This window comes from Aquarana catesbeiana, linkage group LG02, assembly GCF_042186555.1.
Source record: "Aquarana catesbeiana isolate 2022-GZ linkage group LG02, ASM4218655v1, whole genome shotgun sequence".
Classification (NCBI taxonomy): Eukaryota; Metazoa; Chordata; class Amphibia; order Anura; family Ranidae; genus Aquarana; species Aquarana catesbeiana.
The window spans coordinates 581,629,980-581,774,158 of NC_133325.1; the positions used below are offsets into that span (position 1 = coordinate 581,629,980).

General features: G+C 43.7%; 1 protein-coding gene across 5 annotated transcripts; it reads right to left on the reverse strand.

Annotated features, from left to right (window-relative positions):
- Positions 1–17,662: 17,662 nt before the first annotated feature.
- On the reverse strand, positions 17,663–112,978 carry SYTL1 (synaptotagmin like 1). 5 transcript variants are annotated; one of them, XM_073616173.1, is made up of 16 exons: positions 112,851–112,943; positions 97,215–97,315; positions 82,328–82,538; positions 62,955–63,103; positions 62,780–62,879; positions 62,142–62,187; positions 58,045–58,087; positions 54,374–54,462; positions 48,686–48,790; positions 44,916–45,082; positions 41,056–41,158; positions 37,235–37,396; positions 33,039–33,117; positions 25,703–25,802; positions 25,358–25,563; positions 17,663–19,125 (listed from the first exon to the last, which is right to left on the reverse strand). In XM_073616173.1, exons 3-16 carry the CDS (start codon positions 82,450–82,452, stop codon positions 18,989–18,991), a joined length of 1,611 nt encoding a protein of 536 aa, XP_073472274.1. In that variant the 5' UTR covers positions 82,453–82,538; positions 97,215–97,315; positions 112,851–112,943; the 3' UTR covers positions 17,663–18,988. The 5 variants fall into 5 exon arrangements, with proteins under 5 accessions (XP_073472274.1, XP_073472273.1, XP_073472275.1 ...); XM_073616172.1 differs by lacking the exon at positions 97,215–97,315 and having other exon boundaries at positions 112,851–112,978; XM_073616174.1 differs by lacking the exons at positions 97,215–97,315; positions 112,851–112,943 and adding an exon at positions 112,428–112,629.
- Positions 112,979–144,179: the final 31,201 nt, after the last annotated feature.

Genomic DNA, 144,179 nt, shown 5'->3' on the forward strand with positions numbered 1-144,179 from the left:
CAAATCTTTCCAACGGATTTGATTACGGTTGAAAAATCTGTTCGTCTGTATGCTAGTCCGACGGACATAAACCGACGCTAAGGCAGCTATTGGCTACTGGCTATGAACTTCCTTATTTTAGTCCGGTCTTACGTCATCACGTACGAATCCGTCGGACTTTGGTGTGATCGTGTGTAGGCAAGTCCGTTTGTTCGAAAGTCCGTCGGAAGTCCGTCAAAAGTCCGTCATATCGGAAAGACCGTCGGACCTTTGATGCCGAAAAGTCCGCCCGTGTGTACACGGCATTATGGTCTTTTCAGGTGGGGGCGTGTAATAGGAAGAGAAACACATTTTTATAACTATAATTATAACATGGACTTTGTATCCCCCCATTTATTTAAAAAATGTAAAAACACATTTGTCAGTGCTTTATTACTGGACTAGGTCTGGAAACATGGACTTTACAGGTCTCATATACTGAACTAACCAATACCTTCCACTCTCTAAAATTGTATGAGTGGATAATAGATCAGTCCGCAATATATTGTGTATATTTTGTAAAATCGACTGCCTTTGTTTTGTTTTTTTTCGCCTTATAGATAAGTCGATTGTATTCAGCACCCCCCACCACTCCAATGTTATTTCTTCAATTTGACATTTGTTGGGAACCCCCATTCCACCTAGAGAATTAAATAGGACAATTTCTGGTCTATGTTTCAAAATACTTACTGCTTGGCAATTATGCTGATCCTCAAACTTCAATACTGAATGACTCTGGATTTTGGCTAGGATTCAAAGTATGACTTATTTTGTCTCAATGTCATTACATGTAGCAATAGTGACACCCGTAGGCATTATGATGCTATGCGTTTATAGTTAATACTTTAACAAAGGAACAAGTTTTCTTAGTAGCTAAATCAGTTTACGCATGGAAAAAGCAATCTGTCAAATATACCAAGGTCAAACACTGTCTTAATGTTTCTTAATGAAAGACTATCCATTATTCCTAATGACTCTCAAGCTCACTCACATCTTGGAAACAAGAAGCTTAACATATATGCATTGGTGTATTTAGCATAGCCGACAAATGAGGCAGATTAATTTTGAAATTCACCTCATCCTCCTCAAAACATCAAAATTATTTTCAATAGATGTTAGGATTGTAAACCCTTATGCCCTGTACACACGATCGGACATTCCGACAACAAAATCCATGGATTTATTTCCGACGGATGTTGGCACAAACTTGTCTTGCATACACACGGTCGCACAAATGTTGTCGGAAATTCCGAACGTCAAGAACGCGGTGACATACAACGCGTACGACGAGCTGAGAAAAATTAAGTTCAATAGCCAGTGCACATTTAAAAAAAATTAGAAATTGATTTGCATTTTAATGAGTGAAATAAGCATTTGACCCCTTTGCACAACATGACTTGGTACTTGGTGGCAAAACCCTTGTTGGCAATCACAGAGGTCAGACGTTTCTTGTAGTTGGCCACCAGGTTTGCACGCATCTCAGGAGGGATTTTGTCCCACTCATCTTTGCAGATATTCTCAAAGTCATTGAAGTTTCGAGGCTGACGTTTGGTAACTCGAACCTTCAGCTCCCACCACATATTTTCTATGGGATTAAGGTCTGGAGGCTAGGCCACTCCAGGACCTTAATGTGCTTCTTCTTAAGCCACTCCTTTGTTGCCTTGGCCATGTGTTTTGGGTCATTGTCATGCTGTAAGACCCATCCAAGACCCATTTTCAATGCCCTGGCTGAGGGAAGGAGATTCTAACCCAAGATTTTACGGTACATGACCCCCTCCATTCTCCCTTTGATGCAGAGAAGTTTTCCTGTCCCCTTAGCAGAAAAACACCCCAAAGCATAATGTTTCCACCTCCATGTTTGACAGTGGGGATGGTGTTCTTAGGGTTATAGGCAGCATTCCTCCTCTTCCATACACGGCGAGTTGAGTTGATGCCAAAGAGCTTGATTTTGGTCTCATCTAACCTCAACACTTTCACCCAGTTCACCTCTGAATTATTCAGATGTTCATTAGAAAACTTCAGATGGGCCTGCACATGTGCTTTGTTGAGCAGGGGGACCTTGCAGGCGCTGCATGATTTCAGTCCTTCACTGCATAGTGTTACCAATTGTTTTCTTGGTGACTATGGTCCCTGTTACCTTGAGATCATTGACAAGATTCTCCCATGTAGTTCTGGGCTGATTCCTCACCATTCTCATGATTATTGAAACTTCACAAGGTGAGATCTTGCATGGAGCCCCAGACCGAGGGAGATTGACAGTTTTTTTTGTGTTTCTTCCATTTGCCAATAATCGCACTGTTGCCACCCTCTCACCGAGCTGCTTGGCGATGGTCTTGTAGCCCATTCCAGCCTTGTGTAGGTCTACAATCTTGTCCCTGACATCCTTGGACAGGAATTTGGTCTTGGCCATGTTAGAGAGATTGGAATCTGATTAACTGATTGCTTCTGTGGACAGATGTCTTTTATACAGGTAACATGCTGAGATTAGGAGCACTCCCTTTAAGAAAGTGCTCCCAATCTTACCTTGTTACCTGTATAGAAGACATTTGGGAGCCAGAAATAATATAAATACTTATTTCACTCATTAAAATGCAAATCAATTCATAACTTTTTTGAAATGCGTTTTTCTGGATATTTTTGTTCTGTCTCTCACTGTTAAAATAACCCTACTATTAAAATTATAGACTGTACATTTCTTTGTCAGTGCAAAATGTACAAAAACGTACAAAATTAGCAGGGGATCATATACTTTTTTCCCTCACTGTGTATGTATATATATATATATATATATATATATATATATATATATATATATACACACACACAAACACACACACAGTGAGGGAAAACAACAGCAAAATCAGTCTGTATATGCAGTAAAGCATGCTTGTTATACTCACTGTGGAACCTAAGGGGTTAATCCTCTGCACTGTGTAAAACGGCTGTATGATCCTATCTTCTCTGGTCCTCCCTTTTTTACACTGTCCCCAATCCATCTCCTGATAGAACAAAGCCTTGGGGGCACTTCGCACATGCTGTTTGGTGTGTATTGCTAGAAAGTTTTATTTTCTTGGGAGGGTGCATGTGATCAGCATAGGGCCAATCAGCAAAGTCCAGACAAAGGGTCAGGGGTCCTGCAGCCTCATAGGACTGTCAGAGTAGAATGAAAACTCCTCCCACAAGTTTTAACCAGACTGCTATATACTGCTGAGAAAAGGTATTTAGCAGTTTATATTTACTAAAATAATTCAATTTCCATGTTCTTTGTACTGTAGTTTAGTTTACAGTTTAGTTTAGGGTCCTGGGTTTAGTAACACTTTAAAGTCATGTTGGTAAAAATAAATAAAAATGGTATTAATAGCAGTGTACATAGTGGGTCATGTTGAAAAAGGCGGGGAATATCTGCATGGTAAATAAAATAAATTTCAAGGTTTAAATAGCAGCACGTGTAGTACAATGAAGTGGCAATACTGACAATACTCAAATTGTCAATTCTATAAAATATACACACAAAAATCAGTCAATTGTGAGGCAGCAAATGGGCAATTATTACAATACATGGGGTAAAGGAAAAAACGCACTGCAGAGCGAAATAAAAAAAGCAAATTGATAGCAGCACTTAAAACACACCAATATCTGTGTATACCATGAAAAAAAAATAAAAAATAAAAAGTGCGCTTACAATGTGAAAATGCACAAATAAATGTGGATGAATATAAATAATTAAACATGTAAACCAAAATGTGGTGAAAACAAATTGATGACTCAATATATTGTACAAGTGTATATGTGCAAAACGTATAAACCCAGTGATGTGACAAGGTAAAACCTGTGAGAAGTATATATATGAGATACAAAACAATAAATTCAAAGTGTATAAAAATAAAAAACTAAAAATTACAAATCCCAGTCCGTGAATTCAATCATGAAAAGTTCATTAGTGAAAGCACTTCCTTCTACTATTACAATACATGGGCAAAAAAAGCAGAAAAAAGCCAATTGTTACAGTAAGCAGGTAACAAATGCCCGAATGTGATAATATACGGGCAACAAATGGGCAATACATGCATATATGTATAACCCCTGCAATAATTAAAAGGGACCCCAATCCTGAACACCCTCCCATTCCATGCCTGTTGGTTCTAACTGGTGAAACCTGTTAGGCTTTCATTCAGAAAAGCCTGGAGCAGCCGAATAAAATGAGGTATGTGCAAGGCGCACATGACGGAGGTAACAGGGTTAATAAATGAGAGGGTGGAGACAAGGTGCCGAGGGGGAGGATAACACAGGGAGGGGACTGATATATAGTAGGCCCGCCCTGGGAGGTACAAGCAGAAAGTTGTGGAAAGTTTAGAGGCAGCATGGCAGAGGTAGAGCGGATCATGGCCCAGCTGAGGGAAGAAGCGGCGGTTCGGGGCACAGCGTGGCTCCAGGCAGCGGTCGGTGCAGCGCTGGCAGGAGAAGAGCGGCTACCAGTGGACAGTGGGAGAACCGGTAACAGAGCGCGCCGCTCTATGCCGCCGGAACGTTTCTCCCCAGAGCATCCAGGGACATCACAGCGGCAGCGGGGTAGTCCCGGTGCGGGGCTCCCGGCGGGCCCACTGTCAAAAAGAGCGGCTGGGGGAGAAGGAAGCTGCGGTGCTGCGGCCGCAGCGGACCGGAATGCGGGGCGGGAAGAGGAGAGACCGGAGCTGAGGCCTAGGTGGAGAGAATCGGCCAGGAGCGCAAGCCCCGCCCCCAGGAACATGGCGGGCGGCCCAGCAGGAACACAGGCCAAGACAAGAGCGGGGGTGCCTGGGCCATCCGCATCGGCGGCAGGGGACCAGAAGAGAAGAGAGAGAGGCCGATCGGGCATGGTGAGCAGGAGAGCGGAGGCCGGCAGGACTGCGGTTTCCCACACCGGTCCTGGGAAGGCTGTCCGGAAGTCGGGCGGTACGGTCCATGCGCAGAGGAGGGGAAACATGGAGGTGGCGGCGGCAGCCCTGGTCGGCAGGCCTAGCGGGCCCTCATCTGAAGAGGAGGAGGAGATCCCTGGCGTGGTGGAGGAAGGATCCGGATCGGAAGAGGAGGCGTACCCCCCTTCCAGGAGAGCAGCAGCAGCAGCAGCGGGCGGAAGATCGGCTGATGGGACGGTTCCTGTGCAGCCCGGTAAGTCTATTACATCAGGGCATACTATAGGTAGTGATGGCATGGCAGGGACAGGGGTTTCTGTCGGGGGGCCAAGTGCTAGTGAAGCGAGCGCAGGGCCTGCTGGGGGGGTTTCTGGTTTATTAGGGTTTTTGGCGGGCATCAAGGAGTTGGTTCAGAAGTTTGAGGCGGCAGAACGGCCGGCTCCGGTACCGGCGGCGGCGTGGGTCCCGACAACTGGGAGCGCAGATGTAACAGTAGATTTGCCAGCGGTGGCTGCACCGCCTGCGGTGCTGGAGGCAGTGGCGAGTGGTGATAAGCAGGGGACGGACAATGCTGTGGCGGCTAAGGAAGTCGCGGGTAGGCAGGATATAACTAGATTGGGGGACGCAGCACGGTGTGAAATATATGTGTGTTTTGAGGGGCCATTAGGAGCTCACCTGAAGCAGGAGGTTCGAGAAAAGCTGTGGAAGGGTGAGTACGTAGAAATTTTTTCATTGTTGCCCCTGGAGAAGTTTAACTTGGATAGGGTTAAACCCGATAGTTCCAAGAAAGACGACGAGGAGAAGAGGAGATATCGTTTAATACCCAGGACATTTACGAATTGGTTGCAGGCATTTGCTATCATGGCAAGTGTGATCGGGGAAAAGCAGCCGGAACACTGTTCCGCGTTATTTTGCTATCAGGATGCGATAGGGGAAGCATACAGGGTATACGGTGGCACAGCGTGGCTCCGGTACGACGAACAGTTCAGGCAGAGGAGAGCGGTGCATCCGGAGCTTCGTTGGGACCACAAGGACATCAGCCTGTGGATGCGCCTGATGACAACGGCGAGGGCTCCTAACCAGTTTTTTCAGGGGGGAGCCGGTGGACCTTCAGCCCAGGGACACTCGGCAGGAAATAAGAAAGGGATCTGCTGGCAGTACAACACAGGGGCCTGCAAGTTTGGGGCCACGTGTAAGTACAAACACGAGTGTACAGGCTGCAGGGGAACGCATCCAGCGTCAAGATGCTTTAAGCAAAGTAAGGGACGAACAGGTGACGCTGGAAACAAAAGGGAGGACTCCGGTGAAAGTGGAAAGGATGCGGCCGTTTCTAGGTAGGTATCCGGATAGAAGAGCGGCAGTCCTGTTGGAGGAAGGTTTTTCGTTAGGCTTTAAGATCCCATGTACGTTATCGGTTATTCCTCCTGTGCCTGAAAATTTACGTTCTGCATTGCAACATCCGGAGGTGGTTTCAGAGAAGCTGAAGAAGGAGGTTGCAATGGGTAGAATGGGCGGTCCTTTCCACGAGGCACCTCTGGCAGATCTGGTCGTATCTCCATTGGGGGTTGTGCCCAAGAAGGAACCCAACAAATTTAGGCTAATTCACCACTTATCGTTCCCTAAGGGTGGGTCGGTGAATGATGCTATTGGCCAGGAGGAGTGCTCGGTTACGTATACGTCTTTTGATGCGGCAGTAGGATGGGTACGGCATTATGGTAAGGGGGCCTTGATGGCAAAGGCAGATGTGGAATCGGCTTTTCGCCTGCTGCCGGTTCACCCGGAAAGTTTTCGACTGCTGGGCTGCCATTGGAATGGGGAATTCTATGTAGACAAGTGTTTGCCAATGGGCTGCTCAGTGTCATGCGCGTTATTCGAACAATTTAGCTCGTTCGTGGAATGGGTGGTAAGGGATGTGTCAGGGGTGAATTCAGTAATTCACTACGTGGACGATTTCCTTTGTATCGGCCCGGCTGCATCCAGAATCTGCGCGGTGCTCATGGCAACGTTGGAACATGTCACTGACAGATTCGGCATTCCATTGGCGGCGGACAAGACGGAGGGACCTTGCACGGTCATCAAATTTCTGGGCATAATCTTGGATTCGGAGGCAATGGAATGCAGGCTGCCCGACGACAAGTTGGAGGATTTAAAAAAAGAGGTTGCAGGTTTAATAGGTTTACAAAAAGTTCAGTTGCGTGTGTTGCAGTCTGTGTTGGGAAAACTTAATTTTGCGTGCCGGATACTACCGATGGGGAGAGTGTTTAGTCGCAGGCTTGCGGCCAGCACAAGCGGCATACAATCACCAAGGCATTTCGTTAGGATTAAAAAAACGCACAGGGAAGATCTAAGGGTATGGCATACCTTTTTGGAGTCATTTAATGGCAGGGCAATGTGGATGTCGGGCCCAGTCAGCAATTTTGACTTAGAGCTTTTTACTGATGCGGCGGGTGCCACTGGTTTTGGTGCGTTTTTTCAGGGGCAGTGGAGTGCTGGTCCTTGGCCACAATCTTGGGTTGAAGGAGGGTTCACGAAGAACTTAGTGCTGCTGGAACTGTTTCCAGTGGTGCTGGCAGTGGAATTATGGGGAGCATCTTTCAGGGATCGGAAGGTGCGTTTCCATGGCGATAACTTAGGGGTAGTGCAAGTGATTAATAGAATCACGGCGTCCTCTCCGCCAGTGATCAGGTTGTTACAGCATTTAGTGTTAAGATGTTTACAGTTGAATATTTTCATTCATGCCGTTCACTTACCGGGGGTGGAAAATGTGATAGCTGACGCGTTGTCTCGATTCCAGTGGGACAGGTTCCGAGAGTTGGCGCCGGAGGCGGAGCAACGCGGGGTGCCTTGTCCCGAGTGGATGTGGGACATAGCGTCAGAGTCGCCGCAGGATGGATTGAGCGGTCGGTAAGTGGGGGCACATGGTCAGCATACCAAAAGGTATGGAAGGAGTGGATGGTTTTTGTGGAAGGGATTGGGGAGGAACCGATCGGGCAGGAAGTGAATTTGTTGCTGTTATATTTCATCATTAGGAAAATGGAGGAAGGTAGGTCGGCATCTGTGATTAGTGCGAACTTAGCAGGGTTGGCTTTTCTGTTCAAGTTACAGGGACAGCCAGATGTAACAAAAGACTTTCGAGTGAGACAAGCGCTAAAGGGCTACAGGAGGTCGGTGGTGAAACGGGACTCCAGGAGACCAGTTACTTTCGAAATTTTGGGGGGTGTTGTTGATCAATTGAAAGTGGTGTGTTCATCTGAATACGAAGTTTTGTTGTTTAAGGTGGCCTTTGTGTTAGCGTTCTTTGGGGCATTCAGGATAGGGGAACTGGTCAGCCCTTCAAAAAAGGTAGAAGGGGGTTTGGGGTGCCAGGATGTGAAGTTGGATAAGGAGATGTTACAGGTGTATTTCAAGAGGTCAAAAACGGATCAGGTAGGAAAAGGTATGGTGGTACAAGTTTTTCCGGTTCATGGTTCCACCTTGTGCCCGGTGGCCACGGTCAGGGAATTTTTAGCGGTGCGTCCAGATTTCAAGGGTTCCTTGTTAGTGCATCGGGATGGTAGTTGGTTATCCAGGTTTCAGTTTGTAGTAATTTTTCGAAGATGTTTGAAGGGGGTAGGCTTGGAGGAAAGGGAATTTTCTTCCCATTCGTTCAGGATTGGGGCTGCTACAGAGGCATCCAAGCATGGTCTTGATGTGGAGTCGGTCAAACGTATTGGGAGGTGGGAATCCAACAGGTTCCAATCTTATGTACGTCCTCATTTAGTGGTAGGAATATAAAAAAATAAATAAATAAATAAATTAAAGAAGTGGAAGAGAAATTTTGCAAGCAAGTTGAGGTCGTTTATGTTTCAGTTATAGACGTTAGTGGTTTTCATCACTAAATTGTTAGTGGTTTGTTTTTCTTGTCTTCTTCTACTTTCAGGTCCGGTGTCAAGATTGCTCTGGATTATGGGCCATTCTTATGTGTGTTGGGGGGCAAGAAGGGGGGATGCTCGACATGAGGGCAGGCAGTTGGGGTTTAACAGGAGTGAAGTATGCATAAAATGGTTGGGTATACCGGGCATGTTATGGGGCAGATTAGTGCCAGAAGTGCAGCGCCACTCCCAGCGAGATAGACCTCCGGACATCTTGGTGATTCATGCGGGGGGTAATGACCTAGGATTGCGTTCCATGGTGGATATCACGCGGGACATCAAATGTGATGTGCGGCGATTGATGGTGGATTTTCCCCATACCATTATCGTGTGGTCAGATATGGTGGCTCGTAGATCTTGGAGGATGGCCAGGTCGGTGGCAGGCGTTAACAGGGCCAGGAGGAAGATTAACCGGGAAGTGAGCAAATTTGTAGTTAATAATGGGGGTTTGGCTATAAGGCATATGGAGTTGGAATTTGAGACCTGGAGGTACTTGAGGGCTGACGGCGTCCATCTCAATGAGGTGGGAATTGATTTGTGGAACTTGGGATTGCAGGACGGGATTCAGCGAGCTCTTCGGGTTTGGGAGGGCACCCGCGAGTAAGGTTTTACTCTTAGGGTGCTGTGGCGGGCGTTGGTCTGCGCAAGGGAAGGAAGATGGCAAGTAAGAGTGGGACCTGACGTTGTATGGGTCCAGATGCTGGTTCCCGGCTAACGGAGGTTAGCCGGGAAGTGATATGGGGGCACTGCGGTCACTGGCAGTCTCTGAGCCAGCTTGTCGGCTTGAGGCCTAATTTTGGATATATTTGAGATGGACTGCAGTGCCATATTTTTTTGGTGATGGCCATCGGATTGAGTGTCAAGATTTTATTGCCCAGACCAACGCTCTCTTTTTTCCGTACGTTATTTGTTTTGTTTATTGATGGATATTTTTCCATAGTTATTTTTGAAAAAAAAGTATTTTTATATAAATAAAGTAGGCTGCTACGGCCTTTTATACCCCATTGAATGGTGTGGTCTTAATTTATAAGGGATTAAGAACAAAGGGGGGTATAGTTATGGTTAGAATAACATCTGGTATCCAACAGTCAAGAAAAGCCTGGAGCAGCCGAATAAAATGAGGTATGTGCAAGGCGCACATGACGGAGGTAACAGGGTTAATAAATGAGAGGGTGGAGACAAGGTGCCGAGGGGGAGGATAACACAGGGAGGGGACTGATAAATAGTAGGCCCGCCCTGGGAGGTACAAGCAGAAAGTTGTGGAAAGTTCCCGCCCACCCTCCCTAAGGTTGTTGTGTTTTACAATTGTGCGTGGTGGTTGTTTAACTGTTTTTACAGGTGTGAGATGCAGAGATGTCGTGGCAGTGGCGGGCGTTGGTCTGCGCAAGGGAAGGAAGATGGCAAGTAAGAGTGGGACCTGACGTTGTATGGGTCCAGATGCTGGTTCCCGGCTAACGGAGGTTAGCCGGGAAGTGATATGGGGGCACTGCGGTCACTGGCAGTCTCTGAGCCAGCTTGTCGGCTTGAGGCCTAATTTTGGATATATTTGAGATGGACTGCAGTGCCATATTTTTTTGGTGATGGCCATCGGATTGAGTGTCAAGATTTTATTGCCCAGACCAACGCTCTCTTTTTTCCGTACGTTATTTGTTTTGTTTATTGATGGATATTTTTCCATAGTTATTTTTGAAAAAAAAGTATTTTTATATAAATAAAGTAGGCTGCTACGGCCTTTTATACCCCATTGAATGGTGTGGTCTTAATTTATAAGGGATTAAGAACAAAGGGGGGTATAGTTATGGTTAGAATAACATCTGGTATCCAACAGTCATGTGATTATGCCCTCTCCTCCTTGGCATATGAATTAGCCAGACTGACACTGTTAAGTACATTTTGACTTATTTTTGGATGCCAGAGACCTTATGACCTGTGTTTAGTGGTCTGGACTCTAGACCCTTATTCAGGGCCGTCTTTAGCGCAGGGCAAACGGGGCACTTGCCCCGGGCCCAATCTTCGTTGGGGGGCCCGCGCGCCGTGAATTGGGGCCCCGATCACAGCTTTGCAGAGCACACAGAGGACACGGGAGGATGTATTCCTCGCTAGCCAGCTGAGAGGGGGCGGGGCTGGGAGATACACTGACGCTCTGACCCCGCCCACGTGCAGCCTGTGTACTCGGAAAAGAGCTTCTGTAGTGAGAGCCAGTGATCGGAGTGGGAGTGTCAGTGGAGCTTCCGACCCCACCCCCTCTATACTGTGAATACAGAGGTCCGGGTGCGGGGCCGGGAGCTCCAATGACACTCTCACTCCGATCACTGGCTCTCACTACAGGTGCTCTATTCCCAGTACACAGGCTGCACGTGGGTCAGTGGAGCTCCCGGCCCCGCCCCTCTCAGCTGGCTAGTGCGGAATACATCCTCCCATGTCCTCTGTGCGCTCTGCAAAACTGTCATCGGGGCGACAATTCACAGGTGATGTGGGCCCCCCAACAAAGCATCAGTGGATCTCCTAGCTGCTTAGTGAGAGCAGAGAGTGGAAGCCCCGCCCACAGTCCTGAATGTATGTAATGAGTTTGGCTGGCCAGGAATGTCCTTACAACCATAGAATGCCTGACTGTTTAAACCCTGAGCTGTGTTATTTAACTGTAAAGCTGTGCATTGCTGAAAGTTCTCTGACCATCCCCTGTATAATGTCTGCAGTCTCTGATTGTCTCCTGCAGTATGTCCGCAGTCTCTGATTGTCTCCTGCAGTATGTTCGCAGTCTCTGAGTGTCTCCTGCAGTATGTCTGCAGTCTCTGAGTGTCTCCTGCAGTATGTCCGCAGTCTCTGGTAATCTCCTGCAGTATGTCCGCAGTCTCTGATTGTCTCCTGCAGTATGTTCGCAGTCTCTGAGTGTCTCCTGCAGTATGTCCGCAGTCTCTGAGTGTCTCCTGCAGTATGTCCGCAGTCTCTGGTAATCTCCTGCAGTATGTCCGCAGTCTCTGAGTGTCTCCTGCAGTATGTCCGCAGTCTCTGGTAATCTCCTGCAGTATGTCCGCAGTCTCTGAGTGTCTCCTGCAGTATGTCCGCAGTCTCTGGTAATCTCCTGCAGTATGTCCGCAGTCTCTGGTAATCTCCTGCAGTATGTCCGCAGTCTCTGAGTGTCTCCTGCAGTATGTCCGCAGTCTCTAAATGTCTCCTGCAGTATGTCCGCAGTCTCTGAGTGTCTCCTGCAGTATGTCCGCAGTCTCTGGTAATCTCCTGCAGTATGTCCGCAGTCTCTGAGTGTCTCCTGCAGTATGTCCGCAGTCTCTGGTAATCTCCTGCAGTATGTCCGCAGTCTCTGAGTGTCTCCTGCAGTATGTCCGCAGTCTCTGAGTGTCTCCTGCAGTATGTCCGCAGTCTCTGAGTGTCTCCTGCAGTATGTCCGCAGTCTCTGGTAATCTCCTGCAGTATGTCCGCAGTCTCTGAGTGTCTCCTGCAGTATGTCCGCAGTCTCTGGTAATCTCCTGCAGTATGTCCGCAGTCTCTGAGTGTCTCCTGCAGTATGTCCGCAGTCTCTGAGTGTCTCCTGCAGTATGTCCGCAGTCTCTGATTGTCTCCTGCAGTATGTCCGCAGTCTCTGAGTGTCTCCTGCAGTATGTCCGCAGTCTCTGAGTGTCTCCTGCAGTATGTCCGCAGTTTCTGAGTGTCTCCTGCAGTATGTCCGCAGTCTCTGAGTGTCTCCTGCAGTATGTCCGCAGTCTCTGAACCTCTCCTGTAGTATGTGTAATAATGTGCCCCTTTACTTGCTCAATTATTTGGGATTGCTCCACTGCTCAGTGAGAGGTAATGATGTGCATGAACCTCTAGCAACCAATCAGCAAACAGTAGTGATCTGCCTTAATCTCTAGCAACCAATCAGTAAGTGCTAATGATGTGCTGTAACCCCTAGCAACCAATTAGTGAGTGCTGATAATGTACATTAACCTCTAGCAACCGCAGTCTCTGGTAATCTCCTGCAGTATGTCCGCAGTCTCTGGTAATCTCCTGCAGTATGTCCGCAGTCTCTGAGTGTCTCCTGCAGTATGTCCGCAGTCTCTGGTAATCTCCTGCAGTATGTCCGCAGTCTCTGGTAATCTCCTGCAGTATGTCCGCAGTCTCTGAGTGTCTCCTGCAGTATGTCCGCAGTCTCTGATTGTCTGCTGCAGTATGTCCGCAGTCTCTGAGTGTCTCCTGCAGTATGTCCGCAGTCTCTGGTAATCTCCTGCAGTATGTCTGCAGTCTCTGATTGTCTCCTGCAGTATGTCCGCAGTCTCTGAGTGTCTCCTGCAGTATGTCCGCAGTTTCTGAGTGTCTCCTGCAGTATGTCCGCAGTCTCTGAGTGTCTCCTGCAGTATGTCCGCAGTCTCTGAACCTCTCCTGTAGTATGTGTAATAATGTGCCCCTTTACTTGCTCAATTATTTGGGATTGCTCCACTGCTCAGTGAGAGGTAATGATGTGCATGAACCTCTAGCAACCAATCAGCAAACAGTAGTGATCTGCCTTAATCTCTAGCAACCAATCAGTAAGTGCTAATGATGTGCTGTAACCCCTAGCAACCAATTAGTGAGTGCTGATAATGTACATTAACCTCTAGCAACCGCAGTCTCTGGTAATCTCCTGCAGTATGTCCGCAGTCTCTGGTAATCTCCTGCAGTATGTCCGCAGTCTCTGAGTGTCTCCTGCAGTATGTCCGCAGTCTCTGGTAATCTCCTGCAGTATGTCCGCAGTCTCTGGTAATCTCCTGCAGTATGTCCGCAGTCTCTGAGTGTCTCCTGCAGTATGTCCGCAGTCTCTGATTGTCTGCTGCAGTATGTCCGCAGTCTCTGAGTGTCTCCTGCAGTATGTCCGCAGTCTCTGGTAATCTCCTGCAGTATGTCTGCAGTCTCTGATTGTCTCCTGCAGTATGTCCGCAGTCTCTGAGTGTCTCCTGCAGTATGTCCGCAGTCTCTGAGTGTCTCCTGCAGTATGTCCGCAGTCTCTGGTAATCTCCTGCAGTATGTCCGCAGTCTCTGAGTGTCTCCTGCAGTATGTCCGCAGTTTCTGAGTGTCTCCTGCAGTATGTCTGCAGTCTCTGAGTGTCTCCTGCAGTATGTCCGCAGCCTCTGAGTGTCTCCTGCAGTATGTCCGCAGTCTCTGAGTGTCTCCTGCAGTATGTCCGCAGTCTCTGGTAATCTCCTGCAGTATGTCCGCAGTCTCTGGTAATCTCCTGCAGTATGTCCGCAGTCTCTGAGTGTCTCCTGCAGTATGTCCGCAGTCTCTGATTGTCTGCTGCAGTATGTCCGCAGTCTCTGATTGTCTCCTGCAGTATGTCCGCAGTCTCTGAGTGTCTCCTGCAGTATGTCCGCAGTCTCTGAGTGTCTCCTGCAGTATGTCCGCAGTCTCTGAGTGTCTCCTGCAGTATGTCCGCAGTCTCTGATTGTCTCCTGCAGTATGTCCGCAGTCTCTGAGTGTCTCCTGCAGTATGTCCGCAGTCTCTGAGTGTCTCCTGCAGTATGTCCGCAGTCTCTGGTAATCTCCTGCAGTATGTCCGCAGTCTCTGATTGTCTCCTGCAGTATGTCCGCAGTCTCTGGTAATCTCCTGCAGTATTTTTTATTTTTTATTTATTTCAGGTACTTATATAGCGCCGTCAATTTACGCAGCGCTTTACATATACATTGTACATTCACATCAGTCCCTACCCTCAAGGAGCTTACAATCTAAGGTCCCTAACTCACATTCATACATACTAGGGACAATTTAGACAGGATCCAATTAACCTACCAGCATGTCTTTGGAGTGTGGGAGGAAACCGGAGTACCCGGAGGAAACCCACGCAGGCACAGGGAGAACATGCAAACTCCAGGCAGGTAGTGTCGTGGTTGGGATTCGAACCAGCGACCCTTCTTACTGCTAGGCGAGAGTGCTACCACTACACCACTGTGCTGCCCAGCAGTATGTCCGCAGTCTCTGAGTGTCTCCTGCAGTATGTCCGCAGTCTCTGATTGTCTCCTGCAGTATGTACGCAGTCTCTGATTGTCTCCTGCAGTATGTACGCAGTCTCTGGTAATCTCCTGCAGTATGTCCGCAGTCTCTGGTAATCTCCTGCAGTATGTCCGCAGTCTCTGGTAATCTCCTGCAGTATGTCCGCAGTCTCTGAGTGTCTCCTGCAGTATGTCCGCAGTCTCTGGTAATCTCCTGCAGTATGTCCGCAGTCTCTGGTAATCTCCTGCAGTATGTCCGCAGTCTCTGAGTGTCTCCTGCAGTATGTCCGCAGTCTCTGATTGTCTGCTGCAGTATGTCCGCAGTCTCTGAGTGTCTCCTGCAGTATGTCCGCAGTCTCTGGTAATCTCCTGCAGTATGTCTGCAGTCTCTGAGTGTCTCCTGCAGTATGTCCGCAGTCTCTGATTGTCTCCTGCAGTATGTCCGCAGTCTCTGGTAATCTCCTGCAGTATGTCCGCAGTCTCTGAGTGTCTCCTGCAGTATGTCCGCAGTTTCTGAGTGTCTCCTGCAGTATGTCCGCAGTCTCTGAGTGTCTCCTGCAGTATGTCCACAGTCTCTGGTAATCTCCTGCAGTATGTCCGCAGCCTCTGAGTGTCTCCTGCAGTATGTCCGCAGTCTCTGAGTGTCTCCTGCAGTATGTCCGCAGTCTCTGAACCTCTCCTGTAGTATGTGTAATAATGTGCCCCTTTACTTGCTCAATTATTTGGGATTGCTCCACTGCTCAGTGAGAGGTAATGATGTGCATGAACCTCTAGCAACCAATCAGCAAACAGTAGTGATCTGCCTTAATCTCTAGCAACCAATCAGTAAGTGCTAATGATGTGCTGTAACCCCTAGCAACCAATTAGTGAGTGCTGATAATGTACATTAACCTCTAGCAACCAATCGGCAAGCAGAAATTATGTGTTGTAACCTCTAGAAACTAGCCAGTGAGCAGTAAGGATAGGCTGTAACCTCTGGAAGACAATTGCAATCGCTGCATGATCTGCTGCAGTAAACTGATTTCGAGTCTACCTGCTATTTTTGTATGTCTCAGAATGGAGGGGGGCCCCAAGAAAATGTTTGCCCAGGGCCCAATCAAAATTAAAGACGGCCCTGCCCTTATTGCCATTGAGTATTTGGATGCACTCAGTGGACTTGGTTATTATACTAAGTATGCCATATTTGAGTTTTCTTTTATATGAGGCTCTTGCATCGTATTTTTTGAGTGCCCTATGAGAGTGTGAGGGGGGTTTGAATGGAACCGCACCCTGGGATATTTAATGCTTCATCTCTACAAGTTATACTTTTGGGAGAGATCTGAGATTAATCTTTGTGATGTTTGGCGGTATCTAGACTCATCCTCCTTTGGACACACGTCTGCTAAATCTGATGACCAGCTAATACACCATCACTCCAGTACCGGATATTATTTGAGGGCAGTTGTGATAATAGGATTACAAATGCATTAAATCTGCGTATATGTTGATATCTTTCTTCAATATAATAAATCACATGGGGCACCAAGAGATGTATGGAACTAATGAAACATCACTTTGTATCCTATATGGGATCTTGAGGGAGTTCTGTCATTTTATTTTACGTATATACGTCTGGCCTGAGGTCCACTTTGATGTCCATTAACTGAACATTCATTGTATTTTGAGTATAGAAATTCATAGTATTTACATACATAAAGTGTATGTGAATGATTTTCTGAATAGGAAGGAGAAAGAAGAGGGCTGGCTACTGCCAGTATATTTTTTATTGCTTTGTGGCTTTGGCCAAAAAAATTAATATTGTGTTGTTTTTTGTTATTTTCAATAAAAATGATAGGTTTTTATACTACATGAGTAGTTTTGCAGCACGGTACAATATGAGATATTTTGGAGTTGAGTCTTAAACCAGGTTTATTTTTATGTTAATATTTGATGTTCTAGAATATTTGACAGCGGTGACTCCTCCAGGTATATGTAAGCCTTTGTAGGTTGGGATCTTGACGACTCTTTGAATGTATTACAATCTTTCCATTCCTACAATCCTCTTAGTTTCTTAGAAATCCTCTACACCTCCATATCTACCTTTTATCCTTTTAATTCTATCTGACTTTTTACTTTTTCTTTAATTTAAGACATAAACTCCTCAGTGATGATTGAGGAATCTTCAGCAAAATTGATTTCGCCACAAAATTTCATTCAGTGAGCTGCATTCGTTAATACGAGGGTTCTTCAAAAAGTATTCTGCACTTTTTTATTTAATATAAAAAAAGCGTGGAAACTTTTTGAAGACCCCTCGTATATACTTGAACAAAATGTTTTTTCTTGTTTAGGGGGTGTGTTTTTTTGGGGGGGAGTTTATTTCACTAGGGTTTTGTGAAAAACATTGCTTATTGGGGCTAATGAGGGGCTGTTGTTGGCACAGGATAGTTGCAGTGCAGTGCAAGATAGTTGAAAGGCATTTCATAGCCCTCAGGAAGTCCATTCAACCCCTAAACTTTGGTAAAACCATCTCATTTTTACCTTCCATATTGAATGCAATGCATTTACCTACCTAAAATGGCAAAGTTTCACCAAATTTGTTTATTATTATTATTATTATTATAATACAGGATTTATATAGTGCCAACAGTTTGCACAGGGCTTTACAAGCTTCTGATGTTGGACATTGCAATTTTACTTTAAAACGATGGCTAACAGTGGAAGCGTATAGGTTTTTTTCTTGCGGAAAGAGGCACTTACTGAATCACAGTGCATGCACACTGTACATGCAAACATGTTTGTGAAGAAGGGCAAATTTAGGAAAGCAATCCATAGTTTTCTGTCTTTATGCAAGCACACGTTCGTTTCAGAGAGGCAATGCAAAGAAGAATAAGCACAAAACAAACATTCATAATTTAGTTTATTTTTTTTGTCAGATAACTGAACCATAAATTATTTGCTGCAGGTTACTGGATGTTGTGCTGAGCTGTTTGTATTTCTGAACCTTATTCACTAAATTAGCTCAAAGTGTAATGGAGAAACCAATAAGAAATCATCTCTTAAATTATCTAACGACAAGACGTTGAAGTATTTGTTATGATGGAATTATATATTTTCACGTCATTATTAATTTTTTTACTGCTTTCTTGAATCAGACAAGTGGAATTAAATCTTAATATGCCTGATTTATAAAACAGATGTATATAAGACAAAGGGCCATGAGGAAGTTCAAATTGCAGTATTGCATAGCAGCCAATCAGTTTTCAGATTACTGCAATCAGCTCAATGATTGGAAGCAGCAGATGATTAGTTATTACAGGTCACTGCACTTTGCACAGCTTAGTGTGCTATGCGTTTTCGCACTAAGTAAGACTATGAAGGAGTTTTAAAAGTGGAATTTTTTTTGTAGTTCAGGGTAAAGTGGGGAAGAGTTAAAATCTCTATCACCTAGACAAAAAGTGAAGGGAATTCGAACATTTTACAGTTGTTACTTGCCCCATTGACAGTGTTCAATGTATTCCTCTAGCTTGCTTTCAAAGGTCTTAACAATGTCCCACTCTATTTAACACTAGATAAAGGTGTTGGCTAGAGTTCTGCTTTAAGTCATGTATGCATGTTCATCTTCCAACATGCACTCACAGGTCAACCTGTGTCAATCCTTTCTCAGAAAGGTTAGGGCAGTTTTAAAAAACTAACAAGTGTCTAGAGAAAAACATTATGCATCTCTAGATAATCGGATTACTAAATGATGATGCCAAAGAATTTTGAACAATGCTATAGAATAGCATAGAATATACAGTGATTGCACTGCTTGCCTTTTTTTTTTAAATAATAGCTTTTACATCTCAAACATAGTCACATGGCTATCTGTACATAACTAGAACAGTCCTAAAACACACACATAAAATAAAAGTCTGCAACTTTTATTGTTATTAGGTTTTACTACATCTGTATTTGTTAATGGCAGTGTCTCTGTGATGATTATTCTATTCTACTTTGGATTAAGTTGGCATCATGGAGTGCCAATCTAACAGTCATAACCTGTTTATCAGTTTAAATATAGTTGAGCTTTTCCAAAGAACTATAAACCCACAGACAGCATAAAATCTTTCAAAAGTCCTTTTGGCTCTGCGTGTTAAAAAATTAACTTCATGTTTCATTGTAAGGCATGGTTGGTAAGTTCATGTGTTGAATCAGAAATGGTATTTCATGCCACAACTACCAGCATGTTAACGAGGAGTTAGATTCTGTCTTAATGGCAGTGTTACTTCTGACCATTCTCCTGGTCTGTTCATGACCAATTGCCAGAATTTCTTCTCCTGTTCTGTAGAATCCATCCAGCTCACAGGGACCTCATAACTATTACCTGAAACACATAAAAATAGGTCCACTAATTGACTTATCACCTCATTCCTAAAACATTCTTTAATGGTGAACGCCAGGTAAACAGCTACATACACAGAGATTACATACATATACAGTGCCTTGAAAAAGTATTCATACCCCTTGAAATTTTCCACATTTTGTCATGTTACAACCAAAAATGTAAATGTATTTTATTGGAATTTTATGTGAAAGACTTATGCCGCGTACACATGAGCAGACTTTTCGACCGAACTGATCCGACGGACCGAGTCCGGCGGACAATTCGACCGTGTGTGGGCTTCATCAGACCTGCAGCAGATTTTTTTGGTCGAAAATCTGACGGACTTTAGATTTGGAACATGTTTTCAAATCTTTACGTCGGAAAGTCCGCTCGTCTGTATGCTAGTCTGACGGACGAAAACCGACGCTAGGGCAGCTATTGGCTACTGGCTATCAAATTCCTTATTTTAGTCCGGTCGTACATCATCACATACAAATCCGTCGGACTTTGGTGTGATCGTGTGTAGGCAAGTCCTCTCGTTGGGAAAGTTCATTGGAAGTCCGCCGAAAGTCCGTCAGATAGTCCGTTGGACCAGTCCGGTCGAAAAGTCCGCTCGTGTGTACGCGGCATAACACAAAGTGGCACATACGGTATTGTGAAGTGGAAGGAAAATGATAAATGGTTTTCAAAATGTCTTACAAATAAATTTGTGAAAAGTGTGGTATGCATTTGTAGTCAGCCCCCCTAAGTCAATACTTTGTAGAACCACCTTTTTTGCTGCAATTACAGCGGCAAGTCTTTTTGGGGATGTCTTTACCAGCTTTGCACATCTAGAGAGTGACATTTTTGCCCATTCTTCTTTGCAAAGTAGCTCAAGCTCTGTCAGATTGGATGGAGAGCGTCTGAACAGCACATTTCAAGTCTTGCCACAGATTTTTAATTGGATTTAGGTTTGGACTTTGACTGGGCCATTCTAACACATGAATATGCTTTGATCTAAACCATTCCATTGTAGCTCTGGGTGTATGTTTAGGGTCATTGTTCTGCTGGAAGATGAACCTCCACCCCAGTCTTAAGTCTTTTGCAGACTTTAACAGGTTTTTTTCCAAGATTGTCCTGTATTTGGCTCCATCCATCTTCCCATCAACTCTGACCAGCTTCCCTGTCCCTGCTGAAGAAAATCATCCTCGCAACATGATGCTGTCACCACTATGTTTCACGGTGGGGATGGTGTGTTCAGGGTGATGTGCAGTGTTAGTTTTCCGCCACACATAACGTTTTGCTTTTAGGCCAAAACTTTCAATTTTGGTCTCATCTGACCACAGCACCTTCTTCCACATGTTTGTTATGTCCCCCACATGGCTTCTCACAAACTGCAAAAAGGAATTTGTATGGCTTTCTTCTTGCCACTCTTCTATAAAGGTCAGATTTGTGGAGTACACGACTAATAGTTGTCCTGTGGACAGATTCTCCCACCTGAGCTGTGGATCTCTGCAGCTCCTCCAGAGTTACCATGGGACTCTTGGCTGCTTCTCTGATGAATGCTCTCCTTGCCTGGCCTGTCAGTTTAGGTGAATGGCCATGTCTTGATAGGTTTGCAGTTATCATCATCTTTCCACCCGGATGATGGATTAAACAGTGCTCAGTGAGATATTCAAAGCTTGGAATATTTTTTTATAACCTAACCCTGCTTTAAACTTCTCCACAACTTTATCACTGAGCTGTCTGGTGTGTTCCTTGGCCTTCATGATGCAGTTTGTTCACTAAGGTTCTCTAACAAACCTCTGAGGGCCTCACAGAACAGCTGTATTTACACTGAGATTAACCACTTGCTTACTGGGCACTTAAACCCCCCCTCCTGCCCAGACCAATTTTCAGCTTTCAGCGCTGACGCACTTTGAATGACAATTGCGCGGTCATACAACACTGTACCCAAATGAAATTTTTATCATTTTTTCCCCACAAATAGAGCTTTCTGTTGGTGGTATTTAATCACAGCTGGGATTTTTATTTTTTGCTAAACAAACAAAAAAAGATGGAAAATTTTGAAAAAAAAAAAATCATGTTTCATAGTTTGTTATAAAATTTTGCAAACAAGTAATTTTTCTCCTTCATTGATGTACGCTGATGAGGCGGGACTGGTGGGCACTGATAGGCTGCACTGATGGCCACGGATAGGCACATTTAAGGCGGCACTGATAGGCACAGATAAGGCGGCACTGATGGGGACAGATAAGGTGGCACTGATGGGCACAGATAAGGCAGCACTGATGGCCACTGATGGGTGGCACTGATGGGTGGCACTGTGGGCACTGATGGGTGGCGCTGGTGGGCACTGGTATGCAGCACTGTTGCCTATTGCTAGGTGGTACTGGCAGAGGGCACAGGTGGGCACTGAGGATCTGGGGGCGCTCCCCGTGATTGGGACTGATGTCCCTCCCACAGCCACCGGTGATCGTCTTTTTTTTTCCTCCTCACGCTGTCAGCGCGAGGAGAAAAAATAGCCGATTACCGGCTCTGTTGATGTCACATGATCAGCTGTCATTGGCTGACAGCTGATCATGTGGTAAGGGGTCGGGATCAACCCCATACTCCGATCTGTGATCAGGCAAGTCTCATAGACTCGCTGATCACAGAGCGTGCCATGTGCGCCCTGTAGGGGGCGCGCAGGCCGCTCGTGCACGGGACGACGTCAATGGACGTAGTCCCGGCAAAGCAGGTCCGCGCTGTAGCCGTCATTCGGCTATAGCGTGGATCTCTAGTGGTTAAATTACACATAGGTGGACTCTACTTACAAATTAGGTGACTTCTGAAAGCCATTGGTTCCACTAGATTTCAGTTAAGGGTATCAGAGTAAAAAGGGCTGAATACAAATGCACACCACACTTTTCAACTTTTCACATATTTATTTGTAAAACATTTTAAAAAACATTTATCATTTTCCTTCCACTTCACAATTATGTGCCACTTTGTGTTGGTCTATCACATAAAATGCCAATAAAATACATTTACTTTTTGGTTGTAACATGACAAAATGTGGAAAATTTCGAGGGGTGTGAATACTTTTTCAAGGCACTGTAAGGCTTGGTTTACACTGCTGCAACCTGAAAGTCATGCTACTTACATTGCAACTTTGCCAGGCGACTTGCTGGCAATTTGCGTAATACTTTGATGCGACTTTAGAAGTGACTTTCGGGAATGCCTGGGTAATCATCCTGTAATGTTGGATCCAAATCACATCAATATAAATGAGGATCCAACTTCCATTACCCACTTGCCAACCGCGCTATAGCCGAGTGACTACTACAGTGAGGTCGTCAAGTTCTGGAAGGCTGTTATATGACTGTCCTGATTATCAGTGCAGTCCCAAAACTGTCCACCAGTGCTGTCAATCTGTGCCCTCCAGTGCTTCCAATCAGTGCCTCCTCATCAGTGTCATCTATCAATCAGTGCCGCCTACCAGTGCCCATCAGTGCCATCTATCAGTGCTGCCTAGCAGTGCCACCTATCAGTGCCCACCAGTGCTGCCTTATCAGTGCCCATCAGTGCAGCCTACCAGTGCCCATTAATGCCCATCAGTGCAGCCTATCAGTGCCTCCTCAGCACCCACCAGTGCAGCCTATATGCCTATCATTGCAGCCTCATCAGTGCACATCAGTGAAAGAGAAAAATTACCTGTTTGCAAAATATTATAACAAACTATGAAAAAGTTCTGGTGTTTTTTCTTCTAAATTTTCAGTCTTTATTCATTTACTTAAAAAAATAAAAAAAACTGTGGTGATTAAATACCACCAAAAGAAAGCTCTATTTGTGTGAAAACAATGATAAAAAATTGTCATTCAAAGTGCAACAGCGCTGAAAGATGAAAATTGACCTGGGCAGGAAGGGGGGTAAAATTGCCCAGTAAGGCAAGTGGTTAAAGTCTATGGTCGGATAGAAGTGACCTTGAAGTAGTACAGGAACCTTTTCCAAAGTCGGAGCGACTTCAGTAGTGCTAATTAAGGCAGCTCTCATTGACTAACATGGGATTTCACATGTCATGTGACTTGGGGTCTCACAAGTTGGATCCCAAGTTGTGGCAGGGTAAACCAAGCCTCAGGCAGACGTTTTATCTGGCTAAGGATTTGTTTTTCTTTCCATACAGTCCAGAAATTTACACAGCCCCATGACACAGTACAGCCAGGTGGGTGACACCATATATAGTCACGGAATAAAACGGTGTATACCTCAAGCCTGCTGAATGGATAGCGCAAAATGCAGCATCAGACTTATAAGATCAGCCTTCTACTTTTGCCTTGTTCTCTTCTCCTATCAGCATGTCCCTTGTCAGTTTTTTTTTTTTTGCATGCAACCCACTTTATTGGATTCCAGACCCTGCCCCGCCTTCTTCAGTCTGATTACTGGTTTAGAGCCCATCCACACCAGATGCAGTGGGATGCACTGCATATACAGTCCAAAATCCCAGTTATTCTTTGGTCACAGTACACACCATTGCAGTGCAGTGCAGTGGAAAAATGTACAGCAAGCTGCATTTTTGCACCACAAACACATCTAAATGTGCGGAAACGGACCACAACGCAGATAAAAGCCCACAAAAAATTAAGAAGTGGCCTCAAAACAAAAGCAACCAGACAGACGCTTAGGAAAAATGTGCCACAAAAGCATACAAACACGTATAACAAAATAGTGTCAAATGCATGTCAATGCACATGCCATGATGTGCCATTGCTGGTGTGAAAGGGCCCTTCTAGGGCATTGAAAGAAGATGATGAGACAACATACTGTACCTAGATACACACTAGTTGCAATAAAAAACTTCAAAGTGGCTGTAAACCCTTACAGACACGCACTGAAGTGACTAGCCTCTGGTAAAACACAGGGATGGAACAAATCCTTCTACATAAGTTGTACTTGTTTATCCGCAACAATATCTTCTCTACAGCTTTTTTAAACACACAAATCAAAGGCTATTTCTGAGCTTCCAGAAGGCAGGAGGCAGAGATAAGGCATCACATACCGCACAGCACAGTGAGGAGAGCTCAGTGTAATCTGAGACTTGAGTGGAGGAAATGAAACCCCCTCCCTCTACACAGTCTCATAGGGAAACATGAGCAGCAGAGGCTGTCAATTCCCTTCTATTTGTTGGGGGGGGGGGCAGGGACCATCTCCTGGGATTGCCTTGTATTGAGTTAAAACAGTCAAGGGTGACTCACGCATTTAGCAGAGGGAGGAGAGATCAGATAGAAATCACACTCTGTGCTCTGGATTGAGTCTAATACACACTATAGGGGGATATGCTCTATTCATTTTTAATTTCAGAGGTTTACAAACAATTTAAATGATTTATGATCACAGAGCTGGGTTAATCTATGTCTTTTATATAAGTATGGAGTTCAGTTTTAAATCAAGCTATGGTACTTTCTTACAAAACAGATTACTGCCCTCATATATACTTGAATATTCTGAAATTTGAATCGGTATACTGAGATCAAGTTCACAAGTTAAGGAAAAAGACAATATAATAAGATAAACAAAGTCAATCAGTTTTGCAGTGTGGTACCAATCTGTGGCATGGACATAACCTTCATTTTGGACAGCTTGTTGTCCCTATTGTAACTTTTTTTTTTTTTTTTTTTTTTTTTTTTTGAGTCAAGTAATGACCAAACAAACAAATACAGTTGGTTAAAAAATTTGTTGTACTGCAGAGTCAATGAGTTCACTTTCCAATGAAATCATGCAACAGTCCAGCACTAACTACTAACTAAACTACTAAACAAGTACTATTATACAAGTCAAAGAGGTTGCAAAAATCTGCTTGACACATGTGAAGGAATTCAAATTTAACATTAAAGCATCTGGTTAATTGCCAAATTAAGCTGAATGCAACTGAAAGCTTGCTGCATTTGCTCATCTGGACTGCACAAGTCCTTACATGAATAGGGAAGCCAGGGTATCTCCTATAGATGTCAAAGAACCAGAAGAGGGATGAAACAATGATATGATGCAGTCAGGTCATTTTCTTTTGCACTGATATGCATGTTTGCACGTTATGTGCAATGCTGCACATTTCCATTTGTTACTGGACTGTTTTACTGTTCACTACATACATTATGCAGCTTGTATTTACAGAAGTACAGTTGGCATATTTGTTTACAGTTTACATAATTTTATTATTAGAAATATCTGTGGTATTCTGATAGAAATATGACCGCTGTATACAGAAGAGGTTTACCTTTGCCTATGCTGAGACGAATGCCTCCTAGTGGTTTACTAGACATTGTTCCTTGGTCCCAGACTGTGAACTCTACGCAGGCTTCAGACAGGTCCTCTGAACGGAAACCATCATATACCATTGTATGATTGTACATTGGTCGCAGACTACGTGAAATTACTCTTGTCCGTTGAATACTGGATGGACTGTCATCTGGGAGGACACAACTAGACAATACATGAACATCACTGAGAAATTAGTGGTAGGTAACCAAGGACATAAAGTAAAATAAGCAGTAACAAGGACATATGACAGCATACTAAAATAACACAATGACAGGGTTGAAAAATATTACAGGTACTATACCATTTTACATAAGAGCTGACTTGTCCAGCTTTATGAGGAACAAGCTGCTGAGCTTCCTTTACCCAAATGTGAAGTTCTCCAGAAGGTGGAAGACCTAAACCTGAGGTAAAGAAAAATTACTATATTCAGGAATTTGCAGAGGAAAACAGTATCATAATCAGCGTGGGTTTATGAAGGATCGTTCCTGTCAGACCAATCTGTTAACATTCTATGAGGAAGTGAGCTGCCATCTAAATAGGGGGAGGCCTGTGACTGTGGTGTATCTGGATTTTGCAAAAGCATTCAATACAGTTCCCCATAAATGCTTAATTTACAAACTGAGGTCTGTAGGCATGGACCATAGAGTTTTTTCTTGGATAGAAAACTGGTTACAGAGGCATGTCCAAAGGGTGGTGATAAATAACATGTACTCAGACTGGTCTGGAGTGGTGAGTGGGGTACCCCAAGGCTCTGTCTTGGGACCAATTCTGTTTAATTTATTCATAAATGATATAGATGATGGGATAAATATCTCAATCTCACTCAATCTCAGTTTTTGCAGATGACAAAAAAATATGCAGGGCAATAACTTCACAACAGAATATAGAAATTCTACAGAAAGACCTGAACAAAATAACTGGGTGGCAAATGAGTTTTAATGTGGATAAATGTAGGGTAATGCACTTGAGGTCTAAAAACATAAACGCAAACTACTCACTAGGGGGGGGACCTCTGGGGGAATCCAGGATGTAGAAAGATCTGGGGGTCCTAGTAGATGACAGATTGAGCAACGGCATGCAATGTCAATCTGCAGCTACCAAAGCCAGCAGAATTTTAGCATGCATAAAAAGCTGATATACTTCAGGGATAAAACTATAATCCTGCCACTTTATAAAACTCTGGTCACATCTGGAGTATTCCGTCCAGTTCTAGTCACCAGTCCTCAGAAGGGAAACATAATTAATAATGGGACTGGGGGACCTTAATTACGAGGAAAGACTACAAGCACTAAATGTATTCTCACTGGAGAAGAGACGCTTGAGAGGGGACACAATAGCAATTTACAAATACCTCAATGGTGATTCCAGCATAGGAAAAACCGATTCAGTCCCAGAGAGTGTAAGAGGACACGGGGCCACACAATGAAATTGGAGGAGAAGCGGTTTAACCTTAAATTGCCCAGGGGTTTTTTCACTGTCAGAGCGATAAGGATGTGGAACTCTCTTCTTTTAAAAGAATCTTGGATATGCATCATAAAGAACACAACATACAGGGATATGGGGAATGATTATCGACTCTGACACACATACATCTACACAGGTTGAACTGGATGGACTATTGTCTTTATTCAACCTTACCTACTATGTAACTGTGCATATTTTCAAACTTCAAATGGTTCCTCTAAAGTTTTTTATGTTTGGTTTTTCCCTGAATGTAACCTTTGTTTCTCTCCTTTTTATTATCATATGTTCAGTTGGATTTGCCAAGGTTTGTTATTGCGTTACTTTAAATAGGGTAGAACATTTAGCAAAAAAAAGCATACGTTATTGTTCTTTACTTTGTTATTGCTTTACATTTTTTTTGTCCATTGTACAGCAAAAATACTTGCTGATCCTATATATCATAGATGTAGAAGGGACCATGATAACCTGCTTTATATGCTATGCCACCGGCCAAAATGGTAATCAAATATATGGAAATCTGTTCTAGATGACCAAACATTAAAGTGGTTGTAAACCCTCCCTAGTGACTTTTAACTATAGGTAAGCCTAGAATAAGGCTTACCTATAGGTAGTGGAAATATCTCCTAAACGTGCGCCGTTTAGGAGATATTTCACTTGTAGTGCGCCGATGATGTAATCAAGCGCTGTGAAGAAACGGACCTCTGTGCCCTTTCTTCCCCCAGCATTTGCCGTTACTAGTATGCGATGCATACTAGCCCATTATGCTTTTCATTTGCAGGCTTTGCAGTGAGCAAAGGAGGAAGTAAAACCAATCAGGGTTTACTTCCTCTTTAAGAGACACAGCAGATAAAATCATATTGTACAAGTCGGAAGGAATTTACATCTATACAATCAATAAAGCTATGCTTCATTCCTCTTTAAAAGTGTTGAAATTAGAAGCAATTGTCTTGTGTATACATACCTTTTTGAATGTCGTAGAATAAAGTTAAAGAAAAATTATTGCTTATTATGCAAAGATATTCTACAATGGCCTAGCCAGATTTGTTTTCATCCCTAGAAAAGAGTATACATAACTGGACCATAGTGGTATTTCCACTGTTTTCTGTAATTAGTATCACACTTGTCTTTAAACTCATGATCAGTCAGTCAGCCTATTTTAATGGAGAAAAGTAGCCACTTTGCTGTTTGGTATCATCATGTGTACCACACAGCATGGAATTGAAAAAGCAATGGAAAGAGTTTATGAGGGGATCAGAAAGAAAATGATTGACCAGCATGTTAATGCTAAAGGCTATAAGATCGTTTCCTGGTGCATCATGGCTGCACACAATGGGTCGTGGCTCTGCCACCACAACCTGATAGGACTGGTTAACTATAAATCAAAAACAGACCCGGCTCACAGCATTCTCCTTTTTTTCCCTCACCTGATCAGGACTGGAGTTGCGAGGTATCCCTTACCGTTTGTCACCCTAGCCAGGTTAAGTCTCTTCTGGGTGGAAGTCCTTCCTTACAGTCTCTAAATGAGCTATATGGTTGAAGCCCAATTCTGGTGGTCTGGGGGGCATATTATAGCCTCTCCTGGGTGGAAGTCCTTCCTCTACACAGTCTCTAAATGAGCTATATGGTTGAAGCCCCATTCTGGTGGTGCAGGCCTGTCAAAGAAAGTTTTAAACAAGCTTTGACATAAGTGACAGCGTTTCCCTTTGCTTTCCATATGCTTTTTACTTCTTTTCTCTGTTTTATGGGCATTTGCCATTTCCAAGATGGTGACAGTAGTGCAAGTACACTTTGAGCATGAGAGGCAGGAAGTGATGCGGCCTCTGTGACCAGTTTCCTGGCTAGAGCTTTTCCAGGATGGCGATCTGAGCATTCTAAGGCACTGATATCACTAATGGCAAAATGTAACAGTCTTAAATGGTTTTATGGAATTTTTGGGCAACAAATGGTGGAGCTCTCTATTCATGCATGCTGGATGCTTATGTTGTCATTGTTTGCAGGTATGTTGTCCCTTTTTTATGGCATTCACCTGGGCTTTTCCTATGTCTTTCTCAGTGTTCTGGGATCATTGTGCTCCTTATAGCATTCACCTGGGCTCTTCCTATCTCCTTCTCAATGCTTGCTCTGGGATGTCTGTGTTGGGCTCAGTTTCCACTGGTGCGACTTAGGACTGCAAAGTTGCATGACAAGTCATACCCCATGATTTCCAATGAGTACCGTTCATATCTGTGTGACTTCAAGGTAGTCCCAGCACTGCTTTGGTCCCACTTTGATGTGACTTGAGGTCCATACACCTCAAGAATACATAAGCATTGCTTCAAGTCGCATCAAAATTGTATGACTTTCAGGTCGTAGTAGTGGAGACTTGGCCTTATGCTGTTTTTCATTCCAGTCTGCTGTTTTGCTCTGTTTCTATGGGGAACTCTGCCCAGTCAGACCACCCATTGCTTTTAAGGTATAGGGATTAGGTAAGTAGTGAAGATTTAGAAAAAGAGTATCTATATTCCTGTATAGACCACAAGATAGAGGCAGACTTCTGACGGTCAAGAGAAGTCACCATCTAAAAACAGACATCCAGGCAATGTTGATTAAGGTCAACATCTCACCCCTCATTATCATTGCTCCCCTTTTACAAACATCACAGGTTACCAGCCCTAATAGTCACTGCTTTTGTGGTGGAAAGTCATTCTGTCATCTAATATGTCAGATCTGCCTGGAACAAGCAGGATACAGCCCTGCAAGGACCTCAAGATGGAGGGAGCCTTCTAAAAGCCAGAACAGTCACCATTCAGGTTCAGACATCCAGGCAACATTGATCAATGTCGTCATCTCGCCTCTCATTATTATTGCTCCCCGTTTACAAACACCACAGGTTACCAGCCCTAATGGTTGCTGCATTTGTGGTGGAAAGTCATTGCTTGACAAGCTAGCATGTCAAGTCCACTTGGAGCAAAGAAGAGGATGTCTGGAAAGTAGCCGCCTTGATTAATTAATCGGCCAAGGAGTTAATAAATTAAGCCTGTACCCCCCAGTCGGTGGCTGAATTGCCTAGCACTTCCAACCAGAGCCAGTAGGTGGTGTCCAAATTGGAAAGCTTACTAAGTAGCTTGCCATGGGAAGAAAGCATTAAAGGAGCCACAAGCTTTAAAGTGGTTGTAAACCCATTACAACAACTTTATGCTACAGGTAAGCCTATAAGGCTTACCTGTAGCTACCCAGGATATCTCCTGTTCCCTGCATGTGGCAATGACATCGGCACATGTGCACTGGGGCAAACTGAAGCAATGGCATGTATGTGCCGTTGCTTCAGTATGTGTGCCATTACCGGCACACAGACTGAAACAACGGCACATAATGAGCTAGTATGCTATGCATACTAGCTCATTATGCCTTTGTCTTGCAGGTTTTTTTTTACCAGGGTTTACAACCACTTTAAAGAATGCCCAATGGAGCCTTTTTGCAAGGGCATTAAAGGATGCAATTGCATAGGGTGAAGTGGAGGAAACTCTCCAAGGCTAGAAAGTACTCATTCCCTTCCCTTCACTGAACAACTGGAGGAGTTAATCCAGGAAGGATTGAAGGGGTCAGAGAAAAATGCCTGTATAAACAGGCTTTCTAAACTGTATACCCTGAAAAAGCTAAAGGTCAACCTGCTGCAGTCTCCTCCGATGGTGGATGCATCATTAATGTAGCTAGCAAGACATGTCACTGTCACATTCATGGAGGATCTAGTCCAAAAATTTGATCTAGATCTGAAGTACTCCTACATACTGTAGCATCTGCAGGTGCAGGCAGACCAGCAATAACCAGCCTATGTGCTGAGTGAGTCTAATGGGAGTGGTTTCATAATTATCAATCAGCTGCTGCACCTGCAGCACTCTGAGTAAAGTGGCAGGGTCTGCATCCCTTTAGACGTGATTTCCTATTGGGAGTATCTTACAAAAAATTACATTTTTTGTTGCAGTGGATGCCAAAAATCTGACTTGTATCTTGGTGCAGATTTCTGGGAAAATCAGTGAGCCAGTCACACAAGCAGGAAATTATGTTTCAGGGAGGTACAGAGCACCTCCCAGATAATCATATTGCATTTTACAGAAAATGATAGCCCTGCAGATTGAAAAGAAAGTGGAGTATCCCTTTACAAAAGCCCTTCTGGAAGAAGTGAAGAGACAAGGTGGTAACAGCTTTGTAAGAGCTGAAATTGGCGGCAGACTGTGGCGGATGTGTCAGTAGACATCAGTTGATGTTTTTCAAGAGCAGTGTTCCCCGCGGTCACGGCAAGAGGGGCATTATGGCTGAAAACAATGGTTGGCGGATCCCCCCTTAAAAAAAAAAAACTGGTGTAAGATACCAGACAACGCATCCAATCTATTTGGGAGTAGACAGGATACAGCCATCTCAAGGGTGACCACTAGCAGGTCAGGGCCAATATCATCTGACAAAAAACATAAAATTTAGAAAGGTCCAGCATACAGGCAGCAACTCCCAAATAGATACAAGGAGGCAAAATCCTACAGACCGGGAAAAAGATTAGTAAATGAACTGGAGAAGTACCCAATCTTCATTATTGAAGCCTTAAAAATCTATGGCACCTGTCTTGGGAGAACAGAAACAATCACCTGGGCAGGGACATAATTCAATGAGCATAACGATCATATAACATTGAGAGGTGGGATGTCCACTTTTCAATCTCTTCCAGTCAGCCAGGCTACCAGAGTTGATGGAGAAGCAAAAAAAATCTGGTCCAGTTTGTAGCCAGATTAAATAAAAAACGAGCAATCATGAAGGTTCCAGTTGCCCAGAGGAGATGAGGATTTGGTTTACCTCCTGTTCCTAGCAAAAAAATTAAAAAAACTAAATCAGGTAATCTGTGCTTGGTGCTAAAGTTGAAGAAAAAAAAAACTCAAGCACAGGAAGTTGGAGTCGTGCAACATAGAAAACATCCAATCAATTCTATTATTGATAAATCTGGGAGACTAGATGCTCTGTAGGTTTATCAGACACCTACTTGTCCCAATTCATCCACCAGTTTTAGTGCCTCCCCTTTGGTCTGTACATCTCTCCCAGGGCATTCCATTCACAAAGGTCTTACTGTCTGCAATAGCGACAGGAAAAATTCAGTAGAGCTTCCACAAGGGAATATCCGTCCTCTGATAAAGTCAAAGGTGCTTTGGGAGTGAAATCTCTTCCAGCAGAACAGTGCGGGAGTATCCTTGGTTCTTCATAACTGACCAATTGTTTTCAAATGGAACATTATCACATCAGACCCCAGCTAGAAAGATTGCGGGACGCATTTCAAAGAGCAGGCTGCTCAAGGTCATGGCATGTTCAGCTTATGAGGCATAGTATTGAATGCTCTTGAACTGAGAGTAGTGTTCAAAGCCTTTCTGTCATTCACTTCTTTAAGGAGCTGGTCTCACAATCTTTAGTCTAGCAGGGTCCAGGTAGGCCTCCAAATCTATTGCTGAGGATATGCCTTTCCAGAGGACTGCTTTATTGAGACTAGCTCAAGCACCATATAAATGTTTTGAGTGAAGGGAAAAAAAAATCTATGGAGTAGCAAAAATATACTTAGAATTTTCCTTACCACTGCTGAGAAAAACTCCTCCAACCTCCTATAACACTAGCAAAAAGCTAAGTCATGACAGTTGGAGGCAGGGTTATACAGGGGACTGGCTTAACATTTTTTTTGTTAGCCAGTGTCCCAGTTCACTAAAGGCAGCATTATAACCCATTGGTCGCAGACTACCTACTCAATGGACATATCTGCAGGTTTAATTATATCTTGATCTAACACCTTAAATCAAAATTGTCTTTTTTTCTCTTTATTAAAGGTTGACCAAAAATATGTTTCTACCATAACAGAATATCGCAGATTTGGAATATCTTTAATTTGGGAAAAACAGAACAGAAACTGGACTCGCGGTTACTTTCAACTTACATTTCACTAACTGTACCATATTTAATTTTCTGCTTTTTTGACTACATAGAAACATATTCGGCATAACATTCAAGTCAACCCCCTAGGCATAGATTCCACCCAGGTTTAGGGGAACATATTTCTAATAATGCAGAAAAACAAGTATCAGCATGTGATTCATAGGCAAAATTTGTGATTCTCTGCTTTTTTAACTCTCGTTTTCATGGACAAAAACGAAATACAAATATAAACTCACCTTCAGCTCCCTGAGGAGTAAACTTGGCCGCCAAGTTAAGCCTTCCCCGACTATATAAAAATTCTGGTGAGAGTGGAGTCTGTGGGAGATATGATCGATCATATGTCTGCACCATGATAACTGAAGGTTTTAATAATATCCATAATATTTATGAAATGTCAAGCTTTTATTGCATGTGCTTAGGGAGAATGTAACATTCCCTAACATTCAATCCTAGAAAAAAAAGCCCTAAAAGAGAAGTATGGGAATATTCCACCAGAAAATACCGTAACACTATAGGCTAAGAACATTTAACCAGAGGGGGAAATCTCTGCACTGTGTTTGAGCTGCAGGTTCGTTCACTGTTTGGGAGGTTCAGCAAACGACCGAATAGACGGGTGTTCTGTCAAGCCAAACCTGCCGAGCTAAAGCAGGAACTGAAACATTTAGCAGGGGCTGCTAATTGTGAATGTTTCCTGCCAGGTCTCCTAGTTTTTCGGGAGCCAGCACCTGCTGGCGTCCTAGCAATCAGTGTCTACCCCTCCCAGTACATTGACCTGTCAGCTGTGGACTCCCTCAACATGGGGAATACCTTGCCGGGGGAACTTCCCTGGCAAAGTACCTTGTCCCCATGTTGATGAGGGCAAGGGCCTCTTCACCACAACCCTGACCAATTGGTGGTGGGGGGAGGGGGTGCACCCAGCTGACAAGTGAATGTAAACAAAGCATCAGGGACAAAAAAAATGGCACGGGGTCCCCCCAACATTTCACACAAAGCCCTTTAGGTCCACCGTCAGTCATGTTGTCCTGCGATGCAGATCCATGTCAATCACCATGAATGATGTATGCTTGTCAGGTCACCTGGGACCAGGTGACAGATGCACTCTGTCGGAGTCAGAAGTACACCGCTAAGGTAGTGGACCCTAGGACTGACTGCTGCAGATTGAACCCTGGAATGTTCAGGAAGCAGGTCTACAGGATAACTAACATGGATCCCAGTGGGAGTTAGAGTATAGATTCCCCAGGGCTCGGAGTCTAAGAGCCAGCGGGTGTTCACCAGAGCCTCTAGTGGTGAGGATGAACTGCGCTCCAGGTTGCGGCCCCCAGGGTCTCACAGCTCACGCTCACTGTAGACTATAGGAGAAGAGGAAGGAGGCAGCAGGCTGGAATGACAGGGAAGTAAGGGGTAAGCCAAAAGGTCAGGGCAACTAGCAGACAAGGATAAACATAACACGCCAAAAGCCAGGGTAACAAGCAGACAGGGAGAGTCGAGAACAGGCCAAAGTCGGTAACAGGAATCAGACGTAGGAAACACAGCAAGTATACATGGAGGCTAACACACAATGGTTGATCAGCACTGCTGGTTTGCAGTGCACAGGTTAATATAGGGTTCCCTGATAGGGCCTGGGGTGGGGCCATGCTTAGAGGAGAGGTTATAAAACCAGTCAGGTGAGAGGCAGCTGGTCTTTAGAGATGAACACATGGAGACAGGTAAGCTGACAGAGAAAACTCTATTGCATAACCATGACAATGCTGAAGAGCCAAAAGAAAATGTCGACCACTGACACGTCCGATCCCCTCACTTCCATTGTGCCAAATGACATCTCTTGGTCCCCGCCACTGAAACAAACAAAAGGGGGGTCTCCCAGGTGACATAATTGGACAAAAATTGACATGACTACATTTGGTCAATTAATTGATCAAATATGGTCATGTCTATATTTGTTCAATGAAATCATTGTAAGGAAATTTTAATTCGCCCTGCAAAGGCAATAGAAAATTATATTTCACACATATTACAACCATTATGGGCATTATTTGTGACTTTCAAATTCAAATTTGCAAAGCAGATATTTTATCCATAGACCCCTAAAGGCTAAAATCATCCCAAGTTCTCCTACCTGAAAAGGAGGAGGCAGAGATGCCCTATATTACCATAAGTATGCCTTTATATGCACATGAACTTTAATGGCGTCTCAGTCTTAGTCTGTAGGGTTCAATATTGAGTTGCAGCTATAACAGCTTCAACTCTATACTCAATATTGAACCCTACGGACTAAGATTGAGATGCCATTAAAGTTCATACTTTTGGTAATATAGTGTATATGGGACCAGTAGAAATTATTGTGGATGAAAAGTGTATTTAAACCCATTAAGAAAACTGTAATATATTGTAGTTTACCTGACTTTAGATGAAGCGGCTGCATTATTTTTCTTTCTTAGGCTTTATTTTTACGTGGTGAATTTGCCGGTAAAACACCCCTTGTCTTAGGGTGAAAATTCTCACTCCCTGTACTGTATGTGTGGAGGAGCTGTAGCTGAAAACATGTGCTAGGACTATGGAACACCTCCCCCTCTCCTTATCTCCACATTTAAAGGGTGTTCTGTAGTTCACAGAGAGAGCTAGGAGCTTAGATGTTAACACGTTTGTTAACCAAAAATTGATCCTGCGCCTTTAAAGCATGTTATACAGTACAGTGCTTGTGCTGTGAAATTTAGCCCCCTGTAACACCTAAAGAACTTGGCTGTTCCTGCCAGTTTCTACCCTTTCCCTTTGTAAACTGACCACTGCTTATAATGGCTGCTGAGCCCTGACACCGTGGTCAGTTTTTACGTGCCTCTATCATCCGCAGCTCTCCTGTGTCCTCCTCTGTGCTCTCTCCTGTCCTCTACCCCCTCCCTGCCTGTCAGCTCTGTGTCCATGTCCGCCCCCTCCTCTCCTGCTGCTCAAATTACAGTTCCTTTTTTTTTCACTATCCACTCTGTTTAATTATGTAAGGTGCTCCTGTGTCTGTGCTTTGTAAAAAAAAAAAAACAGCTATATACCTGATCTGCAAGCGCTGATCGGCGATCATGTGACCCACAGTCTCTCTACTCTCTCGAATGACAGCTGCAACGGGTGGGACCGCCTCTCTCCTCCTCCCCTCCTGACTGACATCAGTGGGGGATCCTAGGCCCCGCCTGCTGCAGCTGTCAGGCCGAGAGAGGAGAGATCCGGCTGGTCACATGATCGCTCCCGCAAATCAGGTATATAGCTGCTTATTTTTACAAAGCACAGACACAGAAGCACCTCATATAATTAAACAGAGCGGATGGTGAAAAGTGTATATAGTGGCTTCACAAACACTTTAATGATAACAGCCAACACAGGCAGACAGCAAAGTAAGTTATTAGCTCATATAATTTTTGGAAACACTGGAAGCTTACCATCAGCTTTCAATAAAGAAAAGCTGTGTGAAACTGAATACACAACAATCTGCCATTGAAGATTTCATTTGTTTTTCAGTTTTGAATCACCAATCAATCAGCACTGCTGTGAAGTTGACGTAAACCACTGCATTAGCAGCAGAAAGACATTTTCATTCAATTTTCACCCCCAATTTCAATTGGTTTTTAACTCTTGAAGGTGTGGGACATATTATCATGGAAACTTCAATACCATGCAATCAATCAAAAGCTAAAGGAAAACTTCCAAAATTTCCACATATATCCAGTGTTACCCTATGCATGACCTATTTACTTAAACGAAACATTTAAGTGCATGCTAGCTAGTTTTCTTGTTACTGCCCTTAAAGGCTAAGTTTAGTTTTGGGAAAAAAATAATAAATGCACATATTGTTGCAGAAAAAAATTGTGCATTTAATTTTTTTCTCCAGGGGGCCAGCAAAGTATTGTACCCATGATCAGTGCATCACGGGGGCAATGTCAGGCTCCTGCAGACAAGTTAGGCTTTCTGCTTTAAAGCTTATGAATGGACTATGAGGGTGCTCATCAGTGCCCTCGCAGTCCATTGATAACTGCAAGCCGTCTGCCACAGTGGAGATGCTGTGAATGAATGATACAACTGTGAGGACAAAGCCCAGCACAGCCATACCAATTTTTAAATGTCATAGCTGGTTTGTGGAGAGGAACCTCCTACCAACTCTAAAGGGGGGAAGCAGGTGAGGGGGGCTTGGAGCATGCAACATGTTACACCGTAATCTGTAACATGCCCCAAAAGCAAACTTATTCTTTTTTTTTTTTTTTTTTTTTTTTGTGTGTTTGCGGGTGTGTCTGTCCTCCCTTCTCTCTCTTGCCTGGTATTGGTTATGGACTGATGTGGTCTTAAACATAACCTTTCTTAATTTCTCTCTGAATTTAGCTCAATAAATAGCTAAATGGATCTTGAAAAGTTAAAAAAAATAGCATAATAGCAATGTCATTTTATGAAAACTCACCCTTGGCTGAAGGTTGTGCCAGGCTGGCTGAGTTTGGGTCCAGTCCCAGGTTGCAAGATCCAGTTCTACCTCTCCTAGGAAAGCGTTCCGGGCCAATGACCCCCGATGCCACACAGACAGGTTTAGAAAACGACTTTGTATCTCTGATCTTTCAAGTTTGTACTGTCATACAGGAAGAGACACTATCATTCACAAACACCATCTGTGGTTCAATGATTTAATAAGCACCCATTAAATACTATGGTAAGTGATAGAATATGGTCGACAATTTGCTCTACCTATAGCCTCACATGTCCAACCAACAGCGACCAGACAAATTTCGATCCATGTATGGACACCCTGGTTGTACACAAGTCTATCTATTGATCGATAAGTGTGCAACCAGCCTGTTGTGTTTTTACCGAACGATTTGTGACACCGGCTATAGCCGGCAACACTAATCATTGTGAAGAACACAATAGCGCTGCAGGAGGGATTCCCCCATCAACACTGATTATTGAGGGAAATCTAGCAATTTTCTTTCCTTTCACCTGTGGAAGGAAAGAAAATTGCATAACATATGGCCTGCCTAAGTTATAGAACAAAATGAATATGCAGTAAGTATTAGAGTCCTGTTTGCTTATAAACTCAGCATGATATCTGTGCATTTTATATGTCAAGCTGTATCAAGTCTTCGTACTTTATCATGGAACCTTTACATAATTTATACTCCTGGGACACACTAGATTACACAATCAACCTAGGATTAGAGTTTAACTGTTGCCATGCAAAGGATATTCAAAAGATGAAAAGGTAAAATATTTATGGCTCATTTTATGGAAAAAAATTATAATTTTGTTTTGTGTTTAAAAAGAATTGAAGGCATAGGGACTTAAATCTGTTATAGTTATTTAAAGCTCAAGACAATTTAGCTGTCTAATATTAGAGATTATATATGCCTGTTTTTATGAACTGTGCTGTATTGTGCATCAAGCTGCCGGTATGCAGAAATCGACAGAGTCACCACCCTATGGAAAAAGCAAGTGTCAGCTCTCTAGTGTCCACTTATGCAGTGCCTACAAATTTGAAGCTACAGCAAGCAATCCATTGCCAAGTGGAGCGGGGATGATGGATGACAATATATAAATACAAATTCACCTACTTGTAATGTTGACATGCAATATCTTTGTCTTGTTATGTGTCATATATGCTTTTTAACATTTGTAAAATAAAATATTGACTTTTTATGCATGCTTGGTACCTGTAAAGCTCTCCATCTTCTAGTTAGGGTCTTTTTTAATGCAATGTTCTAAGAATGTGGTACCAGACACTATGTTAAAACTTGGGAGGTTCCCTAACGGGACTCCTTCCTCCCATCATTTATTCTGATTGTTATACAGTGCCTAATCTGTTCTGCAGCAAGATTGTGTAGGTGACTTTGCCACCACTGAAAGTCTGTATTAGTACAGATGACACACAGGTGAGCACTATCATTTATTTACACCTAATTTATAGAATCCCAAATACAAATGATCATCTTAAAATGTATGCTACCCTAAATATTTATTTTCTTCTATGTGTGTGTTCATGTATGTGCATTTTATAAATCATGGTGTCTATCGTGTAGTCAGTCAGTTAGTGTCCCTCCCATCCAGTGTCAGTTAGCGCCAGATTGCCCACCACACTGTCACAGTCACCTTATACCTGCCATACTGGTATAGTGTCTTTACAGATCAGTATGTTGATCACAATCAGAACTATACTAGTGTTCCCAAAGTTATGGTGTCCCCAAAAACGCAGCCTTGATCACTGCCAGCACTTGCGACATGTAGCAGAATACATTTTGGCCTAAATGTATGAAGAAATTAGATCTTATTGGATATGTCTCATAACAGAAAGTAGAAAATATATATCATTTTTTTACATTTTTTCATTTATATAATAAAATATTAAAAATCCAGTGGTGATCAAATACCTCCAAAAAAGCTATATTTGTATGACAAAAAAATTTGTAAAAATTTTAATTGTGTAGTGTTGCATGACCAAGCAATTGCCAGTTAAAGTAGCACAGCGCTGAATGCCAAACAATGTCCCGGTCTTGAAGGGGGTAAAACCTTCCAGAGGTCAAATGGTTAAAAAAATATCCTGTTCTTTTTCTATTTCCTCCTTTTGCGTGAAATACCTGGTGACCCTGCCAGTCTCTCTGTTTTTCTGTTTCAAAGTGATCACATTAGGCATAAGAGCACATTCATCCAAGTGTGGTCAGTTTTCTGGTTGTGCTAGGAGAACAACTTGTCTGTCCTCCAATGATCAGAGTGGTGCTGACGCCCCCCTGTACAGCCAATCACTTGGAAGATTAATGTATTCCCCCTTTTCTGTCTCTAGCTGACACCCCCTCCCCTCTGCAGTCTCCACCCCCACCTCTCTAAGCCCCTTATGCAGCTGAGAACAGATGTTATGTGATCAATTATGAAAAAAAGAAAAAAAAAGTATTTATAATGTTTTCTGTGTACGTTATATATCTATACCCAAATATTTTGCCTTTAATTTCTATTTTAAACTGAATTATTTGTTTTACAAGGTCAGGGTTTTTTTTTCTTTATCTGCAGTTTGAAATATGGACCAGTGACCAGGAAACATTTTAGGACATTTATTTTATTTTATTTATTTTCATTTTTGTTATTTATTTGCAGATACCATATAAAAGATCTTAGGATTCTTTTGCGCAAGATATTCTTATTCTCACTTCTGTTGTGAACCAATGAGTCTTGAACAATTTATTTTCTACTATTGACAAAGGTTAATTTTGTTGTAAGATGCCATGTCCCTTCTATATGATCCCACCCGTAACTTTGTGAGTGAATTTTGTACCTATTGTTCTTATGTATGAAGCTATACCTTCTATTCTTTCTAAATGAATAAAATTAAATATTTATAACGTACAAAAAAATATTTTTTTTCACAAGATAGATGCATCTACTGTGTAGTGCAGGGATATGCAATTAGCAGACCTGCAGCTGTTGCAAAACTACAATTCCCATCATGCCTCTGCTTCTGGGTGTTATGCTTCTGCTGTCAGAGTCTTGCTATGCCTCATGGGACTTGTAGTTCTGGATCAGCTGGAGGTCCGCTAATTCCATATCCCTGGTGTAGTGCATAACACCGGTACATCACGTTAACTAGGTCACCAGCTTACCTTTTACAATAGGAATCAACAGGGTACATGCTAATTTTCATTGGGTTTTGATATATTCATGGTACTTATCGCAATCATTTACAGCACCCACAATATCAAACAGTGGCGGCTGGTGTTTTTTTGTTTTTTTTTTGCCGGTTGGTCTGGCACTTACCCCATTGTGAAGGGTGGCAGGCAGTGTGGTGCAGCGTCTCGGCTCTGAGTCCTCTCCTCCATGGAGACTTCCAGCTCCTCCGCTCCTCTTCCTAGGAATCTAATAGGATTGCCTGTTCTTTCAGGCAATCGGATGACCGGTGTCAAAACTCGCTTCCTGATTGGCTGGGAGGAGGATCAGTTTTACAACAGCGAATATTCATTCGCTGTTGTAACACACTTGGGTGGGATTGGAGCCCACTCTCTGCGACCCGAGCCGACCCTATATTGAAGTCTATTAGAGCCTCTGGCTCTAATTGGTTCTTCAAAAAAACAGCCCCCCCCCGCATTATAATCTATTGCGCCGGTGTCCTGAAAGAGCCCGGATGCATGGACGGGGGGGCAGCGCCCATTGCGCCCTGAATGGACGGCCACCCCTGATATAGAATATGCCTCCTTGTGTACCTTTGCTGTCTAGAAATATTTAGGAGAATTGAGTTTATGTCACACTAACCTTCAGAGTTTCATTGAACAGCGGATCCAGGGTCTTCTTCTTGACCTTTGTTTTTCTCTTGCCTTGTACAGATTTATCAGGTAGTAAATAACATTTCACATAACTGGTGTTATAAAAAAAAAAAGAAAGAAATGGTACAGTGGGTCATGGCCAAAACAGAAGAATTCAATTATCCATTTCTGGAAATATTTCAAACATCAAATGTTAGAAAAAAAATGGCTTACTAAACAAAGATATCTATGTACATTATGTCAGCTGTATGGATCTATAAATAAAATTTTGCTTCAGTTTCTAAAACCGGGTTTGGTTTTTATTATGCAAATCAACTGATCTCCAAAAACAAACACTCACAATAATTTGGTGTCTGTGTTGCTTTGCTTTACGATTATTGAGAATCAGTAGGGACCACACTATGTGGATGACACATGAATGACACATGAAGAAAAATTCCTACTGGTACATGAGGTGCATTAGTTCTTCTTTTTGCAGATTTTGGAGCTGAGCTCTCAGCACTAAGAACATGTGTAATCCTGCAGCTCACCTTGGTGTCACCCCTGCTGAATATCATGTTTCTACTGCCAAACCCACAGCAACAATTTCACTTGACTTGAGTAACACAGTATATATACCTTTTTAGTCCTAGCACATACTTAAAGCGGTTTTTCAGTTCCAAAAAAAAGGGCTAGTTCTTTAACAGTCTTCGGGTCCTTGGCGCGACATGTTTACTGTCGGAAGCAGACTGCGACTCCTTGCGGCTTCACAGCCGGCTTCCCACTGTGCATGCGCAAATCGCACTGCACTTTGTGGATGAACCTGTGGGGGGGGTTGGAGAACTTCCGGTGGAATTGCCTGCCAGAAATAGTTGCCTGGTCCCCACCAAAAAAAAGTGCCAAAAGAGGGAAAGGGGGGGCATAAATTTACCATTTGTAAGTGAACTTCCACTTTAACCACTTCAGCCCTGGAAGGATTTACCCCCTTAATGACCAGGCCATTTTTTGCGATACGGCACTGTGTCGCTTTAGCTGACAATTGCGCAGTCATGCAACATTGTACACAAACAAAATTTATGTCCTTTTTTTCCCCACAAATAGAGCATGCTTTTGGCGTTATTTGATCACCTCTGCAGTCTTTATTTTTTGCGCTATTAACAAAAAAAAGAGCGACAATTTTGAAAAAAAAAAAACAATATTTTTCAATATTTTTTTACTTTGTGCTATAATAAATATCTAAAAAAATAAATAAATAAATAAATAATTCTTCATCGGTTTAGGCCAATATGTATTCTTCTACATAGTTTTGGTAAACAAAAAAAAAAAAATGACAATAAGCGTATATTGATTGGTTTGCACAAATTTTATAGCGTCTACAAAATAGGGGATATATTTATGGCATTTTTATTATATTTTTTTTTTTTACTAGTAATGGTGGTGAGCAGCGATTTATTTAATTTATTTTTTTTTTGCAGGACTGCAACATTGCGACAGACAGATCGGACACTTTTGTCACTTTTTTGGGACCATTGACATTTATACAGCGATCAGAGCTAAAAATAGCCACTGATTACTGTATAAATGTCACTGGCAGGGAAGGGGTTAACACTAGGGGGCGATCAAGGGGTTAAGTGTTCCCTAGGGAGGTGTTTCTAACTGTGGGGGGAGTGGACTGACTGGGAGTAGTAGAGAGATTGCTGTTCCTGATTACTAGGAACAGACGATTTCTCGCTACTTCCCTTACAGAACAGGGATCTGTCTGTTTACATTGACAGATCCCCGTTCCTCTCTGGGGAGCGACCGCGGGTCGCTGGAGGACATCGTGGCCACCAACCACGCGCATCAGCTCTGGCGTCGCGCGCCCCGTATTGTTTGTAAAAACTGCCTCCGTACACCTACACCTACCTGCCTCCGATTTGCGCAGCCGTGCAAACCTGCCACAGTATAATAACGGTGGCTGGTCGGCAAGCAGTTAATAACTTTTTGGATTTAAATAATTAATGTTGGCCATAAACAGGCAGATTTTCCCATGAGCTGCTAAAATCTCCCTCTGCAAAAAAGTGCACCTCCTACTGCTTAATTCAATTGTTATCACCCTCTAACACAATGGTGTTCAAACTGTGGCCCTGGGGCCAGCTTTTATCTGGCCCTTGGGACACTACTCCCCCCACTGATACGAGACACTAGTCTGCCAACTAAGACCAACAATGAAGCACAATATCTCCCACTGACCCTAATAATGGGGCACTGCTTCTCCCCCTTATGCCAAATGTGACAATGTTTACTCCCAATGATGCCAGGAAAATTTCCACTACCGCTGGCCATAGTCCGGCCCTCCCTAATGTCTGAAGGACAATCAACTGGCCCTTTGTTTAGAAAGTTTGGAGACCCCTGCTCTAACATATAGATATTCCCAAAATTACAAATGATGCTTCAAATCAAGACATCTCCTGCTTTTATTAGGCAGCCTGAGTTAAGTCTAGTACACATGGGCCGAATGTCAGACGGCATAGGCCGGTTCAATAGAAACCAGCTGACATTTGGCCCCTGTGTAATCCATTCGGCTGGCTTCTGTCGAAGGGACATGACCAAAAAAGGTATTGGCTCCCCATCAGAGCGCTGACCGGAGTGTGGCCCCCCCCCCCCCGCCAGAACACAATAGAACAGCAGGGGAGATCGTTGTACTGTACTGTACTATAATATAGCAGTGTGCAGTGGTCACACCCCTTTAGAACTTGATAGATTATATACATGTTCAAGCTATTGGGATTTCAGCACAGCTATATCTTGTTTCCGCTGTATTAACATCGCATAGTTGGTACAGTAGCTCCTCCTGAGTGGTCAGGTTTTTTCATTCAGCCCGCTGGGTTTAATGAAAAAAAAAAAAAAAAACTAGTAGTGGGTTGCCACCTGTCCAGGATTCACCCGGACAGTTCGGGTTTGGAAGCATGTGTCCGGGTTTCAGACTGCCTGAAACCCAGACACATTATTTAGACTGGACTATGGCTTCCCAGCAGGGTTCCTGCATGCAGTTGTCTAAGCTGAGAGTGTCTGTTACATTCCTTCACACTGCCCAAAGCCAGCATTAACAAACCTCCCCCAAACACACAGGAGAGGAGAGAGGGCTTGATCTGCACCTCTTCCCCCCACCCCTACCCCTCTGTGTCTGTCCACACTCCAATCCCTGGCGCTGTGCCTCAAAAAAGGAAAGTTGGGGCTGGAAATTTGAAGTCAGCCTCAGATACATCTGGATGAGAGGTGCTGCCTGCCAAGGGGTAAGTGAGCTCACCATCCATCCCTGTCTATGACCGAAGTCTCCCCCCTTCTCTCTCCTCCCTCTGAGTGAGTACACTAAGGTAAATCAGGGTTCTCAGAGCACCCCTTACATCAGAGGCCACAGTGTTTCCCCTTATACAGAGTCCTCTCCGTACATCAGAGTTCTCAGTGTTCTCCCTTAAATCAGGGTTCCCAGAGCATCCCTTATGTTAGAATCCCCAGAGTTCTCCCTTACATCAGAGTCTGTAGAGTCCCCACTTACAGTGTAAGGGAATTCTGTGAGTTTAGATGTAAAAGGGGAACTCTGTGGACTCTGATGTAAAGGGGGACTCTTGTTATTAACTTTATATGATTAGAAATGTTATTTAATAGCAAAATATATGTATAGTTTATGCTATTAAAAAAATTGCTGTGCGCCGCTAAAGTATTCGGGTTTGACTTGAAGAAAAGGTGGCAACCCTCAGTGAGTACCTGGCTTTAGAATAGCAGAATGATGGCTAAAGTTTCACTTACTAGTGGATAACACCTCATTGTGCTGCTGATTTATCCATTTTTTAAAAACACTTTTAACCCCCCCTTTTATTCCCAACTTACGGGTTTGAGGTTTGGCTGTGGGCCGCTGTCAGGTCCCTGCACTGTATAACCAGGATTCTCAGCTCCTTCTTGGATGTATCATACTGAAGAGAAAACTGGATCCATCCTTGGACTTCTAGGGAATGGATTTCACCTGCGCTGAACAGGCTCATCATGCTGCCAGAGAGCTGCAGGAGAGAGGTTTGGTGCCACCATCAGCTATGAATGCTAGACTGGATCAGGATCAGGCAGAACATTTATTAAAGCTGACCATACATGATTCAGTTTCTTTTGTTCAGCCAGTGGGCTGAATGAAAAAAAAAGAACAAATTCCCCCATCCACATCCATATGTGGCATAAGCAATCATCGATGAAGTAAACTTTTTAACCAAAGTTATTTAATTTCTATATCTCCAATTTTTACCCTTTTACATAAATAAAAGTGATTATCTTGTTATAGCAACACACCACAGACTGAGTGGGGTTGATTTACTAAAACTAGCAAGTGCAAAAACTGATGCAGCTCTGTATAGAATCCAATTAGCTTCCATTTTTTTTTTCCCGCCAAAGCTTAAAGGAGAAGTAGGGCCAAAGCTCTTTTGACCCTACTTCTGCTATGGATCACAGGAGTTCATCTTGTTCTGCACTCCTGTGACCCATTTTCAGCCAACCATGGATTAAAGTTTGCAGTCGGCTGGCGTCACTCAGCCAGTCCAGGAGCTGGATCAATCCTGACTTGCGAGTTGGGAGCCACCCACATGCCTGGACCGGCAGCTGGTTCAGTCTCTCAGCCAGTTGCTCCGGCCCACTTCACAGCCCAGCACTCTAGGCAGAGCAGAGAGCCGGTGACATAACAGTTACCGGCTCTCTGCTCACAGGAGACTGGGGACCAAGCAATCAGCTGTCTTTGATCGCTCAGTAATTGGTCTAGAGGCGGTGGGGGACAGCTGCAGCTGGGAGTAGTGCTGCAGCCATCTAGGTGAGTATGACTGTTTATTATTTTCCAATTCTGAACTTCTCTTTTAGGCCAGTTTCACACTGAGTCGGTTTTCAGGCATTTTAGCGCTAGAATTGGCCTCTAAATAACGCCTGAAAACCGCCTACCATTATTTTCAGTGTGTGCTTGCGGGACGTTAGGAAAAGTCTTGCAAGAAGCATCTTTGGGGCGGTTTGGGAGCGATGTATACAGCGCTCCCAAATCACCCTGCCCATTGAAATGAATTGGCAGCACTTCCAAAGCGCCTGAAAAGCGCTTTGTAAGCGCTGCAACACAGGCCTTTTTAACCCCTTCTTTGGGGTTAAAAGCGCCCCGATAGCGGCCGAAAAGTGACGCAAAAGCGACGCAAAAATGAGTGACACTTTAGCGCTAACGGCCTGGGCACTGCAGTGTGAAAGTAGCCTTAATTGAACAAGCTGAAGTTAGAGGCTGACTGGCCACTAAGCAAAGCTGCACCAGATTTTGCACTCTTCAGTTTTAGTAAATCAACCCAGATGCATTGTTTTGTTCAACTGTTTTTTCTTGGTACATGATATCACTTCTTAAAAATAACACCAGTTTCAGACCGGAGAAGTATATTTCTACTTTTGTAGTCACATTTGAGAACTCCCTATATGTTTGTTATGTGTTCCTATTCATGCAGCATGCCTAAAACTATTTTTAAAATACCGTATTTATCGGCGTATAACACGCGCCGGCGTATAACACGCACCCCAATTTAGGAGGGAATTTTAAAGAAAAAAAACTTTTAGGAGGGAAGTTGAAGGGAAAAAAACTTACATTTAAATGCCCATCATTGCAGCCTTCTCAGTGCAGCCTTGCCCCAGTGCAGCCATGTCAGTGCAGCCTTGCCCCAGTGCAGCCATGTCAGTGCAGCCTTGTCAGTGCAGCCTTCCCCAGTGCAGCCTTGTCAGTGCAGCCTTGTCAGTGCAGCCTTCCCCAGTGCAGCCATGTCAGTGCAGCCTTCCCCAGTGCAGCCTTGTCAGTGCAGCCTTCCCCAGTGCAGCCTTGTCAGTGCAGCCTTCCCCAGTGCAGCCTTGTCAGTGCAGCCTTCCCCAGTGCAGCCTTCGTCAGTGCAGCCTTCCCCAGTGCAGCCTTCGTCAGTGCAGCCTTCCCCAGTGCAGCCTTGTCAGTGCAGCCTTCCCCAGTGCAGCCTTGCCCCATTGCAGCCGTCGATCCCCTGTCCCTGCCATATTGGGCTTCAAAATCGCCGACCGCAATTTGAAAATGGCGCCGCCGGCGCCGAAATACACAGAGCCGGTCCTCGGCTCTTTCCGGCGGCTCTCGTTCATTTTCGGCTCCACTCGTAGTCCCGAGCGGAGCTATCCGAACCTAGCCGAGTAGGTTCGGATAGCTCCGCTCGGGACTACGAGTGGGGCCGAAAGTGAACGAGAGCCGCCGGAAAGAGCCGAGGACCGGCTCTGTGTATTTCGGCGCCGGCGGCGCCATTTTCAAATCGCGGTCGGCGATTTTGAAGTTTTGACACCACGGGATCGCAGGGGATCGGCGTATAACACGCACCTGCGACTTTCCCCTGATTTTAAGGGGAAAAAAGTGCGTGTTATACGCCGATAAATACGGTAATATTCTTACCTTTTTAGCTGCTTATTTGGAACAGGTTTATATAAAGGAATCTGTTGGCAGCTTCTTTTGCTTTGAAAAGATGGTAATGTAGACGTAAGGGACAAACTGGAGGCAAAAGACTCAGAGAACTTTCTTTTAGGACAGACAGTCCTGCCCATCTAGTTAACAAGTGATAATGAAATCTGCCCCTTCATAAACATTACATATCGAGGGAGAAATAAAGCTGACCATACATTATTAGATTTTTTTTTTCATTCAGATTCCGACATTCACATTATACAGTGCAGATAGATGAATTTCCCTGCTATTGTTCTCTGACAGCCAGCACCAGTGGCTGTCAGAATACTTAAACACTGACTGCGTCTGACTGGATGCAGTTACTTTTCAGGCATCAATTTCCATCCCAGCTCCTTTGATTTTTCAATTGAAGGAAGTCGGCTGGGTGGGAGCCAACAGGGCCACTCACTAAGCAAACGTCGACCAGTTTATCCAAAATCGGCTGAAATTCTAATTCCAGCTGAAGCAGGATTCTTGAGTTCTGGATTTTCAGAAAAGAGCATTTAAAAAAGTAAACAGTAATTTGTGTTCTTTTGAAAGCTATGCTATGTGAATGGAAACTCTTAAATATGAAGAAGGTGGTTTCTCATTTTGGCTGCGAAAGTAGAAATACACTTTACATTTCAGTATGGTTTTAATAGGCGTCAGATGTGAGAATACAGGAAAAGGAGCTATTTGAGGTGGTGATAAATTGAGATAAAACAACAATTTATCACAAAACAAGGCTTTCTAGAAAAAAACAATTACACGCCATAGTGATCATAGGCGTGTACAGGGTGTGTGCCGGGTGTGCCTAGGCACACCCTAATCACCATGTGCAGCGCAGATTCCCCCTGCTGATATTTAACCAAAGCCCCCCAACAGGGCTCCTAAAAAAATTGTAAAAAATAATTAAAAATACAATTGTAAAAAATAATACAAAAATAAAATAAAAAACATGAAAAACTACTGACACCAACCTCTGCCCTACTGACACCGTCCATGTTTTAATACATTTAAAAAAATGAAATGTTTACATTTATTTATAAGAGAGCGTGTATATATATATATATATATATATATATATATATATATATATATATATATATATATATATATATATATAATATACATAATATACTACCAGAGAAAAAGTACTATATCTGTTTCTTACAGATTTATTTCCCAGAGTTGGCACCGATGGACTATAACCAAGGTTCCTATGCCCATCAGCTTCTAGGCTCTTCTGTTGTAACAGGTCATTTTCACTGTGATTTTCCTGAAAAACAAACAGGTAAGAAATTTGACACATACACTGTAAAATTTCAATATGTAGCAAACTACTAGCTTTGGAGAACAAAAGGTACCTCCTTCCCCATTTATATGCTTGAAAATAGGCAATCTGCTGTTATTACAGCTTATCTTAACCACTTCAGCACCGGAAGATGTGGCTGCTCAATGGCCAGGCCATTTTTTGCGATACAGCACTGAGTCGCTTTAACTGACAATTGCGCGGTCGCGCAATGCTGTACCCAAACAAAATTAACGTCCCTTTTTTCCCCACAAATGTAGCTTTCTTTTGGTGGCACTATAAACAAAAAAATGCGACAATTTTGAAAAAAAACACATTATTTTGTACTTTTTGCTATGAGAAATATCCCCATTTTTTTTTTAAAAAAAAGCAAATTTTTTCCTCACTTTAGGCTGATATGTTTTCTTCTACATATATTTGGTAATAAATATCACAATAAGCGTATATTGATTGGTTTGCGCAAAAGTTATAGCGTCTACAAAATAGGGGATAGGTTTATGGCATTTATATTATTATTATTTTTTTTACTAGTATCGGCGGTGATCTGCAATTTTTATTGGGACTGGGACACATTTGGCGGACCATCTGGCACTGTTAACACATTTTTGGGACGATTGACAATTATACAACGATCAGTGCTAAAAAAATGCACTGATTACTGTGTAAATGTCACTGGCAGGGAAGGGGTTAACACTAGGGGGCGATCAAGGGGTTAACTGTGTTCCCTAGTGTGTGTTCTGACTGTGGGGGGTGGGACTGACTATAGGAGATGACAGATCGCTGTTCCTAGCTATTAGGAACTCACAATCTGCCTCTCCTCTCCTCACAGAACAGGGATGTGTGTGTTTGTACACACACATCCCTGTTCTGCCTCCCGTGCCGGCAGTCATCACCTCACGCTTAAAGGAGCCGACGTACAACTACGACAGCTTGCAGGATCGTGCCGACCTGCCGCAGTATAATGACGGCGGCTGGTCGCAAGTGGTTAAAGTGGAACTAAACTCTCTCAATGAACATTAACTATGTTTAATCCTTATGCTGCTACCATTAGTAGATACAGATAGGAAGGTATTGTATATTTACTTGTTTTATATTTTTTTTACATTTCTTCAGTTGCTTCCTGTTTTCTAGCCTAGGCCAAAATGATGTCCTACATCTCAGGAGTCTTCTTGAGCATTTTTTCATCTGGAGGAGGGAAGGAGGGGCTTTCTCAGCTAAGGACAATCCCCTGCCTGCATGCCTCAGCTAAGGGCAGATTCCAGGAAGTAAATGCTACATGAATCATCCACCCTTACTCAAGATGGCTGTGGCTAGAGATGCTAGTGGGGTGTTTTTCAAAGTGAAAAACATGGAGACATGGATGGATGGATGAGTTTGCTTTGAATTCTAAAAATGAATTAAAACGCGTTTTAAGTTTTTGGCGTGCTCAGATACAGTTTACTTCCGCTTTAACTCCCTAGGTAACCAGAAGTTCTGTCTACAGTAAATAGTACATGTGAACAATAGGGTTTCCAGATCAGACACCACCTTCTATAGAGGTGCTAAAACAGGAAACACTGAGGACTGAAGAGAAAGCCATTCCAGGTGAGCACATTAGCCATCCATCCACAGCATAGCCAGAGTTTTGGTGAAGGTGCTAGCACAGCTCATCTGCAGATACACAATGAAAATTAAAAAAAAAAAGAAGAAAAAAATCCGGAATTCGCTGCAATAGTTCACCTTTATTGATCCTTCATCCAAGAGACAGTGTGGGCTACAGTAAAAGTTGACGCATTTCACGCTGTGACTAGCACTTACTCATAACCTCCTACACAATAATACAATGAATCACCCTTATAAGCTCTATACCACCATGAGCCCAATTACACGAATTGGAAAACCCTATCAAGGGTGGCATATGTGGGAACTATTTACAACACATTAAGAGACAGGTGTGGAGTATAGAGAATCTTACTTGAGTGTTAAATCAAATAAAACGAAAAAAAAAAAAAATGAAAAACATCTCTATGTTTCGTGCAAACTATGATCTTATCCATACATAGTTACATAGTTAGTTAGTTCAACCAATAAAACAAGAAAAAAAATAATCATACAATCCTACAGTATATACACAATCCTATACCCACAGCTGATCCAGAGGAAGGCAAAAGACCCCAGCAAAACATAAACCAATTTGCTCCAACAGGGAAAGAAAATCCTTCCTTAACCCCTGAGAGGCAGTCGGATATTCCCCGGATCAACTTTACCTATAAATGTTAGTATCCAGTTATATTATTTACAGTTGCAATAAAAAGTATGTAAACCCTTTTGGAATGATATGGATTTCTGCACAAATTGGTCATAAAATGCGATCTGATCTTCATCTAAGTCACAACAATAGACAATCACAATCTGCTTAAACTAATAACACACAAAGAATTAAATGTTACCATGTTTTTATTGAACACACCATGTAAACATTCACAGTGCAGGTGGAAAAAGTACGTGAACCCCTAGACTAATGAGATCTCCAAGAGCTAATTGGAGTGAGGTGTCAGCCAACTGGAGTCCAATCAATGAGATTGGAGGTGTTGGTTACAGCTGCCCTGCGCTATAAAAAACACACACCACTTCAGGGTTTGCTTTTCACAAGAAGCATTGCCTGATGTGAATGATGCCTCGCACTAAAGAGCTCTCAGAAGACCTACGATTAAGAATTGTTGACTTGCATAAAGCTGGAAAGGGTTATAAAAGTATCTCCAAAAGCTTTGCTGTTCATCAGTCCATGGTAAGACAAATTGTCTATAAATGGAGAAAGTTCAACACTGCTCCTACTCTCCCTAGGAGTGGGCATCCTGTAAAAATGACTGCAAGAGCACAGCGCAGACTGCTCAATGAGGTGAAGAAGAATCCTAGAGTGTCAGCTACAGACTTACAAAAGTCTCTGGCATATGCTAACATCCCTGTTAGTGAATCTACGATACGTAAAATACTAAACAAGAATGGATTTCATAGGCACAGCACACCAACATCAAAACCTCATCCCAACTATGAAGTATGGTGGTGGGGCATCATGGTTTGGGACTGCTTTGCTGCGTCAGGGCCTGGACGGGTTGCTATCATCGAAGGAAAAATTATATCCCAAGTTTATCAAGACATTTTGCAGAACTTAAGGCCATCTGTTCACCAGCTGAAGCTCAACAGAAGATGGGTTTTGCAACAGGACAACGACCCAAAGCATAGAAGTAAAACAACAGAATGGCTTAAACAGAGGAAAATATGCCTTCTGGAGTGGCCCAGTCAGAGTCCTGACCTCAACCCGATTAAGATGCTGTGGCATGACCTCAAGAAAGCGTTTCACACCAGACATCCCAAGAATATTGCTGAACTGAAACAGTTCTGTAAAGAGAAATGGTCAAGAATTACTCCTGACCGTTGTGCACGTCTGATCTGCAACTACAGGAAACGTTTGGTTGAAGTTATTGCTGCCAAAGGAGGTTCAACCAGTTATTTAATCCAAGGGTTCACATACTTTTTCCACCTGCACTGTGAATGTTTACATGGTGTGTTCAATAAAAACATGGTGACATTTAATTCTTTGTGTGTTATTAGTTTAAGCAGACTGTGATTGTCTATTTTTGTGACTTAGATGAAGATCAGATCACATTTTATGATCAATTTGTGCAGAAATACATATCATTCCAAAAGGGTTCACATACTTTTTATTGCAACTGTATATTTAGAAAAGAATCCGTGCCTTTTTTAACGCAATCTATTGAGCTGGACTGAACCAGCTCTTGAGGGAGTCTATTCCACATTTCCACAGCTCTAATGCTGCATACACACGGTCGGAATTTCTGCCAAAAAAAGCATGATGGGAGCTTTTGGTCGGATATTCCGACCGTGTGTATGCTCCATCCAACTTTTTCTGTCTGAATTTCCGCCAGCAAAAGATTGAGAGCTGGTTCTCTATTTTTCCGATGGAAAAAGTTCCTATCGGAGATTCCGTTAGTCTGTATGCAATTCTGACTAGCAAAAAAAAGCACGCATGCTCGGAAACAATTCGACGCATGCTCAGATGCATTGAACTTCATTTTCTTGGCTCATCGTAGTGTGGTACGTCACCGTGTTCTTGACAGTGGAAAGTTCAGAGAACTTTTGTGTGACCGTGTGTATGCAAGCCAAGCTTGAGCAGAATTCCTTCGGAAAAACCATCCAAGATTATTCCGACGGAAATTCCGCTCGCGTGTACAGGGCATTACTGTGAAGAAACCTTTCTGTATTTGGAGATTAAATCTCTTTTCCTCCAGATGTAAAGAGTGCCCCCTTGTTCTCTGTAATGACCTTAAAGTGAATAACTCATCACCAAGTTCACTATATGGACCACTTATATATTTATACAGATTGATCATATCCCCCCTTAGTCTCCTTTTCTCATGAGAGAATAAATTCAGTTCCGCTAATCTTTCCTCATAGCTGAGCTCCTCCATGCCTCCTATCAGTTTGGTCGCTCTTCTCTGCACTTCTCCCAGTTCCCCAATATCTTTTTTGTGAACTTGTATCCAAAACTGAACTACATATTCCAGATGAGGTCTTACTAATGATTTGTACAGGGGCAAAATGATATCTCTCTCTCTCTGGAGTCCATACCTCTCTTAATACAAGAAAGGACTTTGCTCGCTTTGGAAACCGCAGCTTGGCATTGCATGCTATTATTAAGGCCTATGATCTACCAGAACACCCAGATCCTTCTCCACCATTGATTCCCCCAGTTGTACTCCCCCTAGTATGTATGATGCATGCATTGTCTTAGCTCCCAGGTGCATAATTTTACATTTATCAACATTAAACTAATAAATGAATAAACTTATTTGCATTATAGTTGCCCAATGAAACAGTGCATTGAGGTCGGCTTGTAAATTGGAGACATCCTGTAAGGACGTTATTCCACTGCATAACTTGGTATCATCTGCAAAGACTTAAATGGTACTTTTAATCTCAGACATTATATAGTTTAAAAATGTATTAAAAAGTAGGGTGTCCAAACACTGAACCTTGGAGTACACCACCATACACATAATTACTAACTGAATCAGTAACACACTAATGGAAATATGACTGTGAAATACAGTAGAAGTTACCACAGAAACAATATACCACTTTACTAACACACTAAATGATAATCCATGTATGTAAAAAGAAAATTTATGAAAGCAAAATCACAAATCAAAACAACATATATTAGTCAATGAACTGCAATGACCCTGATGTACAGTATAATGAAACTACTTTCATAAAAATATAAAAGAAAATATATAAAAACATTCCTCATAATTTTTTGACATTAAATGTATGATATACAATCAATCTTACATGGCCCTATAAACAGCCAGACTAGCATAAATATAAATATCTTTTACAGACTGCAGTACTCATATGTAGACATCACAGCTCTAAAAATATATTTGTATACAAAACCTTAATGTGTAGGAACATGCTGTAATGGGAATAAAATAAGGAACACACGAAGGAAATACCAAGAACATGTTTATTAGCCTTTATGCTACTCACTTCTGACATCAGAAATATTGGCGATAAATGTATTTCTTCCATGTCAAGTTCTCCCACACTAGGAATACGACGGCGCATTGGGATGGGATCTAGAAACAAGAGAATCAATAAGGTAAAAAAAAAAAAGTTTTACAAGCATATGGAAGTAATAAAGGGAACATGTAAGGAAAGTAATACAGGAGATGCAAAGGTCAACTTTAATTTGAAGATGCAAAATCTGGTTCTGGTAATCACAGCCTGGCTCCATTATTTAAAGTGGAAATTCAGGATAACCCAAATTACTCTTAAAACTGCCCCCACCCCCCTTCTAATACCTATGCTAACTAACTTGTGTAAGAAAGATTTATATACTCGTAGTTTGGTTGTGGCTGTTTTCTAAAAAAAATTAACAGTTATGCCCTGTACACACGATCGCACATTCCGACAACAAAATCCATCAGATTTTTTTCCTGACGGATGTTGGCTCAAACTTGTCTTGCATACACACGGTCACATAAAGTTGGTTGGAAATTCCGAACGTCAAGAACGCGGTGATGTAGAACACATACGATGAGCCGAGAAAAATGAAGTTCTATAGCCAGCGTGGCTCTTCTGCTTGATTCTGAGCATATGTGGCACTTTGTGCGTCGGAATTGTCACACACGTTTGGAATTTACGTGAACGGATTTTGTTGTCGGAAAATTTTAGATCCAGCTCTCAAACTTTGTGTGTCGGAAATTTCGATGGAAAAAATCCGATGGAGCCCACACACGGTCGGAATTTCCGACAACAAGCTCCGTTCGCACATTTTCCGTCGGAAAGTCCAATCGTGTGTACAGGGCATTAGACTTTGCAAACCTTTTTTTAATGCAGCTGTAATGTTTTTAGCTGATTTGAAAGGAAAGTTGAGTAGGGCTTTAGGCCTCATGCACACTGAGCATTAAAAAAAATGCTTTTAGGGGTGTCTGGCATTTTTGTTCTGTCCCTAAACACCCTTCCATGTTAACCTATGTGTCAATGCACACTAGGCACATCAAGCGCTTGAGCCTTAAGTCATTTCACTGGCCAAAATAAATGATTATTTTGGCCAGTGAAATCAATGAACACTTAAGCGCTTGACGTGCCTAAATGCGTCTAGACGTGTTTGTACAGATCAAGAGTTTTTTCGGCCAAAACGCTGTTGCCAGGAGAAAAGGCATTTAGGAGAGCTGGGCATGAGGCCTTAAATTGGTGCTGTGTAGGGGCGTCTCTGCAGACATGGTTCGTTAAAGATCCATTAACTGCTTGCCGACCGTATACCGTATATATACAACAGCTCTCCTGTGCTGGATCACGTACCTAGTACGTGATCCACCACTTCCGGGTTTGGGGTGCACATGCGCCACCGGCAGCCCGCTCCCGCTGTCATTAGACATGCTTCAGTACACTGACAGAATGGCGGTCTGCCTATGTAAACAAGGCAGATCACTGTTCTGTGACTACAAAAGACATGGATCCTGTGTCTCTGCTAAGCAGAGGAACCAATCCATGCCTTCTCCTAGTACAAACACCTCCCCCACAGTAGTAAAGCACTGGTCAGGCACACATTTAAAGGAGAAGTCCAGCCTGAGGCCTTTTTAGGTTGGGCTTCTCCTATGGGTCACAGGAGTGCAAGTAGCTTTGCACTCCTGTGACCCGTTTTCAGCGGAGAGTGGTCACTGCCATCAGTTGAGGCAGAGTGTCAACCAGACTTCAGAAGTCTGGATCCGCCAGCTGCTTTGACTGATAGCAGTCTCAGCGTCTCAGCTCCCTGCCCTTCCTCCCGCCCCTCCACAGCTCAGAGCTCCAATGAGCGTAGAGGAACAGAGCAGGAGAGACGCTGACAGACAGTTAGCAGCTCTCTGCTCGGAGAGGAGTGAGAACCGAGCCATCGACGATGTTCGTTGGCTCCGTTCTCAGTGCAGAGACGGCCGGGACAGCTGCATTATCGGTCTGATGCTGCATCCACCTAGGTAAGTATGAATAATAAAAAAAAAACATACTTCTCTTTTAACCCTATGATCGACCCTGATGTTAACCCATTCCTTGCCAGTGTCATTAGTACAGTGACAGCGCATATTTTTTAGCACTGATCACTGTATCACTGGTCCAGAAAAAGTGTCAAAATTGTCAGATAGTATCCCGACTGTCTGCCGCAATATCGCAGTCCCGCTATAACTCTCTGATCGCCACCATTACTAGTAAAATAAATAAATAAATAAAAATATCCATAGTTGGTAGTCGCTAGAACTTTTGCGCAAACCAATCAATATACTCTTATTGGGATTTTTTTACCAAAAGTATGTAGCAGAATGAATATTGGCCTAAATTTATGAAGAAATTTGATTTTTTACATTTTTTTTATTGGATATGTTTTATAGCAGAAAGTAAAAAATATTGTTTTTTTTTCAAAATTGTCAGTCTTTTTTTGTTTATAGCGCAAAAAATAAAAAACACAGTGCTGATCAAATTCCACCAAAAGAAAGCTCTATTTGTTTAGGTACAGCATGGCATGAATGTGCAATTTTCAGGTAAAATAACGCAGTGCCATATCGCCAAAAATTGACTGGTCATGAAGGAGTTAAACGTTCTGGGGCTGAAGTGGTTAACCACTTCAGCCCTGGAAGATTTACCCCCTTCCTGACCAGAGCATTTTTTGCGATTCGGTACTGCATCGCTTTAGCTGACAATTGCGCGGTTGTGCGATGTTGTACCCAAACAACATTGACTTCCTTTTTTTCCCACAAATAGAGCTTTCTTTTGGTGGTATTTGATCACCTCTGCAGTTTTTATTTTTTGCGCTATAAACAAAAAAAGACTGACAATTTTGAAAAAAAAACAATATTTTTTACTTTTTGCTAAAATAAATATCCCCAAAAAATATATAAAAAAAGAATTTCTTTCTCAGTTTAGGCCGATATGTATTCTTCTACATATTTTTGGTAAAAAAAATTGCAATAATCGTATATTGATTAATTTTGCGCAAAAGTTATAACGTCTACAAAGTAGGGGATAGATTTATGGCATTATTATTATTAATTTTTTTTTTTTTAGTAGTAATGGCGGTGATCTGCGATTTTTATTTTGACTGCGACATTATGGCAGACACATCGGACACTTTTGACACTATTTTGGGACCATTGTCATTTATACAGCAATCAGTGCTATAAAAATGCACAGATTATAGTGTAAATGACACTGGCAAGGAAGGGGTTAAACACTAGGGGGCGATCAAGGGGTTAAGTGTGTCCTAGGGAGGTGTTCTAACTGTGGGGGGGATGGGCTACCACTGACATGACAGGGAGCAGTGGATCTCTGTCATGTCAAAAGGCAGAACAGGGAAATGCCTTGCTTACAAAATCACAGGCCATCGGAGTACATTGAGTTCCCGGGACCCGAGGGCACGCTCCCGCGGCGTGTGGCGTCGCGCGTGGGCCCGATAGGCAGCAAATTCAAAGGGACGTACAGGTACGCCCATTTGCCTGCCTGTGCCATTCTGCCAACGTACATCTGTGTGCGGTGGTCGGCAAGCGGTTAAACTATACTCCGACTTTGAGTGGATGTTGGTAGCCTGAATCATCCCCTGATTCCTTTTTATCTAGTGGACTCCAATAAAAGGGTCTTCCCAAAAGATAGGATGGACAATAATTTGATAATTGGACATAATTACACACCTGGTGTACTGTTTTCTTCCCCATCTTGGGAAGTGCTCCCATCCTACAAAAGAAAGAGGATCCTAGTAATCATGTGTTTGCCACCTAGGTACCTGTTGTACACGTAACACAATATTTGTCATTTAGCACAAACATTTGCAGTTTTGGCTTAGAGAAAATAACTTACATCCTTTCTGTTAGTTTTCACATTGTTAATGAAGCTACCAATTATCAGAAAGTGTGCGAGAACTAGAGAAGTTCATGAATGAATTAGTGCGCACTAGGCAGGCTGATAGTTACACCTTCTACAGTTACTGTACTAGGAGAGAATCTGGTCACTATGGTTTTTGTAGTTTAATTAATTTTTATGCATAAGGCCCAATAATAATAATTTCATTTAAACAGGACAGAAGAGGACTTTCTTTTGTCCAAAGTTCTCATATATTTTTTTTTTCGGGGGGGGGGATAGGAAAAAGTTTTTTTTCATGTTGGGGACTCGCATTTTCTATCTTACATATTTACATAGTTTGTGAGGTTGAAAAAAGACACAAATCCATCAAGTCCAACCTGTGTGTGTGCTTTTATGTTTATATAACATTGTATATCCCTGTATGTTGTGGTCGTTAAGGTGCCTATCTAATAGTTTTTTTAAATTATCGATGCTCCCCGCTGAAACCACTGCTTGTGGAAGAGAATTCCACACCCTTACCACTCTTACCATTCTAATCTAATGCCCCGTACACACGGTCGGATTTTCAGACGGAAAATGTGTGATAGGACCTTGTTGTTGGAAATTCCGACCGTGTGTAGGCTCCATCACACATTTTCCATCGGAATTTCCGACACACAAAGTTTGAGAGCTTGCTATAAAATTTTCCGACAACATAATCCGTTGTCGGAAATTCCGATCGTGTGTACACAAATCCGACGCACAAAGTGCCACGCATGCTCAGAATAAATTAAGGGACGAAAGCTATTGGCTACTGCTCCGTTTATAGTCCCAACATACGTGTTTTTACGTCACCGCGTTCAGAACGATCGGATTTCCCGATAACTTTGTGTGACCGTGTGTATGCAAGACAAGTTTTGCCAACATCTGTCGGAAAAAATCCATGGATTTTGTTGTCGGAATGTCCGATCAATGTACGACCGTGTTTACAGGGCATTACAGTAAAGAACCCTCTACGTAGTTTAGGGTTAAACCGCTTCCCTTCTAATTTTAGTGAATGGCCACGTGTCTTTTTAAATTCCCTTGCGCGGAAGAGTTTTATCCCTATTGTGGGGTCACCTGTATGGTATTTGTAAATTTAAATCATATCCCCTCTCTTCTCCAGAGAGAATAAGTTCAGTGCTCGCAGTCTTTCCCCATAGCTGAGATCCTCCAGTCCCTTTATTAGCTTTGTTGCCCTTCTTTGGACTCCCTCCAGTTCCAACACATCCCTTCTGAGGACTAGTGCCCAGAACTGGACGGCATACTCCAGGTGCGGCCGGACCAGAGTCTTGTAGAGTGGGACAATTATCATTTTATCTCTGGAGCGAATCCCCTTTTTAATGCATGCCAATAGTCTGTTGGCTTTGCTTGCAGCAGCCTGGCATTGCATGCTGTTGCTGAGCCTGTAATCTAAGACCCCCAGGTCTTTTTCCATCCTAGATTCCCCCAGAGGTTCTCCCCCTAGCGAGTAGATTGCATTTGTATTTTTGGCACCCAAATGCATCAACGGGACTGCTGAAAAACATTCTTATGATCAGCCACTGCAGGGCTGATCAGTATATTCTTACATTGAGGAGTCCTACTGTCAGAATATAATAGCACAGAGGGGAGGATTTCTTCATTCACCTCGCTTGTGTTTGGCCCACTGGCTGAGCAAAAAAAAAAAAACTATGTGTGTGTACTCAGAGTTACCCATGGGAAGATGAGAATGACCTTCAGACAGCTTGGTGGACTAGCATTTTAAACCTCAGAGTAAAATCCTTGAGTCATTGTGGGGTAAAAGTAATTGGGCATTGGTCACTTTAGAACATTTCTGAGAGTTTACAAGAATAAACTCAAAGAGAGGGCCAGGACTCAGGATACCCCAAAAAAGGATAAAATGCAGCTCCAAGCTTCTCTAGTAGCAACAATACAACATACATACAGGCTATGGACCTTTAGGCTAAGACCATTAATCTGTATTGGTAGTTTATTAAACACAACTAGGCAGTACATGTCCCTCCAAGGATGAGCAACATAATGTCCTGTGATGTCCACTGTCAGCAGATCATACCCAGGTCTCCAGAACACTATTCAGCAGCAAGTCTCTTCTCAAGATGATCCATACAAGCAGTCATCTTCCTGCACCATTCCTTCTGAATGTACCCTCCAGCAGGGCACCATAAATTCTCTAGGCCCTAGGCTCAGGCCCCTTTTTTAGCTCTGTCTCCAGGCAGCAGGCCTGAGAGGCAAAGACCTCCAACACTGCCTCCTACCATGACAGCAGCATAGGAAACAAGGACCCTTCTCCAAAGTCACACCAAAATGTATATCCTTCCTCAGCATACACCGCTGGCAATAAACCTCCTAGTGATTTGCCAGAGAGAGGAATAAGTATTCATAACAGCAGCAGGCAGAAGTAAACAATATCTTTACCTTCAGGGAAACCCAAACCCAATCGCAGAAACAATTCAGAGTTTGAGGCTTACTACAGCCAAGCTGCCGACACTAAATTTAATTTACTTTATTACACTGACACTCCAGCTTTTTAGGGTCCCTGTACATGTTATAGTAGAATTATAGGCAAAACCTTTTTTTTATCATTTTGGATAGAGCAAGGGAGGTTTACACCTCTGTCAGATTTTTTTTCTCCATCTGTGTCCCATTGTGGAGATTTTCCTTCACTTTCTGTCCCATTGCAAATCATGCAATTTATGGGAATTCCTTGGGAACCCAAGGTCACCACCAGAACTAGTGTCCCCATTGGAAGATTTCCCCTCTATTACTTTTCTAGGGACAACCCAAAATTTGGGATTTTCTTTACTTTCACTGTCAATGATAATGATAAACAGGACAAATAGAGAAGGTGCATCTCCCTAACAGGTTCACGGACAGCAAAAAAAAGCCCTTTCTACTCTATCCAAAACAAAAAAAAAAAAAGTTTTGCCTTTAGTTATACTCTAAATATACAAGTTAGAAGAAATTGAACACTGCAATAAAAATGGACAGAGGTCCTTCCACATTTTACCTAAAACCACAAAAAAAATCTGTTAGAATTGGATTTACATATAAGTGTATGTAAATTAAAAACTTTTTTTCTTAGTTATGGATAGAGTAGGGAAGAGATATGACCCCTATTAGATTTCTTTTTGCTGTCTGTGTCCTGTCTGGGTGATTTCCCATTTTTCTGCTTTGTATTGAAGGTTGTTTTTTTTTTTGTAGTATGCTAACATCTAGTAGCAATTTCTGGCCACTATACCTTGCTTACTAATGTGATCTTTGGATTTTCTTCTGTCCTCAGCTCCTGTTTAGGGCTAGTTAGGCCGGCCATACTTGGAGCGAATTCCTTTCCTGCAACCACAGTGTTGATGTGGGAATCCCTCCTGCCGGGCCACTGTCTTCTCCCGTGGGGGGGCGGGGGAAGCCATCCCCGCTGGGAAAATACAGTAATTATTGCTAGCGATAATCGCAGGTAAAACGATCTATCAACTTGGTACATTCAGCCTGCCCATACAGGGTTCAAATCTCGGCCGGTTCAGATTCAAACCGTGTATGGCCTGCCTTGGTTTAGTGCCAGGAAGGCCCTCCCCACTTCATCCATGTTCCCCCAGTCAATGTTAGTTATTCACAGAGACAGGGCTTAGGAAAGTCATTGCCTTCATACACTTCAAAAGACTGTATGCTCTTTGATTTCATATTGTATATGGACACTGACTAAATGGTTAGTCTAATGAGTTTGCCGGTTTCCTTTTTGAAAATACAAAATAAATTAACAGAGTTATATTAAACTTTTAGTATCGTGGGTACTTTCCTTATCTGCATTTACCAGAAATGCTGGATTTGTGGTGGATGGTTAGTAATCGGTGACGGGGGAATAGTGGTTACACAACCATGTGCACACACATACATATAGTACATACTCACATACCTGTATGTCATCAGACAGTTCTTGTGGCGGCAGGTCACTGGGCAGCCTGTTAAAAAAAAAAAAAAAAAACAGGTAACATTTGTTATGGCTGAAATGCATGCCAAGGACTAAAATCATAATGGACTATAAGGCAACTACCCTGCTTCCCCCAAAATAAGACCTAGCGTGAGTGTCGGTGATGGCTGCAATATAAGCCCTTCCCCCCCAAATAAGCCCTACCCTGTTTCCCCCGAAAATAAGCCCTACCCTGAAAACAAGACCTACAAGGACTTTAACTAAGGCTTATTTGGGGGTAGGGCTTATATTGCAGCCATCACTGACAATCACGCTAGGTCTTATTTTCGGGGAAACAGGGTATGGAGCCACAGTATAGAATGGCTACAAAGTGATATAATGATTTATTCAAGCAGCCACCACATTTGTTAAAAAAATAAAGGTAAAAAAAAAATAATAATTATAATAAAAAGTGCACTTTTTGTGTGTGTGTTCACATGCTTTGTTTTTTTCACTTTGGGTGTTTAGTTTTTGCCCACCAGACCATGGGCTCGAGAAGAAGAAAAAATATCAATTTACCCTGCATTTATGTATGTATTCATATATTTGCTCCTGACATGTTGCATTGTGTGTTAACGTTTTACCTGGTCTCAGATTTCTGTATTTCATCCTCTTCAGATGTTTCACTCTCATAATTCCCATTCACTTCTGCATCATCATAACCCCAGTTGTGGTCCCATTCAGCTGTAAATAACAATTGTACCTATTAACAAATAGATCTGTAAATCTGTACATGCTCCACATAAAATTATAATCTACCTCTGGTCTTCTTCTTTCTCCTGATTGAAGCTCTCACAATATCAACACCACCAACTTGACCCCAAGGACGCGATGCCCTTACATCACTGAACCAATCTCCTGAAAGACGTTTCAGTGCACAAGGATCTGATACACATGATCGAAGTTTGCTGTGAATCAGAGATTTTACCTTCAGTTAATTTTACGCAAATTTAGTAGCACAAATAGGAACAATTGTGTTTAAAAAAAAGTTTTGACATATTTAACAGATGTGGATTTCTTAATATTGGTTTAAAAGAAATCTAAAAGGAACTCAAAGAAACACATTGTATTACTAAAATAACATATCAACAATGGAGAGGGCCAGTAGATGTGCAAAAGCAGACAAAGCTGCTTAGTATTAGAGCCAACTTAAAGCCACAGAAACAGAGATGCAGTCAGATAGACTCCAAAGGGCTGATATACCAGAGGAGCTAAATATATAATAAGGTGTTACTGAGCTACAAACAAAACCCTATTCTTCCCAGCTGCTTGCACTTAGTGTGCATCACCACACCATAAACATAAACCAATATAAATATTTGTGCAGTGCCTAATGTATCCCCCAAAAACAGTGTATAAGAAATAATATTAGAGTGACAACATTGACCACACTATGAAATGTAATCCAATAATATACACTATGTTACCAAAAGTATTGGGACACCTGCCTTTACATGCACATGAACTTTAAAGGGGTTGTAAAGGTAAAAGTTTTTTCACCTTAATGCATTCTATGCATTAAGGTGAAAAAACATCCGACAATACCGGCCCCCCCGTTTTACTTACCTGACCCCTCGAAAGTCCCGCGCTCGCCCCCGACATCCTTTTTGCCGCTCAGCCTGACCGTTGATTGGTTACAGTGGATGGATTGAAAGCAGCGCAGCCATTGGCTCGCGCTGCTGTCAATCACATCCAATGACGCGGTGCGTCGGAAGCGGGGCCGAGTGATACAGTGAGCCGCTATGGCCGCCAGCTGTATCACGGGAGCGCGCCCGCAAGAACTCACCACCATGCGACCAGGTTCGGGGCCACTCTGTGCAAAATGAGCTGCACAGTGGAGGTAAGTATAACATGTTTGTTATTTAAAAAAAAAAATATATATATATATCTTTAGTGATCCTTTAATGGCTTCCCAGTCTTAGTCCTTGGGTTCAATATTAAGTTGGCCCACCCTTTGCAGCTATAACAGCTTCAACTCTTCTGGGAAGGCTGTCCACAAGGTTTAGGAGTATGTCTATGGGAATGTACTCTAATTCCAAAGGTGTTCTATTGGGTTGAGGTCAGGACTCTGTGCAGGCCAGTCAAGTTCCTCTACCCCACACTTGCTCATCCATGTCTTTATGGACCTTGCTTTGTGCACTGGTCCAAAATCATTTGGTGGAGGGGGAATTATGTTGTGGGGTTGTTTTTCAGGGGTTCGGCCTGGCCCCTTAGATCCAGTGAAGGAAACTCTTAAGGTGCCAGCCTACCAAGACATTTTGGACAATTATATGTTTCCAACTTTATGAGAACAGTTTGGGGGTGGCCCCTTTCTGTTCCAACATGACTGCACACCAGTGCACAAAGCAAGGACCATAAAGACATGGATGAGAGAGTTTGGTGTGCAGGAACTTGACTGGCCTGCACAGAGTCCTGAACTCAACCCGATAGAATACCTTTGGGATGAATTAGAGCGGAGACTGCAAGCCAGGTCTTCTCGTCTAAATCAGTGCCTGACCTCACAAATGCACTTCTGGAAGAATGGTCAAACATTCCCATAGACACACTCCTAAACCTTGTGGACAGCCTTCCCAGAAGAGTTGAAGCTGTTATAGCTGCAAAGGATGGGCCAACTCAATATTGAATTCTATGGACTAAGACTGGGATGCCATTAAAGTTCATGTGCATGTAAAAGCAAGTGTCCCAATACTTTTGGTTACATAGTGTATGTATGTAGTATACATTTTCAAACAGGTGATTTATTGATAATGGAAGTCACCTTAAAATTCTACAAAAATTTGTAATCACATGACTCTGTTTACTGAAAGATCTGAAATTCTGTGATGCTGTACACCTTCATCCACATTCATGGTTTTATGCTCACAGCAAAGATTGGACCTTTAGGTCATAAGAAGTCAACTGTCCCTCTCAGGGGACTATCCTCAAATCATTCCATCTTAATTCAAATGTCCATACTCAAATCCTCAGTAAAAAAAAAAAAAAAAAAATGGGACAAACATAGTGATCACCGTTTCCAAATGAAAATCTCAAATAATAAGTGGATTAAAAACACTCACATCAAAACCTGTGCATACAGGGCTGGGGACAAGCTTGTATGTTGGATGATTACATGAGGAATCAATGAGCACTGTTTGCTATAGACACCTGGAGTTTTTATGTGAGTGTTTTAATACATTTTAATAAATATTTTGGGAAACGGTGAGTACAATCTCACTCTCTGCTTTACTGTTAACAATGTCATATTATTTTTTTATTATTAATATTTTTATATACTGTACTGCTTGTACCAGGGGAGTACAGCATTAACAAGTGGCAAAATGAATGTCTACTTAGCATATTAAATAAGCTAAAGCCGTGCTCACTTTAAATATCAGTCACGTTCAAAGAAACATAAAAAAAAACACATGCATGAGTTTGCTCATGCATGAAGTTAGCACAGTGTCACCCCAATTACTAAGCTAAGTGAAAATTGACTTTACTATTTACTATACACCTTTAGTAAATAAACCCTTTTACATTAACAACCACCATTTTCTTACCTTTTCTTTCCTGTTATAGCTGTTGAACAGTATGTTTAAATATGGCCTTGCAGCCCAACAGGCACCAGAGCTTTACCAAAGAGCACCAGTTACACCATACAACCCAATGCACCTTGTAATCTAAGGCCTCGTACACACGGTTTGATTTGTGTACGACCGAGCGTCTGATTTTTGTCAAAAGCGTGTGTGCAGGATCTTGTCTAGCATACTATCTATACTTAAAGCGGGGTTCCACCCAAATTTTGAACATTCTCTTCCTTGCCTAGATGCTGACATGCTGTGTAAAAAAAATGTAAATCGCCGTAATTACCTTTTTTTTTCTAATCTTCTTAGCACTTCCTGGTTTTCCTCCCATGGGAGTAGACGTGTTTCTAGCCTCTCCCAGACCTCCCACAGTCCCCTGGGAGCTAGTCTCAGGCTTCCCAGCATGCATTGTGCAACAGCGTCATCACAACATCTCGGTGAATGCTGGGAGCACAGCATTCACCGCATCCAGGAAATACATGCTTGTGGGCTTCAAATGCCCACAATGAAGATGGAAACCGCCTTCAGTGAATTTTATAAGTTATTCTTTACAACGAAATCGGACACAGGCGGACTTATTACACAGAACATGTGAGTAGATAATCATGAGAAGAAAAGTTTGTGAATGAACTCCAAAAAAAAAAACGATAGATAGGTGGACCCCCGCTTTAATGGCTGTGTGTTGATTATTTTGAGGGGACAGCAAATTCACACTGTTATACAAGCTGTACACTCACTACTTTACATTGTAGCAAAGTGTCATTTCTTCAGTGTTGTCACATGAAAAGATATAATAAAATATTTACAAAAATGTGAGGGGTGTACTCACTTTTGTGAGATACTGTACTTCAAAGTGGACCTCTCAGTAACTTTACAAGTCCGCAGGAAAACATTTCTGACATGTCACAACACAAAACAGTATAATTTTTCAAAAAGCTGCCCACTTTATAATTAAAAATCAGATCCAGAAAAGTAATTGGGCCTAGGCTGAGAAGAGGAAAGGGGAGAATAATGTCATCAGTCTACTTCAGACAGGAGGAAGCATTTTATAACCGCTTGCGGACCAGCCGCCACAGTTTTACTGCGACAGGTTGGCACCGCTGCGTGAAATCACGTTATTGTACGCGATCTCGCGAGGTCTGGATAGGAGGCGCGCGCCCACGGCGAGCTCCGTGAGTCCAACCGCAGGTCCCGCGGATTCGGGATACCCGCGATCGTCTCACGGAGAGGAAGAACGGAGAAATGCTGATGTAAACAAGCATTTCCCCGTTCTGCCTAGTGGCACTGTCACTGATCACAGCTCCCTGTAATCAGCAGCAGTGATCAGTGTCGTGTCACACATAGCCCAGCCCCCCCACAGTTAGAACACATCCCTAGGACACACTTAACCCCTGCAGCACCCCCTCCTGGTTAACCCTTTCACTGCCAGTGACATTTACACAGTAATCAGTGCATTTTTAATCGCACTGATCGCTGTATAAATGTGAATGGTCCCAAAATAGTGCCAAAAGTGTCTGATCTGTCCACTATAATGTCGCAGTCACGATAAAAATCGCAGATCGCCACCATTACTAGTAAAAAAAGAATATTAATAAAAATGCCATAAAACCATCCCCTATTTTGTAGACGCTATAACCTTTGCGCAAAACAATCAATAAATGCTTATTGCGTTTTTTTTACCAAAAATATGTAGAAGAATACTGTCACGGGCATGGCCAGAGCGGAGGCTGTTGGAGAGGACTGTGTGCAAGCCTGTTGCCCACCGATTATGGGCCCTAGCATTTGAGGTGAATGAGAAATCCAGTCTGAACTGTATTAATCGGACTCAGTCATGTATATATTGTATGGGGACTCCTTACTGTATATTTGTGTCCCTGAAGAGGGAGGGGGGATTCCTCCAGCAGCCCCCTGCTGATAAGACTGATTCATTCTGCTGGGACACATCCTGTGAGGAGATGCTGGTGTTATCAACATGTGTTTATGTTAATTGAGAGAGCTGATCACATTAGCCACCAGCCCTGGCTAATAGACGAATGGTCTAGGCTGAGGAGGGGGGAGATTGTTGTTTGTATTGTTAATTGTATTAATGTGTGAAGCTCGGTGCCCACAAGACTGTCATCTGGTCTGGGTACATTTTGTAGTAAATTAGGTCATGTTAATTAGGTTAGCTTTGAGTCATCCCTGATATAAAAAGGTCTGTGAGATCTCAAAATAAAGGCAGTTCTGATGTACTCCAACACTGGTGTTGTCTAGTTCTTGGGGTTCCTATAGCCAGATCCATTGGACTCGTGTTCCAGAACTTAGGAAGCGGTATATGACGGAAGCACTCAAGCGGAGTGTGGGGTGTTCCGTGACAAATACGTATCGGCCTAAACTGAGGAAAAAAAAAATTTTTATATATATTTTTTGGGGATATTTATTATAGCAAAAAGTAAAAAATATTGCTTTTTTTCAAAATTGTCGATCTTTTTTTGTTTATAGTGCAAAAAATAAAAACCGCAGAGGTGATCAAATACCGCCAAAAGAAAGCTCTATTTGTGGGGAAAAAAGGACATCAATTTTGTTTGGGAGCCACGCCGCACGACCGCACAGTGCCGAATCGCAAAAAGTGCTCTGGTCTTTGGCCAGCCAAATGGTCCAGGGCTGAAGTGGTTAAGTCTCCTCTCTTCTAGTGATCACTCTGATTGTCACATTGTAACTTCATAGCAAATCACCAGGTGAAAGGCTACATCAGGTAACTTGATCTTCATCATCTCAGTCAAGGAAGTAGATAATGATGCCTGAAAATATTGTGCTGACCTTCTGGTGAGATATATTATTACAGGGGTAGGCAACCTTTTCAGCACAGTGTGCTGAAAAATATTTTCAAAGAAATTGAGAGTGACGATTTTATAACAAAAAAATGTCAACTTCACACTCTGAATCACGAAAAGGTTTTTTTATAAAGTGAATGCTGTAAACTACTTGAGTAGTAGCGAGAAATTAACATCCTGCACTCTCACGCCTCAGATCAGCCCCAATTCCTGCAACTCCACACCTCAGATGAGCCCCGATTCATGCACTTTCACATATATACTATATACTATAACCCGCTGCTCATCTGCCCCACCACTGTACCATCCTGCTCTTCTGTCCCACCACTGTAACCCCCTGCTCATCTGCCCCACCAATGTTCCCCCTTTCTCATCTGCCTCACCACTGTACCTCCATGCACATCTGCTCCACCACCGTATCCCCCTGCTCTTCTGTCTCACCACTGTAACCCACTTTCTCATCTGCCCCACCACTGTTCCCCCTGCTCATCTGTCCCACCAATGTACCTCCTTTCTCCTCTGCCCCGCCACTGTACCCCCCTGTACATCTGCTCCACCTCTGTAATTCCTGCTTTTCTGCCCATTCACTGTAACCCCCTGCTCATCTGTCCCACCAATGCACCTCCTATCACATCTGCCCCACCGCTGTACCCCCCTGCTCTTCTGTCCCACCAATGAACCCCCTTCTCATCTGCCCCAACACTGCTCATCTGCTCATCTTTCCCACCACTGTAACCCCCTTCTCATCTGGCCCAATATTGACCCCCCCTTCTTATCTGTTCCACCCAGGGGCATTGTTAGGTGGCAAAAAGACCAGGGGCTTCAGCCAAAGAACCGGGGGGGGTGAGGTGTTGTAGTATGTGGCGTGGCTTTATTTTTTTTTTGGGCTGGGCGGTGGGGTTGTGTGACTTACCAGTGCCCATCAATGCTGACCACTAAACACACCTGCCTGACACTGACCATTACACTGACCTACATACACTGACCTACCTGACCTATATACACTGACCTACATACACCGACCTGCCTGACCTACATACACTGACCTACATACACTGACCTGCCTGACCTACATACACTGACCTACATACACTGACTGACCTTCATACACTCACTGACCTACATACACTGACCTACATACACTGACCTGCCTGACCTACATACACTGACCACTGACCTGCCTGACCTACATACACTGACCACTGACCTGCCTGACCTGCATACACTGACCAGTGACCTGTCACCTGCCTGACCTACACACACTGACCTACATACACTGACCAGTGACCTGCCTGACCTACACACACTGACCTACATACACTGACAATGACATACATACACACACTGTCTGACATACCTCAGCTCAGCCGTGGTGTGCGGTCAAAGCAGGCAGTCAGTCAGTCACTCGTCAGAGAGGAGCCGAGCCGAGGAGGAGAGCCGTGATGTGGCGTTCCAGCCTTTTGGAGCCTGCAGGCTAAGATGGATGTCACGTCACTCACACATCCCGCGGTCCTGGCATTGGTGCTGCAGGCTCCAGAAGGTGGGACCTGCTATGGCACTCGGCCGCTTTCGGCCGCTATGGCACTCGGCCACTTTCGGCCACACTCGGCCACTTTCGGCCGCTATGGCATTCGGCCACTTTCGGCTGTAGCCGCACTCGGCCACTTTCGGCTGCACCCAGCCACTTTCACCGCACTCGCGATCAGATCGGTCCCGCCGCTCAGTGCTAACAATGGAATGCAGCATTCAATAGACTCTGGGCTTTTCGGGGTCACAGTCGTGGCTTCGGCCCCCCCCCTAGCCACCCCCTCCAGATGCCCCTTGTCCCATCACTGAACCCCCTTCTCATCTGCCCAACACTGAACCCCCCCACTCCGGGCTCATCTGTCCCATCACTGTAACCCCCTGCTCATCTGCCCCATCACTGTACCCCCTGCTCTTCTGCCCCACCTCTGCTCCCCCTGCTCATCTGTCCCACCAATACACCTCCTTTTACATCTGCCCCACTGCTCTACCCCCCCTTGCTTTTCTGTCCCACCACTGAACCCCCTTCTCATCTGCCCCAACACTGAACCTACCTGCTCATCTGTCCCACCACTCTAGCCCCCTTCTCATTTGGCCCAACACTGAACCCCTTGCTCATCTGCCCCATCACTGTACCCCCCTGCTCTTCTGTCCCACTGCTGAAGCCCCTTATCATCTCTTCCATCACTGTACCTCCCTGCACGTCTGCCCCACCGCTGTACCTCCTGCTCTTCTGTCCCACCTCTGAACACGTTCTGCTCATTTCCCCCACCGATGTATTCTCCTGCTCATCTGCTCCACCACTGTTCCCTCTTGTCATCTATGATATGCGTGATATGCAGGGTAGTGAAAGGAAGCAGAGATGAGACACAGCTACCTGTCCTGGCACACTCATCCTGCTGATCCACCTCTTGCATTCCAGCCCACGTACTTGTATGTGATAGATGTGATGTATGTGATATCACATACAAGCATATGGAATGGATGCGCAATGATGAGCTCAGGTCTGGGGCATTTTCTGAAAGCAGTGGGCCTATGTGCAGGATCATAAGTTTGGCCCCTGCATCTGAGAAAAAGTGCAGCGCTCTGCACCGCAGCAAAAGTTGGGTGTGATTTTCGAAGTGCTGAATACTGGCTGTGGCTTAAAGGGACACAGTGCAGGGGTTCAGTAGTAAGGTTCAGGAATAATTTCAACAAAGTTCCCAGAGGCTCAACAGTAATTCCACAAACTGTCACCTGATTGTGGTTTTCTAAATCACAGTGAAATCCCTTCTTTCTGAGATTGGTAGTAGCAACCAAGTGAGTCATCTTCCTCCAGATGGTGGGCGGGGCTAGCAGGACTGTGATTGGCTTTAGCAGTGGCCAATGACAGTCCTCCTCCTCCTGGAAACAGGGACCACCCCCCCTAGCAGAACTGCACCCAATCTCTTCCCCATCACAAGAGCTGACGATCGCAGCTACAGCAAAGTTAGAGAACCAAACAATGTTTCCCATCTTTTAGAATGTGTGGGCACAGTGCCTCCCCCTCAGTGCAGTGGAATTCTAAAATTGGAATACATTAGTGTCTCACTGACACTTCCCTGCACTGCTCTGCTGATGGGGAGGGAGTCGAGTGCTGGCAAAAGAGGCTTCACGTGCCACTTGCGGCACCAGTGCCGGGGGTTGCCTACCCCTGTATTATTATGATTTCTGTGAGAGTTCATAAATACTGTATCAGTCTTACACTCTTACTAAACATATGTGCAGGCTATCAGTAGGACATTGTGCATTCTGTCTGAACATAGTGTCACCAGCACTACTTTAGAATATGCATACTGATATCTTTTCATATAATAGCTAGTTGGATGCTTGTGCTTTTACTCTTTTATCCAAATTAGAAGAAAAAAAAAAGAAACAGTCTAAATACAGTTCTCTGGTGATGTCTTTCCTAATAACATTGGCAGTGTTCCTAAGTCTGTCCACAAAGTAATCTTTTAAGAGTAGAAACCATTAGCTTAGCAATAAAATTAATTGTGGGGTAGTTGCTCTATGTTCCTTAGTTATCTGAATATTATGTGAAAATGTAAAATTGTTCAAGTGAAACCCCAGCCAATATGCTAAGTACATGGTCGAAGTACATACATGGAAAAAGATAGATAGATAGATAGATAGATAGATAGATAGATAGATAGATAGATAGATAGATAGATAGATAGATAGATAGATAGATAGATAGATAGAGGTACCATTGTCTGAAAACATTATAGATCAGCAGCATTGTGCCTTGCAATAAATCCTGTTTGGCTAACGCTCCATAACATTTCACTCTAAATCCAGTTTGTGCTGTCCATGAGGCAGTACCACTAGATCACCTTTATTCCACAGGCCTCTATAGTGACGTCTTGGTCACTAAAGAGACACCTCATTCACATGGAATTTAAGTGCGAGTTGCAACAAGAATCCAGTATATTCTTGCAGCTTGATTTTCGGATATTTGGCACATGGAGGATTTACCTGCAGACAGATGATTGCCCCTGGATGCAAGCTGTTTGGCCAGTGTCAGCCTGTCATTGCTTTGTGCGGGCTAATGCCCTGTACACACGGTCGGACATTGATTGGACATTCCGACACCAAAATCCATGGATTTTTTCCGACGGATGTTGGCTCAAACTTGTCTTGCATACACACATTCACACAAGTTGTCGGAAAATCCGATCGTTCTGAACGTGGTGACGTAAAACACGTACGTCGGGACTATAAATGGGGCAGTAGCCAATAGCTTTCGTTTCTTAATTTATTTTGAGCATGCGTGGCACTTTGTGCGTTGGATTTGTGTACACACGATCGGAACTTTATAGCAAGCTCTCAAACTTTGTGTGTCGGAAATTCCTATGGAAAATGTGTGATGGAGCCCACACGCGGTCGGAATTTCCCACAACAAGGTCCTATCACACATTTTCCATCGGAAAATCCTATCGTGTGTACAGGGCATTAGTGTTGGCAACTATCCGCATATGCCGGGTTCTTGCCACAACTAGCATATAAATTCCGTTTGACTGAGGACTAAGTATATTAAACGTGACAAAAATGCTATTTTTTTAATTTGATTTTTATTCTCCTTAAAGTGGACCTGAACCCAAAAAGTAAAGATTTACTGTGCTATTGGGAAAATCTGGATTTACCCTGAAGGATTTACCTTCTGCCTGGAATTCCTCTTGAAAAATAGTAGTGTACCTCCTGGCATGTGAGGATTCCTAGGCAACCCTTTACCTACAGCATCATAGCTGTAAATGTGTAGTGAAAACTGGAGTAAAATTTGGTGATGTCACTACTGTTTTGCTCATTGTTCTCCTAGCTGGAGGCAAGGCCTGTACTGGCCATCAGGACACTTATCACTTATCACATATCTGGAGAGAGGAAGAGAAGCTGTCTTCATTCTGGAGAGCTGTGAGTACACGTGGGAGGGGGAGGAGAGGGGTGACACCTGATGTAGGGGATGCTGATGGGGACCACTCTGATGTAAGGGGGTGCTGATGGAGACACTTTGATGTAAGGAGGATGCTGATGGGGACCACTCTGATGTTAGGGGGTGCTGATGGGGACCACTCTGATGTTAGGGGGTGCTGATGGGGACCACTCTGATGTAAGGGGGTGCTGATGAGGACCACTCTGAAGTGAAGGGGGATACTGATCGGGACCACTCTGATGTAAGGGGATGCTGATGGGGACCACTCTGATGTTAGGGGGTGCTGATGGGGACCACTCTGATGTAAGGGGGTGCTGATGGGGACCACTCTAATGTGAAGGGGGTGCTGATGTGGACCACTCTGATGTAAGGGGGATGCTGATGGGGACCACTCTGATGTAAGGGGGTGCTGATGGGGACCACTCTGATGTGAAGGGGGGTGCTGATGGGGACCACTCTGATGTGAAGGGGGGTGCTGATGGGGACCACTCTGTTGTGAAGGGGGGTGCTGATGGGGACACTGATGTAAGGGGGACGCTGTTGGGGACCACTCTGATGTAAAGTGGGTGCTGATGGGGACACTCAAAATCAAAGTGGGCCGGATTGGATGAAGTCCAGGGCCAAATTTTTGTCCCAGTCCAGCTGGAGGCTATGACGTGATGAAGCAAAGTTATGCCTCCACCTAGATCAGTGTTTCTCAACTACAGTCCTCAAGGTGCCACAATGGGTCATGTTTTCAGGATTTCCATTACTTTGCACAGATGATTTGATTAGTTTCATGCCTTAGTAATTACCACAGCCATTTCATCTGAGGGAAATCCTGAAAACATGACCTGTTGCGGTGCCTTGAGGACTGGAGTTGAGAAACACTGACCTAGATGACTGCCTTCACACAAAGACACAGTGCAAAACAAGGCATGATAAATGGGTCATGTTTTCAGGATTTCCATTACTTTGCACAGGTGATTTGATTAGTTTCATGCCTTAGTAATTACCACAGCCATTTCATCTGAGGGAAATCCTGAAAACATGACCTGTTGCGGTGCCTTGAGGACTGGAGTTGAGAAACACTGACCTAGATGACTGTCTTCACACAAAGACAGTGCAAAACAAGGCATGATAAATCAGTACTGTACTAGGGAAAAATCAGTTGGCCACAGCTTCCAAGGTTCAGTTCCTCTTTAAAAAAAGCCTACATAACAACATTTTAGAAAAAAATGCAACTAAGAGGTCTGCGTTTACATACCATACTCTACTGTGGCCTTCCCACAAAGCCAGGGCTTCCTGGTAAACTTACTTTTTGTTTTGTTGCTGGAATCACTAACACAAGAACATGCAAACAAATCCAGCTAGTATATATAAAAATGAAACATTTTTGGATAGTAAACATGAGGGGCCTCATACATGCAATGTGGTGGAATTATAAAAAAAACTTTGGACGTAAGACCACAGCTACCACTCAGGTTTTGTACTCTAGCTTTATTCCCTAAACTACACTGAGAGAATGAAAGAGAATTTAATGAGTTAGTGCTTTTATTACATTCTCGCTATATCAATTAAAATAAATTAAAGATCTGCGCTAGAATTTATTTACCTGACAGAATAAAGCAGCTACTAAGCAATTGTGATACCAATGGCTAATATAGGCATTGTGTTAAAGCAGAGCTAAATCTGATTAATAGCAAATAATACATAACTATACAAAAATGACAATTGAGTGCAATTCATAATCAATGTGCAATAATTGATAAATAAACAAATAGTCAGTGGCAAATAATAGAGGATCATACACTACATGAATGTGAAACATAGAGTGAAAATAAAATGTCCAAATTATAAACCGTGACAACTGATGATAGATGTGATCACCAATATATTGCTAGAGGTAACCCCACTCTAACACTTCCTGTTCCAAAAGATGTGTTGACACCACATGAAAAAGCCTCTGATCAGATTGTGTGGACCATCAGGTTATAAATGGTCATAAGCGGTTAAACTCTCTCCATGGATCACAATCCACTAGATACACAATGTATCCGCCATCCCGATTTCTCCACCAGCATTACATGTACACCAAAAAATTAAAATGATGCAGGCCCATAGTGAAATATTACCAAAAGTATTGGGACGCTTGCCTTTACATGCACATGAACTTTAATGGCATCCCAGTCTTAGTCCGTAGGGTTGATCATTAGTATTTAGCGCAGCTTTTTTTTTTATATTGTATTTAGTGTGTGTGTCTCACATTATAGTTGCAGCTTTTTTTCATTCATTTCATTTTTTTCATTCATTTCATTTTTTTCATTATTTATGATTTATTTGGATAGCGCAGTAAAATTACCCTTTTTCAGTTTGTGTATTTAGATACGAGTTTACAGCAGCAATCCTTACATGTTCACTATGTAAATCTACATCCCATCCCTGGAGGTGTTAGATATAATTATTTTTTTTTTCTTTTATATTCTAATTCAATTTGTTTTTCTCACTTCACTAATTAAAGATATATTTGAGTACAGAGCATCCAAGACGGTCAACACTGATGGGGTGTTTGAGATGTTCAATGAAAATGACAGCGATTTGAGTGGGCTTTTTGTCCGACTCAAAAATTTGACCATCTCAGAGATCCACACACAGTGGGATATCGCGTTTCTGGAAACCTATATTAAACTCAAAATGGTTCCCAGAAGCTTGAGATGGGAGGTGTGTCCCCAAAAGGGCGAATTCGAGCTAGAAGAATGGTTCCAGTATTTTAACGATGCCGGAGTGAGTTTCCTCCAATTTTTGGTATCCAGGAAAAATGACAAGCTTGCCAGATTAGATGTGGAGATTAAGACCCTCAAAAACAATATGCTCCCCCATAAAGAATGCGAGGAATATAAAGAGAGGACCATCAATCTAATCAAAATCCTGGATAAGGAAGAAAGAGAACAAAAAATTAAAAAGAGAAAAAAATACAATAGGGATTTTGGAGACTACCAGGCCAGTAGTGTTTTTGAGTGGCAGAAAAAATTAGGTGCAGAACAATTAGCCCATATAGATCCTAGAATGGAGGCTATCACTCAGGGGAAGGATACCCTAGGAGCAATTTCCTCGGAAATACAACTTTTTTCCTGTGCTAACCAATCCCAAAAAACGCCAAAAAAATCCCAAAATAACAATAAATTTGGGAAGAAGGGTAGACGTGTTTCATATCAGTCATCACAGAGGGTATTAGGATCAGGGAGAAAAGGACAACATAAGAGAACCTCGGGGTGGAATCAACCACCACCACAGAGACAGGGTATCAATTATGATAGGGGCTACGGATATTCATCCAATCAAGGACCACAGTACAATTATGGAAGGGATTATCCCCATACCATGAGAGGCCCGGATAGAACACCATATAATAATCAAGGTTCCAATACGCAATACAATCAGAGACCCTATCGTGTGAATCACTCGTACTCTGAGAGGGAAGATGATCAGAATTATGATTATGGTGTTGACACACATAACCGTTTTTTTCCCCTGAGGGACAGAGAGGGCCCTATGGGTTATGGCCCCCCAGACTTTGAGCATAATAGTAGGGGTTATGAAAATGTTAGACCAGGTCCATCCAGAGAATACCCCAATAGGTCTATGGAGAGGAGCCAGGAACAACAAAATTGGGGTTTTCCCAAACCCAATCAAGGGGTAAAAAGGCCAGTAGAAAACAAACAGGAACCGGGGGGGGGGGGGGGGGAGAGAGCACAGTCAAAAAAAAATAAAGAAGTAAAGGGAGATGGTATTTTCAATCTAAGTTCTCAAATCCTTACTAAATCTGAAACGGCCCTGTTAAGTAAAGGTCTGAAATCTGCACCCCTAAAAAGTTAAACAAATTCCAAACGTATATGGACATCCATAGGTTTGTTCGCAGAATCAATATCAAACGACATTTTGCAACCATTCCAACCACACATGGTGTAGGTGTCCATCAAGGATACCAACATTCGGGATTAGCAAAGGCTTCAACATTTAACCCCCCTGGAGTTTTAGCCCCCTCCTTAGGGTCTTTAGGGATGTCCTCCTAAGAGATCTGGAGTCAATTAAAAATATCAACCCTAATATGGATACAAATCTAGAAGAAGGTCTAGACTCACTTTGTAATAACAAAAATATAGTTATCCGCCCCGTGGATAAAGGAGGGGGTATTGTTGTTCTTGACCAAGATGAATATCTTCTGGAAATATAGTGGGTGATAAAGACACCTACGTTCTCTAACCAGGTCACCCAGTCACTAAATATAAGAAAACGTTATTACCTTTAGTTGAGAAAGGTTTTCAGATGGGCATTCTCAATGACAAAGAAAAAATCTTTCTGATCCCCAAAGCATCACGGGTTCCAGTGCTTTACTGTTTACCCAAGATCCACAAGAGTCTTACTTGCCCCTTGGGTCGTCCGATTGTGAGTGGTATAGACTCCATCACGTCCCGGGTGGGCAAGTACATAGAGCACTTCCTCCAGCCGTTGGTACAACAATTACCATCATTTCTGAAGGATACAAGACATGTGATCAATTTATTGTCTAAAACCAAACCTGATGATCACACCCTATTGGTGACCGCAGATGTCACATCCTTATATACTATCATACCCCACAATTTGGGGATAGCCACAGTCAAGTATTATTTAAATATACTTTCCACTATACCGAAAGAACAGCAGGCATTCATCATTGATCTGCTAGAATATGCGGCAGGCCATAATTATTTTTGGTTCGATCATCAATATTATCGACTGATTGGGTGGGGTGGCTATGGGGGCAAAGTATGCCCCCAGCCTAGCTAATTTATTTATGGCCAAATGGGAGGAGGAGGTCATCTATAAGGAACGTAGCCCCCATTTGAGATTCTGGGCTAGGTATATAGATGATGTCCTCCTCCTATGGGATGGGACTATCTCTCAGTTGGATGATTTCTTCTCCTCTATCAACATCAACGATAGGGGCACTAGTTTTGTCCATGAGGTGAGCCAAGAGAAGATCAATTTTCTTGATCTCACTATTTCAAAGAGTGAGGGTACATTTAAAACAGTCTCGTTCTTCAAGAAGACCGACCGTAATGCCTTTATACCTCTGGGGAGTTGTCATCATGACTCCTGGCTCAAGTCCATTCCGAAAAGTCAGTTCATGAGAATGAGATGGAATTGCACTGACATAAGCGATTATAAAGCCCAAGCTGGTATTTTTTTAAAAGGCAGATTGGAGGAGAAGGGTTATGACTCAGAATCTTTGGTTAGAACAATGGAACAGGTAGCAGCAATAGATAGAAACACATTGTTGAATGATGGTCCTAGGAAAGCTAAAGAGGGACCTGTCATACCATTTATTACAACCTTCTGTACACAACATCATTTAATTAATCGCTGGGCAATGATAGGGTTATTAAAACGTTTTTACCTGCCAACCCACAAATAATTTTTAGGGGGATCCCATCTCTTCGTAATAGGATTGCCCCCAATGTTGTGGATCCAGCCACCAAAAAAGTATCCTTCTTCCAGAATCTGTCTGGATACCAACAGTGTCGCAGATGTCAGATTTGTACATTGAACAAAAGTAAACAGAGGACAACTGATTCCTTTGTTTCAAGTAGTACATCTAGACAATATCCAATAGAGCCATTCATCACATACAGCTCGACGGGCATTGTGTATTTATTACAATGCCCATGTGGGCTTCAATATATAGGCAGGACTAAACGGTCCATGCAAGTCCGTTTGGGGGAACACATTACTAATATTAAGAACGGTTTTAGATTCCATTCTGTCTCCAAGCATTATGCTATCCACCACAACTGCAATCCTGCCAACACACTATTTTTGGGGATAGACAAGTTTAGTGCTCATTGGAAGGGGAGTTCCCTAGTTAGGGAATTATCTAGACTTGAGATGGCATGGATCCATAAAGTACGTTGTTATACCCCATATGGCCTCAATGTCGACACAGACGTAAATGCATTTATTGATAATGGCTAGTAAATTTGTGGTATTGACTTGCTCTGAGTTCCTGGTTGACCCCACTGGTACCAAAGCATATATGCAAGATGTAGAGAGAGCCATTGTTCTCTTCCCTATGATGGTCTCTTGACACCATTGGGGATATGATGCTTGTGTGATTTCTTCTTTCTTTTTTCCTTCCCCTTTCAGTGATTCACAGATACGAAGGGAGTATAGTACCATATTGTGATGTCATAATACATACACTATAACACATACACTATAACACATAATTTTTAAAAAATTTCTTAGGTTTGTAAATTTTCTTAATGTAATATTTTTTACATTAGTCGTTGAGATTCAATCAATGCATTGGCAAGCGACTGGAGTGCTTTTGAGGAGTCGGGAGACTGGCTTCTCACTAGGACTCCATGTGTATTAACTGCCCCCGGATTATGAATAAGAGATTTCTTATAAGAAATGGGTTAACCGGCTGCCTATGGGCATCTATCTGCAGCTGGCACCCATACACATACTGTGTTGGTTGGGGTGAATATTTTTATAATTCACAAGTGACACCGGGTACGGAAGTATAGTTAAGCTTTGGTGGTATTTTTAGAGTTAATATATATCACTTGATAGATCACCTTTTCCTCCTGTTCAAATAAAATGAGATGAGGGTGATTATGAATGAATTATTTTGTTCTTGGCACTTTGTTTTTCGATATCAGCTGTCAGAGGTGACATTAGTAAGTCCCAAAGCATAACAATTTTATCATTATACCATCGATGGGCGTTTGCCCTTTTCCAAGATGGTGGATTCTATGTGGGGACACCAGGAGCTCAGAGCTGGGCGTTCCCCTTCTTGTGCTATGTATATATGGCGGTGAGTCAGCACGCCGCCCGTGCCCCTGGAAGACGTCATCTTTGACGAAATGGCGTAGAGAGGAGCGACGTGCTGACGTCACCACATATCGCGCTGATCCCGGAAGCAACGGGCAGCTATTGAGAGCCAGCCGGCTCGTGTTTTTTTAACGCTTTTTGTATACGGCATAACTGTAAGTGCAATATTTTAGCTTTTAATAAACGCATTTTTTAAATGAATTACGCTATGAAAACCTTTATATTCTTTCATGGGGAATGAGCGTATATCTGCTGCACAGAGGATACCCCACATAGAGAGTCCAGTGACATCTAGCCATTCAAGTTTTAAAGACCCATGGCTGGGGATAAGAGCCACAGGCACTCACAATCTCCTTAAACAAGAGATCTAAAAGGCTGGTAAGCGGCATTAATATAATTGGTGGAGGAACTTTCCTGTCGCACTTTATCACATCTCCCATGGTGTTGTGGACGTATGTCACTAATGTTTGGAGGGCTAAGATATCACCACTTGGAAAATCACTATGAACTGTACATTCAGTAGGACTTCTATCCAGTAGCCCATTGGATGGGACTCTATAATATATATACATTTTTGTATTTATTAAATTCATTTTTATGTTTATTCTGCACATTTCACTTGTGATTGCATTCAATTATTTATCTTTTAGTGCGACACAAGGAGTTGTTCATATATATTTTGTTTGATGAATATTCTTTAGGTCACACTTTTGATCATTAGTATTTAGCGCAGCTTTTTTTCTTATACTGTACATAGGAACCCAAATGCATGCGGTGTGTACATGTTACATATCACCATGAACATCAGAGCGAAAGCAGCTATTTAAGGCCCATCATTTGTGGCTAACTCTAAACCTGTAAAGGCTTTTAAAGCGACACCTACAGACCTACAGACAATTTTGGGTAAATTTTAACCTATTTTATAGGACTGCATAATGTTGACATGTTGGATATCTATTTACTGGTCCCAATTGTGTTTGTGTGCAGTAAAATTAATGTTAGTGTATTTTTACTGAAAATTTACAATAAACATGTGCTGTCACCATTTTATTCTCCAGGGTCTTTGCTTTCAGAAAATATGTACTGTTTGGGGAGTTTTAACCAATCTTTAGGCTTAAAGGAGAAGTCCAGGCTGAGCTCGTTTGGCTGCACTTCTCCTATGGATCACAGGAGTGCATCTCTGCTGATGTCACAGAAATCAGTCCAGGCACCACGTCATCCGGACCACGGAGTCTGGAACCACCAGGTGCCACGAGCCGCTGAGAGACTGAGCCAGCCCCCGCCACAGTTCAGCGCTCCAATTAGGATTGCCACTTTTTCTTCAAGCCAAACCCGAACACTTTAGTGGCTTCAGTAAATTTTTTTTGCTTTAGTATACACTATAGGATTGTAACAGACCTAGGACACCTTTGGGCACTCCACCGAGAATAGTAATGTGACGTACATAGTGCCCCCTCATCCTCCTGTCAAGCCCTGTTCCGAGCCAAATTCCTGTCTGAATAAAGTGTCCGGGTTTCAGGTGGACTGAAACCCGAACAACATTATTCAAAACCCGGACTATTCGGGTGAATCCCGGACAGGTGGCAACCCTAGCTCCAATGAGCGAGGAGGGAGAAGAGCAGAGAGTATACAGATCTCTGCTCCGGGAACTGTCAGAACCGAGCGATCAGCAATGTTCGATCACCCGGTTCTCAGTGCAGAGGCGCTGGAGTCAGATGCAGCATCCAACAAGGTAAGTATGATTCTAAAAAAAAAAAATTAAACCCATACTTCTCTTTTAAAATGTGTATTTTAACATGTGCCCAAAAAAGTAAAAAATAGCTGTGGTAGCAAAGTGGTTAATCTGCCCCATTAAACTGTATAGTTTTTTGTTAACATTCAACTATAAAATTTGCCTTTGTATTTTGCTTCATTATAAATATAACATACCGTACACGTTGCTCATCCTTTTCCTTAAGTTGTGTGTCTCGCTCAAGAACCTGTGTGATCGTTTTTTGCTCCTCCCCCGTCAAGAAACTGAGATCCAGATAGTCCCCATTTTCTCCCACTTCCATCCTTTGAGCACATTGGTCCCCGGCCCTTTAAGGCGCACGGGTCAGCTACAGCAGCCAAGGACAATAGGTATGAGATATTCAATTACCTGTCAGACAGAGCAGCACACAATACAATAATGAATACATCTACTCAAATTAAAAAAAAAAAAAAGGAATTGAAACATGATCTGATTATTGATCATTGCCAATTAAATGTCCATTAGTTATCTGATCTTAAAACATCAATAAACTGCTCATTAATAATCATAATTTGCTATATATTTACTAACTAGTTTACTCTAAAGGCACAAAAAAGGTACTATGCTGTATATGGGCTGTATGCACAGCTGAACTAATCATACGGTATGCTAAGCACTTACATATTACACATACAAAGAATTTTGGTACATTTGGACAATATTCATAATATATATACTTCAAAACAAAAAGTTGTATTTACCACAAAAGCCATCGGTACATCACGTCATATATGTAAAACAACATTAAACATACAAAGAAGCATAACACACAAACAATTAACAAATGAATATACAGCCTTTGCTGGGGAGGTATAGCGGTGGCTCGTGGTTGTTTATGTACAGGATGTATTTATAAGACAAAGACCACAAGCACTGAATAAGGAAGTGATGAATGGCAGATAATTAGCAAAATGAAAAATAGCTCATTTGCAATATCTGGACTTGATAACGTGCCCAAAAATTTTAAACAAGTTAATCACTTCAGCCCAGGAAGATTTGGCTGCCCAATGACAAAGGCCATTTTTTGCGATACATAGCTCGCTTCAACTGACAAATGCGCGGTCATACGATGCTGTACCCAAACAAAATATACATCCTTTTTTCACACAAATAGAGCTTTCTTTTGGTGGTATTCGATCATCTCTGCATTTTTTCTTTGTGCGCTATTAAAAGAAGAGCGACAATTTTGAAAAAAGCACAATATCTTTTACTTTTTTGCTATAATAAATATTCCACATTTTTTTTTCAAAACAACAAATTTTTTCCTCATTTTAGGCCGATATGTAGTCTTCTATATATTTTTGGTAAAAAAAAATCACAATAAGCGCATATTGATTGGTTTGCGCAAAAGTTATTGCATCTCCAAATAGGGGATAGATTTATGGCTTTTATTATTATTAATATTTTTTTTTACTAGTAATGGCGGTGATCTGCGATTTTTATCGGGACTGCAATATTGCGGTAGACAAATTGGACACTTTTGACACATTTTTGGGACCATTGACAATTATACAGCGATCAGTGCTATAAAAATGCACTGCTTACTGTATAAATGTCACTGGCAGGGAAGGGGTTAACACTAGGGGGCGATCAAGGGGTTAACTGTGTTGCCTCACTGTGTTCTAACTGTAGGGGGGATGGGACTGACTAGGGAGAGAGATCGGTGTTCATACATTGCATGAACACACGATCTGTCTGCTCTCCCCTGAGAGAACCGGGATCTGTGTGTTTACACATATAGATCCCGGTTCTCGCTCTGTCACGAGCGATCGCGTATACCCGGCGGTCATCGCGCCTGCCAGGCACTTGCATCGGCTCCGGGCACACGCTCCGCGCGCGCGCGCCCCCCTAGTGGCCAAAAGGCAAAGCAACGTAAGGTAATGTAGATTCGCCCAGCCGTGCCATTCTGGTCGGCAACCAGTTAAAGCATTTAAAAAAAAAATGTACCCTAATTTAAAAAATGTCCAACAGAAGCATGAAAAAAAAAAAAATTAAAACACACAAAAAAAAAACGATTTTTCAGACAAAAGTTCAAAGCTACAGCACAAAAACCAAGGTATGATTTCAAAAGGATCTGGGGAAAGGGTGGGAGCTGCTGCATATGAATGAATGATTTGTAATGCGCTGCAAATGCGAACTGAATCGCCTCAAGGCGCTGATGCGTTGTGTTGTCAAGCTTCACTAGAAGAGGTAGGTCTTGAGTTTTTTCCTGAAAGCCAGATGGTTTTCTTCCATGCGGATGTGAGTCCCTGGACTGCAAATCTTCGTTCTCCCCTTGCTTTGTAGCAGTATTTGGGAACAAGGAGGAGGTTTTGGCTAGATGATCGCAGATTGCGATTCGGTGTGTAATGTTTTATTTTCTCTCGGAGGTATTGAGGGGCGTTTCCATGTATACATTTGTGGGTGAGGCAGAGCATCTTGAAAGTGATCCAATTCTTTACTGTTAGCCAGTGTAGGCTCCTCAGGGATGGGGAGATGGACTCCCAGGGTTTTTTTCCTGTTATTAGTCTTGCCACCGCGTTTTGAATGGCCTGTAGGCGCGTAAGCTAATATTGGGGTAATCCTAGGTAGAGTGAGTTTGCGTAATCGAGACGGGAATTAATGATTGTACCAACTACTGCTGCTTTGTCATCTTCTGGGATGAAGGGGATGAGTCTGCGTAACTTGCGGAGGAGATGGTGCGATCCACTAACTACTGATCCTATTTGCGCATCCATTGTCATTTCTGGGTCCAAGATAATTCCAAGACTTTTTGCCTTGGTGCTCGGTGAAATGGTTTGTCCGAAGATGGCGGGGGGTGTCCATGGAGTCTTGGTTTTGGGATTTTGGTTAGCGTGCAGGTAGAGAAGTTCTGTTTTTGACCCGTTGAGTTTGAGGGAACTAATGGTCATCCAGTTATCTATTGAAGTGAGGCATTTCTCTAGTTGCTGATGGTGGTCTTTTTGTCCGGTGATCCGAAAGTAGATTTGGGTATCGTCTGCGTATGAGTGGAAGCAGAGATCTGATATACAGTATAAGGCAACCCATAGACAAGTCATTGTTTTTTGTTCAGGCAGCGGGCTGAGAAAAAAAAAGAACCAAATCAATTCCCCCATCCACCCACTTGAGGTGGACAGGGGAATCCTTCCTAATGTATTCTGACAGTGGGGAAATTATTGCTATAGCCTATAGACCGAAAATCTGTCGGATCCGTAGGTCAACTTCTGTACAACCTCCTTGACCATACATGGATCAAATTTGTCTGGGTCAGCAGGTACTTTCAATCTACAGTATGAATGGCTGGCTTAAGTTACACTTACTTACAATAGTCTACCAAACCCTTCTGTCGTGGCTTTATATTATGCTGACCATATGCTATACAATCTGAATTGTACAGTCTCTTTTAGATTTACGGACAACCATTTAGTGCAAGGGCCTTTTTTGATCGGATACACATTGAATGGATTGTTTAGGTTTTTCCCTCATATTATAAAGTTTTGGTCAATTTAAAGGAGCTTTGACAGAGCTTGTACAATCACATTGTAGTGTTTATTCTGGCAGAGGCAGGCAAAGCACCAACAAATTGCAGGGAGTGTTGGACTTAGCTGCCAAGCCCTATTCCCACACATTGCTTTAGACCCATCACTATGCAGCCCCACGCATCAATAAGAAAGCTCAACTTGGCTCTTCTATTTGAATCTATGGCGCATGTAGTCACGCTTGTGCAACTGACATAAAGCTTTGGCTTCAGTACCCTCAGAGTCACTGCCTGAAATAAGTAAAAGATAATTGTTTCTGGATTTTTTTTTAGATTTTTGTTTGATGCATGCTTGTAATGCAGCGTACACACGGTCAGACTTTTCGACCGAACTGGTCCGACGGATGCCGATGGACCAAATCCGGCGGACAATCCGATCGTGTGTGGGCTCCATCGGACCTTCAGCTGACTTTTCCAGTCGCAAATCTGACGGACTTTAGATTTGGAACATGCTTCAAATCTTTACGGCGTAACTCTGCCGGACCCAGAAATCCGCTCGTCGGTATGCTAGTCCGACGGACAAAAACCGACACTAGGGCAGCTATTGGCTACTGGCTATCAACTTCCTTATTTTAGTCCGGTGTATGTCATCACGTATGAATCCGTCGGACTTTTGTGTGATCGATTGTAGGCAAGTCCGTTCATTAGAAAGCCCGTCGGAAGTCCGCTAAAAGTCAGTCGAAAGTCTGTCGGACAGGCTGTATGTGGGACTTTTGTTGCTGAAAAGTCCAACCGTGTGTACGCGGCATTAGTGGTTTTAGTCTCAAAACTAGATTTAGCCTGGGAATCATTCTTCTAGGGCTTGTTAACACCAGATAGCCATCCTGATTGCATGGCCACTGATGTGAGATGGCTGGAACAGCAACATAGTACCGATCACCTTGTTTTTCTTTTGTTTGAACTGTATTGAAATACCAAAGTAGCATTTCGTAAAGTTCTATTCATATAGTGTAACGGTAATGTGGTAGTTTGCATCGCAACCCCTTGCGCTGAAAATGCGCTACATGCAGTAGCCTTTTCAGCAGACATCACTGCAGTGTTGTGAACTGACACCATAGAAAGCAAAGCTTTTTACTTTTTCCTGCACTGGAGCTGCACAAGGCAAGGCTACCAAGTGCAGTTGCAGCTCACCTGGTATGAACAAGCCCTTATGTCCTGTACACATGACCGGTTTTTCTGTCAGAATAAACTCTGAAGGTTTTTACGTCGGAGTCCCGACGGAATTCCACTCAAGCTATCTTGTATACACACGGTCACGCCAAATTCCAACCATCCAGAACGCGGTGACGTACAACATGTACGACGGGACTAGAAAACGGAAGTTCAGTAGCCAGTAGCCAATAGCTTCCGTCTCGTACTTGCTTCGGAGCATGCGTCCTTTTTTGTACGTCGGAACAGCATACAGACGATTGTTTTCCCAATAGGAATTGGTTCAGTCGGAAAAATTTAGAACATGTTCTCTTTCTAGATCCATCAGAATTTTCGACATAAAAAGATCAGTATATACGATGAAAAGCTCCCCTCGGACTTTCTCTGTCGGACATTCCGCTCGTGTGTACACGGCATAAAAGTAACTAAACCCATCAATTTAAGAGTTTCAAAAACAGGTACATTCCCAGCATGCCAGGAATGTAACTGTCACATTTGATTGTGCTCTCAACCAAACTGTCAAACCATCAAATGGCTGATGTCATAACTGATCACATGTGCAGCATCATGGCAGTTGCAAATTAAACAGAGTTTAAAGCCTAGTAGTACACACTGGCCGAATGTCGGACGGCATCGGCTGGTTCAATAGAAACCGGCTGACATTCGGCTTGTGTGTACTGCAGCCGGTCATGACCAAAAAAGGGGCGTGGCCGAAAAAGGCTTCTGTTCAGCTATTGGCTGACCGGAGTGTTCTGATGGGGGGACCATCCCCCTGTCAGAACACAATAGAACAGCAGGGGAGATCGCTGTGCTAACACTGGATTGTTAGTACAGCGGCTTCAATCTGAGCTGTCCGTTTGTTTTTTTTGTTCAGTCCAAAACTATTAGTGTGTACCAGGCTTAAGATGGCAGTTTCCTTGGCTGAAAAAAATAGGAGGATTTAGTTACCCTTTAAAGAGGGAGTCCCACGAAAAAAAAAAATTTAAAAGTCAGCAGCTACAAATACTGCAGCTGCTGACTTTTAAAATAAGGACACTCAACTGTCCCAGGGTCCAACGATGTTGGCACCCGAGACCGAATCATCCCTCGGTCCTCGGGTGCTGCCGCTGCCATTCTCTGTAACGGAATCAGGAAGTGAAGCGCTGCGGCTTCACTTCCCGGTTCCCTACTGTGCATGTCGCTGCGCTTCCTAACTGGTCCCCGCTGTCTCTGGGACCCGTTTGTGTCCCAGCAGACAGCGCGGTGGGGACGGGAAGAGGCATAGACTCCCGTGGGAGTCTATGCCGGAAGTGGGTGCAAATACCTGTCTTAGACAGGTATCTGCACTCCCCTCCCCCCTGGAAGGTGCCAAATGTGACACCAAAGGGGGGGAGGGTTCCGAAAAGCGGAGGCTCAATTTTTGTGTGAACCTCCGCTTTAATGAGGGGTCCAGCATTGACAGCTCACATATTTTTTACACTCTACCTTATAAATTTAGATATTCAGTAGACAGTTCTTTATCGTGATCCAATTTTTTCACTATAGATTTTACATTTCACTCATTTATATTTAATGTATACCAACCCCTACGGTATTGAGGAACCATCCAGTAAACTGTCTAAGTTGTGCTGTGTTTGAATGGTGGAAAAGAAAGGTCAATTCTGAGAATAAAAGGTGGGACTTTGCTAAACATTGTACACCACCCATACATGGCCAGGCACTGCTTGCGTGACATTCGCAATCAAAGTAAGATCAGTAAGCTGATTCATAAAGTCAAGCTGTTCTTTCTGAAGATGTTTTTCTAGCTTTAGCCCTGATTCATACTGGAGCGTTTTGACATGCGATTTGACATGTCAAATCGGCGGCAATTGCCGTCAATGGCACCGCCCTAATCGGTGCGACGCCGCTTCTGTGGCGCTGCACCAATTTAAAAAAGTTGTTTCTGTACTACTTTTTGCGATTTCGGGCTGCGATTTACATTGATATCTGTGCAGGAACCTGCACAGATGTCTCTGAAATCGCGGCTGAAATTGTGCGAGTTCAGCTGAACTCACACGGCTTCATTCCTGCAGCTCAGTGTGAACCCGGGCTTAATACTATTTTACCAGGATATCTGCCTGTTTTCTCACCAATTAGCTCTCATTTCATTTTTTTTTTTTTTTTTTGCATTGATCTTTCTAATTAGTTGAATCTTACCAAATTAGATTAAAAATAGTCTCCTACTGTCCTCTAATTCAGGGGTCTCCAAACTATGCCCTGAGGGTCACATCTGGCTTGTTAAACATTTTTTACCCAGCCCACAGCACTTCTGATGTAAAGGGATGGTGGCGCTGACGTGATGTGAAGGGGGGCTTCAGCTGTGAAAGGGGGCTCTGATGTGAAAAGGGGGGTTCTGATGTATAAGAGAGGACTCTGATGTGATGTGAGAATTTCACAGCCCATTGGTGGAGGACCCCCTAACTGCATAGCTCCCAACTGTCCCTGATTTGGAGGGATCTGTCCCTCTTTCCCCTTCATGTGTCCCTCATTTTGGTCTGATCCATATAGTTGTATATAAAATGCACTTTATATCTTTCAAAAAGTGTTTCCCAGTGCTAAACCTACAAATAATCCAGCATGCCCCTGGGCACTGTCTCCCAGGGGCACGCTGGATTATTTGTATCCTGAATATGCAGCGATGGGATTGTATTGAGCCTTTAGCAATGCTAACACTAAATCCAGGATCTAATTGGTACATCCGATGTTGGCCCTCTTGCCTTTAATGGCTGCTCCCATAATTAGGAACACTGTTTACACGCCTCTGCCGAGATACTTGGCTATATCTAATATACTTTCTAACTTCTGATTGAACTTTCTCATCCTACCGTGACTTGCATGATTTTGCATCTCAATTTAAGATAGAGAGACTTATTCCCTTCTCTGTCTCATCTGTGAACCTTGGCCGTGTCCTGAGGAAGCCTAACGGCGAAACGCGTAGACATAAAAGAGCTCACTACACAATAATCATAGATGCATACATGTTACAATTGTGACTATGTTTTTTAGATATTTGTATTTTTCAATAAATATATATTTTTTATACTGCTATATCTTCTCCGCTGTTTCTTAGTCTAAAAGTCCGCCTCCCTGGTAATACTCAGTACTACCTTATTTTGTATCCTCAATGATTTATGGACGTGGCTTATTTTTGGTGCACTTTTTTCTTTTTTGTATCTGTTGGATATGTCCCTACTAACTTTGCACATCTAGACTTTGCAATATTTGCCCACCTTTCTTTGCAGGGGGTTTGCGAGTGACCCGATCGGGGGGGAAGGGTGGCTGGCTGTGCCCCCCTAAAAAAAATACCACCGGCCGCCATTGATCGTGGCTGTCATACTGAAAAGATTGCAGACCCCTGCTCTACTGCAATGGTTTGCATGCATAGACTTCGTGATTGCTGGAGAATTACACCAACGTTATTTGTGTGGCCAATAATACTGTCAGACAGTTAATGATAGATACATTACAGGTACAGCCTTTATTCTACAGCATGTTCTGTAACTCTATTCTATCTTTATAGTTTCCACCTAAAAAGAAAACAGTAACTCAGAGAAACAAAGGAGTAAAATGGTGACATTCGCAACCTTTACACCCCTCTGTAACACAAAGACATGAAAAGTGTTATCTCACGGACAGATTTTGTTACAGGCAAATAAAGCTGGCAGACTTCCTCTTTGTAAGAGTACACTACACCCCTGCATTGCTCACATAGCAACGCTGTTTCATCTATTATTCCTAGGTCATTTGTAGATGCTTTGACATTTGTCTTTATTAAACAAGCCACACCTCCTAAAGCGCACTATACATCAAGTATTCTGATATAGTTTGCAAAGAAAGGTTTTTTTTTATGAGGCCATGATATGTGTGCATATCACATAGGAAAGTGTGTAGAACAGACAGCACAGTATTTATATCCATATGTTACCTGTTCAGTTTTCCACTAACTCTGGGCCCGCTCACATTTAGCTCGTCCATTGCATGTTAACATTCACAATAAGACTGGCCACACATGAATCTGTCATTTTTCAATCAGCCAGTGGGCTGATAGAAAAGGGATTGTCAAAGAGTTGGAATAAGGGGCTGGATACAGCTCTGGGGAACATGTACCAAAAAATAAAAATAAAATAATAATTCAGTTTGGCCAGAAGAAGTGATTTTAAGGTTTCAAAAGCCCATTAAATACCATGCCTGGGGGATGCACTTAACCTGCCCGTGAAGTGATGCATCTGTGCGATGTATACAAACTTCTACAGCAGTGGATTCCAAACTGTGCCCCGGGGGTCAGGTGCGGCTATTTGCATGCTTTTATCCGGCCCTTGGGACACTTTTCCTGCCACTGATGCAATACACCATTCCTCCCACTGACACCAAAAAATTGGCATAATTCCTGTTACTAACATCAATAATGGGGCACTATTTCTCTCATTGACACCAATGATGGGGCACTATTTCTCCCACTGACACCAACAATGGGACAATATTCCCCCCTACTGATACCAGCGATGGCTCACTATTCCTCCCCTGAATGCCAAAGATGCACTGTTTACTCCCACTGACACCAGTAAGATTTCTCGCTGTCCACAGTCTGGCCCCCCTAAAGTCTGAAGGACAGTAAACTGGCCCTTTGCTTAGAAAGTTTGGACACCCCTGTTCTACAGCAAATCTGAAACTAACAAAGAAAAAAATGCTGCTTAAATTGCCATAAAACGACAGTTTTCAGCTGCTTCCTTCTGTTTGTACACAAAGCATTCGGTGATTTCTTCCATCATTTTTACACCCTTATCCTAGATGGGGATCTGATATAGATGTCAATGAGGATCCCATTCCACACAAAAAAAAAAAAACAATAGTGTGGGGTTCCCCGTAAAAATACATTCTTGATGAGGATCTGGTCTGAATATTAAGGGGGACCCTATGCAAAAAAGCCAAAAAAACAGCCTGCAACTCCCCAAAAATCCATACCCTTATCCGAGCATGCAGACTGACAAGCCTTAAAAGGGAGTAATGGGCATGCGCCCAACCCCATCCTGCACCATACCAGGCAACGTGCTCTTAAAGCGGAGTTCCATCCATTTAAAAGTCAGCAGCTACAAAAAGTGTAGCTGCTGACTTTTAATAATCTGACACTCACCTGTCCCACGGTCCAGTGATGCAGGCGCAGGAAGCCGGCATTCTAACTGTGGGCGCCCGGCTGTGGCTTTACAGTCTGGCGTGCGCTGCATGCTGTGAATGGGCGGGAAATCTTCTGGGACCTGTGACGTGTCCCAGAAGATTGCAGGGACGGAGGGGGGAGAGGTGATCTTCCTTCTGGCGCTGCGGCGAGGAAGTGGGAGCTGGATGCCTCTAAAAACAGGGTACCCCCCCCCCCCCAAAATGACATGCCAAATGTGACATGTCAGGGGGTCACCAGCACTCAAAGCGGAAGTTCAATGTTTGGGTGGAACTCCGCTTTAACATGGTGGAGTACCTTGCCAGGGGAACCCCCTGTTTCCCCCCCCTCCCGTGGGGGGGGTCATGAGGACAGGACAGGAACCCCCCCCCCCGTGAGGACAGGACCTCTAAATCACACATCTGGATTGGTGGGGGTGGGGGTCTAGGGGCATTGGACTTGGAATCTGGAAGCACCCATTAAAAACAAGGGGGTCCTCAGCTACCACCCCCTTTGTGAACGAGTAAGGGGTACATAGTATCCATATTATCCCTACTCATTCGTGCACCACAGTAAATAAATTCACTTTTAGACAAGTTTATAATTTGAAAAAAAAAAAGTCCCATAATGTAAATTCATAGTAATTCAGGTTGCCTAGTAATACAGATCCATATTAATCACAATGAATGATGTCCATCAACCCTCCAAAAGAATAAAAAACCTGCTGACTGTCAACACAATCTGTTCTCCTTGCTCACTTGCCACTCAATGATATCTCCTGGTCCCCCCCTTAAAACGAAACAAAGGGGCAGGGTCTCCTGGGGAGCTCATTAACAATGTCAATGTCACCGCACAAATATGGCCATATGGCCATTTGGTCAGTTCCATCAGCACTATACTTGCCTGCTTGTTTACATGGACAATAAATGGTTGCTAAGGGCTCGTAGGGTGCTGGCACCAGCTGCTAATCTAAAAACCATTGACAGGAAGCAGTTGCCAAATGAGCAAAAAGACTGGTATGTAGATGAAAGCCTGGATAAGCTAAGTTCAGTGCGAACTTGCGCTTGAGCTCATCCCTACTGGATAGCAGTCCTCATTTGGTTTAATAAACTGTAGATTCCACGAGTTCCTCTCTGTTGCATTACTGCAGTGGGCCCCAACTAGTATCAGAAAAATAGAAAGACTAGGACCTGCTCACACACATTATTTCAACGAAATATTGATTCACTGCAACTTGGGTGCACAAAAATAAAAAAATACATTGCTTTTAGGCCCGGTTCACACCAGAACGCAGTGCGGGAAAGGCGTGTCCCATGGTTGTTTCCAACACTGTGCTAAAACGCCCTGCCCTTGCAATCTGCTGCGGGTGCCAGTGCATATTGCAAAGGCAGTGTGTTTGTGGGGAACCAAATTGCATAGTACTGCAGTTTGGTGCGGTGCGTTTTTTAAAATGCATTAACGTAAAAAATGCCTAGCACTTTGTACCATTTAAAACCAGGGGCATTGCAAGTATTGTGAAAGACATTGCATACCCCGAACCACTACCTCTCTATATTGCTCTATAAATTGTTTAATCCTGACCCCTGCTCTCTTTACACTAGGCTGTTTACATTAAATTACAAAATGCACCTTCGACTAAGTAGACAAAAGTCCTTGCAACGGCTCTGGCACAATGACTGCTGTGTTGGTGATCAGGAACGATGTGACTGTCCTGGCGGTGATCAGGGACACTGTAACTGGTGTGGCGGTGATCAGGGACACTGACTGGTGACAGTATATAAACAAAAAGAATTCAATTTTTTTTTTACAATTTTTTTTCATTATTATTATTATTATTATTTATTTCTATTTTTTTTACATTCTGTCAGCAGAACACTGCATTACTCTGGGAAGGTGATCTAGATTTTTGTTTTTTTTTACACTGTGATTCTTTGTTACAGTGATGATCGCTGTAACAGCAATCGTTTTAACTGTCATGAATGACTTTCATTCATGACAGCTTGCTTACTATTGTGATTGCTGTGACTGGCTACAGCTATCACATGGTACAGGGCTGCTGTGGATGGCCCTGTACTATGTGATTACTGTGATCTATCACAGAGATCACAATAGTAAACAACACTGGCGGCTGGTGCTTAAAGTGGTTGTTAACCCACTGTACTTAAATAGTGTTATCCCCTCTGTATCATAATAACATTTTCCCTTGTGTCTGTGTAATGTAAAAAAACTGCCGATATATACCTGTATAAACTGCGCTCTGAGCGCTCGGCTGACATGTCAGCTCCCTTGTTTCTCCAGCTCAGAGCTGAAGTGGGCGGGGCCGAGCCGTCCTGCTGACCTCAGCCGGTGGAGGAAGAGGAGAGAGGAGAGAGAGAGCCGACAATCAGCTGAGCGGTGGGAGCCGTTTATACAGGTACAGATCGGCTGAGTTCTTACATTACACAGGTACAGGGACAGATGTTCTAATGCTACAGAGGGGATAAGAAGATTTATGATCAGATACAAGAGGGGCAGAAGCGGGGCGGGGGGGGGGGGGGCGGCGCAGCTAAGAGCAGAGAGGGAAGTGGGGGAGACAAAGGACACAGACACAGGGAGAGCTGCAGACAGGAGAGCTGTGGCTGACAGAATCATGCAAATAGACCACAATGTCAGGGGCTCAGCAGCCATGATTATCATGGTCTGTTTGAAGGGGGGAGGGTATAGCCAGGCAGGATCAGCCAGGTTTTTTAGAGTATACAAGGGGCCAAATGACACAGCACAAGCACTGTGCTGTATAACATGCTTTAAAGGAACAGGATCAGGTTTTTTTTTTTTTTTGGGTTAACAAACGCTTTAACCCCTTCCCGCCGACCGTACGCACATATGCGTACTCGGCTTTCCGGGGTTATACCGGGATGATGCCCGCAGCTGCAGGCATCATCCCGGTACCGTTGTTTTCAGCGGGCGATCGGCTACCCGAGTATAACAACCAATGCGGCTAAAAGCCGCTCGGCTGTTATACCGGAGGAGCGGGAGGGGACATCCCCCCCCTCCCGCCGCCTCCCGCCGCTGTTACCGGGCCTCCCGTGCGATCGGGAGGCCCGGTGTCCAATCGGGAATCTTCGGCGGCTGGGGGCGGGCTGGAACGAAGCTGTGAGCGGCTTCGTTCCAGCCTTCTAATTGTAAACGCGGAAGCGACGTCATGACGTCACTTCCCGTTTACTCGGCTGCCAATGGCGCCGAATTTAAAAAAGTATACAGTATTCAGAATCGCCGTTTTCGGCGATCTGAATACTTTGAAGTGTAAAGGAGGGATGGGGGGTCTTTTAGACCCCCCATCCCTTCATAAAGAGTACCTGTCACCACCTATTACTGTCACAAGGGATGTTTACATTGCTTGTGACAGCAATAAAAGTAAAAAAAAAAAAAAATTTTTAAACACAATTTATAAAAGTACAAAAATAAATAAAATAAATAAATAAATAAAAAATTTTTTAAAGCGCCCCCGTTCCCGCGAGCTCGCGCAGCGAAGAAAACGCATACGGAAGTCGCGCCCGCATATGTAAACGGTGTTCAAACCACACATGTGAGGTATCACCGCGATCGTCAGAGCGAGAGCAATAATTCTAGCCCTAGACCTCCTCTGTAGCTCAAACCTGGTAACCGTAAAAAATTTTTAAAGCATCGCCTATGGAAATTCATAGGTACCGTAGTTCGTCGCCATTCCACGAGTGCGTGCAATTATAAAGGGTGACATGTTTGGTATCTATTTACTCGGCGTAACATCATCTTTCACATTATACAAAAAAATTGGGGTAACTTTACTGTTTGGATTTTTTAAAATTCATGAAAGTGTCACTTTTCCAAAAATTTGCGTTTAAAACACCGCTGCACAAATACCGTGTGATAAAAAATATTGCAACAATCGCCATTTTATTCTCTAGACTCTCTTCTAAAAAAATATATATAATGTTTGGGGGTTCTAAGTAATTTTCTAGCAAAAAATACGGATTTTAACTTGTAAACACCAAATTTCAAAAATAGGCTTAGTCATGAAAGGGTTGATTGATTGTCCAGGAGGGGAATCAGGAAGACAATAGCGAATATATATTCTCTGTTGTCACACAAGTGCTCTGCGCCCCGAGCTCACCCTTTTTTAAAGCCAATTAGAGCCTCAGGCTCTAGTCATATGCTTAAAAAAAACCCATTGAAATCAATGCGTCTGGTGCCCTGCATGTAGATCAGGGGGCCGGACATATGGATGGGGGGGGCGGCGCCTGTACACCCTGCATGGGCGGCCCCCACTGGTAAGCAAGCTGTCATGAATGAAAGCTATTTATGACAGTTTTATTTACATGTTATCGTGAAATTACTCTGATTGGTCACAGTGATTACATGAGATGATACCTGGGCGGCTCACAGTGGTCAGGTACCAAGCACTGGTCACAGGATCTTGCTGCTGCGCATGCCAGGGAGACGTCCCTTGAAGCCCTCCTGGAATTGGAGAACCACCAGACGGCTGTATTTTGACTACGGTGGGTGGGAGGTGGTTAAGGAGCTTATTTACTAAATGATTTGGCATTTCTAAAGACACACTGAGATTCTATGTTCACCTGCACTTCACAATACATATTTTTCATGTAATAGCTGATTTACCTGCCATAGGATTTGAATTTCTGTTCATCCAGTCCTCATATTTACACAGCTCTGCCACACAACAGAGTCCTACCTGGTGGGGAAAAGGGCCAGAGTTTGTTCTGCTGCAGCTTCACTTACAAGCCTTTTTCTCATCCTTACCCTGTGACTGGACAGTGAAATGGGAAGCAGCACGCTGATGAGCTTATCTCTCTGTCACTCTTTCCACCTATAAGCATGCTCTGTGCACTGTAACACAACTGATGGGCTACTATGTAACTTCCTACTATGTAACTATGTAACTTGTGCTGCTGCTTCTTCCTCCCCCTATCTGAGCTCTGCTGTACAGGAGACTGCAAGAGGCTGATACAAAGTCAAAGGCAGGCATTAACAATGCTCGCATTTACAAAGATACAATTAATGATGTAGTAATAATTACAGGGCTGCATCTGTTATACCTATTATATCGTTCAAATTTAAAGTAGATTGAAATACGATCATTAAAAACAAATTCAAGCTTTAATATGTTAATATAATTTCAAAAGTTGTTTCTTTACAACTTTAATAAAATTAATACCTGGTAATCCTGGTATAATGTTCTTGTTAAGGCATTTCCTGTTATGAGTTGATTACTTTATCCAAGTGGTGCTCCTGCAGTGCCACCCTGTCACATACACCCTGGAGGAGAAAACATGTGGCTATGCTGGTAAACATTAGCAGGGATGGGCCACCTATTGTATGTCACAATCAGTAAAGAAGTGCACAGCAAAATTGTGCAGCTAATTCTGGAGCTAGTGCATGTGAATAGGAAGTTGTTGAAAAAGACTGGAGCAGATCAACAGCAATGAGATGAAAACAAAAAAGGTAAAAAAGCATTTCACGGAAAAAAAATAATGTTTATGGTACACAGTGCTTTGGCATCTGCTTTAAACTCATTACATTCTAAAAAAAAATATATTTGTCTTAGACACAGATCTGATCCTTAGATGATTCTTACCACCAGCTAAATACATTCCCAAGTACACATTGCTTACTTAGAGAAATGTAATATAGGATGTGGTGAAAACAGAAGTGTTGCAAGGTATTTTTCAAGAGTTATTTGACTGTCCTACTCCTCTGGCTTGAGGCCGCTTGGCATAATACTAATGGTTCATTTCTACTGAAGTGCAGCAAGAAAGAGGAAAAGATCAATGAAGAGTGACAAGAACCAGAAGAACAGCAAAAGGAGAAGAAGAACACGACGAGAGACTAAAAACAGCTTTATACCCTTTTTGTCTTGTTAGCGTAGCACCATCTAGTGAGTGTGCTAGGGTTGTTAGTGTAGGTTTGTAGAGTAAGCTTGTTAGTGTAGGTAAATTTATTTCAGCTCACGCTAAGCCTGAGCTGTGAATCTGGGTCAGGGTTCAGTGACTCAGGGCTGGGTGACTCATCCTGACAGCTGCTCTGGTGCCACCCCCTGTTTTCTGGGACATTGAAGAATGTTCTAGACATAGTGGGTGGAAGTTAGGAGGAGCTGCTTGGAATATTTATGAGGGCCTCAGCCAATCCCCAGTAAAGGGCTGTCAGGGGGCGGGCCACCGAGTCGGTGAAAGATGGAGTGCTCTGGGGGGGGGAGGCATGGGAGCAAGTAGAGAGGACAGCAGGAGCTGGTCAGCACTACTGAGAGATCTCTCGAGAGTCAGCCGGTTGGGCTGGTGAGCATCCATCTGGAGGACTGTGGGGAGAAGTTAGCCAGAAGAGATAGTGAAATGGGCAGCTGCAGCCAGGTGGGTTGGCAGTGCCTGAAAAGGTGGTGCTGGGACCAGTAGCCACAGGGAAACAGTACTTTGATTTATTACACTGCAGGATGGCTTAAGCCTAGTACACACCACTAGTTTCTTTTCATTCAACCCAGCGGGTTTAACGAAAAAAAAAACTGACAGCTCAGGTCGGAGCCGCTGTACTAACAATCCAATGTTAGTACAGCGATCTCCCCTGCTGTTCTGGAACACTCCGGTCAGCGTTCTCAGCAATTGGCTGAGAGCGCTGATCAGGAGCCAGTCATTTCCCTTTGACAGACCGGCTGCCATACACGCGGGCCGAATGTCGTCCGGTTTCAATTGAACTGGCCGATGCTGCCCAACAACTTTCAAATCCTGTCATAATATTTTCAACTGGATTGAGGTCTGAGCCTTGACTGAGCCATGCTAACACATTCAGGTTCTTGGTTTTAAAGCCCCACTCCGGGCAGCAGAAAAAATTACCCTGGTAGTGGGGCCTCCCTGCACTGAAAGGGTTAAATGCTTGTTAAAGTGGAGTTCCAGCCTGGGTAAAAAAAAAATGAAAAGTCAACTTTTAATATAAGGACACTTACCTGTCCATCGGAGCTGGGTGTAGGCGCCGGTATCCTTGCTAAGGGAAACAGGAAGTGAAGCCTTGAGGCTTCGCAGCTTGTTTTCTACTGTGCATGCACGAGTCACGGTGCGCTTTCTGAATGGTCCCGCTGTCTTATGGGCAACAGGGGGGGGGGGGGATTTTTCATAGATCGCTGCACAATGATTGCATCTATTTTAGCCAGAAGTGGGAGCTGGTACCTGGTTTTGACAGATATCCGCTCCCCCCCGAAAGGTGCCAAATGTGGCAGCAGAGGGGGGAGGGTGCTAACAAGCAGGGCTTCCACTTTTGGGTGGAACTCCGCTTTAAGTTCAGTGGGCCGTTGGGCACCAGTCAGATTGCAGAATGGCAGCAAGGTGCCGGGCAATGGAATGCTTTCTGTTTTACCAGCACTGAGCACTGAAGGAGAGGCTGTGGGCGTGTAATTAGTAAGTGATCATCAACTGTAAAGACATCACTCTAAAGACATGCTGTTAGGTTAATTGGCTTCTGTCCAAAATTGGCTCTGGTGAATGGGTGTGAGTTGGGGACCTTGGATTGTGGACCCCCTGGGGGTGTGTGGAGCACTGCGTAGATTGATGGTGCTACAGGGGTACCTTAAATATATAAAAAATAATAATATATAGTTGATGGGCATCTTGATGGGACGCGGGGATGGGAACAATTGTGGGCGCTCACTCAGGTTGAACTGGATGGACTGGTGTCTTTATTCAACCTTACTAACTATGTAACTATGTAACTATGTAACTGGGTGGGGGGGTTAATTTCACTGCCATAACCATCAACCTTGGCATCAAGTGGGGGAAGAGTGCTAACTTTTACTGCCATGACCAAAAATGGTGGATGGGGAAGGGGGGTTAACTTTCATTGCCATGATCATCAATATGGGGGGGGGGGGGATTAATTTACACTACCATGATCACCACTGAGATGGGAGAGTTAATGTTCACTACAGTGGCCACCAATGCAGGGGGGTTAAATTTCACTGTCAGGGACCATCAATGCAGGGGAGATGGGGATAGGGATAGATTTCATTACCAGTGACGATCATTGTGAGGGGAATTATTGTAACTGTCACCAGTATTGGGGGCTATTATTGCATCTACTGACACCAATGTTGGGAACTTGGGATTATTATAGCATCCATTGACACCAATGTTGAGGGTTATTATTGCATCCACTGACACAAATGTTGAGGTTTATTATTGCATCCACTGACAGCAATGTTGGGGGCTAATATTGCATCTACTGAATCCAATGCTTGGGGTTATTATTGCACTCACTGACATTAATTCTGGAGTTAATTTTACACTCACTAACACCAATGCTGGGGGTTATTGTTGTACTCACTGTCACCAGTGCTGGGAGTTATTATTGCATCCAGTGATACCAATGCTGGGAGTTAATATTGCACTCACTGGTACCAATGTTAGGGGGTAGTACTGCATTCACTGACTCCAATGATGGGGTTATTATTGTGTCCACTGACACCAATGTTAGGGGTTATTATTGCACTCGCTGACAAATCTTGGGGCATTTAGGTATAAAAACACACAGCTATTGTACGGCCCTCTTGAAGTGTTGGGGGCCCCACTTGAGGATCTTCATAGTTTTCAAGTTGATCACCACTGGTCTAGAGGTAGAGGAATAATCTGTAATACTTTCCTAATTCCTCACTATGGCAGATTCCACTACCGCGTGGCTTGATCCAGTGGTTGTACTTTGATGTTATGTATAACACAGGACCAGCAGAGAGAAGAGGAGCATGCCAGGGAAGCAAAGAATAAGGTAATTATTACAACACATTCCTCTATTCCTGCTAGACCAAACATTTAACCCTTGCAGTGTGGCAGGGCTATAGATTTTTTTTTCTAGAGGGGGGGTAAACTTTGGGCATCCAGAAGAAAATAAGTAGGCAGCTTGTGCAGCGCCGAATTGTAGGTGTAGCAAAATTGTGGTAAGGGCTTAAAACTTGAGCCTAGTCACTGTGTACACCAGGGGTCTTCAAACTATGGCCCTCCAGTTGTTCAGGAACTTCAATTCCCATTATGGCTAGTCATGTCTGTGAATGTCAGAGTTTTACAATGCCTCATGGGAAGTGTAGTTCTGCAACAGCTGGAGGGCCATAGTTTGAGGATCCCTGGTGTACACAGTAACGCATGCCACAGTAATTGTACAGTGGGGACAGAAAGCATTCAGACCCCCTTAAATTTTTCACTCTTTGTTATATTGCAACCATTTGCTAAAATCATTTAAGTTCATTTTTTTCCTCATTAATGTACACACAGCACCCCATATTGACAGAAAAACACAGAATTGTTTTTGCAAAAATTGACATTTTTGCAAATTTATTCAAAAAGAAATACTGAAATATCACATGGTCCTAAGTATTCAGACCCTTTGCTCAGTATTTAGTAGAAGCACCCTTTTGATCTAATACAGCCATGAGTCTTTTTGGGAAAGATGCAACAAGTTTTTCACACCTGGATTTGGGGATCCTCTGCCATTCCTCCTTGCAGATCCTCTCCAGTTCGGTCAGGTTGGATGGTAAACGTTGGTGGACCGCCGTTTTTAGGTCTCTCCAGAGATGCTCAATTGGGTTTAAGTCAGGGCTCTGGCTGGGCCATTCTAGAACAGTCACGCAGTTGTTATGAAGCCACTCCTTCGTTATTTTAGCTGTGTGCTTAGGGTCATTGTCTTGTTGGAAGGTAAACCTTCGGCCCAGTCTGAGGTCCTGAGCACTCTGGAGAAGGTTTTCGTTCAGGATATCCCTGTACTTGGCCGCATTCATCTTTCCCTCGATTGCAACCAGTCGTCCTGTCCCTGCAGCTGAAAAACACCCCCACAGCATGATGCTGCCACCACCATGCTTCACTGTTGGGACTGTATTGGACAGGTGATGAGCAGTGCCTGGTTTTCTCCACACATACTGCTTCCATGCGGACTTTCATGTGTCTTGCACTGAGGAGAGGCTTCCGTCGGGTCACTCTGCCATAAAGCCCCGACTGATGGAGGGCTGCAGTGATGGTTGACTTTCTACAACTTTCTCCCATCTCCCGACTGCATCTCTGGAGCTCAGCCACAGTGATCTTTGGGTTCTTCTTTACCTCTCTCACCAAGGCTCTTCTCCCCCCGATAGCTCAGTTTGGCCAGACGGCCAGCTCTAGGAAGGGTTCTGGTCGTCCCAAACGTCTTCCATTTAGCCCGGGTTCACACCACAACGGGCTGCGGATCGCACAGGAGCGCTGTGCGTCCCTGTTCACCGTTTCAGGGACGAATCAGGGCCGATTCTATGCCTGAATTCGGCCCTGAAACGCAGCCAAAGACGCACAGCGTTTTTGTGCAGTGCGCACCGCAGCCGCCCCGGAGATATGTGAACTGGCTCCATAGGGAGCCAGTCACATTCTCCTGCTATGCGAATTAGAGGTGCGGAAACGCACCTCTAATTCGCATAGGTGTGAACTCGGGCTTAAGGATTATGGAGGCCACTGTGCTCTTAGGAACCTTAAGTGCAGCAGAAATTTTTTTGTAACCTTGGCCAGATCTGTGCCTTGCCACAATTCTGTCTCTGAGCTCTTCAGGCAGTTCCTTTGACCTCATGATTCTCATTTGCTCTGACATGCGAGCTGTAAGGTCTTATATAGACAGGTGTGTGGCTTTCCTAATCCAATCAGTATAATCAAACACAGCTGGACTCAAATGAAGGTGTAGAACCATCTCAAGGATGATCAGAAGAAATGGACAGCACCTGAGTTAAATATATGAGTGTCACAGCAAAGGGTCTGAATACTTAGGACCATGTGATATTTCAGTTTTTCTTTTTTAATAAATCTGCAAAAATGTCAACAATTCTGTGTTTTTCTGTCAATATGGGGTGCTGTGTGTACATTATTGAAGAAAAAAAAATAACTTATATGATTTTAGCAAATGGCTGCAATATAACAAAGAGTGAAAATTTTAAGGGGGTCTGAATAAATTCCATCCCCACTGTAGTCAAATTGTTCATATGAGCAGCAAAAACATATGAGAGGTTGGCAGAGGTGCCACTAAACAGAGTCCTAGGGGAGCCTCGAATACCACCACCTGAATGATTAATCCATGTGGACTGTCCTTTTTCTCCTTGTGACCTTCCAGCAGCTCCCTCTGCCTGTCGTGGGTCCCGTTTATCACCTCCAGTGTCCCATACTGTCCCTGGCTCATTTTTCTTGCTAGTGGGCAGGACCAAAGTCCAGCTTCAAATCAGAGTTCACTTATCTCTATTTTCTCCCTGGTACACTTCCCTATCATCAGCCTAAAGTGTCCACCAGTTAGGACACTCTGAGGGTGGGAGTTTGGACCCCTGGTCCCCCCTATTTGTGCCCCAGCAGTGTTGGGGCACTGCAGGGGGGCTCAATTTTTTTTTAAAATCCCAGTGCACAACTATAAACCTTCCAATATAGTTCTGGCTGTATGTTTAGGGCTATTGGACTGTCCCAGCCTATGGTCTCCTGCACACTGAAACAACACAGAATTGACCTTTATTTGTATCCATCCGCCCTCAGCCCTGACCAGCATTTATTGCCATGAACAGCTGCGCCCAATTCATCCACGAATCTCAAAAACCACTCTATATGACGCCCTTTTATTATCTGGCTACTGGGTCTTGGTGGGCAGTGGGGGTCACAGTTGTGCTATATGCTCTTTCCATATTTATAAAATGATTTGCAACATGGGATATTCACAATTGGGAATATAAATTCATTCTGATTGCTGCTGCATCGAACATTATTCCAGACTTGTTTTGAAACAAGGAAGGAGCGGCTGTGTTTATTCTGAGATTATATGACAATTTAATTGCACACAGGTAAACGTTCTTCAACAAATCATATGACTTCTGTAGCTGAATGGTTTTATTAGAGCTTATTTAGAGGTTTCGAAGCATTGGGGGAGCTGACAAGGAGAGGAGAGGCTGAGGTTTTCCTGTGTCTGTTGTTCTGTTACTGCCTTTTCTTGTGTTGAAAAAAGACTTTTATGCAGACACAGTGTAGAAGGAAGCTACTATTAAAGCAGAGTTCCACCCAAAAGTGGAACTTCCGCTTTAAGCACTCCTTGCCCTTTAACATGCCACATTTGGCGTGTAATTTTTTTTTGGGGGGGGGGGAGTGGGTGCTTTCTTTTTAGTGGGACTTCCTGTCGCCAACATCCTGTGGTCAGCAGGCTATGTGGCTTCCAGATTCAAAGCTGGCTGCTCACTTCACACGCACAAGCCGTGCTGTGCTTTGTGAATGGTCCTGCAGTCTTCTGGGACCTGTAATGTGGCCCAGAAGACTGTGGGGAGGGAGTGGAAGAGGAGAACTTCCACTTGGATCACCTAGGCCAGGGGTGCCCATGTGGCTCACGGAGCCCTCTGATGTGGCCTGCGACCTCCTGCTCTGGGATGGCGGATTGCAAAGCCCAGATTGCGGGTTTTCGACCTGCCATCCCAGAGCATCAGTGTTCCAAATGGAGCTGGCGCTACAGGGAGCACGGCTGTGGAGGGAGCCGCATGTTTTTTGTATAGCGGCAGCTCCTGTCACAGGCAGAGTTATACCAATTGCCCTCCACTTGGGACAGCAACAACCGGCAATACCTGTAGGAAGGGAGATTCCTGAATGGAAGATTATTATTAAAGGTCCGTTTATATTCTAAAATCACAGTGTATATATGGGCATATCTATTCTGTAGTGGTTACTGGGCTGCTGTCAAACTGATTCTGTGGGTTACCTGCACTGATCCATAGGCTTCTGTCAGTGCTGGGACAAGGCCATTTGGTGCCCAGGGCGAAAATGGCAAACTGCGCCCCCCCCCCCCCAATTTTCTAAGAAAGAATTAATATAATTTCTAAACAAGAATATACTTAATACAATACAAATTCAATTAGGTTTAATGCGATAGAAACAGAGTTCACTCACACATTTTAATTATATGTACAGTCGGGTCCATAAATATTGGGACATTGACACAATTCTAATCTTTTTGGCTCTATACACCACCACAATGGATTCCACCACTGGTCCACAGTGGGAGAATTCCACCTTCCACCTGGAATGTGTAGATGGTGGAATTGGAACATTCTTTTTTTTTTCATTCATCCTAATAGTTGAATGAAAAAAGTGATCAATGTATAGGCTGCCTAAGAGCTAAGACCAGCCATAGATAGTTTAACCTCTTGACATCCGCGCTATAACTGAATGACGGCCAAAACCCCGCTGGGAGGCCTCCCCTGTGCACGTGCACTGATCACGTGATCACCGAGTCACCGAGAGAGTGATCACTGATCCGAGTAAAGGGCCGGTCCCGGCCCCTTACCATGTGATCAGCTGTCAGCCAATGATAGCTGATCACATGATCAAAACAAAAGCTCTGTGATCGTTTTTCTTTTTCTCCTCATGCTGACAGCGTGAGGAGAAAAAAAAGCTGATCGCTGGCTCATCTGCAAGGGACATCGATCCTGGAGAGGAAGAGGCAATTATGCCTCATCTGTGCCACCTGCCATTGCCACCTCACAGTGCCCACCAGTGCCACCTATCAATGCCACCTAGCAGTGCTGCCTATCAGTGTAACTGATCAGTGCCCATTATTGCCAACCATCGGTGCCCATCAGTGCCGCCTCATCAGTGTACATCAATGAAGGAGAAAAATCACCTGTTTTAAAATTTTATAACAAAATAAAAAAAAAAAAAATATATATATATATATATATGTATATATATATATATTTTTTTTTTTTTAAGTTTGGTCTTTTTACATTTTTTTTAATAAATAAAAACCACAGAGGTGATCAAATACCACCAAAAGAAAGCTCTATTTGTGGGAACAAAATTATAAAAATTTCATTTGTGTACAGTGTTGTATGACCGCGCAATTGTCATTCAAAGTGTGTCAGCGCTGAAAGCTGAAAATTGGTCTGGATAGGAGGGGGGTTTAAGTGCCCAGTAAGCGAGTGGATAAATCTCAGCTGTTTCAGCTAGAACTGGCTGAGATTTGAACCATTAATGGGCAGGCTGAATGTACCAAGTTGATCGATGAAATTGGGTACAACCAGCCTGCTGGATTCTCTTATGATTATCACTAGCGGTTGCTATATCTGCTAGTGATAATCACTGTATGTCGGGAGAATACAATTGCTCAGCAGAAGGGATTCCGCTGTCAGCACTGACTGTGCTAATGGGGGAATCATGCAAATTTCTTTCCTGCAATCTGTGGTTGCTGGAAAGAAATTTGTACCATCTATTGCCAGTCTTGAAAGTGAAAGTTAGTGAATGTCTTGAAAGAACATGAGGGGGGGAGACAGATGGGGGATGGAGATAAGGACAGTTCAGTAATTACAGTGTACTGCACAGTTGCACACTCACCCAGGTCCAGGCTGGAAGATCAGGCATCTTTGGCACACAGAGGAATCTGCAGCTGCTGTTTTCATATTTCCCGCCCACACATCCCCTGACTTCAGATACATGATCTGCATGTCGGGGATAGTGTGGGCGGGGCAGGAAGTCACTGGAGGAGCAGAGGTGGGAGGAGGAGGAGCTGTAGCCCCTCCCTGATCTCCTGTCAGTGAGGGGGGGAGGTGATGTGTTCGCTGGGCTGTGCAAGTGTCACAGACACTCTTACAGAGCTGCAGCCACCAGTCTCACAATTTACAGACTGAGTCTGTCTGTTTCTTCACGGTTACTGAGATAATGGGAGGTTTGTCCGCCCCCCTCCTGCTGGTTCAGTCCTTCCTGAAGTCGCTCTCCTCTCTGCTAATGAGGATGCAGGGGGAGGGAGCAGTGGCAATGCGAGCGTATTATGCTCAGAGTCAGCGAGCAGAGGGAGAGGGAGAAATCCGCCCCCTCTCACACTCCACCCAGGGCACCCTCCCCTCTCGCTCAACCCTTGTACCGGCCCTGGCTTCTTTCTGAAAGTGCACCACACCTGCAGGATATAATACAAGCCTATGGCAAAGTGCAGCTTAACCGCAGGAAAGCCACAGGTGCACTGCGCTGCACCTGGGTGTAGGTAAACCGCAGCACGTCAATATGAAAGCAGCCTTAGGCCCCTTTCACGCGATCAGTCCGGATCCACCTGTCCGTTTTTCAGGTGGTCCCAATCGGACGCTCCATTCACCTCTATGGACCGGCAGATGTAAACGTACTTGTCACCATTTCCACTGGCCTACCTCTAATCCGATCTGCTAAAAAAAAAAAAAAAAAAAAAAAAAAGAAGGGGATTGTCCCCTTCTGTCTGGGGGGATCGGATCAGATGTCCCCCTTCTCTCTGAGGCGCCGGCATTCTAACTGTGGGCTCCTGGCTGTGGCTTCACAGCTGGGCGCGCACTGCGCATGCGCGAGCCGCGCTGTGAATGGCTGGGCAATCTTCTGGGACCTGTGACGTGTCCCAGAAGATTGCAGGGAGGGAGGGGGGGAGAGGTGATCTTCCTTTCGGTGCCGCAAAGCCAGGGGAGGAAGTGGGAACATGTCAGGGGGTCACCAGTACTTAAAGCAGAAGTTCCATTTTCAGGTGGAACTCCGCTTTAAAAATATCAAACATGTTATACTTACCTGCTCTGTGCAGCGGTTTTGCATAGAGCAGCCCAGATCCTCCTCTTCTCAGGTCCCTCTTAAGTGCTCCTGGCCCCTCCCTCCTGTTGAGTGCCCCCACAGCAAGCAGCTTGCTATGGGGCCACCCGATCCGAGCCACAGCTCCCTGTGTCCATTCAGACACAGAGCCGCGACTCAGCCCTGCCCCCTTTCTCTCCTTATTGGCTGATTGACTTTGACTGACAGCAGTGGGAGCCAATGGCACTGCACTGCTGTCTCAGCTAATGAGGAGAGGAGTCCTGGGCAGCCGAGACACTCCTGCAACACCGCTGGATCTAGAGGGACCTCAGGTAAGTATTAGATGGGCTGAGGGCTGCTGCTGCACACAGAAGGCTTTTTATAGAATACATTAAGATACAAAACCTTCTGCCTTTACAATCACTTTAACCACTTGAGCTCCAGGTCTTACCCCCTTCATGACCAAGCCATTTTTAGCTATTCGGCACTGTGCTACTTTAACTGGCAATTGTGCGGTCATGCAACTCTCTACCCAAATTAAATTTATATTTTTTTTTTCATACAAACAGAGCTTTCTTTTGGTGGTATCTGATCACCACTGGGATTTTTATTTTTTATTATATAAAGAGACAGAAAATTATATTTTTTACTTTCTGTTATAAAATATATCCAATAAACTCAGATTTCTTCAAAAATGTACAACAAAATGTATTCTGCTACATGTCTTTGATAAAAAAATCCCAAAAAGTGGATATTAATTGGTTTGTGTGAAAATTATGGCTACAGACTATAATATATATATTTGAAAACTAATCTATCCTAATGTACTGATGGCCTATCTCATTTCTTGAGGCCCTAAAACACCAGGACAGTACAATAACCACCCAAATGACCCCAAAGTAGACAGTCTGAGGTATTTAGCAAGAGGCATGGCGAGTTTTTTGAAGTTGTAATTTTTTTGAAAAATGAAGAAATTAATAAAATGTTTTTTTTTTTTTTTATTGACATACTGTCACCAGTGCACTACAGCGTCATCATATGACTGGTGTGGTGGTGATCAGGGATACTGACTTATGAGTGACAGTATGTAAAAAATAAATAAATAAATATGTTTTTATTACATTTTTTTAATGTTTATGGATCTTTACACATTTTTGTTACACTGTGATAATTGCTGTAAAAGCAATAGCTTTGGCTGTGATGAATGGGTTTTTCATTCATGAACAGCTTGCTTTTGTTTGTGATCTGTGATTGGCTAAGCTAATGACATGGTACAGGTAGCCGGGTACCATATGATTACTGTGGGCCAGTCACTGAACACAACATTATGCAAGCTGTTCATGAATGAGAAGAGATTCATGACAGATTGTTTCCACTGTTATTATGGGATCGTTATGACCAATCATAGTGATCACATGATACTTGGTTACTGGTAATTGGCAACAGTGTCCAGTAGACACAGCAGTCACAGTAGGAGCTCCTAAATTGCAGCAGGCTCAATCACCTATACAGTATATAGGTGACTGAACCTGCACATGCCACCCAGCAGCAAGTGCTTAATCAATGGGAAGGACGCTGTGAACGCTGACCAGCTGTACTTCACACAGTGAGCAGAGGGAGATCATCTGCTGACACAGGAGTTGGTGAGAGGCTGTGTCAGGGGACATATAGGCGCATTTGTGTGCACGTCCACATGTATAGGCACCAAGCTGCTTATTTAAAGGAAACCCTGGTGTGTGCTAATCTCTGGATGCTCTTCGGCTTTCTCGTGACCTGTGTTCATGCTTTTGCGGACTGTTTCTCCGTTGCTGGCCCGCCTCTTTCTTGGCCTTGCTCTGTGGATTTTGGACACCAACCTCAACTTGCCTCTGACTATTCTCTACCTGCTTCCCTGGCTCTGACCTTGGTCTGCTGCTGGACCTCTCTCTGCTTCTCTGGTACTGACTTGCTGCTACCTCGCTGTGCATGACCCTGGTTCACCTTGACTATGTCTCTGTTCGTGGCAATCACCTTCTACCAAGATACCGGCACCCATGCTTTTTTGAGTTTTGTATCCCTGTCGCCATATTCTGGGGTGCTTGGATCAGAGCCGAAAGGGAGTCAGTACGTGGTCAGCCCAAGTTGTCAGTGTGTGGTGCAATTTGCAGAGTCATGGGCACAGAAACAGGGGGCACAGGAAACAGTGGCTCCTTCGGGGGTATGTGCTACAACTATTTTTGTTTTTACTTCAATCAAATGGACTATTTTGGCAGATGACTGACATAAAATCCCAATTAAAATCCATTTAAATTCCAAGTTGTAACACAAACAAAGAATAGAAGATATGGCAACCCACGCTATGCATGCTGCTGGCATTCATTCTGAAAGATACCACAATGCACATACATCACAGCACAACACAACTGTGTATTCTGTTTTGTTCATGCACCTTTTTTTAAAATAAATAGGATGCTTTAACATAATGCACATTAACACATGTGCAGTAATGAATAGGCCCTCAAACATTGTGTAATCAAAATATATCCTAGAAGTGCAGCTGTTTTATGCACAAACATGTAGTGCCTAAGGTAACTTATTTTAAAATGTATGGTGTACAATAATTAAAAACAGGCGTTGGCCAGCACATGACAAAGAGTCTGTTACTAGGTGGACTTTGCGATTTCATTCCTGGTTTATATGCAAAAATAAGTCAGGCAGAAACTGTTATCTTTTCAGAATTGGGGCCATGCATAATGTATACTTTCTCTTTTTCAGGATTCCTGTATGATCTGTATCTTTCAGGTTAAATGTACATTAATAATATTAGTTGCTTTATTTATGTTTTGTTTCATTAAACCTCCTACCAACCACAGTTCGCAGCACGGTGACCAAGCTTTCACCAGCAGCACCAAGTCTCTAGTTATGATCAGGACCTGGCGGGACAGATTCCCGACTACATGGCTACTGTAACAGCCAAATAAAATAGTCACATAATCAGGAAGTCAGTCCTGTTCCCCCTACCTTAAGACCTGTGCCTGGCAGGTGAGAACGGGTTAAAGCAGCCATGTTATTATAAAATTGGTGAACAGACATACCTGCAAAAGAAGAGAGGGAAACTTTTTCTGATGCCTGCACCACCAGACAGGAGAAACCCTCAGCCAAAGTCTGCTGGAAATCAAACAATTCCAGGAATGTTGACCTCTACGGTCCCCCACAATTCTCAATGGTTTCTCCTGCTGACCTTTATATTACTATTATATCCTGTAGTGATGTGAAGTCTGGTAAAGGAACCACTGACCTCCTTGGGGGACCAAGGAGACTGACACTCCTGGAAGTGTCAGCTTTTCACAAGACTTTAGCAGATGATACACCGTACATGGCCCCAATGCTGAAAAAGTAACTGTTTCTGCTAATTTCCCCTTGGCCTAGCCTGGAGCCATTTATATTTTTGGTGCATAATAATGTACATAAATCCTAATCGAGGCAATAACAACCAATAGTGAAGTGTAGTAAAGCTTCCTAATTGGAACTACTGCAAGCACTGTGACTTGGACAAATACCAAACGGATGCAGCTTTCCATTGTTTATTGCACATACGTTTATAATTTTCTTCTATGTGTTTTTGGATTTATCTTATCTGACCAAGCTGGAAATTGTTCAAGGTGAAGTCCTTTAAGCATATCTGTGCAATTCCAATCTGTTTTAATTAGGCTTTACAGATAATAAAAAGATAATGCTGTCTGCTATAGGAGTATCAACGTCAAACGACATAAACATTGTAGTAATAAAGATAAAGAAATATTGCAAAAGTCGTTTCCATATCCACACTTACATCTACCAGTCTTTTAACACTTTCATTAATTATTGCATGTCAGTGCTGCAGCATCCTATGTGTATCATACATTTTCAGGTAGGATGGGTCGATTGTTATGGCTTTGCAATAGGGTTACCAAAAAAGGCCCTAACTTGTGCATAAATAGGCTAATCTCCTTTACTCAGAGTGAGGGTGGGAGGTAGTAGTCTAGAACAGGGAAAAAAAGGTGAAAAAGAAAAAGGCTTTCCCGTTGGGCCTCACATTCTTATGATGAATATTGGATTCAGGGGTCAAGTGTATCCATGTAAACTATAACTTAGGTGTTAGACTTATAAGACTAGCTTATTTTGGATAAGGCTGATTTGGATAAGGCTGAGAGAAATAGCAGGTGTTTTTTTGTTAGTTAAAGTGTTAGTTCACCTTTTACGAAAAAATGAAAAGGCGAACTATCACTGTACAGACTCCCTACTGCCCCGGCCCCTACTGTACTTACCTCCGTGGAGGCTGAGCTGTCAGTGCCCATGCAGCTTCTTCAACAGTCCCAGCTCTTCTCCCTCAGCAGCACTTCCGGGGCAGATCAGGTCAATTTTGATTGGTTAGAGCGGGTATAGTCATCACTCAGATCTGTCCTGGAAGTGTCCCTGGTTCCCTGAACCGCTGGCCGTCTGCATGGGCACTTACAGCTCAGCACCCACAGAAGTAGGTAAACCAGGGATTGGAGAGGCGTAGAGAGAGTGTAAAAGGAGGCATAAGGGAAACAGACACTTTAAGATTACATACTTTAAAGCAAGGCTTTTGTTCCTTTAATTCCTTTTGCATGCTTGCATCTGTATTCATCTCTACTACTTTGCTGGCCATCTGTGTTAACAAGGCATATACACACTCCTTCAGTAAACTCAAAACACACAAAAGACAAGCATTAGGCAAATTCAATTTGACATGTTAGTGAAGCAAAGATGAAAATTATTTTTTTTTTTGCCTAACAAAAAATGTTGCTGGTGTCACACAAGAAGGCCAAATCACCTACAATATGTTGTTGTAGCAAGCTTAGAAGAACAAGGCCCCTTACCTTGATTATTTCATGATCACAGTACAGGAACGCCCTCCACCTGTCAGTGTGCCACATTAACAGGAAAAGGGATCCCTCTCCCTGCATGCTCCAAATACACAGGTGTGGTGGTACCAGACGTTCTAAGCTACATACATGGTAAGAGTTCCTTTAATGAAAAATAAACCAGACTGTTCCTTTCCGTATGTCACTATCAGGCGTATACGATGCACAATAATCACACAACCAAACATAACTAAACAGGGATTATCTCGGCAAACAATAAAACGCCTATTTCTAATTATGTTTACCACTGGCAATCTTATATTTAGCAACATTTGATGACGGTGAAACATTTTTACTTCTGAAACCTAGCTCCATTGCTTCTAATTTTTTTTCTTGAATCTGTATTTGCAAGCCTCAGTTCCCATAATTGTCCCTTACCTGTGTGTGAGTGTGCTGATCCTTTCCAGGTGTACAGGTGATTTGTGCGAGAGCTCAGGTATGTGAATGTGTGCATACAGTATGCATAGCACTGAGTCACTGCAAAACACTCCTCCCCTTGGCAGGCACACCTCTTACAAATATAAAATGCTATTAACTTTCTAGCCACCAGCCGAGTTCTCAGGAGTCCTACAGCTCCAGAGACAGTCAACAGGCCTATATGTTCTGAGACGTTTCTGGTACATCAAGTAGTCTCAGTTCTATGAATATGTTCATAGTATACACGCTGTAAAGTTCAATATGCATTCATAGTATAATTTCATTCAACATTTTCCAGGATCATGCATTTGATAACTGATAAAAGCCTAAGTTCATCGGATTAGGACTCTTCAAATTTCGGTGGACTTTGGTAGGCGAAATCATCTACGAGCTGCTTCTGTCTCTGAGGGACATCAGTGGCAAAATCAGGTTTTTACTTTCTTTTTTACTAAAACAAAAGTAAAATTCAATAACAGAGTTTTGCTAAAAAAAAAAACACATATTGACAGAAAAACACAGAATTGTTGAAATTTTTGCAGATTTAGTAAAAAAGAAAAACTGAAATATCACATGGTCCTAAGTATTCAGACCCTTTGCTGTGACACTCATATATTTAACTCAGGTGCTGTCCATTTCTTCTGATCATCCTTGAGATGGTTCTACACCTTCATTTGAGTCCAGCTGTGTTTGATTATACTGATTGGACTTGATTAGGAAAGCCACACACCTGTCTATATAAGACTTTACAGCTCACAGTGCATGTCAGAGCAAATGAGAATCATGAGGACAAAGGAACTGCCTGAAAAGCTCAGAGACAGAATTGTGGCAAGGCACAGATCTGGCCAAGATTACAAAAAATTTTCTGCTGCACTTAAGGTTCCTAAGAGCACAGTGGCCTCCATAATCCTTAACTGGAAGACGTTTGGGACGACCAGAACCCTTTCTAGAGCTGGCCGTCCGGGCCAAACTGAGCTATCGGGGGAGAAGAGCCTTGTTGAGAGAGGTAAAGAAGAACCCAAAGATCACTGTGGCTGAGCTCCAGAGATGCAGTCGGGAGATGGGAGAAAGTTGTAGAAAGTCAACCATCACTACAGCCCTCCACCAGTTGGGGCTTTATGGCAGAGTGGCCCGACGGAAGCCTCGACCGCATGGAGTTTGCTAAAAAACACCCGAAGGACTCCAAGATGGTGAGAAATAAGATTCTCTGGTCTGATGAGACCAAGATAGAACTTTTTGGCCTTAATTTTAAGCGGTACGTGTGGAGAAAACCAGGCACTGCTCATCACCTGTCCAATACAGTCCCAACAGTGAAGCATGGTGGTGGCAGTATCATGCTGTGGGGGTGTTTTTCAGCTGCAGGGACAGAATGACTGGTTGCAATCGAGGGAAAGATGAATGCGGCCAAGTACAGGGATATCCTGGACGAAAACCTTCTCCAGAGTGCTCAGGACCTCAGACTGACCCGAAGGTTTACCTCCCAACAAGACAATGACCCTAAGCACACAGCTAAATAAACAAAGGAGTGGCTTCACAACAACTCTGTGACTGTTCTTGAATGGCCCAGCCAGAGCACTGACTTAAACCCAATTGAGCATCTCTGGAGAGACCTAAAAAAGGCTGTCCACCAACATTTACCATCCAACCTGACAGAACTGGAGAGGATCTGCAAGGAGGAATGGCAGAGGATCCCCAAATCCAGGTGTGAAAAACTTGTTGCATCTTTTCCAAAAAGACTCATGGCTGTATTAGATCAAAAGGGTGCTTCTACTAAATACTGAGCAAAGGGTCTGAATACTTAGGACCATGTGATATTTCAGTTTTTCTTTTTTTAAAAATCTGCAAAAATTTCAACAATTCTGTGTTTTTCTGTCAATATGGGGTGCTTTGTGTACATTAATGAGGAAAAAAAAAAAACTCAAATGATTTCAGCAAATGGCTGCAATACAACCAAGAGTGAAAAATTTAGGGGGGTCTGAATACTTTCCGTCCCCACTGTATATATATATGTATGTAACTAAAAGGGAAAAAACGCTAAAAGATTAAAGCCTCCTTTACACCTGGCTGATTTGTTGCAGTGTGTTACTGCAGACAGGTTACCGTATTACGCATTATGTTTATAAAACAGGACTAAAACCAGTGATTTAAAGTGGAACTAAAGTCTGATATTAAAAAACTCTAAGCAGGCAGCTCTTTATTGCAGAAGAGATGTGAAATGTATTTTCTGCAATAAAATAAAACCACATGCCTGTTCACAATCTTTTGCAGAATGTACACTGAGAGGCGCATGGCAGCTCCATTTACATTCTGGAGCAGTGCCTGTATGCTGGGATGGCAGCATTCCTGCTGGCATTGGCATCTTATCAATATCTTCTTCTGGGTACTGGTCTTCAGCTATCTTGATTGGCTGTCATGGGATGACTTCATTCATGCACAGGAATTAAGTCATCCCGGGTCAGCCAATCAAGACTGAAGACAGCTGAAGACCAGCACTCGGAAGAAGCTGCGGAAAAGATGCCGATGCTGGCAAGGGACCTCGCGAGCATCTGACCGTTGATGAAAAAGTAAGAATAATGGAGTTTAGTTCTGCTTTAACTGTTTTCTGAAACAATTACATTAAAGGCATGCTTTTGGTGAGAGCAATCATGGCTAGTGTGCTTATATCAGCTCTCAACCGAACTCTCAAGCTATCAAATGATAGCTGATCACATGTGCAGCACCATGGCAACTGCAGATCAAACAGAGGCTAAGATGGCGGCTTCCTTGGCTGTAAATGATAGTAGGAATTAGTCCTGCTTTAAGGCAGGACAATGGACCCAAAACTGACTTTTTTTTTTATTTTTATTTTTTTTTTTTTATGAAGTGTACTATAGGTCTGTGTATTGTTATACAGCAGGGTCACTTCACATTACCATAATACATAGGTGTGAAGCCAGTGTAATACTTGATGCTCATCAGGATTTTTTTTTTTTTTTTACAAATTTCATGATGTCGGGGAGCTGCACGCAAAACTGTACACACAATAAAACACAATCAGGCCTAATACAATTAATTATATTTTATTTATAGGATACAGGAGCTCTGAACTCTGCAGTGACTAGATTGTGGTATCTGATGTTGAAGTCTTGGAGGCTGCTCTCAATCAACATGGGTATCTTGAAGGACCCCCAGAGGAAGACATTAGGGCAGGGATCTCCAAACTATGGGGCCCTCCAGCTGTTGTCAAATTACACATCCCATAATGCATTGAAAAACTCTGACATTCGCAGATATGACTAGGCATGATGGGAATTGTAGTTCCTGAACAACTGGAGGGCCATAGTTTGGAGACCTCTGCACTAGAGCTTTAGAAGGATAAGAGTGCCACACTAGCTTGGAATTGAATTCCACATAAAAAACAACCAGTTTTGGGGTTTCAGCATATGAGGGAATAGAAGAAATTCAGTCCTGGACTCATGGCAGAGTGAACATGTACAGGAATGCTCGGGTGCCCAAAATGGACAGCCAATAATAATAAAAAAAATTCCAGGTCACCCAATTGTTCTTTTTAGCAAGACGTAGTTTAGTATGTATTGAGATTATTGCACAATCTCTCTTCTATATCTAGTGAATGGCATTAACAGATAGTATGCGTGAGTATAATTTGGTACTCATATGCAGAGTCCTCTATACAGATTGTAACAGTAACAACTACAGAAATAGTGAACATGCTAAAATTACTAGGTGGATTTGTAGTTAGTGTCAGCGGATAATAGCAAGTCCTGCAAGCTGCCTACTAATACTTACCCCCAAGGTATACTAACATGTCATTATTGCTCTCGTAATACTATGTTTACAGAAATATATTGCATGCAACTTGAAAACATCTCTATTCTTTCTTCTGACACAAACGTGTATTTCTTCAAAAGACAGGAACCAAAGCAGAACTAACATCTAACAATTCACCTTTTAAAACATACATTTTGAGCAATTTTTCTTATTAGAGTTTTACCAGTTATATATTTTAGTAGAGTAGCTATTAACAGGCATGGAAAGTCTTTAATTAGATGGAAGTTCCCCCAGAGAGTATTTCTTGCATTAAAGAGACCCTGTCATCTTGTTCATACATAGCAAATTGACAGAATCTTAAAGCCCCCCCCCCAACCACCATACTCATCTTTATACTTTATGATGCCTCAATGCTGCTCCTTCTCTGTGCAGGGAAGATCACTATCTGAACCCAAAGAAGCTGGATGCTGATAGACTGGAGGTAATATAAGGCATTACATTTAAAGTAAAAGTGTACCAGTATTATGCATTATATTTAAAATGATTTCATCAATGCAAAAATGTCTCAGCCTTTAGTAGTACTTTAACCACTGGGCACTTAAACCCCATTCCTGCTCAGGCCAATTTTCAGCTTTCAGCGCTGTCACTCTTTGAATGAATTTTGCGTGGTCATGCAACACTGTACCCAAATTAAATTTTTAAATACTGCTGGGTTTTTGATTTTTTGCTAAAAAAAAACAGTTTAATAGTTTGTTATACAATTTTGAAAACAGGTAATTTTTCTCCTTCATTGATGTGCGCTGATGAGGCTGCACTGATAGGCTGCACTGAGGGGCACTTATAGCCTGCACTGATGGGCACTGATAAGGCGGGACTGATGGCCACTGATAGGTGGCACTGATGGGCACTGAGAGGTGGCACTGATGGGCACTGATAAGTGGCACTGATAGGCGGCACTGATACCCTGTTTCCCCGAAAATAAGACCTAGCGTGATTGTCGCTGATGGCTGCATTATAAGCCCTACCCCCCAAATAAGCCCTACCCTGAAAATAAGACCTACAAGAACTTTAACTAGGGCTTATTTGGCGGGTAGGGTTTTTATTGCAGCCATCACCGACAATCACGCTAGGTCTTATTTTAGGGGAAACAGGGTAGGTGGCACTGATGGGTGGCACTGATGGGTGGCACTGATGGGCATTGGTAGGTGACACTGATAGGCAGCACTAATAGGTGGGCACTGCATAGCAGCAGTGGCTCTCCCTGTTCAAAACCGATGTCCCTCTGACAGAAGCTGGTGATTGGCTTGTTGATGGAGACAAAGGCCTCTTCCCCACAACCCTGGGCTGTGGTTGTGGGGGTCTGCGGGTGGGGGCTTATCGGAATCTGGAAGCCCCCTTTAACAAGGGTGCCCCAAGATCCTGCCCCCCCTATGTGAATGAACACAGGGTACATAGTACCCATTCACCAAAAAAGTGTAAAAGTGAATAAAGACAGTACACTGAAGTCTAATACATGCAAAATGCAATCTGCTGTGGGAAAAAAAAAGTCCAAGGCCCTTACCAAAAACGCACCGGCTAAAAAATGCATAGATGTGAACGTGTACCATAGGAAACTATGTTAAATGGACTGTAGCGCATTTCTGAGAAAAAAGAAAACGCACAAAAAAGCACACAGGTGTAAACGTAGGGTAAAAAAAAAGAAAAAAAAAGAGCTCAATCCATCGAGCTTTACCTTTAAAATATCACATTTGGAGTATATACTGTCTTTATTTTTTCTTGCTTACATGCAACAGTTAATTTTAACAGGAGGCACTCTTTAAGCCCCTAATATTTTTTAAATGGCCCCTGTCTTTCTAATTTAACAACCCTGTTTGTCAAGGTGACTGTACAAAAATGATCTGGTTACTATGTGGTTAAATACATTTTTTACACAAAAAGCTTCTTCTGCATAGCAGAGTTACATAGAACAGAGCCTATACATGTATTAACATAGGATCTTTGTGTTGATGAGGAACATACTGTATGCTTACTATAATAAAGCAGTTAGAGCACAACTTCAGACTAAAGGTACCTACGACTGAGATCCAGATTAGGCTTGTGTCTGCTCCTGAATCTCCACCCATGTCATGTTGTTTAATATTGTCCCAAGGCAAAATGCTCCCAGGTGGACTCTGCAACGTGTATTCACAGGCACTCGTTCCATTTCCTACATGCCAAATGCCACTTAGCAGCAAATAGAATGCAGCGCACTAACTTATGGCTTCATATTGTCATTATTACACTGCTACATTACTGTCCTTATTTCACTTTGAATGTTTGTAAATGTTTTCACAAACTGACTACCACACATCCAGGATATGATACAAAACACACAAAAAAAGCAATGCCTTGGAGGTCATTTAACAACAAGAGTGGGAGAAGAGAAAGACTTTTTTGTCTTCTGTTTTAATAAAGCAACATAGATACAGTAAGTGGATAGAGAAAATTATCTGTTTTATGTCTACAAACTATATTAATAAGTCAGATTGAAAAAAACTATCTGCATTCGGAGCATACGTCAGAGTGCATGAAGGTGCCTTATGCAACCCCTGGTACACCACCGCCTTCTATAATGTAACCCAAAGGGATGGCTGTGAGTCACAGAAATGTCATTACATAGGCTCTGCATGTACCTGACGGCTTAGGCTACATGCACATGAATGCATAAAATGCACCTGTATTTACAGTGAGTGGGAGCCAGCTATGGCGTATTCTGTCTATATTTCTTTATTACAAAATACACTGTGCATCTGAAATCATGCAAATGTCGTGTTTGGGAAAATACATCCATGCTCATGTAAATGCAAAAAATATATGCTTCAGGTAGGGCTCCCAGGCGCTGTAAAATCAAGTGTATTTCATGCTGTTTGCCAATACGCCTGGATCTACATCTGTGTGCATATAGCCTTAGAGAAGCATGAGGCATTACCATACTACTCTCTCACACAGAGTTAAGGCCTGTGTCAACAGGCTTTGGGCTTGTTGATGCCATTAGTTCGAATGAGATAATTCATATTTAATTAACGTGTTTGTAAAGTCTAAATTTTAAATTACTGCCAGCCCCTCTGTAGCAGAATCTCTGACCTCTTCCAGTCTAATGGGAACCTTCAAGGCCAAAGATAACTGACATCCTTCAATATGTAGTGGGTTGTGAGGCATAGTGGGTGCAAAGGTGGTAAAAGTCATTTGGCGCCAGACACTTCTTGGATGTAAAAGAGGTTTATTTTGTTGACAATCCTTTTTTTATACTTTGTAGGGGAAAGAGGGTTAGGGCCCAAGACACCCTTAAAGTGACACTAAAGGTAATGTAAAAAAAAAAAAAAGAAGAAACATATTATACTTACCTCCACTGTGCAGCTCGTTTTGCACAGAGTGGTCCCGATCATCCTCTTCTGGGGTCCCTCGGCTCTCTCGACTCCTCCCCGCTTCAGATAACCCCCTAGGAGAAGCGCTCTCCCGGGGGTTACCTTGCAGGCGCGCTCCCGAGTCCTGCATTCGGCGTCCATAGACACTAAATGCAGGACTCGGCCCCGCCCCCTGGCGGGCGCGTCATTGGATTTAATTGACAGCAGCGGGAGCCATTGGTTGCACTGCTATCAATCTATCCAATCAACAGCCGAGAACCCCCTAGCAGAGAGACGGCGCGTCCCAGTGGGACAAGTTCAAGGGTTCAGGTAAGTAAAACGGGGGGGGGGGCTGGGGGCCGGTCACTAACAGGTGTTTTTTCACCTTAATGCATAGGATGCATTAAGGTGAAAAAACACAAACCTTTACAACCCTTTTAAGTAGTTGCAATTTCTAATGGCAGGCTCTGAGACTTCAAAAGGTGAAAAGCCGTACAGAGAAAGGCCCCAGCAAGGTGCCACTTCTGCACGTGCAGGATTGCTGTCTCCTATGGTAACAGTACTTAAACAGTTCCTGTTCTGACTCAACTACAAAGCCATAAACTTTATCTCCAGCTTCATATAGGGCTTACACTGGTTTTTCTATTTATCCCTTGCATCAATTCAGACAGCTTAACTACTGAGCAATGAACCACAGAGAGGAAGGGGAGGGGTATATACAGAACTACGGTGGGAGAGAGAGTTCAGTTAGACAGAAGGGAACAGAGCTTAAAGACACAGAACGATAATAAATCACATAGTGTAACACAACACACCCCGTCTGAAATCTTTATATCTCATAACCATAAACTAATATATATAATCAATAAGTCCAATACTGTTAAATGTCCTGGAACCTGAAATGAAAAACATGTAACAAGCAAGCATAAACGTAAGTTCAACAGTATTGAAGAACATGTAGTCTGACGTATGACATCTTCAAAAAATTCCAAAGTTCCGAGTAGAACCAATAAATAGCAGCAATGTACTCTCCGCCGTGCCGCCTTGCATAAGTCACTCACCTGGCAAAAGGAGTACTAACTCTGTAATTGGTGGAGTAAAGGTTCATGTCGATCCTTCCTTGGTAACTTGACTTCTACCTTCCGGACCTTGTTATCATCACTGGGCATAACTTTAGTAATAAGACCCATAGGCCACTCATTCCAACAAACTTCCTTGTCTTTTAGAAGGATGAGATCTCTAACTTTAATGCCGCGTACACACGGTCGGACTTTTCGTCTACAAAAGTCCGACAGCCTGTCCGTCAGACTTCCGGCGGACTTCCGGCGGACTTTCGGCGGACTTGCAGCAGACTTTGTAACGAACGGACTTGCCTACACACGACCACACAAAAGTCCGACGGATTCGTACGTGATGACGTACACCGGACTAAAATAAGGAAGTTCATAGCCAGTAGCCAATAGCTGCCCTAGCATGGGTTTTTGTCCGTCGGACTAGCACACAGACGAGCGGATTTCGGGGTCCGTCGTAGTTACGACGTAAAGATTTGAAGCATGTTTCAAATCTAAAGTCCGTCGGATTTGAGACTGAAAAAGTCTGCTGAAAGTCCGGAGAAGCCCACACACGATCGGATTACCAGCCAGCTTTAGTCCGTCGGCGTCCGTTGGACTTTTGTAGACGAAAAGTCCGACCGTGTGTACGCGGCATAAGATTAGGCTTAGATGTTTGCCATTTGTTACGGCCTTGAAGGTGATGAAGATACTCCTTCCTCCAGCGATGCCAAAACACATTGGCTAGATGCTGCACCTGCTTCCATTGACACCTGTAGATATCCTTGGGTTTGATCTCACTTGAAGATATTGCAGCAGTCCCAATTTTTTGACTAAGAAGCGAAGCTGGAGTAAGGATCACTGAAGCATCGGGATCTGAGGATACCGGCACTAAAGGTCTTGCATTCACTATGGCAGACACTTCAGTGAGAAAGGTAGACAAAGTATCATGGGTGAGTGGTAAAGACTTGTGAGTCTGCAACATGGAGTCAAGAATTCTTCGTGCTACTCCAATCATTCGCTCCTAAGATCCTCCCATGTGTGAAGAATGTGGAGGATTAAACAACCAAGTACATCCATTGTTGGCCAGGAAATTGTCCAATTGTAGCTCTTTACATGCTCCAACAAAGTTGGTACCACAGTCAGATCTCAGCTGCTTAACTGGTCCTCTGACAGAAAAGAATCTTCATAGATGAAGGAAGAAGAATCCATAGACTCGATCACTTCTATGTGTATTGCTCGAATGCCAAGACAGGTAAACAATACAGCCCATCTTTTACTATTGGCAGCTCCACCATGAGTTCTCCGAGTGATGACGGACCATGGGCCGAAAACATCTACCCTAAAATAGGTGAAGGGTGGATCTGTACTTAGGCGATCAGCTGGAAGACTTGCTATTTGTTGCTGTTGATGTTTTCCTCTTAACTTGTGGCACTTGACGCACCTGAAGAGCAAGGAGGAGACACATCTTGTCATGAAGATCCTGCCAGTAATCAGCGATCCAGACGCAGGGGGACACGGCCGCGGGTTCCACTGCGCATGCGCGCGCACTCCCGCTAGTGCCAGGCGGGCTATTTAAACTGGCCTGTCACACTCTATCCCCGCTGTCTGCTCTACAGCGTTCCGTGTGCCTTAACCTGATCTGACATGTGTACTCTGCTATCTGACCCGGCTTCCTGTTAGACCATCCTGCTATCCGCCTGCACCAGACCCTCTTGGCTTGCCTGACCATCCCTCTGTGTTGTCCCTGATACCTCTGCTGATCGACCGATACCGACCTTGTTTGACCATCCCTCAGTCTGATACCTGTATCCAGTCTACTACCTGCTGCCTTGTTCCTGGTTCCAGTCCAGCGTTCCAGTCTACTACCTGCTGCCTTGTTCCTGGTTCCAGTCCAGCATCCAGCCTACTACCTGCTGCCTTGTTCCTGGTTCCAGTCCAGCATCCAGCCTACTACCTGCTGCCTTGTTCCTGGTTCCAGTCCAGCATTCCAGGCTACTAATTGCTGCTTGTTCCAGCTTCCAGTCCAGTGATCCAGGCTACTACCTGCTGCTTTGTTCCTGGTTCCAGTCCAGCGTTCCAGGCTACTACCTGCTGCTTTGTTCCTGGTTCCAGTCCAGCATTCCAGGCTACTACCTGCTGCTTTGTTCCTGGTTTCAGTCCAGCGTTCCAGGCTACTACCTGCTGCTTTGTTCCTGGTTCCAGTCCTGCTTACTTACCTGCTTCCTTACCTGCTGTGGCTCCGGGTCCTCTCTGCATTCCAGCTTCCTCTTCAGCTTCTGGATCCAGAGGGTGCCACCACTTCTGAACTTCCGGTGACTGTCGATCCTGCCAGGCACCCATACCACTCCTCACTCCTGGCCTTCTGTCTCCATTCCAGAGGAACAGGAGTGGGAGCTGTAAGGGAGGTCCTTCTCTGCACTTCGGGCTCAAAACCTACCAGGTACGTGACACACCTTTTCATACCAATGATTCACAAGCCAGCTGACCTGATGGCACCTACTGTAAACTGACGTCCTTGATGATGTATCAGTTCATGGTGATGACAAACCAGAAGGGTAGTAACATGATGTTGACCTGGTATGATTATAGGATTCTGTTCTTTGCTGCATAAGTCGTATTTCGTTATACAGCCACCAACTCTCAGCAGCTGATTGACGTCAACTACAGGGTTTAGATTGAAGAGAGAACTGTTTTTAGACAATTCAGTTTCATTTTTGATTCTCCCGAATTCCTCCTAAAACACCTCTTGTTGCACACAACGGATGATTACCTCTTCTGCGTGTGAAATATCTGCTGCTGTAAAGTGTCCAGAACAACTGTGCCAACCATGACACTCTGCCGCAGAGTTCTTCCTAAAGCAGCGAGCAATATGAATTAGGTGAGCGATAGCTCTTACAGCAGATGACCAGGTGGAAAAACGCTCAAAACAGTGTGACCGCAGCTTCTGTTTTGTATTTACAGAAGTGAGAAGTGAGATGTTCACAGTTCTTATTTCGTTAACATCTTCAGGACTTACTAGCCCATAGGTGTTGTCAAAAGGGGATGAGTAGGAGTCCTCACACAAAAACCTTGGAGGTGACAGCCATAAGCTGTCCTGAATAGGGATGAGCTTCGTGTTCGAGTCAAACCCATGTTCGACTCGAACATCGGCTGTTCGATCGTTCGCCGAATTGCGAACGTTATGGGCCGTTCGCGCTAAATTCGTGTGGCGCGTCACGGCCCATAATTCACTGCGGCATCGCAGTGCATTGCTGGCTGATGATTGGCCAAGCATGCACTATGACCCGCATGCTTGGCCAATCACAGCGCCGTCAGTAGAGAGAGCTGTAATTGGCCAAAGCCAGGGTGGCTTTGGCCAATTATGGCTCAGGGGATTTAGTACACACCCCACACTATATAAGGCCGCCTGCACGGCGGCCCTGTGTAGTGTGTGTTCCGGTGTGCTGAGAGATAGAGAGAGAGAGAGACAGTGTCATTTGATTTGAGTTAGATAGATTAGGCAGAACAGTCAGTCAGTTAGCTGCACTTACAGTGTATTGTGTATATATATGCATCCCAGGTGTTGCATATATATATATATACACTGTATTCAGTTTAGCTAGATCCGTTCCTGTTATCTTCTATCTAGACTATTTACATTTAATGCAGTGCGTCCTGCTCACAGTGTTCAGCTAGATCCGTTCCTGCTATTTACATTTAGTGCAGTGCGTCCTGCTCACAGTGTTCAGCTAGATCCGTTCCTGTTATTTACATTTAGTGCAGTGCGTCCTGCTCACAGTGTTCAGCTAGATCCGTTCCTGCTATTTACATTTAGTGCAGTGCGTCCTGCTCACAGTGTTCAGCTAGATCCGTTCCTGCTATTTACATTTAGTGCAGTGCGTCCTGCTCACAGTGTTCAGCTAGATCCGTTCCTGCTATTTACATTTAGTGCAGTGCGTCCTGCTCACAGTGTTCAGCTAGATCCGTTCCTGTTATCTTCTAGACTATTTACATTTAGTGCAGTGCGTCCTGCTCACAGTGTTCAGCTAGATCCGTTCCTGCTATTTACATTTAGTGCAGTGCGTCCTGCTCACAGTGTTCAGCTAGAGCCGTTCCTGCTATTTACATTTAGTGCAGTGCGTCCTGCTCACAGTGTTCAGCTAGATCCGTTCCTGTTATCTTCTAGACTATTTACATTTAGTGCAGTGCGTCCTGCTCACAGTGTTCAGCTAGATCCGTTCCTGCTATTTACAATGTCATCAGTGACTCCTTCCCTAGCTCCACCATGTCCTCATGAGGATTCCCTCGAACTGTTTGACCACAGTGTTGGGTACATGCTCCAGGAGGATGCCCAGCGTTTGGAAGGCTCTGATGACGATACTGAGCTCGATGAAGGCAGTAACATGAGCATGGACAGAGGGGGTGCCCAAGAAGGACAGCAATCTGGCAGTCATGCTCCCCCTGCTGCAGCATACTGCCAGGTTTGCTCCAGTGATGAGGAGGGAGGGGATGATGAGGTCACTGACTCAACGTGGGTGCCTGATAGGAGAGAGGAGGAGGAGGAGGAGGAGGAGGAGGAGGAGGCGGCGGCACATCACCAACGAGGCAGGATGCCCTCCAGGGGCCAGCCTAAGGGCAGCACATTGACTGCATCACACCCCAAAGCTCCACATGTGCAGGGCGCTGCAGTCTCTGCGCGTTATTCAAAAAGTTCTTTGGTGTGGGCCTTTTTTGAGACGAGTGCATCAGATCGCACCGCTGCTATTTGCAACATATGTCTCAAGCGTATCTCGCGTGGCCAAAACATCTCCCGCTTGGGTACCACATGCTTGACCAGACATATGTTGACCTGCCATGCAGTTCGTTGGCAAGCGTATCTAAAAGACCCACACCAAAGAACAAAGAGGATCTCTCCTTGCTCCTCATCAGCTGAGATTTCCAACCCCACTAGACCTTCAGTCCTCTCTGAGACCTGCAGTGAGAGGAATGAAGGTGTAGAATTAGGTGTGTCACAGCCAAGTACTTGTGGGCAATCTGCTTTTGGTACACCGACGTCAGATTGTACCAGGCAAATTTCCCTGCCCCAGCTGCTGCACCGCCGAAAGAAGTTTGCTCCCAGCCATCCACATGCCCAGCGGTTGAATGCTAGCTTGGCAAAATTGCTAGCACTTCAACTGCTGCCTTTTCAGTTGGTAGACTCTGCCCCCTTCCGTGAGTTTGTGGAATGTGCGGTTCCTCAGTGGCAGGTACCCAAACGCCACTTTTTCTCACGGAAGGCGATTCCAGCTCTCTACCGGCATGTGGAAGGCAATGTCCATGCCTCGCTGGACAGGGCGGTCAGCGGTAAGGTGCATATTACCGCTGACTCATGGTCCAGCAGGCATGGACAGGGACGTTACCTAAGTTTCACGGCGCATTGGGTGACTCTGCTGGCAGCTGGGAAGGATGCAGGACAAGGTGCAGTAGTGTTGGAGGTTGTTCCGCCACCACGCCTCCAAAATGCTGATTGTGACACACCTCTCTCCTCCACCCCCTCCTCTTCTTCTTCCTCCATGGCCTCTTCCTCGGAACCAGCGGTGCTCCGTAGGCGTTCAAGGGGCTACGCAAGTACGCAGGCCAAAAGATGCCATGCGGTGCTTGAGCTTGTGTTCGGGGGACAGGAGCCACACTGGGGCAGAGGTTCTGTCAGCTCTGCAGGGGCAGGTTCAGAGGTGGTTGACGCCACGCCAACTTAAGGCAGGAATGGTGGTTTGCGACAATGGCACCAACCTCCTCTCTGCCCTCCGACAGGGACAAATGACCCATGTGCCCTGTTTGGCTCACGTCCTTAACTTGGTGGTGCAGCGGTTCTTGGGCAGGTACCCGGGCTTACAGGATGTCCTGAGGCAGGCCAGGAAAGTCTGTGTGCATTTCCGCCGGTCATATAATGCCAGTGCTCGGCTGACGGACCTCCAAAAGGAGTTTAACCTGCCCAAGAACCGCCTAATCTGTGACATGCCCACCAGGTGGAACTCAACGTTGGCCATGCTGCAGCGGCTGCACACGCAGCAGAGGGCCATCAATGAGTACCTGTGCGACTATGGCACCAGGACAGGGTCAGGGGAGCTTGTTTTTTTTTCCCCACGCCAGTGGGCCATGATCAGGGATGCATGCACTGTCCTGTCACCATTCGAGGAGGCCACGAGGATGGTGAGCAGTGACAGTGCATGCATCAGTGACACTGTCCCCCTTGTCCACCTGTTGGAGCACACGCTGCGTGGAATAATGGACAGGGCACTTGAGGCAGAACAGAGGCAGGAAGAGGAGGACTTCCTTAGCTCTCAAGGCCCCCTTTATCCAGACAGTGTTCCTGCGTGCCCGCCGATCACACAGGAAGAGGACGAGGAGGAAGAGGAGGAGGAGGAAGATTGTGTCAGTATGGAGGTGGAGCCTGCAACTCAGCATCAGCAGCAGTCTTTAAGGGATCAGTCCCAAGAAACACATGGACTTGTACGTGGCTGGGAGGAGGTGGCTGCGGACCATGTCGTTCTTAGTGACCCAGAGGACTCCGGACCGAATGCCTCAGCAAACCTACGCTGCATGGCCTCCCTGATCCTGCAAAGCCTGCGTAAGGATCCTCGTATTCGTGGTATCAAGGAGAAGGACCAATACTGGCTGGCAACCCTCCTTGATCCACGTTACAAGGGTAAGGTTGCGGACCTTATCTTGCCATCGCAGAGGGAGCAGAGGATGAAACATCTTCGGGAGGCCTTGCAGAAAGGTCTGTGCAACGCGTTCCCAGAGACTGGGAGGTTACAAACTCCTGTTTCTGGACAACGTGTTGCTGAGGCTTCGGTCAGTCAAAGAAGGAGCGGTGGAGAAGGTGGCCGTCTGACCGATGCGTTCAGACAATTTTTTGGTCCGCAGCCCCAAGGTATGATCGGTTCCAGCAACCATCGCCAGCGTCTGTTTTACATGGTGCAGGAATACCTAGGGGCAAGATCAGACTTGGACACCTTTCCCACCGAAAATCCTCTGGGTTACTGGGTCTTGAGGATGGATCACTGGCCAGAGCTTGCACAGTATGCAATTGAGCTACTGGCCTGTCCTGCATCCAGCGTTCTTTCGGAACGCACATTCAGTGCTGCTGGAGGCGTGGTAACCGATCACAGGGTGCGTCTGTCCACCGACTCGGTCGATCGGCTGACCTTCATAAAAATGAATGAGTCTTGGATCACCACCAGCTACCAAGCACCTGATGCTGATGTAACCGAATAATTTTTTTTGAAATCTCAGATCCCTTCAAAGACTGCCTATGCTGATGCTGAGTGACTATCCCTGAGTAATTATCCTCTTCCTCCTCAATCATCACGCTGATAGCTTGTAAGAACATTTTTGGTTCTGGGCGCCACCACCAGTGCCTAAGGCACAATTTTTCAGCCCCTGTTTAACAGGGGCGTGTAATTACAATTTTTGATGTAATACTTTGCAGCAGGGCTCGTTCCTGCATTCCAACTAGAGTGTCTGTGAGGGGTTGCAGTGTTGTGGCACCAGCACCAGTGCCTAAGGCCCAATTTTTCTGCCCCTGTCTAACAGGGGCGTGTAATTACAATTTTTGATGCAATACTTTGCAGCAGGGCTCATTCCTGCGTTCCAACTAGAGTGTCTGTGAGGGGTTGCAGTGTTGTGGCACCAGCACCAGTGCCTAAGGCCCAATTTTTCTGCCCCTGTCTAACAGGGGCGTGTAATTACAATTTTTGATGCAATACTTTGCAGCAGGGCTCGTTCCTGCGTTCCAACTAGAGTGTCTGTGAGGGGTTGCAGTGTTGTGGCACCAGCACCAGTGCCTAAGGCCCAATTTTTCTGCCCCTGTCTAACAGGGGCGTGTAATTACAATTTTTGAAGCAATACTTTGCAGCAGGGCTCGTTCCTGCGTTCCAACTAGAGTGTCTGTGAGGGGTTGCAGTGTTGTGGCACCAGCACCAGTGCCTAAGGCCTAATTTTTCAGCTCCTGTTCAACAGGGGCATGTAATTACAATTCTTGATCTAATATTTCACAGCAGGGCCCTGTGAGGGCTTACAGTGTTGTGGCCACAGCAACACCTAAGGCCCAAATTTCTGCTGAGTATATAGGGCAGGACCCTACTTTCAAACATCTAACTTACAAACGACTCCTACTTGCAAACGGAAGGAGACAACAGGAAGTGAGATGAAATCTACCCCTAGGAAGGGAAATTCTCTCCTGTAAGAGTTAATATGGGAAAACAATTTCTCCTTTCCACTGATGCTTTCCAATCCTTGTTCCACAAAAAAACCCAAATTTTCAAAAAACATTTTTCATTGGGACAAAAAAGTGAGGTGAAATCTTCTGAAGAGGAGGAAAGACAGCAAAACAAATGTCACAGGGGTGATAACCCTTCCCTATGTTTTCCAAAAAGCTTAGAAAAGATTTTTTGGCTGGAGCTAAACACGTTAAAAATGTTCAAAATTACAAACAGATTCTACTTAACAACAAACCTACAGTCCCTGTCTTGTTTGCACCGCCTGTATACTGCTGTTCAGAGTATATAGGGCCTGGTGGCCCCACACCTTTCCTTATTTTAATTTGGGTGCGGGGTTCCCCTTAATATCCATACAAGACCCAAAGGGCCTGGTAATGGACTGGGGGGTACCCATGCCGTTTGTCTCACTGATTTTCATCCATATTGCCATGACCCGACATGACATTAAACCCGCAAGCAGTTTTAAATGAGATTTTTTCCTTTAAAAATGACATTTGGTGCAGGGACTGTTCTAAACATGGGAAACACGCGTCACTTTACAGGCATACTATAGACACCCCCCAGGTACGATATTTAAAGGAATATTTCACTTTTTTTTTTTTACTTTAAGCATCATTAAAATCACTGCTCCCGAAAAAACGGCCGTTTTTAAAAGTTTTTTTTGCATTGATACATGTCCCCTGGGGTAGGACCCGGGTCCCCAAACCCTTTTTAGGACAATACCATGCAAATTAGCCTTTAAAATGAGCACTTTTGATTTCGAACGTTCGAGTCCCATAGACGTCAATGGGGTTCTAACGTTCGTGCGAACTTTCGGTCCGTTCGCGGGTTCTGGTGCGAACCGAACCGGGGGGGTGTTCGGCTCATCCCTAGTCCTGAAGAACAGCAGATGATACAGCTCTGGTCCCACAGTCAGCTGGGTTGAGTTCAGTGGGAACGTAATGCCACTGACTTGGTAGGGAGGATCTCTTAATACGTTCAACCCTGTTGCTGACATACACATAAAACTGTTTTGTTTGGTTGTATATGTAACCAAGTACTACCTTACTGTCTGTATAGAAGGTGAAAGAATTAATTCTAGTGTCCATTTCACTTCATATGACTTTGGCAATTTCTACTGCTAGCATGGCTGCACAAAGTTCAAGTCTTGATATGGTATGTGCAGGCAGGTTTGGGAGTGGGTTTTGCCTTGCCTAGGACAAAACTACAGTGTGATTCTCCATTCATTTCAGAGGTCTTCAAATAGGCTACTGTAGCAATAGCTTCAACTGATGCATGGGAGAAAATATGAATTTCTCTCCGGTTAACAGCTGAAATGGAACCTAGGACATAGCAACGGGAGATCTGAAGTTTTTCTAGTGACTTCAAAGAATGTCTCCACCTTTCCCATTTGTATTGATTCTCACTAGGCAAAGGAGTATCCCAGTCTATGTTCTCAGTAGATAACTGTCTTAGCAGAATCTTACCTTGAATGGTAACTGGAGTAAGGAAACCCAGTGGGAGAGGAGTCCTGTCAGTGGGATGCTATTCACCACTGACAGGACTCCTCTCTTAGTGAAGGGTTTGTCACAAGTTGACACTTGGAAGGTGAATGTGTCATGTTTGATGTTCCACAACAAACCCAGACTCCGCTGTACATGAGGCACATCTGTACCTAAATCAAGGTTTTTTAGACTAGTGGCATAGTCCTCAGAATTAAAGGCATTCATAAGTTCCTGGCTGTTGGATATAATCTTGTGCAATCTGAGGTTTGCTATAGACAGCATCTCCTTTGTTCTGGTGAGGAGATCAATCACTTCTTTAGTGGTTGGAAAAGACTTGAGTGAATCGTCAACGTAGAAGTTTCTTTCAACGCATTGACGAGCATCAGATCCATATTCTTCTTCTCCAGTCTGAGCTGTTCTCCTTAGCCCATAGGTTGCCACTGCAGGGGAAGGACTGTTATCGAAGACATGTACCTTCATTCGATAGTCTATAACTTCCTTGTTGATGTCATTGTCTTTGTGCCATAGAGACCTTAGGTAGTTTTCTGTCGTCTTCTCTGACAATAAAGCAGTGAAACATCTGTTGAATGTCTGCCATTACTAATACAGACTCTTGTCTGAAGCAAATCAAGACTCCTATTAAACTGTTGTTCAAGTTAGGCCCTGTAAGGAGCATGTTGTTAAGAGAAACACCTTCAAACTGAGCACTGGAATTAAAGACAACTCTGATTTGGTCTGGTTTGCGTGGGTGATACATGCTAAAGGATGGAAGGTACCAGCATTCTTCTTCCTCCTTTAGTGGGGGTGCGGGCTCTGCATGATCTCAAGGGTGTGTCGCTGTTACCATTGGTCAGTGTTGGAAGGGCAACGTGTCAAAGTGTATAGATTCTCCTCTGTCTCGGAGGCAAGCTTGGTGGAGGTGGTCCTCCGAGTTGCATTCTGGGCGAGGGTATTTATGGGACAGATGCCATGTTCTAAGGTCGTTTTGCAGCCACCTGCTGGCCCTTCTGGCCGCCAGCTATGCGTTACGGAGCTACCTCGTGGTCCTCCGATTGGGAGGCCCATGATGCTACGGAGCAGGGGTGGGTCCAGAGGCTTGTCTGGGGCCTACCACCGCGGCCGAGGAATGGTCCTGAGCTGTGGGTCCTGTGTGACGAAGCTGGACAGCCGAGAAGATCCCAGGAGAGGACCCGTCTTGGAGAGATCATGCAGCGTGCTGGTCTATAGAGGGGCCTGGTGACTTGGCTGGAGGACGTATCCAAAAGAAGCAACCATACAGCATAGTGTCGCCGGTTCGGCTTAAAGGTTCAGGCACTGTGACTGACTGTTCACTGTAGAAGATCTGATACATCCTGTGGCAGAGGATCATGCAGATTTACCACCCCAAATAGGTCTGTGGCAGAGACTTTCAATTCGTGCTGCGTACTGGCTGCTAGACTGGTGAGAGAGGCCTATCCAGACGAGCAAAGAGTGTGTCCCATGAGGGGAACGCATTCCACATAATCATTTGAATTCTACCGGGACATTTGTCGCTAAGATTTTGCAAGAAGATATTTGAGTTTCTCCTGAGAGTTTCCTTTTCCGTCTCTTTCCTGCTACTTCCTAAAGTTTGACTGTGCAATAAAGCATTGAAAACGTACTCCAGTGTTGGTGCGTGTGTCGTCCAGCAGTAAACTCAATGGAACCCCTAGACCCGGTGCCGGTGAAACAGAGGGAAGCAAAGTGAAGGTAACAGACCCGCTTAAACCAGCAGCTCCACCGTGAGTTGGTGCTACATACGAAAGAAATTATAACGGATTTAACGAATGAATTCGACATGATTTGAGATTCAGTGTAATATGACTGATTTCTGATTGGGACTCTAAAACAAATAGTACAGCAAATCTGCAGATTTACAAGAATAGTCTCCACTTATCTACGTGGATAGAAGGGGTTTATGACAATAGACAAAACACTCATTAAGAGACCCTCCTCGTCTCTTCTCTTCTCTGTGAGTTTTATCTGACCCTACCATGCGCCTCTGACCCAGGTCGCCCACAAGGAGTCAACGCAGGGAACTGCAGAGGATTTTCCCTATCCACACACAGTCCAACCCGTGAAGGGGGACACAAACACATTTACACACACACGTTACCCAACCAGAAAGGTCCGAGAGTGGTCTGGTTTCCTTGAGAACCGACAGATAGGATACATAGGAAAAGGCAGAAATATAGCAAGCTTAAGGGCAGCTTACCTAGCCGGCATTTGAGGTCTGCGTTTCCCGATGATCCCGATCGAAGCGCGGTTCCTTCTGGAGACTCTGCCAAACTCCTGTTATGGCTCGCCAAGACTGATATGACTGATTTCTGATTGGGACTCTAAAACAAAGTTAATACTGCAGCTGCAGGAACAGATTCACAGGACTCAATCACTGTGTTTAAAATGTCCGTTCAGTGAAAAATGTATTATTACATGTTATTTTATACATAGATAAGAAAGGGTGGTGTGAGATGTTATTAAAAACTAACAAATAGAAATATGTTATTAAAAGCTAACAAATAGAAATATATTATTAAAAACTAGCGAATAGAACAATTGCAAAAGTAAAACCTTGAAAAGGGAGGGGGGAGTAGAGAGCGTTTAGTAGGAGAAGTGTCTGTGTGTTAGGTGAAGGTTACAGAACACATTTCAACAGTGAGAACAAAATGGATTCTCTTGTGCTTAAATGAACAGTACAATGAATGTCCATGTCATTTCCCCTCTTTTGTTTATTTGACACCATTCTTCTCCGCGTTACATTCAGCCGATTGCTGGTAACTCCTGTTACATTGGCGCAGAGAGACGGCGTCCTGTTCAGCTCTCTCCTAGCTTTCTCACAATAATGGGTTCATCAGGGCTGGTGGTACGTTTGTTGGTACAGCGGGTAGTCACACAGAGGCATAGCCTGATGAGGAAGTAAATGACAAATATGAGAAATAGGAACATCACAATGTAAGAGCCTAGTTTCTGTAACCATGTTGCTATGCCATATAAAAAATCACCAAAACCTCCTAAACCCTAAAAGGGGTTCCATCCATCTTTAGCAATATCTCTGGCCTTATTCTGTAGTTCTCTTATCTTAGCAAGATGCCCTTTAATAATGTCCTCATTATCAGAAATGTATATACAACAGTCAGTGCGAAATACCTTACACATCCCACCTTGAGCTGCAGTGAGATAATTTAGCGTTAATCTGTGCTCTAATACTACTTTTTTAAGCTGAGCCATTTCTTCATTTAATAAACCTATATCAGTGGTAGTAAGGTTAATAATCTCATCTACAATTCTAGTGTAATTATTTAGTCTTTTCATTGCTTCAATTCCCCATCCTGTCCAGGAAGGGAACCATGACCATGCCATGTCACCTTGAGTGAACAGCTCTCTTTTGAACACTAAAGGGTATTCTGGACTTTGATCTGGTCGCACTGTATCTTTGCGAACAGCCAAAGCAGGTACTAACTTCCCAATATAACATGTACCTGCAACATTAGTAGGAAGCCAGGCGTAAGCTTTATTTCCACATATATAATATAACCCTCTACGTATGGACGGTATGCCTGCTCCTAAAAAACTGGAAGCAATAACATGGAATCTCAGGTAACCGATATTTTCACATATTGGGAACTGTGAGCAATTTGTACTATAAAGGGTTCTATTTAGTTCTGGATCTGGGATATAATAATATTGACCATAGTTTCCTCCATAAACTGTAATTTTTGCTCCGGTGCAATCTGAATTGCCCAACCATGTACATTTAGTGTTAAACGGGCATGTAATGTTTAAACAAATCTGTGGAGTGTTTATCTGTTTTGAAACCATCAAAGTTACTGATCTGTGCTCATTAGCTGTGGGGACTATGTATGAGCCATTTATTCTGGTCCTGTTTAGATCAGTGAAGTTGAGAGGCATTGCTATCAAGGGTATTGTTCCTGTTTGGGGATGTAAGTGAGAACAAACCCAGCAGTTACTAGCGTTGCTATGGGTTGCATACAATTTTAACATTTGGATGAAAGGGTTATTTTTCCATGTCTCAGTTCTCACAAACAACAAAAAGAAAAGAAACATTATCATCTTTTTTTCAAAGGATATCATCACTTCAGGATTTTCTTGCAGTGACTGGCGTGAATCCAGGTGGGCTTTCCTTCCAACTTGACAGCAGAACCGGTTGTCAAAAGCACCAAATGTGGTCCGTCAAATTTTGATTCTAGTGGCTTGACCACCACCCAGTCACCTGGTTGGATTCTGTGAATACCTGAAACAGAATCTGGGTCGGGGATAGATTTATAAACACCTTCATGTATTTTATTCAATGTTCTTTGCAAAGTCTGAACATATTCTAACAGATTAGAGTGAGAAGCCTGCAACTGTTGGGGAAAATATAGCCCTGTTTTGGGAGGCCCTCCAAATAAAATCTCATAGGGGGACAGCCCATGTGGTTGTTTAGGGGTAGTTCGTACAGAATATAGGGCTAATGGCAAAGCTTCCACCCATCCTTTTCCTGTATCTGCTTTAATTTTTGCACATCTGTTTTTCAAAATTCCATTAAGTCTCTCAACTTTACCACTACTTTGTGGATGATAAGGTGTATGGAAAGCTTGCTGTATGTGAAGTGCTTCCATTACCTCTTTCATTACTTCCCCAGTAAAATGGGTTCCTCTGTCACTCTCAATAGTTTCAGGAACTCCATATCTACAAACTATTTCATTCAAAATTTTCTTTGCTGTTGTTTTTGCATTTGCTTTGGCTACTGGCCAGCTCTCGGGCCAACCTGAAAACATGTCAACACACACTAAAGCAAACTCATAGGTGCCTATTCTGGGCATCTGAATGTAGTCTATTTGAATTCTTTGGAAAGGGAAATCTGGCTTAGGAGAATGCCTTTGAGGAACATGAACAGGCCTCCCTGCATTGTACAGAGCACAAGTGAGACATGAAGCACAAAACCTGGCTGCAAATGCACTAAATCCAGGTGCTATCCAATAGCAGTCAGTAAGTGCCACCATCGCGCCCTTAGCAAGATGACTGACGCCATGTGCCAGTTGTGCTAAAACTGGGTACAAACTCCTGGGTAGACACCACCTGTTGTCAGCGCTCCACAGACCCTGCTGATTTTGGGTAGCATTACATTTGATCCACTTATCCTTCTGTTCATCAGGGGCCTGGTTCTGCAACTGAATTAGAGTTTCTACATCCCACTGCTCTTGATGAGGGGAATCTGTCCCCGCTACCTGGGCGACCCCTACAGTGGATGTGACTCCAAATGCCATAATGGCAGCATCCTTTGCCGCTTGATCCGCTAAAGCATTTCCTCTGGCTGTCATGTCACTTCCCCTTGCATGCCCTTTTACCTTCAAGATGGCAACTTCTGCTGGTTTCTGAAAAGCCTCAAATAGCCGCTCTATGAGTTTTGCATGTCTCACTGGCTTCCCTGCATTAGTCAGAAAGTTCCGTGCTTTCCAGATAGGCCCAAAATCGTGGGCTATTCCAAATGCATATCTGCTGTCAGTGTAGATGTTTCCCCTTTGATTCTCTAGGAGATGACATGCTTTGACTACAGCACACAACTCCGCTTCCTGTGCTGACATCTGGGGTTTCAATGCTTCCTGATGTAAAATGGTGTCTGTAGTGGTTACAGCAAACCCTGTGTGTGGCTGACCATCATCAGTGTAAAATCTGGAACCATCTACGAATAAGTGTGTGTCACAATCTGATAAGGGCTCATCTTTTGCTGGTGTGACAGAGGCCCTTTCTACCTCCATAAGAGCCATACAATCATGAGAAAAACTCTCAGGTTCTACATCAGCACCATTTGTTGCATCTTCCTCATCAATTATAGGAAGAAGAGTAGCCGGATTTAAAGTAACACCTCGTTTGATTGTTAAATTCGATGGAGCAAAAAGAGCAGACTGGTACTTGTCAAATCTACTGGCAGACACATGTCTAGTATTTACTTGATTCATGATTTCCTGTACTGCATGTGGCACATACAGGATCAGAGCAGAATCTAGTACAAGCTCAGTTACTTTGTCTAGCAGCAAAATGCAGGCTGCTATGGCTCGCATACAACTGGGGGAGCCTTTGATGACAGGGTCTAATGAGGCTGATACATACTTCACAGGCCTCTGTTTGTCTCCATGTAGCTGGGTGAGTACACCTGCAGCAAATCCATTGACTTCATGACAGAACAACGAGAATGTCTTAGTAAAGTCAGGAAGTCCAATGGCGGGAGCTTCAGACAAAATTTTAATAAGCTCATTCATCTGCAATTCATTGTCCCATGTGAGTTTGAAAGGGTTTCTAGTGGTAGCCTCATATAGAGGAGCCATAAGTTCTGATGCATTAGGAATCCAGTCCCTACAATATCCCACTAACCCCAGGAAGGAACGTAGTTGCCGTACATTTCTTGGCTTTTCAAAGTTTTGTAGAGTTTTAACTCGATCTGGGGTTAGGTGACGGATTCCATGTGAAATGCAGTGACCCAGGAAGATCACTTTCTCTTGGCAGTATTGTAGCTTATCTTTGCTAACTTTGTTGTTACTGTTATAGAGAAACATGAGAAGGCTTACTGTTTCTCTGCTACAAATGTCCTTTGTATCAGAACAAATAAGCAAATCGTCTATGTACTGAAGCAAAACTGTGTTTGGGTGTGAGGGGGACCATTGGTCCAATACTTGCTTTAACGCAGTATTATATTCAGAGGGGCTACTCACACAGCCTTGGGGCAATCTTGTCCATGCTAACTTTTGGGCATCATGGGTAAATGAAAAAAGGTGCCAGCAATCTGGGTGCAGGGGCACCGAAAAGAAAGCATTTGCAAGATCAATCACTGTAAAGCAGGTGCTGGTGGAGGCAGGTATTCCACTTAGTAAAGTGCGGGGGTTGAGCACGATCAGGGTATCTGCCTCTATTATATTGTTAATGGCTCTCAAATCATGCACCATGCGATATGTCACTTGCCCACCCTTCTTGTCTGGCTTCTTTGCAATTGGGAACAGGGGTGTATTGACCTGGGACTTAATTGGTACAACAACCCCTGCTGCTTTCAGTTGAGTGATTTGATCCTTTATCCCCTCAGTCTGAGCAATACTCAGTGGGTACTGTTTAATCTGTGGGAGATGGGCTCCTGGTTTAATTTTTATCATGACTGGGGTGCAATCCAGCAGACCTACATCATATTTGCTGGTGGCCCATAATTCAGCGGGAATCACTTTCAATTCTGGTGGAAATGGCGGAGTGGAGTCCTGGATTAAAAATACTCCACAGGCAGAATTTAAAACTTCTCCTGACAGACTACTGACCACTTGGACTCCTGTAGGAGTGTAGTCTATGTTTGCTAAAATTTGGTTCAAAATGTCAGCTCCCAAAAGATTGGTAGGAACTGTGTCTGAAACCAACACTTTAGTGACCATTTCTGTTTGCTGTCCTAGCCTGAGTTTAAGTGGCTTGGACTCAACCAAATCAGTAGAGGTCCCAGTTAGGCCAACACCAGAGATAACATTTGTAGATAATAATCCTGGAGGTAAGTCCTCTATATTAAAAACACTTCGGCTTGCACCAGTATCAATTAAACAGGTTAATTCTGTTTCTCCTCCAGGATAGGGGAGTTCTTGTAAAAATACTTTTACTCTGGCCTCGGGACCATTGTCTCCCCTATTTAACATGATTGATACTGGCATGCCATTTTCCTATGCCTGATCCACTGCTTTTGGCAGAGAACTGGGATCAGCATGAGGTGCCTCTAAGCTCTTTTCTAGTCTACGGTCAGGAAGATGGCAGAATTTGGCTATGTGTCCTTCCCCATCACAATTGTAGCATATAATTGGTCCCCGATTGCCATGATTTCTGAAATTGCCTTTGCCTCTTCCTCTTCCTCTCTGCTTCCCCATGTACATTACCTTGGGTTTGCTGTCTTTTTGGTTAATCCTGTTTTCTATGGATAACAGGATAGGCAGGACGTCTAAAATAGACATATTGCCTGCCTCAGGCCTTGCTGTGAACAACTTTTCTTTCAACTGGGGTATTAAACCATCAAGAAACCTTTGTTTCACCAGTTGTGTAGATGGACTTGCAGTTTCTCCCGCCTTCTCTTCCTCTATTTTAATGCCTGCTTCCTCAGCCATATCGCTTAAACGCCTCCAATAAGCCCCTGCTGCTTCCTCTTTCCCTTGCTTAGCATTCATAAATTCAGTATGTCTGGTTTGTCCATATATTTGGGGCAATTTTTCCTTCAATTTCTCACAAACCTCCCGTCCACTAACCATCTTACCTAGATTTTTGACGTCTACACCACATTCTTTAAGTATATAGCCAGACATGTTGCTTCCCACTGCTTTAATAAGAAGCTGATGAATGTCAGTAGCAGAAGCCTCATATGCTTCCTGTGCAGCACTAAGTTTGTTTGCAAACCCAATTGGATTATTTCTAGGATCTCCCAATCCCTCTAATATGGCTCTCATATATTGGGGACTAAAAGGTACATGCCATTTAATTTGAGACTTACTGTCAACAGCATCACCTTCAAAAACTAATTGGGTTCTGACAGGATAAACTGCAACCGATTGCTCTATGCCAGGGGCAGAAGGGCTGGCATCTGCCTTCCTTCTCTCTTCATCTTGCTGCCACAATTTGGAAATTATGGTTTGCTCCGGAAGTTCAGACTCTATCTCTCTTTCTCTGGCCAAAGCCTTAAGTTCAGAGAGATCTAGTTTTGCATATGTGCCTTTTGATTTATGCCAATCATCTGTTTCTAGGATACGAGCCAAAATCCTCTTTGTAGGTTGATATGGGGCTGTTAAACCTCTGCTCTCTACTATATTGCATAGCTCATCTTTTGTGTGTTCCATGTAATCTAATTCTTTTGCTTTTGTGCGTGGACCCCTTAAAGCCAAACTGGCAGCCACATAAGGTGGGGGGTCCTCCTCTACAGAGTCTTCTGGCCAAACGTAGTAAATTTGGGCAGTACTTTTATTAAATATCTCCGTCAAGCCAGTTTGATTTGCTACTTCAGCTTCTGTCTCCCATGTGCAAGCTATTCTCCACGTTCCTTCACTGCACAGTAGTGGGCCATAATCGTGCAGAAAAGTTTGCCATACTTTTAAATCAAAAGTCCCTTCAGATTTTAAAGGTTTAGCTGTTCCCTTTGTCCATTCTACCCATTTATCTAGGGGCTCAGTATAGGCAGAACCATACCTTCGGTTCATATATTCCCTAGCGCTCATCTTGCGCTGGGCATTTTCTGAAGGCCTTTCTCCCTTCATTCCCTTAATTAATTTAATGCCCATAATGACTGGCCAGTCTTCTCTCTTCTCTACTTGTGCCTATACCCTCTTGCCTCTAAAACAAATAGTACAGCAAATCTGCAGATTTACAAGAATAGTCTCCACTTATCTACGTGGATAGAAGGGGTTTATGACAATAGACAAAACACTCATTAAGAGACCCTCCTCGTCTCTTCTCTTCTCTGTGAGTTTTATCTGACCCTACCATGCGCCTCTGACCCAGGTCGCCCACAAGGAGTCAACGCAGGGAACTGCAGAGGATTTTCCCTATCCACACACAGTCCAACCCGTGAAGGGGGACACAAACACATTTACACACACACGTTACCCAACCAGAAAGGTCCGAGAGTGGTCTGGTTTCCTTGAGAACCGACAGATAGGATACATAGGAAAAGGCAGAAATATAGCAAGCTTAAGGGCAGCTTACCTAGCCGGCATTTGAGGTCTGCGTTTCCCGATGATCCCGATCGAAGCGCGGTTCCTTCTGGAGACTCTGCCAAACTCCTGTTATGGCTCGCCAAGACTGATATGACTGATTTCTGATTGGGACTCTAAAACAAAGTTAATAATGCACCTGTAGGAACAGATTCACAGGACTCAATCACTGTGTTTAAAATGTCCGTTCAGTGAAAAAATTATTATTACATGTTATTTTATACATAGATAAGAAAGGGGTGGTGTGAGATGTTATTAAAAACTAACAAATAGAAATATGTTATTAAAAGCTAACAAATAGAAATATATTATTAAAAACTAGCGAATAGAACAATTGCAAAAGTAAAACCTTGAAAAGGGAGGGGGGAGTAGAGAGCGTTTAGTAGGAGAAGTGTCTGTGTGTTAGGTGAAGGTTACAGAACACATTTCAACAGTGAGAACAAAATGGATTCTCTTGTGCCTAAATGAACAGTACAATGAATGTCCATGTCAAGTGTAACGAATATCGACACTCTACAAATAATAACAAAATTATCCGAAAACAAATTAACGTAACATAACGAATATAACAGAACGAAATTATGTATTTTACAAATGACAACAAACCAAAACTAAACGAAATTTCCCGTTATGCACAAGTCTAATTATTTTGCACAAAGTCCACAAAGTGCCTTTGCATCTCTGTTTTCCTGGTTAAGTTTTGTTTTAAGGAGGAGAATCTACTGATGGCCTGCTGTAAGTTGTTGGGCAATCTCTCTCTTGGGAGACAAAAAGGTAGGGGTGCTACTCAGTTATTGGAGTCGTTTTGAAAGAACTCATTGTCCATTACCTTGATGAATTCTTTATCGAAGGAGCCAGTATGTCATCTTCACTGGTTGTATTAAACACTGTAGAGCCGAAGTCGTCATCGTGGCAGGAGAAAGGGCTTGTGTTACCTGAGATACCATGTTGCCATCCGTGGCTGGCTATCTTCTCTTTCTCCCAGTAGTGATGTGGGCATGGCTCAAAATAAGTGTTTTGGCCATTTGGCAGAACATTTGTCTTGAATGACGAAATGTTGGTAGGTCTCTTCATTTTCCCTATACAGACATTGCCTATGATGACTCAATCTAGATCCATGCACTGGACAAATGGGGCATCTGGGGGTCCACTGACTTGTCTGTGTACCTTGTGAACTCTTAGAATGTCTCTTCCTAACAGAAGAAGGATCTGAGCATCTTTGTCAAGCGGCGGTATCTCATTTGCTATTATCTTCAGGTGAGGGTGGTGGAAAGCAGCAGCTGGAGTAGGGATTTCTTCCCTGTTAGCAGGTATCTGATTGCACTCAACAAGTGTAGGTAGGGGTAATTGCAAGTTACCTTTGAGAGAAGATACCATGAGTCCATGCAGGGCCGTTTTTAATTTTGATTGGGCCCTGGGCAAACATTTTCTTGGGCCCCCCCCCTCCATTCTGAGACATACAAAAAATAGCGGGTAGACTCAAAATCAGTTTACTGCAGCAGATCACGCAGCGATTGCAATTGTTTGCCAGAGGTTACAGCTTATCCTTACTGCTTACTGGCTGGTTTCTAGAGGTTACAACACATAATTTCTGCTTGCCGATTGGTTGCTAGAGGATAATGTACATTATTAGTGCTCACTAATTGGTTGCTAGGGGCTACAGCACATCATTACCACTTACTGATTGGTTGCTAGAGATTAAAGCAGATCACTACCTCTCACTGAGCAGTGGAGCAATCCCAAACAATTGAGCAAGTAAAGGGGCACATTAATACACATACTACAGGAGAGTGTCAGAGAGTGCAGACATACTACAGGAGAGTGTCAGAGAGTGCAGACATACTACAGGAGAGGTTTAGAGACTGCAAACATACTGCAGGAGACAATCAGAGACTGTGGACATACTGCAGGAGACAATCAGAGACTGTGGACATACTGCAGGAGACAATCAGAAACTGCGGACATACTGCAGGAGATTACCAGAGACTGAGGACATACTGCAGGAGATTACCAGAGACTGCGGACATACTGCAGGAGATTACCAGAGACTGCGGACATACTGCAGGAGATTACTAGAGACTGCGGACATACTGCAGGAGATTACTAGAGACTGTCGACATACTGCAGGACATTACTAGAGACTACAGACATACTGCAGGAGATTACTAGAGACTGCGGACATACTGCAGGAGACAGTCAAAGACTGCAGACATTATGCAGGTGATGGTCAGAGAATTTTCAGCAACGCACAGCTTTACAGTTGAATAACAGAGCTCAGGGTTTAAACAGTCAGGCATTTTATGGATGTAAGGACATACCTGGCCAGCCAAACTCACTACATACATTCAAGTCTGTGGGCGGGGCTTTCACTCTCTGCTCTCACTACAACAGCCGGGAGCTCCACTGACGCTTTGTTGGAGGGCCCGTGCTACCCATGAATTGGGGCCCCAATGACAGCTTTGCAGAGCGCACAGAGGACACAGGAGGATGTATTCCCGCGCTAGCCAGCTGAGTGGGGTGGGACCAGGAGCTCCACTGATGCTCTGACCCCGCCCATGTGCAGCCTGTATACTCGGAACAGAGCGACTGTAGTGAGAGCCAGTGATCGGAGTGGAAGTGTCAGTGGAGCTCCCGGCCCCGCCCACGGACCTCTGTATTCACCAGCCAGTATAGAGGGGGCGGGGCCGGGAGCTCCACTGACGCTCCGATCACTGGCTCTCACTACAGACGCTCTGTTCCGAGTATACAGACTGCACGTAGGCGGGGTCAGAGCGTCAGTGAAGCTCCCGACCCTGCCCCCTCTCAGCTGGCTAGCGCGGGAATACAGTCTCCTGTGTCCTCTGTGTGCTCTGCAAAGCTGTCATCGGGGGCCCCAATTCATGGGTAGCGCGGGCCCCCCAACAAAGATTGGGCCCAGGGCAAGTGCCCCGTTTGCCCTGCGCTAAAGACGGCCCTGAGTCCATGAGCCCTTCTTCCAGAAACCTCTGTAGTTCCACAAGGTGTAAGGATGAGCTTTGCCTTTTATTTCAAATAGATTAAACAGTTCTGATTTTGCAAGCGATCTATTGCTCTGATCGTCTAAGATAGCATACGCCTTTAGAGTCTTTTCTGGTTGGTCCTTGTGGTATATGTTCACCAAGAATATTTTTGCACAGGACTTATCACAGCGGTCTTCTCCACAAAATTCAGTGCAGGATGAAAAAATTATAGTAGAATTAGGCACTTGGTCTGTATTCTCCCCGCCATGCGTTAACCTGGGAGGAGAGTTAGCAGGTTGTGCGAAGCTGGGCTCAAGCGGGTGGATGGCTTGCACATGCTCTTCAGAGCCACACTCTATGCACTTTATGGACACATTACAGTCCCTTGTAAAATGTTCTGTAGAAGCACAGCACCTGAAACATACCCTAAATGTCTTTAAAAGCTCCTTACACTCTTCAAGAGGCTTTTTCCTAAAGCTGATACATTTTTTGAGGGGTGTGGCTTCTTGTGAATGGGAAACTCTCTGTTAAGGTTTTAATCTTCCTACTCTGTCTGTCCGTGGCCACAACTGTGGTAGGAGTGGGAAGGATGTCAGCCTTTTTCATGGATACTGGGACTCTATGGCTTCTATAGTTGCCCTGAAGAATGGTACTCTT

Coding starts and splice junctions, on each gene's coding strand:
- SYTL1 (XM_073616172.1), bottom strand. CDS start 82,452: ATGGAAGTGGGAGAAAATGGGGACTATCTGGATCTCAGTTTCTTGACG. Junction 62,188..62,779: donor ATACAGAAATCTGAGACCAG/GTAAAACGTTAA, acceptor TTTTTTTAACAG/GCTGCCCAGTGACCTGCCGC. Junction 37,397..41,055: donor TGTTCAATGAAACTCTGAAG/GTTAGTGTGACA, acceptor CCTGTATGACAG/TACAAACTTGAAAGATCAGA.